The sequence below is a fragment of the Odocoileus virginianus genome, chromosome 20 (genome assembly GCF_023699985.2).
Source record: "Odocoileus virginianus isolate 20LAN1187 ecotype Illinois chromosome 20, Ovbor_1.2, whole genome shotgun sequence".
NCBI classification, from domain to species: Eukaryota; Metazoa; Chordata; class Mammalia; order Artiodactyla; family Cervidae; genus Odocoileus; species Odocoileus virginianus.
In genome coordinates, this window is record NC_069693.1 from 48966363 (window position 1) to 49110541 (window position 144179).

Sequence of the window (144179 nt, forward strand, 5' to 3'; positions counted from 1 at the left end):
GTAGAATACACTTGCTAAATTTATCCCCATCCTCTACATCTGGATAGAAAACTTCACTCTTGCCATCCAGACACACATATACACATAGACACACACGTTCCCAATGTGCAAATGAAGACAGGAAGATGTTACTGGATGAATGCAGTAAAGCTGAGGCCCAGGCTAATCCTTAATCGTCATTATTTCAGTATACATTCACAGGAATCCATTGAGATGGAAATGATCCCATTCACAGATCACGCAACTGAGGCTTGCAGAAGAGAGTGCCCCAAGTGCCTAGCTAGCAGTGCAGGTAAACACTTCAGTGAATTTAGAGCCAGAAGAAATCACCTTTGAGAGATGTGGCCAAGACCCTGGTCAGCAGGGGAAGAAAGCAAGGCCACAGGAGCTAAAGGACTCCCTGGTGCTCCCCACTCTTAATGTAGATCTACTGTGTGCAGGCGGAGCTGGTGCCCAAAGGAGCCTGTCCTCACCACGCTGCTTACTCCTGCGTGAAGACACCGAATCACTCAGTATCAACTTTCCCCCAACAGCCCCATCCAGTCACTCTGCACCCGCCCCTGCACTATACAGAAGTGAGCAGGCACAGACACGCCACTCTGGGACTGGGATCTGAATCTGGAGTGTCCGTGGTTCAGAGCACTTGGCTGTTTCGGGGGGTGGGGGGGGGCAGGTAGGGTGGGGTAAATATAAGGGAAGAACTTCAGTGATTGACATGTGTGACTAGGATTCAGAAAGCTGGAAACTCTTGAAGATTTAGGTGCAGCTCAAATGCGATTTAAAAAAAAAGTTATTTTTTAACTCATTTTATTTTCATCTTTTACTTTTATTCCTTTTCTCAGTTTTTGAAGCATCATTCTCAGCTCAACACTTATTCATTCAATACTTATTAAGCCCCTACCATGTGTCAAGCTGTGTCCCAAGCACTGGGCATTTAGTGGTAAGCAAAACAGACTGCTTCATAACCAGCATCCTTGGTGTGACAAAGGGCAGATCCAAGGGGAGGAGAGAGCTATATTTCTGACAGATGCCTCTCAGTGTACCCAGCCTCATATCCATCATCCTGGCAAACCCCCCTGCTCCCAACAGCCCTCTGAAGCTGGTGCTACCACCATCAAGAAAGTAAGTACAGAGACTATAAGTAGCTTTCCCAAGGTTGAACAGCTCCCCAGTGGAGGTACTAGGATTTGTTCTTTTGTTTGCTTTTTCACTGGAGGAGAAATTTTATTTTACATTTACAATTTCAATTAAACTTTGGTTGAACAGCGACACTGCATCTGAGCCTCGGGAACACAGGGCAGCTTTCTAAAGGCCTCACTACTCCCCTCCCACGCTGGTTCCCTGCTCGCAGGCCCGCTCCCACCTACCACAAGTTAACTGGGATTTCCACTCATGCTCGCACCATCACCTGCTGCCGCCTTGTGCACCATTAACCCTGGGGCTCAGGGGGAGTGGGATGAAGCGGCCCCTGCCTCAGCAGAGGGGAAGAGAAGTGGCTCAGACTGATTTCTCACGGGCCCAGCATTCGGGTAGGGGTGCGGATGGGGGTGGTCAACAACGAAACATCTACAGTTTGGCTGATTCGGGCCTCCCCCTCCTTCAGCAGCTGCTCTGTGGGCTCCTCGCTAGTTCTGGATGGCTCTGGGGACACCATCCCCAGCTCAGGTGTTCTAGGGGTGCCGTTGGCAGACCTGCAACCTGAGGGCACCTCTCTACAATGTCACCCCCAAGCCGAGGTGCCAACTCCTGTCCAGACTGGCTGCCACTGCCCCGCCCCCTGCACCATGGAACTGCCAACACCCACCTCCTCCACTCCCTGCTTCTCCTTTCCTCTCCCTCTGTGGGCTCCTCTGCATCTGTGCACCTGCTTCTTGTCTGCCCAGAGCTGCCTGCTGACTTCCGGCAAGCACTCATGCCCAAGACCTTGGCCCCTAAACCAAGTGGCCTGAGGGGAACAGGGAGCTGGATGCGCCACAGTGTGAGCCCACTAGACATTTCTCAGCAACTTCATTTAACATCTCAGTGGGGCTAACATTTCTCGAACAGGATGTTAGGGTCACTTCTGCTCTGTAACAAGCCATCCCAAAAGGTGCTGGCTTAAAACAACCATTTTCCTTGATACAAATGAACTTACAAAACAAAAACAGACTCACACACTTAAGAGAACAAGCTTATGATTGCCAGGGGGAAGGATGGAGAGAAGGGATACTTAGGGAGTTTGTGGCTGACATGTACACACTGCTATATTTAAAATGGATAACCAACAAGGACCTACTATACAGCACACGGAACTCTGCTTAATGTTATGTGGCAGTCTGAATGTGAGGGGAGCTTGGAGGAAAATGTATACTTGTATATGTATGCCTGAGTCCCTTCATTATTCATCTGAAACTATCACAACATTGTTAATCAGCTATGCTCCAATACAGAATTAAAAGTTTTAAAAAAAAGTTAAACATAAAGAAAAAAGAAAGAAACATCACCGTGCTCATGGTTTTGCAGGTCAGGAATGTGGTATGGGCTCTGCTGGATGGTTCTTCCTTGCCTCATCAAGTGCCTGCAGTCAGATGCTGGCTGGGCTGCAGACACTGGAAGGTCCCACCTGGCTGGATAGCCAAGCTGAGTCATTCTTGTGGTAGGAGCTCCATGCGGCCTTTCCATGCAGTCAGACTTTTTACTTCCCCCAGAGCAAGCCTCCCAAGAGAACTAGGCAAAAGATGCAGGACCTTTGATGGCCTGGCGGTGGAAGTCACAGAACGTCACTGCTCCCGCACCCTTGGTCAAAGCACAGAAGAGAGGGCACAGACCACACTTTCCAACAGGTACAGATCAGAGAATCTGCAGGCTTGTTTTCAATCCTCCCCACGTTTTAAAACAGATATGACAGGGAATTCCCTGGTGGTCCAGGGATTAAGACTCTGCTCTCACTACGTTAGGTCCCAGTTTGATCCTTGGTTGGGGAACAAAGATCCCAAAGGCCAGGAGGTGTGGCCAAATCAATTAATTAAAAGAACAGACACAATATGTGAAAGCACATAAACAGTGCCTGGCACCAAGCAGACATTCAGTGAAAGATAACTGACCCTTCTTAGGGGAAGGAGGGTCTAGATGGACGAGTTTGAGGCTCCACCGGCTCTGTGTCTTTGCTCACGTCACCTGACCTCTCTGAGCTGCAATCGCCTCCCAGGCTGGCTCACCCAAGGGGCAGTTTGAGCCCAGGTCTGTAGCTTTCCGGAACCAGCAGGGCTGAGTTCAAATCCTGGCTCCTCCACCTCCAGGCCTGGCCTTTGTTCAGTTTCCCGTCTGTAACATGGGGTGATCATAACAGCATCTTTCTCTGCCAAGGCTGCCATGAGCATTAAATGGTTAATATACGGAAGCGAGTCAGACAGGTCTGGCGCTTAGCAAGTATTAGTTAATATTACTGTTATTAGGGTCAATAGAGTACAGAGGGAGAGGTTTGATTTCCATCAACTTTTCCATCATTGTGCAATCTTAGACTTTGATTTCCAAAAAATTGCATTTCAATTTGAATAAAATAGTCAGCATTTGAATAAAATGTCATGAGCAATGTGGACTCCTGGGGGGTCCTGGATGGGAAAAAACTGAGAGGCACCCAAGGGTCCTCTCGGGAAGGGACTTGTCACATACATCCGTGGGAATCCCAGCAAAGGAGCCTATGTGTCACCCAGGCAGGAGTTAAGTCATGGAGACTTTGAGACCAAGGAAAAGGCCGTCTGGTCATAATAAAGCCCAGGTTGGAAAAAGGAACGCTTGGGCCTGGAGAGGTTCCATCCTCTTGTCTGCTCGCTCTCTCAGAACCAAGGTGGGCTGATGCGAGGACCACACACATCTGCAGAATGGTGGGGTTTGCAGATGGCCATGAAAGTTTAATCACCCACAGCAAAGATCAAAGTCTCTCTTTCCTGTCTCTCGAGGTGGCTGCCATAGAACTGATGGGTCTTGAACTCACACCAATGTCTTCTTACCAGCTGTTTTCATTGGAGTCTCCTTGAGCTAGACGCCAAGCGCCAGGGTTGGGGAGTTCCAGCTTCTCATTTGTTCCTGCCACACCCATTTAGCAGCTGCACAAAGCCACTGAGCCTCAATTCAGCATCAAAGACCTCTAACAACTTGAGTCAAGGAGACATGGGGGTACCATTTTGTGATGGGCATTAGTTTAGAAAGAAGAACAAAAAAGTGGGAAAGATGGTGACCCCTCTGTGTTGACAGGTGCCAGTCGTGTGGTCCTCTGGGATCTTGGTGGGGTGGTTTGCTTGACTTGTTGGAGAGGAAGGGCCCAAGGGTGATTTCCACATCTTATGTTCGCAAGTGACTCTTGGTGGGGTTGTGAATCTAGGGGAAGATCTCAAGCAACTGAAGTGGCATGTGACAGAAACCCACTTGAGGTAGCTTGAGCACAGAAGAGGGTTTCCTGGAAGGACACTGGGTTACTGTGGGATTCAAGGACAGCCAAGACCCTCAAAGAACGAGAGTCAGTCCCAGAAGAGCACCAAGTGTGCTGTCAGTACTTTCTTAGAAGTTCTCACCTCTCACCATAGGGGTCCCTGCCTTCTCCCTCTGCAGCCTGGCCTTGCTCATCACCTATGGACATGACTTCCCCACCAGCACGGCAGCTCACATCTCCCTTGCTCCAGGGACCAGCTCAGGGTGTACACAGTTGTCTCCCTGTTGGGAGGAGATGTCACCCCACAGTCAAGGCCCCAAAGGGCCTGGGATTTAATGCCCCTGAGACATCGGCCAACCATGGTTAACAGGGCTGGAGTATAAATACCCCAGACCCTGCACTCTCAGCTGGGATGACTCAGAGGTGGATGTTTCCCAGAAGATTCTCTAGCTGGTCACGCAGTAGTCATCAGCTTAATGCTATACACATTACATTCCTGCCCTTCCTGCATCACTAGACTTACCTCCTTCTTGTATTCCTTGTGAGGGTGCACACTCAGTCGTGTCTGACTCCTTGCAATCCCATGGACTGCAGGACTCCAGGCTCCTCTGTCCGTGGGATTTTCCAGGCAAGAATACTGGAGTGAGTTAGCCATTTCCTCCTTCAGGGGATCTTCCCAACCCAGGGATCAAACCCAGGTTTTCCTGCACTGGCAGGTGGATCCTTTACCAACTGTGCCACCTGGGAAGCCCCTGTATTCCTTGCACATCTCAAATAAGCTGCCTGCCCTCAAATCTTCAGCTCAGCATCTGCTTCTGGGAACCCAAATTACGTCAAGGACCTGAAGTTTAGGAAGGCGAGCCCAGGAATCTCTCTGTTCGCTGAGGATATCTGTGCATTCATTCTTCTAGCCACTGAATATTAGTTGAGCACCTACTACATGCCAACATGTGGGCAAGTACAGGAGAAAACCAGGAAAGAACCGAGAAAGTCTAGCCATATAAAGAGAGGAGGGCTTTTTACAAGAAGAAATTGGGAAGCCAAAGGCTGAGCTGTGGTATTATTTAACTATATAAAAACGATGACTCACGTAGGAAAAGTGAACACCAAGTCCCAGAATACGATGGGCACCCCCTTAAAGTTCGAGAGAGGTAGTTTTGAGCAAATGAAAGGAATTCTTCAGCCAACAGTGAAGAGCAAATTTATCCACCTTGAGTTACCCCACAAGAAGTAATACAAGCAGAAAATGTAAATAGGTTTTTAAAAATAAATGAATGCTGGAGTTCATTTTTCATTCTATTTGATGACATTTACTGAGGACTTTCTTTGGACCAGGCATCCTGGAAAAAAAAAAAAAGAGATGAATAAGGCAGACATGAGACAAGCCTTTTGACGGAGGGACCCCGGGTGGATGGTCAATGCGTCCTCTGTGCTGAGGGCAGTAACAGGGATCTAGAGGCTTCCAAGGAGCCCAGAGGGGGTGGGTGTCTGGACCGAGAAGTGAACGGAGGCTTTACAAACAGACGTGATGCAGGGCCAGCTGCAGGTTATGGAAAGGTAACTAGGACAGACAGGAAGAAAATGAGATGATGTGTCAGCTCCTGTGAGTGGCAGGCCCAGGAGGAGACAGGTTCAGACACACCTGGGACCAGGACCTCAGAGAAGATGGTCACAACCCCTCCCTCCACTCCCCTGACCTCCCCCTCCTCTCTGGGCTCTGCCTAGCACCTCTGGTCACTCCAAGAGGCAGAGTAGGTGGCCACTGGTAGCTATGATTCAACAGGCCACAACTCACACCTGGCTTCAAATTGAGAAGCAAAATCCCAGGGAAAGACATGATTGGCTGGGCTCAGGCCACACGTCCACCTTGGCAGAAGCTGCCATGCCCTGTCCTGTCAGCTGCCGGCACAGACGTTCCTTTGCCCTGGGCATGGCACAATATTGGCATGGAATCACACCAATAACTTAATAAGAAATGGAGTGTAAATACCCCAGCTCCTGCACCCCTCAGGGCGATGACAGTGGCTCCCAGAGACCCCCGGGGTCCCAGAGACTCCAGCTGTGAAGCGGTAGCTGGTGTGATGCCCACCCTCTGTTGGCCCTTTCCCTCCTCTCCCTCCTCCTGGTATTTCCTGGGATCATCTCCTCAATAAACTGCTTGCACTCACATCCTGTTTTGGGGTCTGTTTAGGGGGAATGCAAAGCAGGACACCCAGACATCACCGCAACCCTGTGGCCGAGGGCCAGGACCTGGTTTGTGTGTTCACCCAGTGGCCAGGGCAGCCTGAGTCAGTGATCCGTGCAGGGAGGAACAGCTGCCCCAAAGAAGCAGAGAGATGGGCAAGAGAGACAGGCAGAGAGATGGCCAAGACAGTGGGTCTGGGAGGATGAACAGGAGACACACCATGGCAGAGAGGTGAGGCTGGGGGGTGGGGACCTGAGTGAGCCTTCTGAGCAGTGTAGGCTGGAACCTAGGGGGAGAGAATGAGGAGACCCCAAAAGGCAAGGCTCACATTTGGGGCAGATCCTGGGGCACCCTTGGGGAGACAGCCTGGGGCCAAGGGAGCTGGGATGGAGGTTTTGGGGGAACTCATGGCACCAAAGAGGATGGTGGGCCACAGCCCCCCCACAGCTCCCTTCCACTCTGGGTGCCTGGGTGCTGGGTGAGCCCTGAGCTCACAGGAGGGAACTAGGAACCCAAGCTCATTGTCTACTGAGTGCTCTCCATGAGTCCTGTCTCCTATCCTTCATGCCAGTGCTCTGAGGTGGGACCTGGGGCATCTCCGACAAATGAGAGGAAAACTGAGAGTCACACACATAAATAAGTGGCCCAGGATCACACAGTAAGAGATACAGAGGCTGGGAACCAGTGGATTCCAAAACTTGACTGTTTAACAAATCAGTGATGTGGTAATTTATCATTAATAGGTCCAATGCAGCATCTCTCTCTCTCTCCATCTCCCTCCCTCCCTTTCTGTCTCTTCCTGAATCTATTCAGGTCCTGAGTCCCAACTGTGAGCTTCCTGCTAGCAAGGGCTACCTGCTGAAGCAAGGAGGTAGTCAGACAAGAGTCAGTTTAATCAGTTCAGTCACTCAGTCGTGTCCAACTCTTTGCAACCCCATGGACTGCAGCATGCTAGGCCTCCCTGTCCATCACCAACTCCCGGAGTTCACTCAAACTCATGTCCATTGAGCCTGTGATGCCATCCAACCATCTTATCCTCTGTCATCCCCTTCTCCTCCCACCTTCAATCTTTCCCAGCATCAGGGTCTTCTCCAACGAGTCCGTTCTTCGCATCAGGTGGCCAAAGTATTGGAGTTTCAGCTTCAGCATCAGTCCTTCCAATGAATATTCAGGACTGATTTCCTCTAGGATGGACAAGAGTAGCCCATGAAATTCTTTGGTTAGAAAGTGCTGGAACCGGGGAATACATGTAAATCCATGGCTAATTCATTTCAATGTATGACAAAAACTACTGTAATGATGTAAAGTAATTAGCCTCCAACTAATAAAAAAAAATAAATAAAAACAAAAGTTGATTTCTTAAAAAAAAAAAAAAAAAGAAAGTGCTGGAACCTTCGGGGAGCTTTTTGTTACAGGATTTGGGATGGAAATGCTTTCATGGTCTTGAAGTATAAACAACTACCCTGGAATGCTCATGAGCCGTTCCTCCTCAGCCAAGGAAAAGTTTATAAGAAGTGATAAGGTCGCCAAACCATCACTGCCCAGATGACACAGTGTGTGGCCATCCCGGGGCCATAATACCAGCTTCCTGAGGCTCGGTCTCAATGCTAGATCCCTTGCCTAGTAGCGACGGAATGCTCAAGTTGCCTCCAGATAGCTCATCTCTCTTCTTCCTTAAAAACAGGAAGATTTTTGATTGTCACTCAGCTAAAGGATGATATTTCCCAGCCAGCCTCGCACCTTCGCTTGTCTGTAGAACTACATCTAAGTGTGGCCTCAAGGAAATCTCCCTCAAGGGAGACCTCACTGTTCTCCTTCTTTCTTCCTGCCTGGAATTTGCATATGGTGGCTGGAGTGCAGCAGCCACTTTAGACCACGAGGTATGGTGGGAACAGAAGCCTTAAGTAGTGGCACCTGGCCACCTATGACTAACACAGGTTTCTATATCAGTCCCACTACCTATCTCATATTTCTTTTACATAGAAAGATAAATAAATTTTTATCCTGATTTAGGTGAGGAGGAGAGGTGGGATTTTTATTCCTCCCCAGTAGCTACTTCTGATAACATCTTTAGTTTAAACCTGATAACAGATCTAATGTTAGAACAGGGGAGTTTATTTTTTGTTATTCTTTCTTTGTTTTTGCTCTTTGGGATTACCCATCTGGAACCTCTTCATCCTTGGAGGCAAACAACAAAATGGAAGTATGATAATATCTTTACAAAAAGGGGGAGACTATGTTTCACAATTTTGGGAGACTCGTTGCTCATGCTGTTTTTGAAATCATTAACCTGGAACAGGCCAAACCCATATCCGAAATGCTCCTGGGCTCGCGCCATCACCATGGTTCCTGCCTGCTTCTCTCCTCTCTGATATTCCAGGAGCAGAGCCAGGGAACCCCAATGACCGTGGCTGAGAATGCCTCGGAAGCACAGCTCTTCTGGCAACTGCTGCATTGGTGATTGCTTTCTCCCCAGTGACAATCATGCTTTTCCAGAGCAAGCTGGGCCCTGGGTTTCACACCCAGGGTGTGGCATTTCTGGAAGATTCTAAACCTTCCTGTCAGCCTGCGGATGGAGCCAAGCATCCCGATGCTGGCTATTCGCTCACAAACAGCATCCCCCAGTGTGTTTGCTATATACCCTTCACGCCAGCCCAGGGGACTGAGGGATGAAAAGAATGGAAATCTGTCTCCCCTCCAGACTCCAGCAAAGGAACCCCTCCTCCTGGGGAGGGCCTGAGCCTCCAGAGCTCCTACTGGACACTGAAGCCAAGCTCTGTCCTTCTTGTCCTGAGACCCTGGGCAAACGCCTTGATTTTCCCATCCCTCATCTCTCCATCTGTGAGATGAGAATAGGAACAGATCCTCTGGACAAAGCCATTGTAGTGTGTTTTTTTTCTTTTTTTGGCTGCACAGCTCGGCATGCAGGATCATAGTTTCCTGATCAGGGACTGAGCCCATGTCCCCTGCAGTGGAAGCTTGGAGCCTTAACCACTGGACCGCTGGGGAATTCCCCAGAGCTGCTTCAGTAAACGAGGTAACTGTTGGCATCACCCCCGTGAGAGAAATGTGTTCTCTCACAGTATCTGAGGCCAGAGTCTGAAATCGAGGGGTCGGCAGGGCTGGACTCCGTCTGAGCCCCGAGGGGAGGATCCTTGCTCTTCCCCTCCAGCTTCTGACCTGCCCACTATGTCCCCTGCTCTCCGTACACAGACAACAAGTCACAGCGTATTCAGTTCAGTTCAGTTCAGTCGCTCAGTTGTGTCCGACTCTTTGCGACCCCATGAATCGGAGCATGCCAGGCCTCTCTGTCCATCACCAACTCCTGGAGTTTACTCAAACTCATGGCCATCAAGTCGGTGATGCCATCCATCCATCTCAATGTGTTAGGGCCACGCTAATCCAGTAAGGGCTTCACCTTATTATATCTACAAATCCCCTTTGCCCATGAGTCTTGGAAGGATGCTGTTCCCTTGACTCTAAACTGCAAGACCAAGAATATGGCAGAAGTGATGCTGGGCCAGGCCTTAAGGATCCAGCAGCTTCCACTTCTTCCTTGTGTGGCACTTGTTCTCGGGAGCCCACCACACACCAGGAGGAAGCCCAAGCTGCCCCCAGGGAGGGGAGCTGGCAGGCAGCACCAACGTGCAGTCTGAATGCAGGTCCTCCAGACCCAAGGTGACAGGAACAGGGACGGATGATCCACTCCTTCCTGTTACAGCATGGGGCTGGGCACACAGTGGGCACGCATCAAACGTTCAGGGACTGAAATACAATCATCTCTGACTCCCAAGAAACTACTCAACAGTGGCAACAACTAAAGGCATTCATACCCTGTGATCTAATATTATACAAAACATGCCCAGGTTCTGTGCTCCTTCTTGCCTGGCAGGCCGTGGCTGGTTAGTCAGTGAGACCTGCAGATGCGCAAGTCCCGGCAGGTCTCTGACCCAGGAACAACTGCAAGGACAGCCTCACCCTGCACACACGTGTTCCAGGTCAGTATGGTCAGCTGGATGACTCGGGTCTGTTGCTGACTGGGTCCTGCTTCCCACACAAGCCAAAGCTGGAGGTCTCCTCCGGGGAGTCACGGCCACGTGGTCAGTCACTATGGTGGTGGCGCTTGGGGACCCCGTGTCTTCACCCCTGTGTCTCCAGCCCTCAGCTCATCACCAGGTGGAGTTTATTGCTCCTCCCTTGGACCTGGCCTGGCCGTGTGGTTTTACTCTGGGCAATCGGCTGTGGGGGAAGGGATGGGGCACCCACTCCAAGCCTAGAAGCCACGGGTCTGCAGTTTCTGCTCTTGGTCTCTCAGACCCAGAGATGGCTATGCTATGGGGAAGCCTGGTGTAGCCCACGAGAGGATGAGAGGATGGGGCAGGGGTGGCAGAGGACCCCAGACTGTGCCTGAGCTGCCAGCCAGCCCCCTGCCAGGCACCTGGGCAAGTGGCCTGGGACCCCCACCCCAGCCCTAGCCAAGTTGTTAGTCATATGCAGTGACAGCACAGAAGGACCACCCCACAGAGCATGTGTTGTTTGAGGTCCTGTGTTGTTTGAGGTCCTGACAAACTGGGATGCGCTGGCAAAGGCTGACCGAAGCAGAGCACGCCATGTGATGACAAACCTGGCCAAGGAGAGAATGAACAGAAAGCCACACTTCCCCTCCAAACAGCCAGCTGTCTGGTGAAAAATCCCAGGCAGTATTTTGTACCTCTCGTATGGGCTGAACAGGGTCCTCTCCCAAAAACTGTACGTTGAAATCGGTTAAAAAGAAAATGACAGGCCCAAAACGGCATCACGTGTGCTAAAGCCTGTGGCAGCAAACCCAGACGTCACTTTTAAGTTTCAGCTGTGCTGGGTGTCGTTGTGACGCGCGGACTGTTCTCTGGCTGCGGCGCCTATGCTTCTCCTGCTGTGGGGCACAGGCTCGAGTGTGGGCTCGGTAGCTCAGGTGCACGGGCTTAGTTGCCTCGCGGCATGTGGGACCTTCCAGACCAGGGATCCAACCCGTGTCCCCTGCAGGGGAAGACAGATTCTTAACCACTGCACCACCAGGGAAGTCCCAAACCTAGACTTCACATCTGGCTTGAGTGCCGTCCCTGGCTCCTCCCTGGCATGGACATTCCCTTCCCCTCGAAGGCTCTGTGATGAGCTGAGTAACACTTCCAAGAGGAGCACAGCCTGATCACTGAAGCCCGGAATGCTGCCACATCTGACGGATCGATGAGATGGTTGGGTGGCATCACTGACTCGACGCACGTGAGTCTGAGCAAACTCCAGGAGACGGTGAAGGACAGGGAGGCCTGGCGTGCTGCAGTAAATTCGATAGCAAAGAGTTGGACATAACTGAGCGAAAAACAACTGAGGCATCAGTCTCCTAGGCCTGCTACAAACAACCAAAAACGGGGGTAGGGTGTAAAACAACAGAAACTTATGCTCTCAAAGCTCTGGAGGCCAGAAGTTCAAAATCCAGGCATCAGCAGGGCCATGCTTGCTCCAAAAGACCTCGGGGAGGATGGGTTCCAAGCCTCCTCAGCTTCCACCGGTCTTGGCAATCCTTGGGCTTCCTGTGTTCTACATCCCTCTCATCCCTGACTCCGATGTCACAAGACTGTCTTCCTTGGGTGTCTGTGTCCAAATTTCCCTCTTTTTACAAGACACCAGTGACTGGATGGAGGCTACCCCACTCAAGTAGGACCCCGACTTGATTACATCTGCAAAGACCCCATTTCCAAATAACGTCACGTTCTGAGGACTGAGTGGAGATGAAATTTGGGGGAACTCTAGTTCAGTCACCACATGTTGTAGGAGGGGCTTTGTTAAGGTGATTAGGATTTGGGAATGAAGAACTACCCTGAATTATCCTGTGGGTGCAGTGTGATCACAAGTGTCCTTTTGAGAGGCAGGGAAGCGGAGGTCGAAGGAGAAGGAGGTGTGAGGCAGAAGCTGAGGGACGCACTCTGAGGATGGAGGCGGGGGCCACGAGCCAAGGGATTCAGGAAACAGATTCTCTCCGAGTCTCCAGAGGGAACCCTGACTAGTCCAGTGAGACCCTTTCTGGCTTCTGACCTCCAGGCCAGCAGGACAGTAGGTTTACGCTGATTTATGTGGCTCAGTGGTAAAGCACCTGCCTGCCAATGCAGGAGATGCAACAGATGTGGGCTTGATCCCTGGGTCAGGAAGATCCCCTGGAAGAAGGTATGGCAACCTACTCCAGCACTCTTGCCTGGAGAATATCATGGACAGAGCAGACTGGAGTCCACGGGGGTCACAAGAGTTGGACACAACTGAGCATGCACATTTCATTTCACATGCTGTTTTAAGTCTCTAAGGTTGGGGTCACTACAGCAGCCATAGGACACTAACGCAGATCCCATGATTCACTGTGATTGCAAAAGGGCATCTGGGCAGCCACGGAGTTAGGCCACAGCCTTCTGCGATGCCCCTTGCAGGGTGAATCAGCCAGGGCACAGGGAATGGCTTCCAGGCAGCGTGGCTCGCAGACCACACAGCCCTCAGCACAGCCTGAGTCATCTGCTCCAAGAGCTGCTTCCTCGGAGCCTCTTTACCAGAAATGCCCTGGGTTCGTCTGGTTATTTTTCTAGCAATCAAGTAACACATTCCAGATGCAGGAACTGGATGGGGGCCAGCCTTAAGCTTTGTCCTGGTGGGCAGCAGTCGCCTTCCACTGTCGGGGAAGCCCTGGACAGCCTGCAGAAGCTGGGACCAGAATGGACGTGACCATGGCCAAGGCATCTTCGTGCTATCCTCCTCCTCCACGTGCTTCTCGTCCCTGTGGGACGGGTAGCTACGCTCACCCCACTTCCGCTCAGAGATGTGTGCTTATCTTCTGGAACAGGGTGGGCAGGGCAGTGGTGACTAGTTTAAATTTGACAACAAGCAGTGTCCCAGTCTCTGTCCCTTGACAGCATCTCTGCTCGCTTGCAGAGTCTCAGGTCGCTTGTTTGAGACGTGCCATCAGGAGCTTCTCATGGGTGCATCTTCCTCCACTCTCTCCTTCCCATGATGATGCTTCGTGGGGCGGGAGCTGTTTCAGATCTTTGTGGTTTTGCTGGGGTAGGGGGAATCCACTCACTCCCCAGATCCTTTTACAAGACACTGGAGCCAAGATTAGGGTCCTGTGGCTACCAGAACAAATGACCACAGACTGGGGCGGGGGGGTGGGGACACTTAAGACAACAGAAATTCATGTCCTCACAGTTCTGGTGGCCAGGAGTCTGAAAACAAGGTGTGGATGAGGTGCGGCTCCCTCCTAAGGTTCTGGGGAAACTTCTCCTGCCCTTTCCAGTCTCCAGCGGCTCAGGCGTTCCCGTGGTCACTTCTCCCCAGCCCCTGCCTCTGTCCTCACCCAGCTTCTCCTCTTCTCAGAGGGACACTGGTCACTGCATTTGGGGCCCACCTCAGTGATTTCCTCTTGAGATGGGCCACTTGGTCACATCTACAGACTCATTTTCCAAACAAGGTCATTTGCCAGTCTGGAGGTCGGCACATGGACACAGCTTTTTACCAGCCCCCCATCAGCACTACAGTACACTATTCGGGCTAAGCTCTGGCTACTCCCTCCTAACCAGGCCAGCCCGCAGCAGCCTGGACACACAGCGCTGCCCCATGTTGGAGCTGGGATTGCATGTGGTTGTTAGGGGAAGCACACTGACTGAGCCCACCCACAGGCCATGCACTGTAGCAAGCATTTGCACGAGATGCTTTACGACAGGAGATCCTGGTAAAGAACATGCAACTAGTAAGCCACCACCAATGGGAAGAGTTTGGGAAAGGTCAAAAGGAAATGCCACGTGTCCTACGACCTCCCAGAATCCTCGCTGGCATCCTTCTTGGCTGATCAATGCGTGCACCACCAGGAAGGACCGAGCCAGAATGACTGCCAGAGACAACCTGGAAACTAATTCCATCACTATAAAACCCAAGACTGAACCACATGGCAGAGCAGTTCTCCGGGGTTCCCTTACCCTCCTGCTTTCCGCCCGGGCGCCCCTTCCCAATAAAGTCTCTTGCTCTGTCAGCACAAGTGTCTCCTCTGACAGTTCATTTCCGAGTGTTAGACAAGAGCTCAAAAAGGGGTCCCCCATCCTGCAACATGGTAGTCTCCCCTCCATGTGGCACTGGGGGTAGCTCTGAGTCCTTCTGCTTTCTAACTCCCCCTTAATCTACCTTCCTCCCTCAACTTTGGGGGTAGCCAAGGGGGGCAGCTCAGGACATGTCCCCCCCACGCTTCTTTCTCATCCCTCCCCTCACCCGGTTGAAGCTGGGAAGGAAGGATGACCCTTTCATGGACCCTGAATTTTATTCCCCTCTGGCTGGTTATCAGCTTGAAGGTCAAGTTCCATGGGCCTCTTTTGTTGCTGTTGTTGTGGTTAACTGAAGTATGGCTGATTTTCAACATTGTGTTAGTTTCAGGTGCATGGCAAAGTGATTCAGTTATACACATGGATATACTGCTTTTCCGATTCTTTTCCATTATAGGTTATTAAAAAATATTGAGTATAGTTTCTCAATAAAGGACAGAAATGGTATGGACCTAACAGAAGCAGAAGGTATTAAGAAGAGGCAGCAATAATAAACAGAAAAACTATATTAAAAAGATCTTCAAGACTCAGATATTCACGATGGTGTGTTCACTCACCTAGAGCCAGACATCCTGGAATGCAAAGTCAAGTGGGCCTTAAGAAGCATTACTACTGAACAAAGTTAGTGGAGGTGATGGAATTCCAGCTGAGCTACTTCAAATCCTAAAAGATGATGCTGTGAAAGTGCTGCACTCAATATGCCAGCAAATTTGGAAAACTCAGCAGTGGTCACAGGACTGGAAAAGGTCAGTTTTCATTCCAATCCCAAAGAAAGGCAATGCCAAAGAATGCTCAAACTACTGCACAATTGCACTCATGTCACACACTAGCAAAGTAATGCTCAAAATTCTCCAAGCCAGCCTTCAACAGTATGTGAACCGTGAACTTCCAGATGTTCAAGCTGGTTTTAGAAAAGGCAGAGGAACCAGAGATCAAATTGCCAACATCCTCTGGATCACTGAAAAACCAAGAGAGTTCCAGAAAAACATCTATTTCTGCTTTATTGACTATGCCAAAGCCTTTGACTGTGTGGATCACAACAAACTGTGGAAAATTCTGAAAGAGATGGGAATACCAGACCACCTGACCTGCCTCTTGAGAAATCTGTATGCAGGTCAGGAAGCAACAGTTAGAACTGGACATGGAACAACAGACTCCAAATAGGGAAAGGAGTATGTCAAGGCTGTGTGTTGTCACCCTGCTTGTTTAATTTATATGCAGACTACATCATGAGAAACGCTAGGCTGGAAGAAGCACAGGCTGGAATAAAGATTTCTGGAAGAAACATCAATAACCTCAGATATGCAGATGACACCACCCTTATGGCAGAAAGCAAAGAGGAACTAAAGAGCCTCTTGATGAAAGTGAAAGAGGAGAGTGAAGAAGTTGGCTTAAAGCTCAACATTCAGAAAACTAAAATCATGGCATCTGGGCCCGTCACTTCATGGGAAAAAGATGGGGAAACAGTGGCAGACTTTATTTTTCTGGGCTCCAAAATCACTGCAGATGACTGCAGCCATGAAATTAAAAGACACTTGCTCTTTGGAAGAAAAGTTATGACCAACCTAGACAGCATATTAAATAGCAGAGACATTACTTTGCCAACAAAGGTCCATCTAGTCAAGGCTATGGTTTTTCCAGTAGTCATGTATGAATGTGAGAGCTGGACTATAAAAGAAGCTAGAGTTGGACTAGAAAGGAATGCCAAAGAATTGATGCTTTTGAACTGTGGTGTTAGAGAAGACTCTTGAGAGTCCCTTGGACTGCAAGGAGATCCAACCAGTTCATCCTAAAGGAAATCAGTCCTGAATATGCATTGGAAGGACTGATGCTGAAGTTGAAACTCCAATATTTTGGCCAACTTATGTGAAGAACTGACTCATTTGAAAAGACCCTGATGCTGGGAGGGTTTGGGGGCAGGAGGAGAATGGGACAACAGAGGATGAGATGGCTGGATGGCATCACTGACTCGATGGGCATGAGTTTGAGCGGACTCTGGGAGTTGGTCATGGACAGGGAAGCCTGGAGTGCTACAGTCCATGGGGTCGCAAAGAGTTGGACACGACTGAGCGACTGAACTGAATAGTTTCTTGTGTTATTCAGTAGGCCCTGCTTGTTTATCTGGTTCATATACAGCAGTGGATGTCTGTTAACCCTAACCCCTAATTTATACCCCCCCACCCTTTTCCATTTGGTAACAAGTTTGTTTTCTATCTCTGCGAGTCTGTTTCCATTTTGTAAATAAGCTCATTTGTACCATTTTTCACAGATTCCACATATAAGTGATACCACATGCTGTCTGTCTGTTGGCTGACTTCACTTAGTACGATAATCTCTACACCTACCTGTGTTGCTACAAGTGGTACTATTTTGTTCCTCTTTTATGGGTGAATAATATTCCATTGTATATTATATATTTCTCCACTCATCTGTCGATGGACATTTAGGTTGTTTCCATGTCCTGGCTGTTGTCAACAGCGCTGCTCTGAATATAGGGGTGCATGGATCTCTTTAAATTAGTTTTCATCTTTTCTGGATATGTGCCCAGGAGTGGAATTGCAGGGTCATATGGCAGTTCTGTTTTTCTATTTTTAAGGGACCTCCAGACTAGTCTCCATAGTGGCTGCATCAGCTCACATTCCCATGAACGGTGGAGGAGGGTTCCCTACTCTCCACATTGCCACAGCGTCTTCAGCATGCACTGTTTATAGACCTTCTGATGATAACAGGCCAGGCTCTTAATGCATAAGTGGGAGCTAAAGGCAATTAGAAGACCCTTTGTCTTTATCCGAGTCTACTTTCAGGCCTCTGATCTCTGATTTCAGGCCAGACTCAGACTCCTCTCTCCCGCTGAGCTCCTGAAGCATTCCTGGTCCCCCAGAGGCAGACAGAAGCCTCAGCTGAGAAAGCGAAGTGTCAGGCACCCGAAACACAAAAGAGGAAGGTTCAACCCCAACTTCCCATTTGATCCCCTTCCACTGACTTGCAGGGCCTGCACTGACCCAACCTCACCAGCAGGGGGCTGCAGAGGCGTTTTAAAATCAACATCACTGGAGGTCAACTTCAAATCTGATAAAGCACACAGCTGACCAGGTTCCAACAAATGTCTACACTGAAAGACTACAATCACAAGTAGAATGTTTCCACCGCTGCTGGAAGGGCTGGAGCCTCAGTTCACTAGCCACAAAGTGGGGCTGATAACAGCAGGGACCTCACAGGGGACCTCCTCATCTGGAAGGAGCAGGTGAACCAATGCAGGTAAAGTTCTGAAGGTAGTGCCTGGAGCCTTGTCCTTCACGTCCCCCACCAAAATATGCCCTAAAATTTGTACACTGGAGAGATGCCAGCTAACCCAAGAGCTTGACTTAACAATGATAAGAACTGGAAAACACTAGTTAGAAGTGTGCTTTGGCTGAGAAAGTTTTGGAGCATGGAACGCACAGCTCTGGAGAGAAGCTTAGCACGAGAGGGAGGAGAACCACGGTGGGGGGGAAGGTGAGCCAAGGGGAGCTCGTCGTTCCTGGGGACTGGGCTTTCAGCAGTCAACTCATTTCTCCCAAATTTCCAGAACTCTCCATTCTGCCCCTCTGAGAATAAGAACCATAGACACCACACTTGTGAGCTGAGGGAATAAAATGCTCTTGGCTTCCGATATGGGATTATTCTGTTTCCTAACTGGTAACCAGAGGCAAATCCAAATATGCATTTTTATTATTATTGACCTTTCCTTACCCAATTATCTCATGATTGGGCTCATTATTTTAGGGAAAACGGCTACTCTCTTTGTGTGTATGTGTGTCATAACTCTTTTTTTTTTTTTTAAAGAAGACTTTTTTATTGTAAAAACTGATTAAAGTAGGCATTCCTAACTAAAAGAGTCGCTACTTTCTATACATCTCTAATAAAACTTCAACTTTTAAACTATCTACAATGACAGAGATGAATTAGAATCAGACAAGCTATGCAACTAATCTGAAAGAAGAGAAGGTGAGAAAAAAGTAACAAAGAGGAGGTAAAACAATTTAACTCAACAATGTTATTTATATTAAATGTAAATGATCTCAACACTCCAATTAAAATGCAGAGATTGTCAAACTACAAAAAGGACGCGATTATATGCTGTCTGTAAGAAATGAACTTTATATACAGACATACAGAGAGGTTAAAAACAAAGAGGGAGAAATGGAGACCAATCAACACGCTTATGCTCATGAAAGGAAAGCTGCAGGGGTGATACTGCAGCACAGTGGACTTCAGAACAAGGATATTTCTGGGGATAAAGAGAACATACTACAGTGATAATAGACCTACATGTAGAACCTAAAATTATACAACTCCTAGAAGAAAAAGAGGAGAAACTCTCAGCTAGGCACTGATTTCTCAGATACATCAAAAGCACACCCTGTAAAAGAACAAGTTAGTAAATGGGACTGTTTAAAGCAAATGTTATGACCCTGAGTTGTTGGTTTACAATGTGTATAGAAATGATAATGTGGTTATAAAAGCATTTAGTATGGGGAGGGGTACATGAAAATATACTGTCTGAAGAAGGGTCCTGTATCCTCCTGGAGTAATTCAAGATTAACTCAAGTTAAGTTGTGGTCAAAGATGCATACTGAAATCCCTAGACTAACCATTAAAAATGGTTTTTCCATGGTGTGAGGGAATGCTTCTAAAACATATTAAGCAAAATAGAGGAAAAGAGCATTGTGTCAAGGGTACAAGCTATATTCATATATATACACACATACATGAATATAGAAAGGCCAAAGAGAATTATGCATACCATGAATGATGAGATTTATAGAGGTCTGGGGTTACTTCCCTACTGTTGAATGTCTAACAAAGATGTTTCCAGTGAGCATGTATTACCTTAGGGGGAATGTGCAAAATAGGATGATGAAAGAAATATGAGGGAAGGAAGAGAAAGAAAGAAAGGAAAAAAAACAAGAAGGGAGACAGTGGGCAACAGAGGCAGCAACAGGACAACTCTGCAGGGAATCCTGGAGGAGAGATGGAGGAGGGCTTCCCCACCCTCCGTCACATGTAGGAACATGACCTGCTGGGCACCTGCTAGAGTGGGCATCCTGTGAACCTGGAGGAGGTGTGTGCCTGTGAAGCAGTCCACACTGGAGCCGCCCTGTCTGTGCTCTCTATGGACCGAGGGTAGCTGGAACTAACTTTCTATTAACTGAGGATGGCAACCAAATCCACGTCCTGCCTCTGTGAAGCATTTCTGGTGCCTGGATGGGATCCCGGGGCCGTCCCCCGGCCCTCGTGGCCTGTCTCTGAGATTGATCGAAATGATAGGGAGTTGGGGGGAAATTGCTGGTCCCACCTCCTCACAAGCCCTAGGGGAGGGCGGGGGTTCTGAGTCAGTCTTGCTGACTGGGACAGGGATGTGTCAGCGGAAGGGAAGGTTCTAAAGTTCCAGTGAGTGACGGGGTCTTGCTCCATCTGCAGAAGGCGCCAACCCTGGCGGGGAGACAGCAGCTCTGTGCGCAGGAAGGCCTCTCGGGCTTCCCAGAATTCTTAATCGAAACAAAATACCATCAGCGTACAAACGTTTCAAGGGTAACTCTTCTTTTACTAATATTTCCTGCCAGTAAATGGAAGTCATCTGAGAGCTTAACGACCTAGCCGCTTTATGACGTCTCTGAGACATGGGCTGGTTCCCTGGTTATGCATCAGAAAGGCTTTGATCAGCAGAAAGAACACTGAAATTCTGAAAGTCCATCCTTGAAAGATAAGCCGGCCAGCCTCCAGTGTTCACTGGGAGGACATGTCTTCAGGATTTGATTTTTCAGTTTATTCCGACGAAGAGGCACCATCCAAATGGGCCTGGGTTTGAATCCCTGACATGGCTCTCCCTTGCTGTGTGCCCTTGGCAAAGCCAGTTGCCTTCTCTGGGCTTCACGCCCCATTGTAAATGAGGGTCGTAAGCACAATCTACCACCTGGGGCAGCTGTGGAGATGAATGACAGGATTATAAATGAGTAATGGTCGGGATGCATTAAGTACTTAGTAACTAGTAGCACTTATGATTAGTATTTAAGATGCAGACTTGACCCAAGTGCTTTCACTCCAGAGACAAGTTGTGCTCTGTTAGCAGAGACCCTGAGCGCCCTCCAGTGGTGTTACAGCTGGGCCCAGGAGACAGAGACCAGGTGGACCCCCCACGCTGGTCCTCTTCCTACCTCAGTTTCTCCCTCGCTCAACACACACGACTGGGATGGAGGTGGACACACACGCCCAGGCAAGTTGAGTTCAGGCTGGACCTTATGCTATTGTAGAGGAAAACAGCTTTTAAGCTTAAACCTGACTGACTTCCTGGGTCGGTCCCTGCGATGCCAGGATGCACTGAGTTCCTCGACACCCTCAGCTGTCATGGGCTCTCACTGTGATTACCGTTATTAAAAATAAAATCAAGGAGCTCTGAGTCCATCAAGATGGACCAGCACTGTCCTTGCTGGCTATCTCACTGGATCGACTCAGAAGTAAATGGAGGCACACACTGGGGAAGGAGCCGGGATGCAAAGCACCCTGGGGCGGTGGTGAGCTGCCACCCTTCTCCTGGAACCGCCTGGCCTGAGCTCACAGGCAGCGGGAAGGGAACTGTACACCAGGTGGGGCAGAGACAGAGCAGAGAGAACCCGTTTCTGGACTGAGCAACACCAAAGGGAGTCTCAGAAGAGGCAGAGAATGCGGGGGCACACCCCGAGTTGTTTTCCCTCTATTCTGCTTTTCCCATTGTTTATCCCAGCCCCAAGGGAGTCTGCAGCAGGGATGTGGTCGGGGAGGCACCTAGAACCTCCGAGTCTGAAAAGTGTCTAGTCAGAAAAGCTGTGGTCCCAACAACGTGGGGTCAACCCTAGAACTTTTTTTTCCATTTATTTCTGGCTGCGCTGGGTCTTCCGTGCTGTGCGCAGGGTTTCTCTAGTTGCAGTGAGAGGGGGTACTCTGAGTTGGGGAGCTCTGGCTTCTCATTAAAGGGGCTTCTCTTGCTGCAGAGCATGGGCTCTTAGGGTGCGTGGGCTTTAGTGGTTGCAGCACAAGGGCTCAGTAAGTGTGGCGCATGGGCTTAGCTGCCCCATGGCATGGGAATTTCCCCAGACCAGGGATCAAACCTATGTCCCCCTCCATTGGCAGGAGGATTCTTAACCACTGAACCAACCAGGAAAGTCCCAAGCCCCCTCCCCACTAGCTTCTCCCTCACTCTGACCTTTTGTCACTTGGGCTTGGAGGCAGGCAGGGCAGGAAGAGCATGGCAAAGCCAGGAACTAAGGTTCAGGCTCTCTGGCCACGGGAGGGGGAAGGGAGACCTCGGTAAAGGGAGACAGAGGAGGGAACCCAAGAAAGCGACCCCATGCAGTGGGAGAGGAACTCCTGGGCTCACCTCTGGGCCACACATGCATCAAAGTCTCAAGAGACAGTAGAAAATGTTTTGAATTGAAAATTAAAAATGTAAAGTATCCAAATTGGTTGGATGCAGCTAAAGCTATCTTTAGATGGAAATTTATAGCATTAGAAAATGTTAGAAAAAAACAGTAAAGATCTCAAATCCATAATTTAAGCTCCTACACTAAGAAACCAGGAAAACAAAAGCAAAATAAACTCAAAGCAAGCAAAAGAAAAGAATCAAGATGAAAAGCAAAAGCCAATGACACTGAAATATCAGTGACAGAAAACCAATAGAGAAATATCAATGAAATCAAAAGTTGGTACTTTTAAAAGGCCAATAAAATTTAACAAATCTCTTAACAAGGCTGACAACAGATACAGAGACAGACACAAACAGCCAACATGTGGAATAAAAAGGAGTTAACATCACAGACCCCAGAGACACTAGAAGGACAATGAGAGAATACCTTGAACATCTCTCTGCACTTGAACTGAATAATTTAGATGAATTCAAACTATTTCTGAGTAGCCACAGATGACCAAAACTCACCCAAGATGAAATAGATTACCCAGGATCCCTATATCTATTAATTAAACTTGTTTAAAACTTCTCAAAAACAATCTTTAGGCCCAGATGATTTTACTAGTGAAAACTACCAAATGTTTACAGTAGAAGTAACACCAGTCCCACACAAGTAAGGAATACTTACCAAACTTACCAATTCATTTTAAGACACCAGTTTTTTGCTTTGTTGTTGTTCTCGTCATTTCGTTTTTGTTTTTTCTGCACTATGATGCATGTGGAACTTCCCCAACCAGGGATTGAACCTGCACAGCCCACAGTGGAAGCTCAGAGTCTTAACCCCTGGACCACCAGGGATGTCCAAGAGGCCAGTATTATTCTGACACCCAAACCACACAAAGACAATGTAAGAAATATGTATGGACCCGTATGCATCATGGATGCAGACCCAAAAATTTTTGATGAATATTAGTAAATTGAATACAGCAACGTGTGAACAAATATAGTACCCTATGACTAAATGGTGCTTATCCTAGGAATGCAGGCTGTGGAGTATTTAAAAAAAGAAAAGAAAGAAACAATCAACACAGCCCATCATATTAATAGACTAAAGAAGAAAAAACAGTATCATATTAATTAGTGCACAAAAGAAAAATATTTGACAAGATTCAACATCCATTCGTGATACATATATTTAAAAAAAAACTCTTGAAAAACTGAGAGTAGAAAGTAACTTTCTTAATCCAGTGAAAAGATATATCTACAAAAATCCCATAGCTAGCATATTTAATAGTGAAAGAACTGCCTTTTCTTAGAACCAGGAATAAAACAAGTGTATACATTCTTAACCTTCTTATGCCTCATTTTGCTGGAAGGTCTAGCCAATGAAATATGGCAAGAAAAAAGAAATCATAGGCATACAGACTGGAAAGAAAGAAACAGAACTATCCCCACATGCATATATCTTTGTCTATGAAGAAAATTTTAAAGCATGTGTAAAAGCTTCTGTGAGTTTAGCAAGATCTCAGGATACAAGGTCAACATACAAAAATCAACCCTATTTCCACTCATCAGCAATAAACAAATGGTAACTGAAAATTTTAAAATAATAGCATTTACAATTGCTCCCCCAGAATGAAATAATTAAGTGTAAGTCTAACAAAACTTGTCTGTGATTTATGTTTCATCTAAATGTTGATGAAAGAAATCAAAGAAATCCTTAAAAAGGAAATCAGAGAAGACTTAAATAAATGGAGAGACATACCGTGTTTGGGGGCTGGAAGACACGACATAATGCAGTTGTAAATTCTCCCCAAATGGATCTCTAGGGCTTAAGGTATTTCCAATCAAAATTCCAGCATGAGTTTTTGTAGACAGAGACAAGCAGATGCTAAAATCAATGTAGGAAGGCAAAGGACCTAGAATAGATAAAGACTAGACTTGAACTCACCCTGCCCAGACAGCCCCTCGTCTGGGCTCTCCCAGGCCTGACTCCTGTTCTGTGACCAACAATCATCACTTCATCCACCCCAGAGCCTGGGTCCCGCTTTCTCCCTTGGACTGTGAACCCTTCAAGATGAGAGGTGTCAAACTTCCCACCTCCTTTCATTTTTTATCTCCCTGCATCTACAAGAAAAACGTGGCACTGAGTCAGTACTCAGTAACGGTCTGATGGGTGAATTAAATTCACTTGAAATTGCCCCCAGCTCTGATTCTCTTAACAGTTAACAGCAGGCTTGGCCGGGTGTTTCTGGGGTGGAGGAGGCTCCTTTGTGACGGTGGAGAGACTGGCCAGAGCACCATGATCCGCAGAGCCTACTGGCACCAGTCCCATACTCAGCACAGAGGTCTCCTTGGCATTTCCAGTGTTAAGAATGCAGACGAGAATGGAGGAAACCCGTGTAGACATAGTTATTAAGGATCAATTAGGGCTGGAACCATCTAGGGTTTGGAAATATGTTTTCAGATTATTTTCCAACTGTTTGATGAAACCCCAAAGACATTCTTCTCAGGCATATTTCCCCAGAAGTTGGAAACCAGTAAGTATTTAAGTAAGAGTTTAACCCTTATGTTGAAGGTTTGTTTGTGCTGAGCTCATCCCAGTGGAACGGCCCGCGGTGTCCAGATGGCCTGTGCTCTATTTATTTAAATGTGGAGTTAGCTGCTTGCATTCCAGAGCACGCAACTGAGTTTCACGTGAATTCTCAAACCAGTGCTTCAATTCCAAGAGGGTACAGACTGGACACACGTGCTTCCCCAATAGTTGGCATCAAGATAAGCCTCTGGGGTTGCAACATGGCCAAACTTCCGACCTTAGAACCCTTAGAGAGGTGGGGGATGGGAGAGGCACCTCCAGTAGCCACCTGGACTGGCTTGGGGACACAGAGGAAAAAACATTTCTAAAACTTACAAAGGAAAAAAATATCCACTGTAGAGAAACTAGAATACACAAATAGACTGCAGGGGTGGGGGAGAACATACAGAGACAAGCACTGGTGATATTTGGATGAAGGTATTTGCTTTCAGTTTTTTTTGTGGGGGAGTTGTTCTGTTTTGGTTTTGCACTGGGCTGTGGGAGTTGCCTTTCAAGGTGGCAAATGCATGGCTGAGTTGAAAGGGGCAGAACTGTGTGATTAACCAGCCATCGGCCCTGGTCGCCCTTCTGTGGGCAAAAGGGGGAGCCGGCCTGGGACCAGGAAGCAGGATCCAGACATTGACTGCATCTGTCACTCACACAAACTTCCTCCAAAAAACAGGGCCGTTGGTTTCTGCCCCTCTCCGAGGCTGAGCGGGAGGGAAACATCCATGGTGGATGAAACGAGGTGACTCTGCAAATCACCAACCAGTTAAACTTGCTCCCTCGTTTATCGACAGACTGCTCTGGCCCCCTTCTTGAGATTTCGGCGAAGATAAGGAAGATATTGTGCAAAGAATCCACGGCACCTGGTTAGCCTGACACTTGCTATCAGGTGAGCATTCAACATTCAGAAAACTAAGATCATGGTATCCGGTCCCATCACTTCATGGCAAATAGATGGAACAGTGGCTGACTTTATTTTTCTGGGCTCCAAAATCACTGCAGATGGTGATTGCAGCCATGAAATTAAAAGACGCTTACTCCTTGGAAGGAAAGTTATGACCAACCTAGACAGCATATTAAAAAGCAGAGACATTACTTTGCCAATAAAGGTCTGTCTAGTCAAGGCTATGGTTTTTCCAGTGGTCATGAATGGATGTGAGAGTTGGACTATAAAGAAAGCTGAGGTGCCAAAGAATTGATGCTTTTGAGCTGTGGTGTTGGAGAAGATTCCTGAGAGTCCCTTGGACTGCAAGGAGATCCAACCAGTCCATCCTAAAGGAGATCAGTCCTGGGTGCTCATTGGAAGGACTGATGCGGCAGCTGAAACTCCAATACTTTGGCCACCTGATGCGAAGAGCTGACTCACTGGAAAAGACCCTGATGCTGGGAAAGATTGAGGGCAGGAGGAGAAAGGGATGACAGAGGATGAGATGGTTGGATGGCACCATCAACTCGATGGAAATGGGTTTGGGTGGAGTCCGGGAGTTGGTGATGGTGATACGGAGGCCTGGCGTGCTGCAGTCCATGGGGTCACAAAGAGTCGGATACGACTGAGTGACTGAACTGAACTGAGCATTCAACCAGTGGTAATCAGGACGAAACAGTTTTCTATCTGGACTATGAAGAGTTTATAATTTTGAGAATCATTTATCAGTGGACACCCTATTACTAAAACTGGCGTGTTCTGCATACAAGGTTTCTGTGAGCTTAAGCCCTCCTCCCACCCCCCTGGGGATTTCGACACCAAGAGATTGCACTGACTCTGCTACACCAGGGTGATTACAACTGCAGATAACCTTGGGTAAAAGCAGACACAGGGTACAGGCTGTGTGATGTTGTTTATACGAGATCCTAAACAAACACCCTATAGCAGTGGTTCCCACCCAGGGGTGATGTGGGCCCCCAGGGGACATTCAGCCATGTATGGTGAGGTTTCTGGTTGTCACAACTGGAGGGGGAGTGCAGCTGGTACCCACTGTGAGGCCAGGACGCTGCTAACACCCCACCATCCACAGGGCAGCCACCCACACATAGATGGCCACAGCGCCAAGGGTGAGAAGTGATGTATGACGGACAGACGTCAGGCACTGGTGAGACAGAGGTGGAGGTCCCAGGTGCTGGAAACACTCAACACATTTGCACAGGAGTGTGAATATGCTATGTGCCCTGGGCTGTGTGCAAGTCATACCTCTAGCCCAGCCCTGCCACCCCCATGTGACACCACCACCCTCCCCTCAGCACCAACTTCAGTAGGACAGGATGGTTTAGTCAATGCATCACTTTCACTTGAGTGAAATTAAAGGGTTTGGCTGCAGGCGTTCCAAGTTAAACACAAACCATATGAACATGCAGACTCATGGTAGCCACTTGGTTCCCTCTCACAAGATTTTCCAAACCACCACGGACGCCAGCAGAGAACAAACGTCTCCCTCCCCCTACCCCTGCCCCCGCTCCAGGTTATATTGTCATTTCCCTGAAGAGGCGGCAGGACCTGGCCCAGCCCTTCCTGCTCCACAAGCCACAAGCCTGCCAGTGGTGTCAGCACCGGGGGCCTGCAAAGACCCAGCGAGTCAGCTGCTCAGTGGGCCAGGGGGTCAGACCCCAGGGCTGGGATGAGCCGTGAGGTCACAGGTCCTGCCCACGGCAAGAACGGGCTGAAGGATGGACCTTGGCGGACCCTGCAAGGACGTCCTGCTGGGGCTGCCGCTGTTTGTGTACTGTTTTTTGCAGTGAACTTCAATTTTAATTTTCTGACTTTTGAATCATATTACATACTGTCACCATGAGGACTAACAGGACCAAAATACTTAGGCTAGATGCAAATCTTACACGGGACCAATCTTTGGCTTCCCCTTTCTGTGTGGTGGTGAATTTAACAAAAAATTAAAGCCTGGCTTCAACAGAAGCATCCAGAACTGACAGGACAGCAGAGCTCAATTGAGGGGACAGGCAAGCAGGGTCGAAGGTCGAGGCAGGGAGAAGGCAGAAAATTTGAAAGGCGAGTTATGAGAAATGAGACCTGACCCTGTGATACCAGAAGGAACGCAGGTGACCAAGGCTTGCTGAGCCCTGAGGCTCTGCTTACGGATGCCACCTGTCACCTGGCCTAACCCTGTCCCTGACCCCATGTGCCAGTGCCATCCCCCACCACTTCGGACACCAGCCACCTCCCCAAGGTCACAGCTGGTTAGCACAGGGGGAGTTCGGAGCACAGGCTGGGTGCTCCTGCACCCCGATTTCTAACCCCTTCATTACTTTTAGTACCATAAGCATGGAGCATTCCTCCAGATTGCCCTTGTGCTTCTCTGCTGCATCACCAGGCTCTCCTGGCCACGCCAGCTCACTCCCAAGGGCCAGGACAGAGCTGGGCAAGCCTTGGGGATGGAGGGGTGAGCACCGGCACAGGGCACAGCACAGAGGCTCCGAGCAGACTCAGGCTGGGGCCAGCCCCCCAGCCGCACTGCACAGGTACGGAATCCTCCCAGTTGTCAGAGGGCCAAGTGCCCGGAAGCCCCCATAGCTGGGCCTGGTCCCTAGGAAGCCCCACGTCCTCTTGGCTATTATGAGCATCCTAAGAAAATGTGCCAAAGGAGAAAGGCTGCGCAGAGAGGGGAAGGGAGGGGGGCAATTGGAGGGAGGTTCTGGGGGAGGGAGGGCAGCAAACAGGAGTGCCACAAGAGCGACCACAGGCCCCAGCACCCCTGGACCTGCTCCAGGCCATGAGCCCCAGGGGAGGGCTCCACCGAAGGTGGCCATCTGGTACCGGGAGGTGTGGTCTCAGCGCACCTGGAGGGTCTGAAACCCTAAGAAACAGAAGAGATCCTCCCAGAAAGGGGGTGTTACTACTGCAAAGTTAATTCACACCGTGACAAAAACAGATTTCACATCACCGCATGCCCCCCAGGAGGACCTCCTCGCTGGCCTGGGACGTGAAGGGTGGATGTTCGCTGCAAAGTCAGGAGGGTGAAGCCACAGGGCGGAGTCGACCCACTGAACTCTCCGCCCAGCACAGGACACTGCTTTCAGCTGCAGGTGATAAGATGAGCTGAAAGCAATCCACCAGCTGGGCATCACAGCCCAGAGCCCGGCCCGCTGCTGACCACAGGGAGTGAGTCCGTTCTCAGATTGGTCAGGAAATCCACGCTCATGTAAAAGACCTGCAGTCTTTTATTTTTTTACAGCAGAGGGAAAATTGTTTTCTTCAGTCACGTACAGACTCTCCAATGCTCAACAAATCCGTGAGGAGATCGACTTTCTTTGGAGGACAGGTGAGAGCTCAAGGTCAGGCTCACCTGACCCCACCCCAGAGTCCCAGAGCTGCCCTGAGCTCGGTGAAGGCTCATGGAGGCCCTGACAGCTGAGACCAAAAACACTCTGCGTGCATTAAGGTGTCTAAAGAAACAGAAGCCAGCTGCAATTTCAAAACAGGACAAGACAAACCTTGGGCCGAGGTCCACCTAACTCCCAACTGTGCCGACACGGACACGGGGTTTCTCGGGAAGAGCTCCAGAAGTGCTTCAAACACACTCGGGTCTGAGTGCTTTGATGCCGCAGAATAAACAAAGCTACCCTCATACTGATTTGCTAGGAAACCAACAGTAAATACATCCAACATGTCAGATTAAAGCAGACACTGAAATGGAATCCAGGAGGAAACGGAATTCATGAAAGATGAAAACATCTTGAACGGTATCACTCGATGCACGTTAAGTCCTAGAGTCAAACAACATTTCCTGAATCACACGGCAGCTAGGTACATTCCCCTTGAGGAGAAAGAAACCAAAACTCAGATTTTTTTAATTTTTATTTTATATCGGGGTGTAGCTGATTTACAACATCGTATCAGTTTCAGGTGTACAGCAAAGTGGTTCGGGGACCAAGAAATTGTTCAATGGTTCATTTGCTTATCCCTGAATAAAACAAATATCACCATAGGGTGAAGTCAAGCTATGAAGTAAATCTCATTTTTCAAGCATTCATCTTGAAATACATTCATCTCCAAAAGGTATATAAATAAGATGGCAACGATCAGTTCAAAGGATGAATAAAAACAGATTTTAAAAAAATGCTAGGAAGCAAGAGCAAAAGTTTAATGAGGAAAAAGCACGCCTGCTTGGCAATCTGCTATGACTGAAAGAAAGAACCAGCATTATGCGTACAGAAAGGCTGTTCACACATGGCCTTACTCTAGATGTGGACGATTTTTTAAACACTAAGACTTTTCTCAAAATGTTTTTTAAGCCAATGACCCTCAGGAAATTGTGGTAACAGGTATTGCCTTCGCTGGGGCCAGTCAACAAGGTATCTTTCCTTCCTGAGACAGAGAAGTACAGAAAAGCCTCCGGTCTCTCCTGGTGCAGGAAGCACTTCCTAAGGGAAGCGTCACAAACGAGGCTGAAGGAGCCACACTGGGAAGGCACCGACTCCTGCCGGTGAGCCGAGAGCTGGGCAGCGCCAAGCTCACTGGCTTCCTTGGTGAACTTGAAGCAACGGCCTCTGACTGCCATCTTGGCTCTCTCACTAGTTGGTCCAGTCAAGTACAAGTAGCCTATGAGAGCAATCACCAGAAATTTCCACAAAGGGAAAGACAGACAATGATGAATCTGCTGACTACAAAGCTACTGCTTGTGACTACCTGACTACACACAGTAGACCATGACTACTGACTGACTACCTGAGAACTTAAGAGACGGCTGCTCTGAGCTGCTGGGTGGGGCAGCTGAATGTGGCTGTACAAACAGGAGAAAGGAAGAACTACCATCGTTCCATTCTGAATGGAACCCATCTTCCACTATGATAAGCGGCACATGTGCTTTCTTGGCTTCGGGCACACAACATACCAACCAGATAAACCTGGTTTTATTCTTCCTGGAGGAGGACTTCTGGGTCTTGCTCACCGTATTTCACACAGTAAGGAAAAAACCCCCAATGAAACGCTTCCAACGTCAGCCTAGCATTCACAATGCTTTAAAAGCCAGTGACTAAGACATGTCAAATCACTCAATTCGCAACCCCAGCAACAAGGTTCATGGGCCAAGGTCTGAGTGTAAATAAACTTAAAGCCAAGGAAACAGTCTATGATACTTCTAAAAAGTACTAAAATCTGCAGCACAGAATACTGAACATTGAGTCCAAAATCTCAAGGACATGGAGAGGCCCACAGTTCACCTGGGACCCTAGAATGCACTGGACTTGCTAGAACGACACCATCTTCCCAGGGGCCAATCAGTCCCTCCAGGGACCAAAGGCAGACAGCCGTGCATCCCAGGCTGGCATCTCCCGTTACATGGTCGGCCCCTTCCTGAGCGTTGCTCCTCTGCAGCCAGGCGTGCTGACCCTGCGCAAGCGCAAGAAAACTGGGAAGCTGTGTCTGTCAGAAACACGGCCCCAGCTGTCAGGGAGTGGCAAGTCACGGGTGGTCTTTCAGACAACACACTCGTATACAGGTTAACAGAGGAGCCCTTTACTGGCTGCCAGACTCAGAATCTGCAAGTCTGACGTGCCAGAAGGGACAGCAGTGCTCAGGAGTGAATGCAGCACTTCCACATGGGACAGGGTGACCGAGACGCCCGATGGCCCGCTGGACTGAATTCATCTCCAACCACTTCTGAGAGAGACAAGATCTTTTGAAGAAAGCTTTTTTAATATTTCAGTCGTTTCCAACATACTTTGGGCTTGACAAAATAGGTGACTTAGCAATTTAAAGATCATGCAGAGTGCTCGCTTCGGCAGAACATATACTAAAATTGGAACGATACAGAGAATATTAGCATGGCCCCTGTGCAAGGATGACACGCAAATTCGTGAAGCGTTCCATATTTTTTCAGCCTCCAACTAATAAAAATAAATGAAAAAAAAAAAAAAAGACCATGCAGAGATCCCTAAATGACATCCGAGGGAAAATACCGAAATACACAGGGTGGGTGCTAAGATCTGGAAGCAGGCAATATACCAGCAACAGCACCGTTCTGTCCTGGCCCGTTTCAGATTCCTGGGAATGGCGCCTCCCGACTGGGAGGCCTCGTTCTGGACAGGACGCTTGCTGACTCACAGGGACACTGTAACGCCAGTTATAGAGGCTAAACCTCAGGACAGGCAAGCCACTCGTACAGGACGCCCTGTCCCAGTGCACAGATCAGAGTGTAGAACACAGTGCCAGGCTCTGGAACAGGCTCCTGCCCGTGTGGTGGGGCTACTGCTGTGCAGACTGCTTTCCACAAACTTACTCTAGACTCCACATGTTCCATAACAATCGTACATCATTTTAATGAGAGGCTGCTTGACTCGTTAAGAAGCTAAACAACTCAGAGCAGAGCAACAACACAGCAAGCCGGCCCAGGGGACAACATTAGTGCTACAATTTTTTAATGCGCATGTATTTTATTGAAGTACAGCTGATTTACAATGTTGCGTTTCCGGTGGACGGCATGGTGACTCGGCTATATCCATGTACACGCTGTTGTCCTCTACACAATACTGGGTGCGGCTCCCCGTGCTCTAACAGCACTGTAGTTCTAAAGTAAGCTCACAGTGACACATGGCTATGAGCAGCGGATGCTAAAAGTAAGAGCTTGGACCACGTAAGTCGGCTTCTCTGGGGACCCCAGCTCACTGCTGTGAGGGGCCTGTGCAGGGCGCCATGGGCCAGGGCGTCACGACATGCATGACGTCTCTCCATCTCTTCCATCTCGAAAGGCTTCCTTTCCACATGCAGAGGTGGTATCCATGGCATGGTCAGGAGGCTTGGTGGCAGGCAACGAAGGGGATGCTTGCGCAAGACCCACACCTCCCACCTCTGTGAACTGAGCAACGCAGGGGACAACACAATGGGGACAGCACTTACTACCCCCCACTTCTGCTATTTGAAGATCTTAAAAAATCCACCTATCCAAATCACTAGCATTAGGAACTCTGGAACAGTGAACAATGACCATCTAAGGGTTGGGTTGGCATTCACAAACATGGCAGGCTGCACCAAGGGCTTACTCTAATTCCGGCAGCGCAGTCCTACCTGCTTGAACTCTGGTTACTGGATAAGGCACTCACCATCAAAGAAACACCACACATGCAGTTTTAAACCAACTTTGTGATTTTTATTGATGGGCGACAACTGTATACTCCTAGCTATCACTAACTGTGTACAATTAGAGACGCGGCATCGTAGAAGAGCAGACAGCAGAATTAGACAGCAGACGGAGGGAAATAGCAATCTTCATCATTTTGCTCCTTTTTCATTATGTGTACACAGAAGCATGAGTGTGTTTTGAAATCTTTTGATGGCAATAAAGTTACAATCGCCCTTCTATGTGATGGGGGTCGTAACTCCAAATATCTGATCTGCCGTGTGTACAGAAGCATCTTCTCAGCGCACAATCATTAAAATGCATTTTTCCTGTTAGGAACCAGCAACTTTTTTTTTGTTTATTTATCTTTTGAAGAACTATTTCTTCTCTGGTAACTGGCTCATTTTTATCATTTATCAAAAACTAAAGGGTGAGGGACAAAAGTGTGATGGATTAAAAAATTTATCTTTTTTAAGGAAAGATAAAATTCATTTTCACAAATTTACAAGTGTTGTTGCTGGTGCAGGACTTACTCTACTATGCAATTAGACCGGGAATCAAACGCAAGTTCCCCTTCTTACTCAGGAATCAGCATTATTTCAGAAATGTGTTTCTCGTGTATTTTCTTGAATTAAGCGACAGTCTCTTTCACCAGATGATTTTGATTTGGAAGTTAGAAGTCAACAGAAGCTATGTTGTGCACAAACCCCAAGGCGTCTCCTTTCATTCTAGCCCATTTTTGCGACAGGGAGAAAGAGCTTCTCTCTAAAGAGCCACTAAAGAGAAGCGGGGTGGCGGCGCGGGCGCGGCTACAGCAGGTCCACACGACGGTAGTACAGGAGGTAGGCTGTGCGCTCGGCGGCGGGCCTCACCACCTGCTGCTGGCTGACCACCTTGACCGTCTGGTCGTCGATGCGCAGCCAGCCGTTGAGCCCAATCTGGAAGACGTCCGTGGTGTAGTGGCCGCCCGTGGCGCTGCTGCCGTGGTGGTAGACCACTGCAAGAGAGGGCCGGGCGCCGTGAGAGCGGCTTCACACACCAGTGCCTGTGGCACCCCCCAGTCCCGAAAAACCCAATACCAAGGCAGGTGGGACAGAGAAACATGACACACACAGTGAGGCTGTCTAAACTCAAAACCCTCCAACAAGTCACAACACAAAGTCACACATCTATACTCTAATAACATGTTCAAAACCTCCCAAACCATAAAAGAAATGCCAGTTTATAATGGGGTCATCCCATCTGTGAGCCCTGTGAAGACTTGGGGCTGGAGAGAGCCCCCTGGGAAGCAGGACACACAGGAGACACTGCCTGCAGAGCCGTCAGCCAGGCGCCCTAGGGGACCACACACTGAGACCCAAACCCCAGGCCCTGATCCAGCCAACCCCACTTCCAGACTGTTCTCAGCACAGTGTCTGAATCCGGGACAGCGTGGAAACATGGAAAAGCCTAACCCACTAGGAGGAATGCCAAGTACATTACAATAAGATGAATTTTTTCATAGGACAGATTAGGACTGTTTGGTGGTTTAGAAATAGGCTTACATTACATGCAAAAAACCAGAATCTGAGATTTGCTGAGGACTGTCACCCTTGACAAGGACAGCACTGCCCCAGGAGGGTCGCCTGGGCAGTCAGCTGGACTGGGTGGGCACCTGTGAAGCCACCATGTAGACACGGCACACTGATCACTGCTCTGTTTTTCTTAGGAAAGGCAATGCCCTCTTCCATGAAGAGGAGGACCCAGGGATGGCCTGCCCAAGCAGCAGACTGAGCCTGCTGGTGAAGGAAGCAGCCTCTGGTTACCTTCGGGGAAGGGGACGGCAGTGCGGCCAGGGGGAGCTGTGTGCTACCGTGAGTGGCATGAAGGAGTCTCTAGGGCAGATAGGCACGATCTGGCATGAAATTTCAGCAACAAATACACCTGAACGTCAGCGCACTCTCCCCTTATAAAGGAGACCCAAACCTGCCCTGAGCCAGGGACCTGGGCTGGTTAGAGCTGGGCCCTGCTGGGGCTCAAAGGGCATGGGGCCCTGGCCCACCAGTGATGAACGTGACTGGTCACATGAGAAGAGCAAGACTGTAGGGCCATCGGGTGGGAAACCAGCCAAGGGACCAACACCAGGAGGCGGCTTCATATGTCCCCAGTGGAGAGGTTGCCACACTTCCCCTCTAAGGCCTACGTGACGTGGCAAAGAGTTTGGGCTTTTTTTTAAGTGACCAGGTCACTGGGACTGAAAGGACCTGTGGATTTAACTGATTTGCATTTCCTTTGAGACACTTCATTCTAAATATTCAGAAGAGAAGCCTCTACCTGTATTCGGGCTTCTTAAACAGTAACCCCATAGCTAATGTGGTGACGTGTCATGGATACCCAGCAAGCTCACTGTCACAGAAGCAGAGCTGAGAACCAGAGATTTTCAAAAGCTTATGTACTGTACTAACTCGTTTTCTTTGTCCCACAGTCAAAACCATTTTTAAATAAGTACCTCTTTACTCCCATTGTACAGAAAATTGCAACCCATCCAGTGACTTTATTTCTGAGGTCAGAAGGTTCACAATGGGGACTGAGGGGTGCATGCTCTCACCATGGTCCCCTTGACCAGGAGACGAGACTCCTAATCCTGCCTGTGACATCACCCCCTCTGCAAGGACCCCAAGGGAGAGCTGCAGGGGACTCAGGGAAACATGTTAGTGCCCTGGGACCTCAGTGACAAATCTTAGGGGCCAGGCTGCACCCTGGGGGCCCCTGGCCTCACAGGCAGTCCGCAGAGAGGCTTCCAAGCGTCCAGCCCACAGCAGGCAGAGGGGAATGCAGGGCCCACCAGCTCCCAGCAGGCTGGGGCCAGGCTGTGATGAGCCACCTTGGGGAGAAGAACAAGTCAAAGGGAGCAGGACCCAGTGGGAAGAAAAGGCTGACCGGGCCCTACACCTTCTCAAAGGGCCTCTGGACCATCCACCGACCAGGGCCCATATCCACATTCCGAGCACTGGGGGCGGACCCAGGGCAAGAGTGTGAGGCTCTACTCCGCCACGGAAGGGCACGGAGCTGTCAGTCCTCCTCCACAGCTTCAGTGAGTTCTCCTGCAGAATGGGGACAGCACCGCGTTCCTCTCAGCAAACTGTCAAGGACTAAATGGGGTTCTACGTAAGAAGTATCTGGTGGAAAGGTCAATGAACTGGTGAGGGCCAATAAACAGCAGTCATTACAAACAGGCTCACAGAAGGCAACACAAAAGGAGAGTGGGAGAGAAGCTAGAAAATTCTAATAAAAATGGCCAGAAAAGCAAACATAATTGGCCATGGGCACCCCAGCCACAGTAGGGGGGGTTCCCAGCCCGACAACCTCACTCTTCTGGCTCCCAAACAGAAACATCGTGTGAAACGAGGTCATACACTGGGCTGAGCTTTAGAGCCAAGAGGACATTCTGTCAAGTTGCAAACACACCAAATTTTAGGTAAAACACAGATTTTCAAATGATTTCCAGACTAATAAAGTCCACAGGGATACCAACAATTTTTCTCTATGTTAAATGGTATTATAACAGTATAAAATTGTGCCTGCATATAAAACCTTTTAATCATTGCTTTAATAGGGAACTATCATGTTGTACAAAGTTTACTTACCCGCAAACAGCCTATAGGTTCTGTGGCATTTAAAGTTCTTATTTTTAACCCCTGGAGAGAGCAGTTCTGAAAAACAAAATATCAACAATTTTAATCTATAAAAGTGCTGACATACTAGGGTGTCAGAAAGGTGCAGACAGCGGCCTCCATTAAAGTCACCACCACATGGACCAGGGAGACCCGCCAGCACTCCAGCACTTCGTCTGCAGGCAACTGAGGAGGGAGGCAGTAACCATATCACTAGAACCCAGCCATCAGAGGATGGGCAGTGAGCCTCAAGCTCATGCTAGAAACTCCTTTCAAGCGGAGGTTCTAAAAAATGGAAAAGCAAGATAAAAACAAAGCAGCCCTGGAAAGCCTAAGATGTGAAACGTTATCCATGTGAGCCAGATCACAAAACTCCAGTAAACAGTGAGATGACTTTTGGTGGGCATTTCTTCCCCTCTCTGGTCCTCAAGCAGACCATGAACTGGCGCTGGAAGCACACCTATAGGCAGAAGATGGCTACTCCTGAAAACAGGGCTGAAAGCCAGAGCCCATTGTAGGAAGAGGAAGTACAAGGCCCCTGGGGAGCAGGTGACCCCAGGCCTGATGTCCAGCAGGTCCTGCTGCCCAGGAGGTCACAGGGCTGGGTGCTGTGGGGAGGAGGAGGATGGCAGGCCTGGTCCTCCAGGAGCCCAAGGACCGCATCCATGTCCTCTGTCTCCAGGCACCTGGACACTCTGAGCATCACCTTTGGCTTGTTATGCTCCTGAGGGAACTGTAGTTTCACACATAACATCTCTCATAAATTCTGAAGCTTTCCAGGGAAGTTTTCCTTCAAGTTCACTCTTAGCAGGACAACGGGGTGCTTGGACCACAAAGTGCCCATGCTGGAGCCCCAGTGACCTGGCAGAGATCTGGGGCTGGGCCGCAGCTCTGAGCAGGGCCACTGGCGCCAGAGGGCAACATTCCCATCCTCTAGAAAGCCCAATTAAGCAGGCTGCTCCCACAGTTGCTAATCTTCAGTGTAAGGAAAAGTATTTATTACCACTGATCCATAAAGTTTTTATATTTTTTAGTATTTTTCTCACCTAGTAATATGTTCATATGGCTTATTCATTTTTTTTTACTTTGTCTTTAAAAAGCCATTTTAGTGAGAATTTTAACCTAAAACTCTATTAAGGAGTCAAGAAATGCAAAACAAAAAAATCAGGAGAGCTTCTGAATCCTGACAGGGGACAGAAAAGCGTAAGTTTTAAGAAACTGGCTGGTTTCCAGCATCACCACAGTGTCGCCATGAACGCTCCTGCCTTGCACAGCTGTTACCTTTACTGATTTCCAAGTCCACAGGATATTCGATGCTTTTGACGAGCTTCTGGCAGCCGCCGGTCTTCTCGTACACGAACCGCTTGAGGTGCAGCACAAGCACGGGGGGGAGCTTCTCCAGAGTCACTCTGCGGCTGACCTCCACCTGAGACAGAGCACAGCGGCGTGCCGTCTCACTGTGGGCGGCCGCCCAGCCTCCCGGGCCGGCGCCCGCGCCTCCTGCGGCACCGGTCCCTAGAGGCCCGCGGGCTCATTCTGAGCGCCACTGACCTCCTTCAGCACATGCTGACATCCCTACAGACGCAGCTTGGGGCCCTAGGCCAAGTTAAGAACTCGTGTCCTAGGGCATTAAACCGGCATACAAATTCAAAGGCTAACTTAGTAATACCTTAAATTACATACGTTACTGACTCAGTTTTCAGTAACTCTCATAATACAGAGAAAGCTGAGGTCAATGTGTTTCTTGCATTAGATGCTCTAAATGACCTTAAAGATGTTTGGTCTAACCATTGGTTTTATAACAGTTCCAGTTTTATCCATTTGAAATGCCCCTTAAGCACTTTCAAAAGTCTACTGAATGCTGCTTTTTCTTTAAATGTATCTCCAGAAGCAAATTTAACCTCTTTATGTACTGTTCTCTGTACCTTCAAATGTGTTGATGCTTCCTGTGTTTCTATGGAGAATACTTTCGGTAGAAAATACTTGCTCAAGTCACAATCCAAAAGACAGCAGCACAGGAAAAACACCCAGCAAACTTTCGGAGAAGTGCCCGCCTGTCTGGCTGAAGGTGTCTGAAGGGTGTCAGGCTTTGGGGAAGCAAGCCTAGTGGCCACCACCACCTGGGTTTTTTTTGGTTTCCAGACGCTTTCTCACCTCTCTTTTCATTCAGACTGAGATCCCAAGGGTGGAAATGGCCCTGTCATCTCTACATTCCCATGGAGTATCTACAGTCGAGTGTCTCACACACTACACGAATGATGAATGAATGAAAATGTGACTACAGTTCCACAGTCAGAGCCAGAGACAATGATGTTTCAGCCATTTCATTCTCAAACGTAAAAGCTTTCAGTCCAAAAAATGTTAAACAACTGATCTGAGGAGCAGAGCTGAAACCCACTTTTCCTCATTCCAGATCCGTGTCCCCCGCACCCCTCCCCATCCCCTGCCCCACGGAGGGCCCCAGGACCAACAACCCAGACAGACAGCGAACGTACCTCTTGTTTAGTTTTGGTGGTGTAACCCTGGACAGACTCTCTGGCCACCAGGCTCTCCAGCGCATCCTGCACGGTGCGTATCTTGTCGGACTGGATGTCCAGCTGCAGAGTGAAGAATGGCTGCAGGGTGGCAGACTCTTTTGAACTCTGCTGGTAAACCACAGACCTGGGGGTGGAGAGCACAGCACACCTAAGAGCCCGCATTCCCGCTCCCCATGAGGTTATGCAGCAGGATAGGAGAAACAAATGAGATTATAGTGCCACAAGCAAGATAATTCACCATCTCTGTCAGGTGACAGGAGAGGACAGAAATGCAAAAACTATGCTGAATTTTAATGTAACTCTGCTCAATACCACCTCGAAAGAATTTCTAGCAACTCAATTCACCAGCTGGAAATTTGGAAGGCTTCCAAAGGCCTTCTCCGCTTTATTTAATGCACCAGTTAGCAAAGGTGATGATCTTGCCACAGTCAAAATGCTGGCTCTCTTTGTATCCTCTCAAAGTCTCGCAGGCTGTTTTATTGACTGATTTTTAAATTTTTCTTATTTTACTTTTGGCTGTGCTGGGTCTTCGTTGCTCTGCACGGGCTTTCTCTAGTTGTAGCAAGCAGGGGCTACGCTTCGTTGCTGAGCACAGGCTCGAGAGCATAGGCTCAGTAGTGTGGCGCTCGGCCTTAGTTGCTCCATGACGTGTGGAATCTTCCCAGATTAGGGATTGAACTGATGGCTGGCAGGTGGATTCTTATCCACCGCGCAGGCAAGGAAGTCCCCGCAGGCTGTTTTAGTAAGAGTGAACTCCAAGGTAAACAGAATGTCTTGGGTAGCCTTCACCCCTGAAAACAACTCCACAAAGGAAGGAGAGCAGGGTGTGTGAGACAGGGAGGCGGATGCAGCTCAGCCTTGCTTCCTTAGCTGGTTTTCCAATTCATTTTCCTGTGTCTAAGTTTTTCTGAGCAAAAGTATATGCTGGGGCTATGCCTCATAAAGCCTCAGCAAGGAACTCAACACAGAACTCTGACTGCATCACAAGTTCCCTAATTTACACACAAATAAAGGGGTGGACAGGGGTTAGACTTCATGAGGAATTGCTGTGAAGAGCAGGTCAGCAGCTTCCTGCCAGGGTTTTCTTCTCTCCCGCCGCTTCCCCGACACACAGCACGGCAGCACCTCCAGGCCTCCGTGAAGAGGCGGCCCAGAGAGCAGTGGCTATTCCCTTGGTCCCAAAGTGTAAGGGGGGGACAGCAGTGATGGGTCTGGACTTTACCAAGAGGGTGGGAAACATGGAGAAAGGTGATGGTCTCCTTGGGAAACTGAAAAGCTCCCAGAAGAGGGTGGATTTTAGGAGAAAACCTTTCAGTTGGAGACTGACCCAACAGACTCCAAAACAGGAAGGGGCCCGCAGAGTCCAGTCCACAGTGAGGGCACAGGAACCACACGTTCAAGGTCGAGGGACCAGCCCGGGAGGCCTGATCGTCAGCTGATGAGGTTCTCATCAGCCTGCTGAAAGGCATTCAACCTAAGCCGTTTTAGAGAGACCGAACTTCCAATGCCTTGAAAAGGGCATTACTTAAAAAAAAAAAAAAAGAAAGAAAAGGGCATTACTTCTTTTAGAACAATGGAAAGCTAAGAGTCTCACTTTAAAAAAAAAAAAAAAAAAAACCACTCCTGGAGGTGAAGCTAAGGCCTTCAGAAGAAGACTGAGCTGTAATGAGGTCCCTGAGGACTCTGGAGGAGCAAGGAGGTCCTTGGAGTCAGCACAAGTTCTACTGAACCCCACATCACGTGGTACTGAACAGCTCCAACGTAACTAAATAAGCAAAAACTTTCTAGAAGGACTTCGTGAATGAGCAAAGGGCAGCTGGCCTGAGGGCGCTGGGGCAAGGAGGTGCCACGTATCTTCCTCAATGTAAAAGCTTCTCCCTCAACTTCCCAGCTCAGCTGGCTCCAGGGCCTGAAACCCCTCCAACCAGATACACGGATATCTTCACAAAACATGTATTCCCATTAACTTGTCCTTCTCCTCCTTCCAGGCTGTGAGCAGCTGACAGGGGGAATGTCAGTGTGCTCAGGGCTGAGGGGTCCAGGAGCCACTGGCGGACCAGCGGGGTGTTGCCTTCCGCAGGACTGCCACCATGGGTACTGAGGGGCCAGCAAGGCGAGTGTCAGGAGGCCCGAGAACAGAGCAGGCACACAGCACAGAGGCAAACCATCCCGCCCAAAATGTCTTAGGACAAATCTTACACCACGCCCTCCAGCAAAATGGCAAAACACTAAAAAAAGAAATGCACATGCTAAATTATTCCAGAAAAAGCTAAACCGGGATTTCCACCGCAGTCCAGTGGCTAAAACTCCACACTCCCAATGCGGGGAGCCTGCATTTGGTCCTTGGTCAGGGACTAGATCCCACATGCTGCTACTACAGATGGAAGTTCCTGCATGACACAACTAAGACCCAGCTCAGCCAAATAAACAAGTATTTTTGAAAAAGAAAAGCGTAAAACCTGATGTGTCCACCAAAAATGCCCGTGATGGGGGTCTGAACAAAGTCCGCCTGGCGAGTGACTGAGGTCTTGTTTCGGGGGCCCACTTGCTCCCATTCGTCCTCACTTCCTTCTCCTGGTTCTTCCTGCTCATCTTCATTCACTGAGTGGCTTTTGGGTCCATTGGAAATAGTAAGTTCTGAAAAGCAGACCATCTGCTTAGGCTACTATATACACATTAACACAAAGAACAAAAATAAAAGAAGGTTCTACACGAGCCACCTACACAGATCTGTCAACTGCAGTGTCAGAGTGAACTCAGGGTGAGTGGTACACTGGGGACAAACGCAATGGCATGATGCCCCCATGTCCCTGCTGGTCTCACCAGGGATGGATGACACCAGGGGACACCTGCGGCATGCCGGTGGGATGGGGATGCAGACTCTGCCGTGTAATCGCAGTCAGGCTCCTTCACTTGCAAGGGGACTCAGGGTACCAGGAAAGTCACCCCTACCTCAGGGGACGCACGTTTTACCAGGAGAAGTGAACTAAACCACCATCTATAACTTGATTTTGAATCACTTTCAGAGTAAAAACTCCTCTGGTGGGGCAAGGGGGATAGAAACAGATCAGTAAGGACAGTGTGGTAACAACTGTAGAATCCATCAGTCATACAGGTAATCACCAAATTATTCTTCCAGCTTTTCTCTATGTTTAATCATTTTCTTAATTACAAGTTGTAGGGAAAAAAGCAAAGGTTCTGGACAAATTTTTACATATACAAAATATAACATTCTCAGTGGTACATAATAAGCAACGTAAAAGTAACTAGTTATCAAACAAGTGATTCTTGAAGGGTGAATGACTGTTGTGGAGAAGGCAACTTATTATATGAGGATTATATATAGCATTTGTTTAAGAAAGATTCCTAAAAAAATGTTCTACACACTTCTGTACTAAGCACACTGTAACCTACTTTCATTATTTGGTGAGAGAAGTTTCTTTAGGTTCAGCATTTCCTCGTGGAGTCCATTTAGAATGAAGCCTAAGTACTCTTCAGCATCTTCTTGTCGACCCTGAGAAGGTCCAATAGGATTGTGTTAATTTTAAGAGATTACTCTCCAAGGCCTGCACAGAGTATATTATCTGCATATACAAACTAGCCTTCCCCTGAATGTTCAATAAGACTTAACATAAAGAGTTTCCCCATATGGATTTTTTCTTGACAATTAAGATGGTGAAGAAGAGGAGAGGGAGATTAAACATTTATCTCTAAGCAATAAAAAGGGTGTTTTGTTTGTTTTTTTCAATTTTGCTTTTCTGTACTTCTGAAATTTCCTACAACAAACAGACACTACCTTTATGATAAGTTATTTTAAAAGTTGCTTTTTTATTAAAATGAAATAAAAACATGAACTCAATGTCTAGGCCACCAAACTGCACAACCCCAGGGGTCCCCATGCACACTGTAAGCTGTAAAATTAGCAACCTCTGTATGTCTCCTTCCATTTTTGACAATGGGCAACCAAGGGAGAAAAGATGTTATATGTGAAAAACTACTCCTTTAAAGATTCAGCTGCCTGTTTCACACATCAGCACAATCACTGGTAGATGAATCACACAAGACCATCACACAGAGAAATGTCACCTCACATGGTTTTGTCCGATTATGTAATTTATCATGATCACTTCACACTCCACTCTTTGGAGCATAACCATGGGCATGTTTCAAGGATTTGCAAGCTCTTCTGCTTGCGGTCTCTGAGCAGATCTGCTTACTCTCGTGTAACTGGAGCTGTGGACGGGGGCTTCTGGTGTGTGTCTGTGGGAAATGGCAGAGGCTGGCACAGCCCGAGACACAGAGAAGAGCTCACAGGGCTGAGAGAGAGCTGCTCGCGGGGCTGGGCCTCAGCTGGCATCCAGGAACTTGGGTTTCGGGAGGGCTCCCCCCCATTCCGGGAACCAGGAAGGGAGCATGCCCAAATTGTGCACACAGTGTGGTTTCTGCTGAGCGCTGGCTTTCCTTCTGGGGGTCTGGAATTTGGGTTTGTGCGAGGCAGCCGGCCCCTAACACAACCCCTGAACACCGAGACTCCAAGGGGCGTACTGGGTGGGCCACATCCCACACGCTGTCCCAGTGTGGCGTGGGAGGACATAAGTGAGGACTGTGTGGCTGCACCGAAAAGGAGTCTCGAGACTGCAGACGCTGCCCGAGTCCTCAGGCTCTGCTAAACCCACTGAAGGAACAGCTCCGGAGTCCTGTGAGATCTTCCAGCTAAGCACTAATCCTGAGGGGGTGTCATATGGACCCCACCAAGCCAACAGTGATATAAAAGCCACAGGATCGCAGCGCTGCTCAGTGAGGGGAAGCCCCCAGCTTTACCTCTGCTCCCCTTGAGCTGGGGGCGTCCTAGGTCTTCTAAAGCATCTGGACACGCATCTACCTTAGAGCTTGTCTTGCCTGTTTTCTTAAATTCTCGATCTAACTCCCTTACTGGAGGATGAACTCCTTGAAAGCAGGGGGCACAATGACTCCATGTGTGCATTTCCAACACAGAAACATCTCTAAATTCCAAACTTAACGCTCAAGGCTCTGCTGCGAGCACAGGAAGAGCCCCTGGTGGTATCCTGATGGACTGCCCAGAGTATCCACTCTTTTTTTAAACCACAGGGTTTCAAACAATATTACTTCACTCAGTTTTAACAGAATTTCCTTCACTGTTTCCTAAAGCATTTCCCTAACCATCATTTCATTGCTCATCTTGACTCATCACAAACTCTATCGGGGAAGAAAGAAATGCTCCAGTTCACTGTGCTAAGGCTGCCCTGATTTCCTTTCAAGGCCACGTGTCAGGGCCCTGGACAAGACCTCCATGGCCTTGAGGCCCACGCCTTCAGCGGCACAGTGCATAATTAAAAATGTAGGTTGTCAGAAAGTCACAGGCCCAGGAGCTGCTGCAGCAGGAGCGTAAGGAAGACAGCAGCCCTCCCGAATGCTGGCGTGGTTCAGGGCCCCAGGCCCCGCAGCGGCAGGGCAGTCCCTCAGAGGGCAAGGAGCTGGCTAGGCTGCCAGGCTCCGCCTCTTCCTAGCTGGGACCCTGGACAGTGACTTCACTTTCCTCAAATGTAACAAGCAAACAATTATCACACTAACTACCTTCACAGGAGGAAGTAAGTTAATATATGGAATGAACACACAGCAGTAGTGGTCACAGTAAATGATACACACGTTGTCTGACCCCCATGACTGTCATTCCATACTCTAACCCATCCTGGCAACTGCCTCCAGAGCCAGCCCAGATCCACTGAACCCCGCTTCATCGCACACTTGAAAGCAGAGGGCAAGCAGCGAACACACAATGGGTATGGCACGAGCTTCACGCCCACTAAGAAACGTCAGTTCCCACCTTTTCAGACAGGCTCGACTTGATCACTGTCAGGAGTCTATAAATATATGTGGGTTCAAAGGCAGCTCCAGGGCGGATATCCCTCACGATTTTATCCCCAAGAGCTGCAACGGAAACAGGACACAGATTTTCACAATGCAATCAAGTCTTAAAATGACAAAAAGCATGATCACCAAAATTCCCCCCACCGCCACCCAAACTTAAGAGCTTAGGTGAAGCAACCTGCATGTAAAAAGACATTTTTTTCCCAGCAAGACTGAATTTCTCAGTCTTAGTCATCTGACTTCATAGCTCCCCACATGTAATGGTATCAGAAGCCCTTGTTTCCACTCACCTTGTCTGGGTTTTGGAGGTACTGGCATATTAGTAAACTCATTCATTAGCCGAACACTAAACATAGGGGAAAAAATGTTTAGTACACTTTTTTTCAAGATCAACATCAATATCACAATTTATATCATGTTAATAATGACAGTTTAGATACATAAAGCAAAAATAGAAGACATGAATGAATTTAGTCAGCACGTTTTTCAAAAAAAGACATACTATCACTAAAGAGACCTGATGTCTAAGTAGAGTATTACCTTGTATGAAGATAGCAAACTTTAGGTAACCAATGCTGTAAAGGCTAGTGAGTTCTTAAATCTTTTTAAAAGACACAAATTGCTAAACATTAAAAAAATAAGCAAATAAACATTAAAATTTATTCAACTAACACTGAAGAACACAGATAAAACAACTGCATTTCTGGTTAACTTCCATACAAAATCATGAACAGTAAATTAAAAAAAAAAAAAGAACTAACAAGATTGATTTATAGGAAATCAAAAGCTTTGCTATCTGAATCTAATTATCAGAGGGGGAAGCCCACTCCTTGACATGCTCTCAGCAGCTTACTTACAAGCTGTCTATCATGGGTGTGGACGTACAAGGCCTTTGCACTTTTGAATACAGAGGAATGAACTTCATCAGGTGATACATCGGCGGGCAAGCCACCAAGGCTTGCAGTGTCTACACAACAGCAGTGAGGAAGCGTAAAGGAAACGAAATTGATGCTCCAGAGTGTGGAAAGAGCACACAAAACTCAATAAGCCAAGAACACTGAACAACTGAGATATGTAAACATAAAAGGGACCAAAACAAATAATCCCCACAACAACTGCCTTGTGATATTCAAGGAATTTATAAACAAGATCTTGACTTAACCAAGGTTAAATCAATTAGCATAACATTTCCAGTTTAAGTGGTCACTCTACCCTACTATTCAGGAATCCCCACCCTTTTTTTTCAGGACCATTTTAATGAGAACTTGCTTGATTTTGTCAGTCGTCATCTTTTTTTGGGGGGGAGGGTGTGGAGGGGTGGTCAGAAATAACCCAGTTGATAAGCAATAAGGAACCAAAGTTTTGGATTCAAAACTTCAAATCCAAAGTTCAAATCCCCACAGAAGCTGAACTAAGTCAACGTGCCCTGGCAAGAGGATGCTGCAGAAAGCCAGCTTGGGGACAGCATCTGAGAAGGATACAGCATTGATGTAGCACCAGTTTCCTTTGTTGATCAGCCCGCGGGGTTGCAATGACACCGGTTTATGAATCAGGGTGACATTCTCCAGTAACTCTGAAAGACGGGAGCACAGTGAAGGCGTTAACGGCATCTCAGGAGCAATTCTCCTGCTCTGCTCTGGGAGCTGACTGCCTACTACAGAGCACAGTCACATCCACAGGGAAGGCAGGCTCCATCAAGGCTTCGTTCAGCTCACTATCATGTAATTATTGAATGATTAGAATTTTCAAAGGTATTTCCCCCCCACCCCCAAACACTGACATTTATCAACTAGGAAGCACAAGAACTGTTTTATGAGAAACAGAAAAGGCTTAAAAAACAGTATTAACAGTATTAGGGAACAGACTTAGGAACAAGCTTTGTTATCCTCAGATTCATCTTTGACATCACTTTTCCCCGGTCTTAAAATAGCAATAAAATAATGTTTTACGCTTTAAATAGAACTGTTTTATTACAAGGTCCCCTGTGTCCCCTTACGAATCCTTTAACAGTGACAGCCACAGTTTTTCTTGGCAAGTGCGTTCCAGCTCACAGTGTTAACTCACTGTACTTCATCCTCAGAGATCCTGGGGTAGCCCTACCATCACCTTTCACCAAAAGGAAACCGAGGCTCCAGGTTAACTTGCCTGCCTGTGACCTCACAGGAGCCAGGAGGCGTAGTCAGTACCTGAAACACATGACCTGCAGCCACACGACACTGCCTCCCATGACTTGTGAAGAGGGCAACAAGGGAGCACGAATTTGATATCAGCACCCACTCCAAGGCAACACTCAAAACAAAAGAAGCCTTTCTTTTCTAAATACATAGCTGCACTGGCAGGTCCCAGACTTAAGTGTTAAATGAAGAAATTAATTCGCAAGGTTCTAATGTCAAACACACCCACTTCCTCCCTCTTTCCTGTGAGGATAAAATGCCCTCTGTCCTCTAACTGAGGAAGCATAGAGAATAATTTTCCCGTTTATTAAAAAGTGAAACATGACCAACTCAAAAGAGAGGCCATGGAATCTGTTCAGTTAAGACTAAGTTTGCCACCCCCACCCCAGCTCTCCATATGGGGCACACAGTCATAAAACTCAAAACCAACTTCCTAACACAAGGACCTCTGATAAATGCCATGCTGCTGTTGGTGAAGCCTTGCCTGGGCGCCAAGACCTGCAGGCAGACATGACTGAGGGGTGGCCCTGCCGGTCAGAGCCTGAAGACCGGGGGGCAGGGGGGGACAACACGTGCAGGTTCTGCTGGGGGGTGGGGGGAGGCGGGGGCAGGGGAGGGGACGCTCCACCAGATCCAAGGACTGGAGAAACCGGAGGCGGCTGGGGCTTGCGACAGCAAACGGCACCAGAAATTTGGAAGTGTCTCTAGCTGAGCGGGCTGCCTTCCGCCCAGAGGAGACATGCATGTGGACAAGCAGGTTCTCTGCTGGCTCTGGGGGACTATGACGAGATGAGGGGCTCAGTTTGAGAGTTTCACAGGCTCGAATAAGGGTGCCTGGATGATACCAGTGAATAGTACACTGACCCTCACAGACCAGCCAGTGACACATCTGCACTCACACACGCACACGGGACCCTGCAGCTCAGGGCTGTATATCCTAAGAGCAATGGGTGGGGAATGGAGCTCTGGATCACCCCCATCCAAGCGACAGGCTGAGGAGAAACTGTCACGGTGATCGAGGACAGGGCAGCTGGACCCAGCAGTGGAAGCAGACACAGGTTGGAGAGCCTCAAGAGGGGAAAGCCAGAGTGGAGGGCACTGGGGGAGGGAAGCCTGGCTGAGGAGGGAGACAGGAGGCGTGCAACAGCAAATGGCACCAGAGGAAATCTCTCCAACTGAGTGTGGTGCCTTCCACCAAGAGGAAACACACACAGGGACGGCAGGGGCTCAGGAGATCCTGGGATGGCAGGAGGGGGGAACAGGGGAAAGGCAGACTCAACACGGTTTATGGGTAGGGGGGCTACTAAATAGCAGCATCAACTTCCTTGATGATGCTGGAAGCAAAGTGTCGCAAGGTGGGGATGGGCTAGGAGGGGAAGGGGCTTGACAGCATCAGTTCCCATTTAATACACACACTGAAGGAAACAGACAGCAAATGACCAGGACATGCATGCAAGATCCTATCTGAAACTTCTCCTCCACACGACTGTTTTACCGGCCTCAGAAATGCATGTACAGATGGTTAAAGGTGCTTTGGGTGTGTATTTTGTCAGATTAAAAAAAAAATCATCTATGACAAGGCCAACCCCACTCTCAAAGGGGAAGGAGGTGCAAAAAGGGTCAGGAACTAACTGCTCTCGGCTGGAAAACACCTCCCCTCTCACGCTCTTCACTGAGCTGCCTGCCCAGAATAATCTGAACACCTGGAGGTTGAAGCATCCCAGCCCTGTGGAATCTGTGAACACAGCCGATTTAAAACTAACTACTGGGCTTCCCTGGCAGCTCAGTTGGTGGGGAATCCGCCCACAATGCGGAAGACCTAGGTTTGATCCCTGGGTTGGGAAAATCCTGTAGGGGAGGGAATGGCTACCCACTCCAGTATTCTGGCCTGGAGAATTCCATGGATTGTTATATTCCATGGGGTCACATATAATCCATATACCTGAATATACATATCTTAGATGCAATAAATTTAAAAAAAAAAAAAAAAAAGAACTGACTACTATCTGATTCCTTTCCAACATTTATCTGGAAAATGGCGTGTGCTGATTGGACAGAACCTTTAGTTCTACATCAACCCTTCCCCTGAACCAGTCCCAGGGTTGCCCAAGGAGCAGGCAGGTTAAAAAAAAAACAAACCAGAAATAAAAGTTTCACTCTTTCATCCCCAATGCTAAGCCTCTTAGCATCACCTAGTGGTTTGTTCAATAACTGCAGGTAACAGAACTTCCTAAGGGGTCGCAGAGTCAGACAGACAGACACAACTACTTGACTGAACAACAGAACTTCCAAGCAGACACAAATTGGCTCCATCAGGTCTCCTAGCCTCCTTCCCCCTGCTTCTCTCTCTGCTAAGAGCTCCAGCTGCTCCTCTCCTATCGTGTTCCGTGGTGAGTCCTCCAGGCAAGGCCGACCGTGACCCACTGACCTAGACCATGGATAGTACACAGTGAGTGTTCACCAGCCACATAGGATGAAGTAAACTGGAGACTAATAGCTGTGGACTACAGCAAATGACTCCATGCAAGTTTGTGTGGAACAACCTGTGGAGTTGAAGTGAAAAGTGTTAGTCACTCAGTCACACCTGACTCTTCGTGACCCCCTCGACTGTAGCCCAGCAGACTCCTCTGACCATTTTCCAGGCAAAAACGGTGCAGTGCCGTTTCCTCCTCCAGGGGATCTTCCCAATCCAGGGATCAAACCCATGTCTCCTGTGGCTCCTGCAACTGCAGGTAGATTCTTTACCACTGAGTCACCTGGGAAGCCCCTAGGTCATTCCATCACCACTCAGAAAGCCTGCAGGACTGGGAATTCCAACAGAGAACTGGACAAAGGGCAGAGTCCAGGAAGACAAGCCAGGAAACAAGGGTCTGCCACCCAATTTCACCACTTCATTCACCCTGCAACCTGGGGCATACAGTGCCGCCCCTGCAGGGAAATGGGGAGGGTCTGGATGATGTCTCACAGGGTCAGTGCCTCACAAAGGGTCCTAATCCTGATCAGGAAATAAAGAGCTGATACAAGTGAGAGAGAAGGAAGGGGACTACAGGATGGAAGTCTGAGAGGACCAACATTTTTCAGTGCTTCAAATGGAAATGTTTGCTTCAATTCCTTAAAGTTAAGTTTTGAATACTTTGTGAGTGTGTATATTTTGAAAGGAAAGAAAGGTTGTAGAAAAAATGAAGATTAAGCATCTTACTGTCTGAGATTCTTCTCTTAATGCTCAGTCTTACAACACTGTGCACTGAGCATCTTTTCCCTGGCATAGCTCCAACGGCTACACACTGATCCAGACGCTAACACCTGACGGCCCACGGAGTGCTGGTCCTCTCCTCCCGCCCCAACAACACAGGTGCGAAGACAAAGGTAATCCTAACAGTCCCCATCCTGTTCAGTGAATCCTCCTAGAATGAATGAATGGTACTGCTCTAATTCAGAAGTCAATATTCACAATTCACAGACAAGCCAGTATGAACACTGCTTTCAATTTTTTGGTATAACCACTATTTAATTAAGTTCCTTTTATAACAACATCACTGTTTTCATTTACTATTTTGCTAAAGTCCAATAAGCACTGTAATTATGGAGGTCAAAAAAATCAAAACCAGGAAGGGCAGCCAAAGGGGAGAGAGAGTGTGGGGTATTTCCTGGGGTTGAAACTTTAAATCTGACTTATGGTCCCAAGTCATCACTGTTGGTTATCTATTTTACCTTCTTTCAGGGCAAATTATCAGAAGTTGACTATAGTAACAAGTTTCCCCCTGAAAAGCCTTCTCTTCAATCCATCATTGTTGGTATAATTTACTACTTGGATCTGTTTAGACAGTAACTTTAGGAGGGTGCTCTCTTCAAGCCATCTTTTCCACAGGAGTTGGCAGGTCTGCAGAGGAATGGTGTTACAGGAATGGCATAAAATGCCAGCACCGACTCCATATCACACAGAAGATACAAAATTGAAACCGTTATTCTCACCTCTGTAAAAGCTCAAACGTTAAATGGCTGAATTAAAGTGCAACCTTATGAAATCTGCTGACAGGCAAAAACATTGAGTGGTTAAGAGCCTTTCTTACAATTCAAGACATATACAGTAAACCACATACCTTACCACAAATCACCGAAATGAAATTATTCATAAACTCAATGGCAATACTAACACCGTGAAACGTAAGTCCATAAGCCATGATTATCCTTACATATTTTATGCATCAAAGTTTGTTTTCCTAAAGTCAACACCTAGAGGTCATGTTACCATTTAAAATCCATGAAAATGCAAGGCACAGAACTTTCACTGATATTTCAGGCTCAACAGTTGGCTTGTCAGTGACATTCTGATGCTGTTGACCTGCCTTTCTGTCATCTTCCTAACTGTTTAGAATATTCTCCAAGTGTTTTCTTCCTCATTACTTCACTGTGCAAGAACACACACTATCCTGGTTATCTTATCAGGTGGAGGACAGTTAAGTGACCAGAATGTGCCATTACCCACTGGTGACAAATCAACTTACATTTTGTCATAGGGGAAGAGGGAGTCCCATATAGGGAGGTCTATAAAGGATACAGAACAGAAACACCTGCAAGGACACACACCTGTCAAGTCAGATGTGAACTGAACTCTCACCCATGTGAGTCTGCACACAGGGGCTGGACCTCCTCCACTCAGGGCCTGCTGCATGGTCACTGCCTGGGCTACTTGGGAGAATTTGAAGAGGATGAAAAATGCTAGAGAAATTATTTCCCAAGGACAGGAGAAAAATATATATTATTTATAAACCACCAAAGCAAAGCTCAATCGGGGTATATTGTCAGATCCAAGAATTCATTTTTCTGAGCAGATCCAATTTGTAGTGATTTTATGGCTCTCTCCAGTGACAATTTTAAGGTCTAAAACAGTATAAAATCATCTCTTAAGTGTGTTTTACTAAAATTCATAATAAATGGCATGACTAGAGTCTCAATACCCCACAGAACAGAATGTTTTTCAGCTAAGACCTCAGTTTACAGAGTTCTCTGAGACTAGAATTCTTGCTCCTATTTGGGCATTCAGCCTGGTCTCTTTCCTTGCCACCATTATTTACACACCTTTAAAACAGAATACACTGGTGCACAATTTTGAAAGCAAAACATAAAGAACGAAATAACTCTGTGTGTGATCTGAAAGCATTTTATATAATTCAGGTTTGGGAGAGGACAAGTGATCCCCAGTAAAAGCCCAGGAGGAATTCAATGTTCATCACTTACCAGGCTATGTTCCATTCCAGGCTCTGGAGGGAGCAGCAGCTGAGGCTGCCCCCTCTGCTTGTATCTGTCACACTTACTCTCAACATGGGTCTGTGCCTCAGGTTTTGCACTTAGTTTCAAAACAAGCTATAAGAATTAAGATTTTCATGTTCCTTTTGCTCATCTCCTGGCTCAGTCATTCCTACTGAAAAATGGCATATACTCCCTCTCAGACTGACATAAACCACTTCCTGAAACATGGAAGCCTCCCCAAGCCTCTGAAGGCCTCCTGTGCAGGTTCATGCTTCCACCAGGATGGGGAAGTGCTTTTCCCTTCCGTCACCTGCTTAAATCAGAGTTTACACTTAAGGAAAACAGCGAATGGAACAAAATGTTGACAAATGACACCATGAAGATGGCCTTGCCACCAAAGAACGTAAAAGCAAAATGCAATGCAGTTATGGATAAACAGACCATGAATAACTGAAATCTGGCTATGTTTCACTCCAAAATGCTGTGTATGACTATTATTTTCTGTGTGCAGTTGATCTGAATTACATTTCACTTGTGGTTACACAAAACTACCCGGCATTCATTAAGTACAGACATAATGACAGGGCAGAGAGATGATCCAGAAATGCGGACACCCAAAATAAATGATCGTGGGGTCAAAAATTGGCCTGTGGATAATGATATCCTTCTAAGAATTCAAAAGAGAATAAACTTATTCAAACTGCTGTTTCCTCCTGTTTCTTTCCCAAATTTAATAAATAAAAATGATACACATAAAAATTACTCTCAGCAGAACTGCTTAGATGTTAATGCAAGTCAAATTCCATGACAGCCAACATCAACAGATCTTTTAACTAAGGAGCTAGAATTTCACAGTTAAGTGCTGCTTAAGGTAAGTGGGCCTACCATTCAAGTTACGTCTGCGGTAGTGATCTGACCTACTACAACCTCAATACGCCTTTCATTTTTATCAAGTAAACCTCCCAGGAGGGGTATATGACAAAGGGGGAAAAAATTCTAAACAATCTACTTTACCTAAGCTCAGTGTGATTCCAACAGTTACTCAGTTGAAAACTGTCAGCAATTACATTCTTTATTTCTAAGGTTCAATAACCAGGCTCAAACGAATGAAACATTTTAAAAGGACCCATGCTTTTGCTCAGATAATGAAAACATTATCTGACCTAATCAAAAACAGGGTTAAAAAAAATAAATCTTGGGGGGAGGTAATGGGGGACCATCAATTCAAAAGTGATTAGACTGTAGCAATACTCTACACAAATACAAATAACTAAGAGCACCCAGTGTTGCTCTATTTTATTTCTCTTTTGGAGGAGCTGCATCGCTTGCAGGATCTCAGTTTCCCAACCAGGACTTGAACCTAGGCCCTGGCCCAGTGAAAGTGCCGAGTTCTAACCACTGGACCACCAGGGACTTTCCTCACAATGTTCTAGAGAGTAGTTTACCATCAGATTTTAGCAAGTAAACTAGATTTTAACATACACAGCAAACTATGTATCAAACCACATTTACAGTTATTTGATTAGAATGCTTTAAAACATTTAAAATGAATCTTTTCTTTCTCCTTTTAAATAAAGATTGAGGGAGACGCCCGTGCGCGGCTGTCTCGGCGGGCAGGATGGTGGCGGCGGCCCGGGGTAGCGGCCGCACATCTGCGCCCGGGCTGCTTCTGCTCCTGCTGGTTCCTCTGCTGTGGGCCCCGGCCGGGATCCGGGCCGTACCCGACGAAGCCCTCAGCCACCGGAACAAGGAACCGCCGGCGCCTGCCCAGCAGCTGCAGCCGCAGCCCGCGGCCGTGCAGGGCCCCGAGAAAGGATTTACACCAGCTGCTCCAGTTCACACCAATGAAGAAGATCCAGCTAACCAAACTAACTTGGGATTTATCCATGCATTTGTGGCTGCCATATCAGTTATCATTGTATCTGAACTGGGTGGTAAGACGTTTTTTATAGCAGCCATCATGGCGATGCGCTATAACCGTTTGACAGTGTTGGCTGGTGCTATGCTTGCCTTGGGCCTAATGATGTGTTTATCAGTTTTGTTTGGTTATGTCACCACTGTCATCCCCAGGGTGTATACATACTATGTTTCAACTGCATTATTTGCCATTTTTGGCATTAGAATGCTTCGGGAAGGCCTAAAGATGAGTCCAGATGAAGGTCAAGAGGAACTAGAAGAAGTTCAAGCAGAATTAAAGAAAAAAGATGAAGAATTTCAACAAACCAAACTCTTAAATGGACCAGGAGATGTTGAAACGGGTGCAAGCACAACAATACCTCAGAAAAAGTGGCTGCATTTTATTTCACCCATCTTTGTTCAGGCTCTTACATTAACATTCTTAGCAGAACGGGGTGATCGCTCTCAACTGACTACAATTGTTTTGGCCGCTAGAGAGGACCCCTATGGTGCAGCGGTGGGGGGAACAGTGGGGCACTGCCTCTGCACTGGACTGGGGGTCATTGGAGGAAGAATGATAGCACAAAAGATCTCCGTCAGGACTGTGACAATCATAGGAGGCATCGTTATTTTTGGCGTTTGCATTTTCTGCACTATTTATAAGTCCTGATTCTGGTTTTTAACGTTCATTTGTATTTAGTTTAAGATAGGTAACTTTATGTACATAGTGTATATTATAACTAAAAGTGATGGAAAATACTGTATTTTGTAGCAGTGATTTGTGAGTTTGACCCACTTAATGGAAGTATTATGTCCAAAAGAAATAATCACTGATTCTATTTGCAAAATGGATTTTTAAAAGAAAGCTGATATTTGTGTTTTTCCTCTTCTCCAGCATAATTATGTTAATATAAGGTCTCCATTTTTATTTTATTGGCTTTTTTTTTTTGGCCAGGGGTGAGGTGGGGGTAGTATTATATAGGGAACCGTTGTTCAGGGGGTCCTGCCACTTAATTTTTTTTCAGCGCTGACTGACCCCTTTGTAAAGAATATAAATTTTCTCCTGGATAACCAAGGTGTTTTAAGATGTTTACCTTAAAATTCTTCCTGGGGGAAAGAATGAATTAATTTCTATCTTTTAAAACATTTTCCTGAGCCAGTAAGCAGTGGTTTAATCAGAAGTCTTTTCAAAATTTGTCTTTTAAGAGCAAGAGAAAGGTACTGCTGTTATTAAACAACTGACAGTTGTTTGCCAGGTCCTTTCTTCCTCTTTTTTAATTGGGTAGAAAACCCAATACAGTAACAGTCAATATTTGACCATGTGGAATTAGCAAATTAAGAGAGAATACTGAGTGTATTCATATTTTTCTATGCTGAATGAACAGTGTAACATGCGACATAAATAAAAGCGGTATGACCAGTGGAAAAAAAAAAGATTGAGGAAATTTCCCAGGAATGGAGGTTTTCCTTGTGAAGTGGGCTTCCCTGGTGGCTGGGCAATAAAGCATCTGCCTGCAATGCAGGAGACCACCTACAAGGCAGGACTCCCTTGTTCGATCCCTGGGTTGGGAAGGTCCACTGGAGAAGGAAATAGCAACCAACTTCAGTATTCTTGTTTGGGAAATCCCATGGACAGAAGAGCCTAGCGGGCTATGGTCCATGCGATCACAAAACAGTCAGACACAGCTTAGCAACTAAACCACCACCACCTATTGTGAAGCAATTTTAGGAATATAAACATAATGACAATGCCTTCTGACTTTAAGTGTGGGAGACCTGGGTTCGATCCCTGGGTTGGGAAGATCCCCTAGAGAAGGGAACGACTACCCACTCCAGTATTCTGGCCTGGAGAATTCCATGAACCGTATAGTCCATGGGGTCGCAAAGAGTTGGACACGACTGAGTGACTTTCACTTTCACTCTGACTTTAAAATTAGAATGTCCGCTTTTAAAAGCATCACACCATGCATCTCCCGCTACAGGTTAAGAACAATGTTTAACTTAATGATCTACACAAAGGCTGTTACTGGTCTCCTTGACTCTTACAGCTTTCCCTTGCAGTGAACACGCTTTTAAAAGTTACAATAAAAAAATTCACCTAAATAACCTAAAAGTTATCATTTTAAAAGTCCAAAATGCTGATGCATCTATCAATTAACTGCTCATTTTAAGAGAAATCCAGACACCTAGATTACTCAAAATAATGTATTTTGTATAGGAATAAAATGCTCATTTAAAAAATGCTCATTTTTCAAGTATTGCTTGCTGTCATCTATCTACCAATAAAAGGATGTGTTTTATAAAACACATGGAATTTGATGGAATTCTGACCATTCGTAAAACAGTATACATTTTGCACCTCTCTACTGCTTTCACCCTCATCCTGGTACCAAATGCTGTCAGATATGCCAAAATGTTAAACCAGCAAACATTAAAGCCTAAATAAAGACAGTTCAGAACTTCCCTGGTGATCCAGTGGTTAAGAATCTGCCTGCCAATGCAGGGGACATGGGTTTGATCCCTGATCCAGGAAGGTTCCACATGCCTCGGGGCAACTAAGTTCATGCATCACAACTACTAAAAGAAAAAAATGAAGGAAGAAAGTGAAGTTGCTCAGTCGTGTCCGTCTCTGTGACCTCAGGGACTGTAGCCTACCAGGCTCCTCCATCCATGGAATTTTCCAGGCAAGTGTACTGGAGCAGGTTGCCATTTCCTTCTCCAGGGGATCATACCAAACCAGGGATCGAACCTGGGTCCCCCTCATTGCAGGCAGATGCTTTACCGTCTGAGTCACTAAGCCCTCACTATAGACCTTGTGCTCTGCAACAAGAGAAGCCACCAAAATAAGAAGCACGATCACATCCAGACAGTAGCCCCTGCTCTCCGCAACTAGAAAAACCTCAAGCAGCAACACACACCCAGTGCAGCCAATAAACTAAAAAAAAGACAGTTCATTTCCTGAAGTGCTGGCTACTGGTCCTCTTTGGATAATGAATCCTGAGAAACAGCCCCAGCTTCTTAGTCATGTGTAAAAACATACACGCGCCTGCCTCTGACTTCCCACTTTAACTTTAGAAACAGAAGCCATGAGGCTTTACAGTTTTATTGTGAACTGGCCCTACTTTCTGAGCCTTAGCATAGCAAATGAAACATTAACTTCAGGCCAAACTGTTGCAGTTTTTCTTTTCCAGTTGAGTTGGCCTTGCTGTGCTAAAACTGAATAAAATCCATTTACTCAATACAAAACAGGCATTAAAAAGAAAAAAACCCAATACTTTCTTATATCCTAAGAAATAACTCCAAAGTGAGTAGAATCCTCAAGGATTACGACCCCGAGGTTGTAATAACTGCAACACAGACAGGACTATCCATTAGTCACACAAGGGAGCACAATTACTTGGTCAGAAGGCAAGACGTGGAAATGTAATCTGTCAACAGAAAATGACTGATAACGGACATGGATTTTCCACTTAATGTAAAAGTAAGATCCCTCCCCACCCCATTCTGCTCATATGTCATTTTACTTTTAGTGACACATAAGGCACAGGCCTTGTTCAGAAATTCAATTGAACACAGACTGTCTGCTCCCATCTTGGCCTCAGACCCATATCTCTTGAACTATACCTGCAATCTTTATGGCTACAGGATCCTCTGAAACTGGAACCAGCCCTTCCTTGACTTCCGCCTGCTTTTCAGAGACCAGGGGAGACGTGGCGGGAGGGGAATACTTAGTTTCCACAGAAACCACAGGTGAGGAAGAGGAAGAGGGCTTAGAATCATGAAAAAGACTGGCCCACGACTTGGCGGGCTGACTGGCAGGCACAGTGCCCGCTGCGGAGGCCGGGGGCAGGAGGTGGGGCGCTCTCGGCCTTGGCGGGGTCCGAGTCCGAGCTCTCCACAGTGTGCGACTCCACCCCGTTGGCAGCTGTGCCCTCACCCAAGGATTCAAGTATCTGTCCATTAGTGACTCCAAGGTTCTCAGTAGTATCAGTCCCCACGGAGGGCTGAGCCACAGCTGTCCTCAACAGGGTGTCCCTGCCGGCCTCGGCAGGGAGGCAGGAGGCCTCCGAGTCGGCCCCGGGGCAGACCTCGGGCTGCCCTGCAGTCCTGGCCCCACTGTCCAGGGCTCCGGGGAAAGCCCCAGCAGACCCGGTGTCGCTGACAAAGTCCGTGGCATCCTGAGGGCTGCCCCAAGTCCGGGGGGTTCCTGCCATGGGCATATCCCCCATCAAGTCTGCGTCCTCGGCGCCTACACTGTTGGGGACTGCTGGGCCGGCGTGGCCATTGACCAGGGCTTCCGCCGAAGGTCCACCCTCGCCACCGTCTTTCAAGTAACTGTAATATCCAGGGGGACGTTTTTTCTTCTTTTTACGCTCCCTTTGTCCAAGACCACCGGAAACACCATCGTTCTCTAAAGCTTCCGCCTCGGCATGAGAGCCGCCATCCAGGGCAAGGGCAGGGCCCGGATACTGGCAGTTGGCAGAGCTGTAGTTCACCTCTTTATCAATGTCATCAGGGAGCTTTTTGGAAGTTGTGCAGCTAAGGATAAATTCAGGGGCCTGAGGATTCAATGTGCTTGAAATACTGTAGCTGGGAGTTCTCGGCAAAGTGTCACTGGATTCAATTACTTCATTAACACCAAATTCAATTCTCTGATAATCGTGCCCTGTTTAGAAAGAAAATGATCAGTAAATATCCCACTAGTTAAGATCACAGCTATACAACTTATAAAAGTCTCAGTAATTGTTTCTTTTTGAAACTGAAACCTTAAAGTCTTACAGTAATTAACAAAGCAATAACATTTAATTTGTGCTAAATAAGTCACCTGCTGAAATAAATAATAACCACAAACTTGTATTTAGTTTGAAGATACAAAATACAGAAGCTGGTATCCATACTGCACTCACAGTAGTTAAGATAGAAATTAAAATGAAACTACGAATAGGAAACAAATGCTATTCTGCCTGTCTGAACATGTCCCTCAATGCAATCTGATTTTATTAGTTTATTTTATACCTAAGACTAGGGCATATATATTTTGGAAAACTTAATTTTTAAAAATCAAGATGACCAACTTGGGGACTTGAAAACCACTGCTTGCTCACACTCTCTACATATATATTATATATATATATATGGTTTCTCTAATTTGTCCAATTTAATAATTCAAAAAGTATGAATTATACAAAAGCACTCTTTCAAATTATCCATTTCCCAGACTCTTCTATTAACAACCTTAACTGAAGCCCAAAACTGGCCTTGCATGAGTGCCTGTGACTTCTCCTAAATTAATTCATATTGGATTAACTCCATGAATAAGGAAGGTGCTTCCAAAAATCCCAAAAGATAAAGTTAGGACTGTAAACCTTTAAAAATCTCCTTGAAATCCTTTAATACCTCTTCCCCACTGACAACAATCCACATGTTCTATACATTTAAGATGGACATTTTTTTTCACAGACCACATCTTGAAAATTAGGGTGAGTTTCAGAATCAACTGAGTTTCTCAACAGAAACTAAACACCAATGTCATCTTATATCTGATGAAATAGTTAAACATTTTGAAGTTAGGAAAGGATATGTGTTTTTTAATTTATTTTTCATGCACTACTGAAGATTTCTCAAGTCTAGCACAAGAGGCCCACTTTTTCTCAAGGCGTTTATTTCAAGAAAAAAAAAATCACAGTACCCAAATAATCATATTCTACTCAGAAAACTGAATATATTTTACTTTGGAAGTATTTTTAGAGGAGAAAAAAGCCCCACAGAGGGGCCAGGGCCCTAAATAGTTTTCTAATTCTCCATTTGGTTTGATATCACACACCCTGCGAGTGGGGAGAATACACCAGCCAGACAGCAAAACATTCCTGAAAAAAGAACATGATGATGGTTACAGCTAACCATCTATAGAGATACCGAGAGGACAATTTCAATCCTCTGGCCCCTGAGCACTGATTCGTGGTTTCCTTTTTGAAAACAATCACCAAAGGAAATATATTTCTCCATTATCCCTAAAAGTGAGCTGTCCAGTTTGCTTCCAGGGAGCTCCATCCACTGAGGCTATGAGGATGAAGAGCTGCTCTGTGGACCACGACGGATGTAGCTGAAGCAGGGAGGCCGCCGTTCAGACTGGGACATACATCAGGAGTCACAGTGAAGTTAGTATCTGCTCTACCATGCAGTCTGTGCAGAGTTTGGTTATTCCTGACAGACACAGTGCGTTCTACAACATAATCATTAATCTTATCGTAACATACAACACTCCAGAATGTGATGTGATATTAATGGAACCATTCTGATATGCTACAGTTGTTACCAAAACATTTACCAGACTGTGGACAGTCTGACCAAATCCCTGCAAGGCTGAGTCCTACCCAGAACAGTTCAGTTCCTTTTCTTATGCAGGAACACGGGTTGTGGACACACACATGCACTGCACTCCAGGGCAGAGAAGTCTGGACAAGGTCCAACCTGTCGGGCTAGAAAAGTGCCTGGAGGGCCTACAAGCTCATGAGCACTTGGATCATCAGGCAGGAGATTTGTTGGGGGAAGGAAAATTAGCTCAAACACAATAAACCCACCCTAACACGGCCCTCTCAAAGCCTGTGCCCTGCAGCACTCACAGTACAGTAGCCTGGGGTGCCCAGATGGGGTCCTGAAGTCTGAGATGCTCAGAGGCACCCAGGAGATGCTCATGCCCACGTCTGTCTGAGAACCACTACTTAAGTGGCTTCCTCAGTTGACTTCTCCAATCAGCTTACAGTGAGTCAGGTCAACAATCATGGAACTCTCAGCTGTGCGCAGTGTTTATTATCAAGGAGCAGGGGTACAGAGATTAGGAAGGCAAGGTCCCTGCCTCAGGGGATTACATCTATAGGGAGACAGACATCAAAGATGGAAATGACGAAGCAGAGGGTGGGTGAGATAAAGCCTCTACAGCTTTACAAGAATTTGTTGTATGACTCAGGGAGCTCAAACTGGGGCCCTGGGACAGCCTAGAGGGGTGGGATGGGGTGAGAGGTGAGAGGGAGGTTAGTGTTGATACACGGCAGAAACCAACACAATATTGTAATGATCCTTCAAATAAAAATAAATAAATTTAAAAAACAGAATGCTCCTCAACACACACAAAAAGACATCTATTTGAATGAGAAACTACAGAGAGGTCAGAGGAGCTGGCAGGATAACCAGATTTGGGAGGGGAGGGGAGGGGTGGGGAGAGGAGGTGGTAAGGCTACTTCCTGCTTTGGGGACTAACTTAAAAAGGCCACATTAGGAGCCCCCACCTAGAGTGTGCGGAGCCGGCCGTGGTGGGAAGTGCCAGAACAAATCACTCTTAAGCGCTCATCCAAAACCCTCCCGAGGGTTTACAACTCTGCAGACACTGCACCATGCACACAGAACCGGATGCGCTGCGGTCTCCGCCGCCCACAGCTGAACTCAGCCTAAAACAGGGGGGCAGACTCATGGACTACTGGACAGCGAGCTGGCACTGTAGGAGAAATGAAAATTACACAACAGGACAGAAGAGGCCTTGGGGAACAGGGTCCTTTAAGCTGGCTTCTCTCAGTGTGCGCAGCTGTGTTTTTGGCAGATTAAAAGATGGACTTGAGAGGAGAGAGGGGACAACGGAGAGAAACAGCCAGGAAGCATAACTGAGCAGGGATGCCAGCCTGGAGTGGGTGGGGGACGTGGTGGGTGAGAGCAAGGAGAGAGTGGAGCAGAGGGGAGAGGCACTGCGACACTGGGAGTCTGAGAGGGAGGGGGAGCCTTCGTCTGCAGCCGAAGGCCCTGGGAGGATGGTAAGGCACGACCTGACCAGGGCTCTGACAACAGGGAAGACAGCGAGACATCTGTGAGTCCAAGCAAACACTGGCAGCACAGCAGCTGTGTGCCAAGTACTGGAAGTCAGGGGCACCTCAACCCACAGATTAACAAGGGGGCCCCAGAGGCTGGGAGGCCCAGCAAGTGTGCCTGGGTCCCTCTGGCATCTCTTATTTTATCCTTGTTCTAAGTCATCATTAGAACTGTTCTACCTTATGTTTTTTATAAAGCTACTAATAATTTTAGATAAAATCACTTTCTCGTGCTCGCTTCGGCAGCACATATACTAAAATTGGAACGATACAGAGAAGATTAGCATGGCCCCTGTGCAAGGATGACACGCAAATTCGTGAAGCGTTCCATATTTTTCTCCAACTAACAAAAATAAATGGAAAAAAATCACTTTCTCATTTGTCTGTAGATAAAAAGTTTACATGGTCTCTGCAAGGTTTATATTTAAATCTAAATTATAATAAAACCCTTTCTGACAATGCTATAGAAACAGGGAACCAAATCACTGCTCTCAAAGAAAAGGTTTGGCTTCCAGCTTCTCCAAGGCCAGTGAGGACCTGGAGCACGATGCAAACTGAAAAGTGGTCCAGACAGGTTTGACACGTGCAGTGGCAGCCAGCAAGATGAGAGGGCCCTACTGTTAGTGACACTGTGACATATATGAGAAGGCTGCAACTCAGTAAGCATCGCCTCCAGTGACCAGCTCAGTGTCTGGGACAGAGACAGCCAGCTACTCAGTCATAACAGGACAGGAGGTGAAGAGGTCACCTGAATTCCCAAGAACCTTGATGACAGGCGTGGACATAATCGCAAACTCAGGACAAGAGAAACGAGCTGCCACTGAGCCGGTGGAAGGCATGTACTCAGAGACTTGCCCGCTCTGGGCCCAACAGCCGGTGCACTCAACAGACAGCCCGCTCCAGAACCCGCACAGACAGCCTTGGCTGTGAAGGGTACACCTGTGCCAGAGGATTCTTACAAAACAAACAGAAATGAGCAATTACTTCCAAAACTCACCTTGGAGGTCTGACACTCTGAAGCACAGAATAAACTTTAATTCATTCGCCAAAGTGGTTCGGTGATTAAAGCTACTGGAGTTTACAGCAAAAACATCAAGCAGGAAGGGAAAGGAAGGAAGCCTGCACCCGCAGCGCGTGCGCTAGGGAGCAGAGGGCAGGGCTTACCGTCGGGGAGGTCACCAGCAGCCTGTGCGCCACACAGAACTGTCCCGCCGTATGGAGGAAGCTGCCCAGGGAAGGGGAAAAGAGTTTAACTCAACAAATTGTTAAAGTTCAACACATGCTATTTCATTAAAGCAACCCTCATTAAAAGGCTATTTATCCATGCAACTTCTCATAACACTATTTTTAACAAAATAACACAGATGGGGAGACAGTAAGATTAAACATCTTCATTTTAAAACACCATCAGAAAGCTTTCCAATACTGATTGCTGTTAAACAGATCCGAAAATGAGGTAAAAAATAAAAACGGGCTCCAATGGCCATGTCAACCAGCTACAAAAGGCTCACGACACACCCTCTGTTTCACAGGAGTTGCAGAGTGCACATCAAATACTATAAACGCTTGACTTGGTCCATTGACCAGTGACCATCTGCACACGTTGTTCACCATCACTACACGTCCACTCAGCCATAGGCAGGAACCAAGCCTGAGGACAGTGAACAAAGCAGCTGGGAAAGAAAAGTCTGAGAATCACACCTCTCTTTTTAACAGGGTATCTTAAATAACTGGATTAACAGCTGGCAATCGCATTCCGTGTTTGCAAGAGAGACAGCAAAATGGCCAGTGCCTGGGCTCTCTGTAAAATGCAGGAACGTATCATGAATATGCCAATTTTTTGCCCCTCCTGGCTATTTCATAATACTTAGGAGCTGGAATGTTTCAAATGGCTATGTTTGAAATGAGAAAGTTTAGAATGGAAAGGGGTAAGTAAGTGGATAGATAATTGCTATCTGAAGGCAGAACAAAAGAACAAAAGGATTACAGCCTAACACGGCTTCTACCACAGCACTTCTCAAAGCCTGCACACTACAGCACAAGCAGTACAACAGCCTGGGATGCCTGGATGGGGTCCCAGGGCTGGCATGTTCAGACACCCAGGAGACTCTCAGGCCCACAACTGTCTCAGAACTACTGCTTCAGTTGATTTCCTATTGACTCTTAGTGAGTCAATGCAACAGTCTCAGAGATAAAAGCTTATCACTCCAAGTACTCTCCTGAGAGAATCAATGACAAATAAGAAGCTAAAAAAACAAAACTGTTAGTCGCTCAGTCGTGTCCCACTCTTAGTGACCCCACAGACGGTAGCCTGCTAGGCTCCTCTGTCCATGGGGCTTCTCCAGGGGATCTTCCCGACCAAGGGATCGAACCCCGGTCTCCTTCATTGCCAGCAGATTCTTCATGGTCTGAGGCACCAGGGAAGCCCAAGAAAACAAACGAACTGACCACTTTCTGGACTTGAGATTAGTGCCTATTTTCACCACACAGGGGCACTCCAGCATTCATCATGGCAAAGCACTTTGTGCCCAGGTGGGCTGCACTTGAGCCTTTAGACCATTCCACACACCACTCCAATGCTCCCATCCGGTACCCCAGCCTTTACCACTGGCGTGGGCACACGGACCCAAACAGTGTGTCTGGGAAAGCCACAAAACAAGATGACATCCCTCTGCAGTCACAGAAGACAGCAAACTCCCAGACACAGCCTTTATTCCACTGATGACACTAGGGTGCCCCCTGGTGATAAAAATCTAAGTTGTAAGGCACTCAAAGTCTTGTTTTTTGAAATCACACTGTACTCACACACAATCTAGGCAGTAGGAGAGCCAGGATCTGAAAACAGAGCCCCGGGCATGCCCCAGGGCCATACTGCTGTTTTCCGTTCAGTGTGTTTAAAACACTTACTTTGGTTTGCTAACCTGGTAAGTGCGTAACTGGGAATTATTGAATGCCAGAATGAGTTCAGGCACAGAAAACGTGTGTATTTTTTTTTTTAAATTCTATACACTGCATATGGTGCCTGTAACGTAGCAAACCTCCATCACCTCCGAGATACCCCTTTGTGGTAACTGGGTATAATAAAAATGCAGCAGAATAAAACTGCAAGAATTGTTCAAAGTTCTCTCTTTAATTATATAGTTACTTATAAGAATAGAGAATTTTTTAAGCAAAAATACAAAATCTCACAAAGGAAACTGAGCAACAGAAAAAGCTGAAATTTATTTGTATTAGATACAAAACCAAATCAACTTACTCTGAAAACAGTGCTATCATATTGTGAGGTCAATACTCAGGACCTTCAATAAGAAGGTAATATTTTTAAATCTTTTTGCTACTGCAATGGGATGAGAGGTTAGATCCCCACCACCAATACCCACACACCCATACACATATACACTCAACAGCACAATCTCAAGTTTTATTACATGCCAAAGTGAAAACTTTAAAAACTTTTTAAATGTCTTTATGACCTCAGGGAAGGAAAAAACTTCTTAAAAGATATTTTAAAAAATCCACGAACTATGAGAAAAAAAATATATGACATTAAAACTTTAAAATGTACTCCCATATGAAAGTAATGTAATGGTGCTCAAATGTTTGTAATCTGGGAGATGTAAATTAAAACAACAAAAATCCACTTACTCCATCAGATTAACAAAAATTAATGGGGCTTCCCAGGAGATACGAGTGGTAAAGAATCCAAGTGTCAATACAAGAGACTTACATAAGAGACGCGGGTTCGATCCCTGGGTTGAGAAGATTCCCTGGAGAGGGAAATGGCAGCCCACTCCAGTATTCTTGCCTGGGAAATCTCATGGACAGAGGAGCCTAACAGGCTACAGTCGATGGGGTCAAAAAAAAGCTGGACACAATCAGAATATCTGAGCACAGCATATTGGGAATTCTCAAAAATTTTTCTTTTTAATGGGATCTAAAAGATCCATATAGTTAAGGCTATGATCTTCCCAGTGGTCATGTAGAGTTGTGAGAGCTGGACCATAAAGAAGGCAGAACACCAAAGAACTGATCCCTTCAAACTGTGGTGCTGGAGAAGAGAGGATCCTGAAAGTCCCTTGGACAGCAAGGAGATCAAACCAGTCAATCTTAAGGAAAATCAATCCTGAATACTGGTTGGAAGGACTGATGCTGAAGTTGAAGCTCCAGTATTTTGGTCATCTGATGAAAACAGCTGACTCAATAGAAAAGTGGAAAAGTCCCTGATGCTGGGAAAGATCAAGGGCAGGAGGAGAAGAGGGCATCAGAGGATGAGTGGCTGGATGGCATCACTGATGCAATGGACATGAACTTGGGCAAACTTCGGGAGATGGTAAGTGAGGAACAGGGAGGCCTGGTGTGCTGCAGTCCATGGGGTCGCAAACAGTATGACATGACTGAGTGACTGAACAACAACAAAAACTCTCATGCACGAGTGATGGGAATGCAGACTGTGAAAACCACTTAGAAAGCAGATGCGCTGAAGATGCTTATTCCTTGCGGGGCACCAAAATTCCATTCCTAGGAGTATTTCTTGGAGAAACCCGCAGACGAGCATGAGGAGACATAACAAAATATGATTACTGCCAAATTTCTATAATAATGGAAGAACTGAAGACCTAGATAGTCCCCCTCAACATGAAAACAGGTAAGCTCAATATTTAACAATTAATGGGGAATTTCCTGGCAATTCAGTGGTTAGGACTCTGCGCTTTCACTGCTGTGGGCACCCAAGTTCATTCCCTGCTCAGGGAACTAAAATCCACAGGGCACAGCCAAAAAAATAAAATTTAACAATTAAAATCAAAGAACAAGAACAAAATGTCCAAATAAATCTAAAGAATATTTAGCTTAAAATAAACGAACTACAAAATGATGAATACAGTATGAAACCACTTTGTTGCTGTTGTTTAGTCACAAGTCAGGACTCTTCTGTAACCCCATGGGCTGGAGCCCACCAGGCTCCTCTGTCCATGGGATTTCTCAGGTAAGAATACTAGAGTGGGTTGCCATTTCCTTCTCCAGGGGAATCTTCCTGACCCAGGGATCACAGATCACACCCACATCTCCTGCATTGTAGGCAGATTCTTTACTACTGAGCCCCTGAGGAGACATTTTTAACCACACAAAACAATCAACAGTGCACAGTACACGCACAGACAGTTAAGAGGTGAAAATCACAGCCAGAAAACAAAATGTACTGTGCATTTTTGGCAGAGTTTCAGTATTTCTGGGGAATAAGGGGAATGAGAGGAAACAACGGAAGCTTCAACTGTCTCTGTAATGTTTTGCTATTTACAAGTATAGCAGTAGTCAAATCCAATGGGTGGGTCCAGTCATTTTTTTCATGTTAGCCTCCACACTTTTCTGTACATTGGAATTCCTATTTAAAAGGCATAAATTAAACAACAACGACGACGACAGATCTAAAACATAATCATCAATTAAATCGATGCATGCACTCAATAAAACAAAATTTTGTCTTACCTCAACTGAAGCGCGAGGAGTCACAAAGAACTGATTGAATTCATCAGGGCTAAAATCTCCAAAAATATACTGGGGGAAAAAAAAAAGAATCACAGATCCCATAACATACACAAATCATACAGTTTCAGAAAAAAGTGTTACATCAATCCTATAAATAATTAGCCAGAACCCCCAAGACCCTTTCTCCAGTAAACAGACAATGCTGTCTGGTGCTCCTTTATAGTCCCACTGCAGAGAGATCTTAAAGTCTAGATAAAAACCTTACGATTTTATGGAAGAAAATCAAAATGATGGGCCTTATGATGGGGGAAAATGTTCCAGTCAATACCAACTACCAGCAAGGATGTGAAGCAACTAGGGATGCAGAAAGGCATAGCAACTCAGGGAAAAAAAAAAAGGTTGGCAGTTCCTTATAAAGTTTAGTTACCACACAACCCAGCAAGCCTACTCCTAAGCACTTACCAAAGAGAAATGAAGAACAATGTCCACACACACACACACAAACAAAAAAAACCTGTATGCTGAAGTTTGCAGCAACTGTACTCATAACCACCAAAAACTGAAAAGAAGCCAAACATATATCAAGAGGTTGACATGATACATGAACATGATGAACTACTAATCAATGACTCTAAAGCATCACACTAAGTGAAGCATCAGACTTACAAGGCCACAAGCTAAGGAAAGAAAACAGATCAGTGGCTTCAAGGTCGGGGGAAGGAATCGCTTCAAAAAGGAACAAGGGAACTTTGCAGGGGGCGGGGGGCGGAGCTTCACAGGGAAAGCCTGTTAGAGAAATAGTAAACTTCCCATGTGCCTAGGAAACACATCCACCAAAAAATTAATGATTTCAGTTCTTGAATATGAATGGACAACAAAAAATCAAAAGACATGAGGGGGGCAATAAACAGCAATAAAGAGGGTTACCATTAAAACAGGGGGAAATGAATCTGCATAAACAAAACACAGGAAACAGAAAAGAAGTTAAAATTCTAATCTGTATCATGAAAGAAATTCTAACAGGTAAAATAAGCAGACTGTCAAGAAAAAAAAGGAAGCCTGAACAAGGAAGTATTCAAAGAAATCAAAGGATTATTAAATTTAAATTACTAAATTTACAAACTCAACAGAAGATCTTAAAGAACCAAGATCAATACTGTACGATAGCAATGCTATGAAAGTTCCAAGAAAAAAAGTATTTCTTTTTGTTTTCATAGAATTCTATAGTTTACTACTCAAGTGCAAAAGGCAAAATAATTCTGACTCTCATACACACCGGCGATGGGTGGCGGCGGGCTGCTTAAGAATTCCAGAAGATGCACTCAAGGGATACAAAGCAGTAACAACAAGCAGGATCCAAAAGATGATCGACACTGTAGACGTGAAGCCCAACGCAAACACGAAGGAAGACTCATGCTGCTTTATTTAACACCAACAACAGGAATGGTGTCCACGTAAAAGAGATCCACTCTACCTTCTGAGCGGCTATTTAATTCACAGTGTGGGGAAGACACATTAGGATAAGAAGTGAATGTTCTTACAGAATTGCTAAGCTTTTCTCTTCAGGCTGGATTTCTCTTGGAAAGATAAAAATAAATGAAATACTCATTGAAATCACACTTCTATGTACACTTTCTTATTTTAGTTTCCATACAATCTAAAGTCTTTTTAAAAAAACACAAATTGGTCAATCCAGTAAGAGAACTAAAATTTCAAATGATTCAATAAAATCATGTCAATGAAGAGGAAGGGGAGGAACCGTGACCCAGTAAGCCTTCTACTAGTCTGCAGGAACAAACCTCATGGTTAACCATCAGAATGCTTCAGTTCAGTTGCTCAGTCGCATCTGACTCTTTGCAACCCAAGCACGCCAGGCTTCCCTGTCAATCACCAACTCCCAGAGCTTGCTCAAACTCATGTCTATCTAGTTGGTGATGCTACCTAACCATCTCATCCTCTGTCATCCTCTTCTCCTCCTGTCTTCAACCTTTCTCAGCATCAGGGTCTTTTCCAATGAGTCATTTCTTCTCATCAGGTGGCCAAAGTATTGGAGTTTCAGCTTCAACATCAGTCCTTCCAATGAATATTCAGGACTGATTTCCTTTAGAATGGACTGGTTGGATCTCCTTGCAGTTCAAGAGATTCCCAAGAGTCTTCTCCAACACCACAGGTCAAAAGCATCAATTCTTCAGCACTCAGCTTTCTTTATAGTCCAACTCTCACAACCACACATGACTACTGGAAAAACCACAGCTTTGACTAAACGGACCTTTGTTGGCAAAGTAATGTTTCTGCTTTTTAATATGCTATCTAGTTTGGTCATAGCTTTTCTTCCAAGGAGCAAGCTTTTAATTTCTTTTAATTTCATGGCTGCAGTCACCATCTGCAGTGATTTTGGAGCCCAAGGAAATAATGTCTCTCACTGTTCCCATTGTTTCCCCATCTATTTGCCATGAAGTGATGGGACCAGATGGCATGATCTTAGTTTTCTGAATGTTGAGTTTTAAGCCAACTTTTTCACTCTCAAGTGGCTTTAGTTTTTCTTCGCTTTCTGCCATAAAGGTGGTGTCATCTGCATATCTGAGGTTATTGATCTTTCTCCCAGCAATCTTGATCCAGCTTGTGCCTCATCCAGCCTGGCATTTCGCATGATGTACTCTGCATGTCAGTTAAACCAAGCAGGGTGACAATATACAACCCTGACGTACTCCTTTCCCTATTTGGAACCAGTCTGTTGTTCCATGTCCAGTTCTAACTGTTGCTTCTTGACCTGCATACAAATTTCTCAGGAGGCAGTTAAGGTGGTCTGGTATTCCCATATCTTTCAGAATTTTCCACATTTTGTTCTGAGCCACACAGTCAAAGACTTTGGTGTAGTCAATAAAGCAGAGGGAGATGTTTTTCTGGAACTCTCTTGCTTTTTCAATGATCCAGAGGATGTTGGCAATTTGATCTCTGGTTCCTCTGCCTTTTCTAAAACCAGCTTGAACATCTGGAAGTTCATGGTTCACATAATGTTGAAGCCTGGCTTGGAGAATTGTGAGCATTACTTTGCTAGCATGTGAGATGAATGCAATTGTGCAGTAGTCTGAGCATTCTTTGGGATTGCCTTTCTTTGGGATCGGAATGAAAACTGACCTTTTCCAGTCCTGTAGCCACTAATGAGTTTTCCAAATTTGCTGGCATATTGAGTGCAGCACTTTCACAGCATCATCTTTTAGGATTTAAAATAGCTCAACTGGAATTCCATTACAATCTCCACGAGCTTTGTTTGTAATGATGCTTCCTAAGGCTCACTTGACTTCACATTCCAGAATGTCTGGCTCTAAGTGAGTGATCATACCATCATGGTTATCTGGGTCATGAAGATCTTTTTTGTATAGTTCTTCTGTGTGTTCTTACCACCTCCTCTTAACACCTTCTGCTTCTGTTAGGTCCATACCATTTCTGTCCTTTATTATGCCCATCTTTCCTGAAATGTTCCCTTGGTATCATTCTTTTTTTTTTTTAAGAGATCTCTAGTCTTTCCCATTCTATTGCTTCCCTCTATTTCTTTGCACTGATCACTGAGGAAGGCTTTCTTATCTCTCCTTGCTATTCTTTGGAACTCTGCATTCAAATGGGTATATCTTTCCTTTTCTCCTTTGCCTTTCCGTATCTTCTTTTCACAGCTATTTGTAAGGCCTCCTCAGACAGCCGTTTTGCCTTTCTGCATTTCTTTTCTTGGGGATGGTCTTGATCACTGCCTCCTGTACAGTTTCACAAACCATCCATAGTTCTTCAGGCACTCTATCAGGTCTAATCCCGTGAATCTATTTGTCACTTCCTGTATAATGGTAAGGGATTTGACAGGTCATACCTGAATGGTCTAGCAGTTTTCCATACTTTCTTCAATTTAAGTCTGAATTTTGCAATAAAGAGTTCGTGATCTGAGCCACAGTCAGCTCCCGGTCTTGTTTTTGCTGACTGTATAGAGCGTCTACATCTTTGGCTGCAAAGAATATAATCAATCTGATTTTGGTATTGACCATCTGATGATGTCCATGTGTATCTTTCAGTGTCATATCTTTTTGCCTTTTCATACTGTTCATGAGGTTCTCAAGGCAAGAATACTGAAGCGGTTTGCCATTCCCTTCTCCAGTGGACCACGTTTTAACAGAACTCTCCACCATGATCCATCCATCTTGGGTGGCCCTACACGGCACGGCTCATAGTTTCATAGAGTTAGACAAGGCTGTGGTCCATGTGATGTTTGGTTAGTTTTCTGTGATTGTGGCTCTCTGTCAGCCTCTTGTCCTGCTTCATTTTGTACTCTAAGGTCAAATTTGCCTGTTACTCCAGGTAGCTCTTGACTCCTACTTTGGCATTCCAGTCCCCTATAATGAAAATGACATCTTTTTTGAGTGTCAGTTCTAGGAGGTCTTGTAGGTCTTCACAGAACCATTCAACTTCAGTTTCTTCAGCACATTACTGGGGATTACTTGGATTACTGTGATATTGAATGGTTTGCCTTGGAAACAAACAGAGATCATTCTGCCATTTTTGAGATTGTGCCCAAGTACTGACTGCATTTCGGACCCTCTTGTTGATTATGATGGCTACTCCCTTTCTTCTAAGGGATTCCTGTGCACAGTAGTAAATATAATGGTCATCTGAGTTGAATTTGCCCATTCCAGTCCATTTTAGTTCTCTGATTCCTAAAATGTTAATGTTCACCCTTGCCATCTCCTGTTTGACCACTTCCAATTTACCTTGATTCATGGATCTAACATTCCAGGTTCCTATGCAACATTTTCTTTACATTATAGGACTTTACTTCCATCACCAGTCACATCCACAATAGGGCGCTGTTTTCAATTTGGCTCTGTCTCTTCATTCTTTCTGGTGTTATTTCTCCACTTTTCTCTAGTAGCATATTGGGCATCTTACCGATCTGGAGACATCTTTGAGTGTCATATCATTTTGCCTTTTCATACTGTTCATGGGGTTCTCAAGGCAAGAATACTGAAGCGGTTTGCCATTCCCTTCTCCAGTGGACCATGTTTTATCAGAACTGTCCACCATGATCCATCCATTTTGGGTGGCCCTACACGGCATGGCTCATAGTTTCATAGAGTTAGACAAGGCTGTGGTCCATGTGATGTTTGGTTAGTTTTCTGTGATTGTGGCTTTCATTCTGTCTGCCCTCTGAGGGTAAAGGATAAGAGGCTTATGGAAACTTCCTGATGGGAGGAGAGACTGACTGTGGGGGAAACTGGGTCTTGTTCTGATGGGCGGGGCCATGCTCAGTAAATCTTTAATCCAATTTTGTGTTGATGGGCGGGGCTGTGTTCACTCCCTGTGGGTTTGTCCCCAACCAACACATCACCTTTGGAGACTGCTGGATACTCACAGGCGAGTCTGGGTCAGTTTCTTATGGGGTCACTGCTCCTTTCTCCTGGGTCCTGCTGCACACAAGGTTTTGTCTGTGCCCTCCAAGAGTCTGTTTCCCCAGTCCTGTCTAAGTTCTGTAGTCAAATCCCACTGGCCTCCAAAGTCAAATTCCCTGGGGGCTCTCAATCCCTTTGCCAAATCCCCAGGATGGGAAATCTGTTGTGGGTCCCAGAACTTCTTAACAGTATGAGAATTTATTTGGTATAACTGTTCTGCAGTCTGTGGGTCATCTGCTCAACGGCTCTAAGGTAGGGTTAATGGCAACCTCCTACAAGAGGGCTTATGCCACAGCCAGGACTGCTGCACCCAGAGCCCCTGCCCCTGCGGCAGGCCACTGCTGACCCGCACCTCCACAGGAGACACTCAAACACTCAAAGGCAGGTCTGACTCAGTCTCTGTGGGGTCTCCTGGAGTACACAAGGTTTTGTTTGAGCCCTCCAAGTGTCTCTGGCAGGTATGGAGTTTGATTCTAAACACGATTTCGCCCCTCCTACCGTCTTGCCAGGGCTTCTCCTTTGCCCTTGGACGTGGGTATCTTTTTTTGGTGGGATCTAATATTCTCCTGTTGATGGTTGTTCAGCAGCGAGTTGTAATTTTGGAGTTCTCACAGGAGAGGATGAGCGCACGTCCTTGATTTCAGATGCTATCCCTCCCAAGGGAGTTTCCCAACCGGTTGTTAATGCCCAAAAGTTGTCGCAGAGGAAAAGCAGGAAGACGTCAGGAACAGTGTTGATGACAAGCAGGGACGGTCTAACTGGTTTCAGGATCTAATGAAGCTCATGTTCTTGATGTCTCATCACAGAAAGAATTCAGAGAGACAAAGTGATAGGTAAGAAGTAGATTTATTCAGATCCAGAGAGAAGCACACTCCACAGAGTGTGGGCCATCGCAGAAGGCAAGTAAATGCTTAGGCTCCAGGGAAAGACTTCTTCTCCTATTATTTTTGATTTTACTCAATTCTTTGTTTTTAAAGTATTATTTGGAAAAATCTGCTACAGATTTTAAGTGTGCTTTCTCATTACAACTTCATGTCAGTAATCTCTCCACAGATCCACACCGTTAGCGTGATCACAAACCTCACTGGTGAGGGCGCCAGGAAGGGCAGGAAGACTCCCTGGCAGTCCAGGGTTAGAACTCTGCACCTCCACGGGGGACTAAGAGCTCCTGGTGCAGCCTTCCAGATGGAAGGAGCATGTACAGGGAGAAATCTCCAACACTGTTAAATTAAGAAAACATTCTTTGGGTTAAAAAAGGGGGGGGCGGGGTGGGAGGCAGGAAAATAGAAATACTGATTTGTATTTGCATAAAGGTAGGGGCTTCCCTGGTGGCTCGGTGGTAAAGAATTCGTCAGCGATGCAGGAGACTCGGGTTCAATCCCTGGATCAGGAAGATCCCCTGGAGAAGTAAATGTTCTTGTCAGGAAAATTTCATGGACAGAGGAGCCTGGCAGGCTACAGTCCATGGGGTCGCAGAGTCAGATATGACTTCACGACTAAACCACCAACCAAAGACAGATCAACATCAGGACTAGCCTGGTGGCTTGGTGGTGAGAAGTCCACCCACCAATGCAGGGGACACAAGTCCAACCCCGGGCAGGCAGATCCCACATGCCAAGAAGCATCTAAGCCCAGACATCACAAGTACTGAGCCAGCACTCTAGAGCCTGCTTGCTGCAACTAGAGAAGAGTCCGCACACAGCAACAAAGACCCAGCACAGCCAAAAACTGACTTTTAAAAAGCAACAGATATTGGAAGGAGGGAAAGTCAGTGGAGGTTGTGGAATGGAGAGTGAGATGTTTTAGGATATATCTTTTCAGAGTTCTTAGTTCTGAACCATGCAAAAATACTTTATTCAAAAGATTAACTGTAAAGTCAATGTTATCAAATCACTCTACAACTATCATATACCCATTTTCCAGAAGCTGTGTTTGCACCTATGTTTCATGATCTCCTTGACAACAGATTAGGACTTGATGAAAACATTTAATCCAAAAATGACACCATAAGCAACTGCTAACTATCAACTATGCAATGCTAAAGCATCATTTAACACCTGACAAATGGCTAGCCAGAGCTGCTCTGAACTTTAACATAATTCTCTAAACACCAGCTCACATATATCAATAAACAGCTCCATAAAAATACACATGAATCACATTCTCTGCCCTAATCGGATCTATTTTCAATCCTTAAAATGCATGAGTTCTTGAAAGTAAGTAATTAACACTTGCAACAATCTAAAGAACAGTCATGTCTTGCGACTGAGCTTACAAAAGGGGCTGCTAAGAGGCTAGCGCCAAGTCTCAATCTGAGTTGCACAGTCACTCAACTATCAAGTAAGGGAGACTTCGAATAAAAAACAATTTCCTGCCATCACAATACATGTGAAAAAACATGTATTTTCATGGGCAAAGAAACTAATGTCTCTTTTGTAACCACTCAAACACTGAAGGGAAGTAATATAATAAGATATACTATCCCACAAAAATTTGGAGGCTATCATTTCAGTGCTTTTCAAAATCATCTACATTAGTTACAAATAATCACAGGAAGCATCACTATGAAGAACTGTTTTTTATCCACACTGTTCCAAAAAGCCAAATAGAAGTATCGTTGTAAAGTAGAATTTAGCTTAAAAAAATTAGGAAGAAAAGTTAAATTATCAAGTTAAAACTACAAAAGCATAGAAAAATCCAAGTATTTATTCAACTGCAAACCCTAGTGAGCAGACACAAATTACACTGCCCTAAATTTTAGTGACAATTGTTTAACTAAAACTGTATCTGACTAAAAGCTGAAGCATCACAAGTCTTGTGACACCAAAGAATTTCTCACAGAAATTCAGGGCAGCTAACTTCCATTAAAATGTTCCAGTCTCAGTTCAGTTCAGTCCCTCAGTCGTGTCCGACTCTTTGCGACCCCATGAATCGCAGCACGCCAAGCCTCCCTGTCCATCACCAACTCCCGGAGTCCACTCAAACTCATGTCCATCGAGTCGGTGATGCCATCCAGCCATCTCATCCTGTCGCCCCTTCTCCTCCTGCCCCCAATCCCTCCCAGCATCAGGGTCTTTTCAAATGAGTCAGCTCTTTGCATCAGGTGGCCAAAGTATTGGAGTTTCAGCTTCAGCATCAGTCCTTCCAATGAATATTCAGGACTGATCTCCTTTAGGATGGACTGGTTGGATCTCCTTGCAGTCCAAGGGACTCTCAGGAGTCTTCTCCAATACCACAGGTCAAAAGCATCAATTTTTCGGCGCTCAGCTTTCTTGACAGTCCAACTCTCACATCCATACACGACCACTGGAAAAACCAGAGCCTTAACTAGATGTACCTTTGTTGGCAAAGTAATGTCTCTGCTTTTTAATATGCTGTCTAGGTTGGTCATAACTTTCCTTCCAAGGAGTAAGCGTCTTTTAATTTAATGGCTGCAATCACCATCGGCAGTGATTTTGGAGCCCAGAAAAATGAAGTCTGCCACTGTTTCCACTGTTTCCCCATCTATTTCCCATGAAGTGATGGGACCAGATGCCATGATCTTAGTTTTCTGAATGTTGAGCTTTAAGCCAACTTTTTTACTCTCCTCTTTCACTTTCATCAAGAGGCTTTTTAGCTCCTCTTCACTTTCTGCCATAAGGGTGGTCATCTGCATATCTGAGGTTATTGATATTTCTCCCAGCAATCTTGATTCCAGCTTGTGCTTCTTCCAGTCCAGTGTTTCTCATGATGTACTCTGCATATAAGTTAAATAAGCAGGGTGACAATATACAGCCTTGACGTACTCCTTTTCCTATTTGGAACCAGTCTGTTGGTCCATGTCCAGCTCTAACTGTTGCTTCCTGACCTGCATACAGGTATCTCAAGAGGTGGGTCAGGTGGTCTGGTATCCCTTTCAGAATTTTCCACAGTTTATTGTGATCCACATAGTCAAAGGCTTTGGCGTAGTCAATAAAGCAGAAATAGATGTTTTTCTGCAACTCTTGCTTTTTCAATGATCCAGCGGATATTGGCAATTTGATCTCTGGTTCCTCTGCCTTTTCTAAAACCAGCTTGAACATCTGGAAGTTCACGGTTCACGTATTGCTGAAGCCTGGCTTGGAGAATTTTGAGCATTACTTTACTAGCGTGTGAGATGACTGCAATTGTGCAATTGTTCCAGTCTCACCATCCCCAAAAGTCTTCCCAATTTTCAATCACAAACTGTTTTAGATGTCTGGCAAAATGAAGAATGTTACCAAAAAGCAGGGGCAGGATTGTGCTCTTCCAAAAACTCAGTGTCACAAAAGGCTGTGGAAAAGTTCCAGATGACAGGAAGCTAAAGAGACAGGGCAACTAAATGCAACATCTGACCCTATGCCAGATCCTCCCCGGGAGGGGAAATGCTATAAAAGGAGAACATAGGGTCAACTAACAAATCCAGAATACAAACGGTGGGTTAGAAAAAGATATTGCGTCCATGTCAACACATGGAAGTGATAGCTGTCCAACTGCGGTTACTTTAAGAGAGTATTCATGGGAAATATACATTCAAGCAGACAAGAAGGCTAAAGGGTCCCAGTGCATGTAACCCATCCTCAAACCTCAAAGGGTAAGAGAATCATGTGTTTGTTTGTACAGGTATCTGTGTAAAGAGGGAGAGAAATTAAACACACCCCAATGATTAAGTGAGGCTCAACCCTAACCAGTCAGTATGAATAAAAAATCAGATGGGGGCTCTCTGTACTTTTGCAATTTTTATAAATTTAAAATTTTTCCAAATAAAGAGCTTGCTGGGGTTGTTTTTAAACTAAAACTGAAAACACTCAGCTGTGAGGAAAATTTTTACCTACCCCCTTCTTATACATGTGTGAAACATTTTCCTTCCTCTGGAGAATTAATAAATATATTTTAAAAGTCTGTTTTTAAAGAAAAATATGGTAAGTTTTGGTTTAAAAAATACAAGATGAAAATGAGTCAGTGCCTGATTTCACAGGATTTACAATCTTGTGGGGAAGAAAATGGCACTGGCCACATGCATTCATTTGTCCCGTGGGAGCAGCGAGAGCTGAAACTCACGACTGTGAGGCTGGTGAGGGAGGAAGTGCAACCCCACTTTCCCCATCTCTGCCAAGCCTGCGGGGGCCCAGCACGCCCAGGCACCCAGGCACCAGGCACTGCGAGCCCTCACTGGACCACAGAGCACTACAGAAACGTTGGCACTGTCAAGTGAGGCAGATCCCTGAGGTTTAAGCCAGGCCCACCAGAGTTGAATGAACAGTGAAGTCAAGAGGAGGGACAAGAAAGCAACCACAGAGGCTCTGATCCCAGCTGTGGTGGGGGGCGGGGGGGGGGGGGAGGCCACAGGGGTCGGGACACAGCACAGGGTGCTGGGCTGCCCCGTCCCCCCTGGGAAGGGGCCTGGGGGTGGAGGGGTCCTCTCAACCGGAATAAAGCTCCACTTCCCCTCCCTTCCACTGGCCCCAGCTCAGGCCTTCAGAACTCCTACTGTTCCTGTCTGATTATTTTCTGATCCTTTCTATAGAGGACATGAAAAATATATGCACAAACTCACATCAGGAAAAGGGGCAAGCCCTTGGCACAGCTAGGGTGGAAGCAAGACACTTCACTGCAGCCCAGCGCCAGGGCGTGGCCACTCTGGGTTGCCAGAAGACTCCAGAAGGTCCTCTAGGGCCTAGCGCTGTACAGCCTGTGAAAGGCACAGGCCAAACTGGAAATACCAGTATTCCTGCTAAAGGAAAAGCAAAAAAACAGCCTCAGCCCAGGAGAGGTGAGGAGAAGGAAAGGCGTTTGCCAGTCGCCTGCGTGGCCCACTGCTGGCTCTCCAGGGATCCGATGCAGCCACAGGAAACAGCACCTCCTGCACAAAGCACAGACCCGGAGGACGACCCCCAGAATGGGCACTAGGGGGCGCCGGAACACAGCTTCCAAGGTTTGAGCTCCAGAAACAGAAGTCACTGTGCAGGCTGCCACCAAATCCGTGTCCTCCGCCCTCAAAAGGACTGGGAGAAATGGAGGTGAGCCTCTGAGGTAAAAACTTGGGCTACAAAGGCGTGCTCAATAAACACTCTGCGGCGTGTGCACTGTGCTTCACAGGCTCTGCAGCAGTCGGGCATCTGTGAGCCAGACCCAGGCACAGGGTCCCAAGAACACTCAAAGCCCAGCCCCGCAGGGTCAAATGCCAGAACCAAACAGGAAGTAGAGTCTTCTCCCTCCCTCCTCCCTCCTTCCCAACACAAAAGTGAATTTTGGAGGTAGGAGGAAACGTTAAGGACTAATACACTGGTGGCTCAGCAGTAAAGAACCCTCCTGCATCACAGGAGACGCAGGTTTGATCCCTGGGTCAAGAAGATCCTCTGGAAAAAAAAAAAAAAAAGACCCTCTGGAGAAGGCAATGGCTACCCACTCCAGTGTTCTTGCCCGGAGAATCCCATGGACAGAGGAGCCTGGTGGGCCACAGTCCGTGGGGTTTAAAGAGTCTGGCAAGACTTAATGACTAAAAAAAACGCTGTTCCGAGTGATAAACGCTTTAACTTCATCTCTAAAGTCAGGGTATGCCAGACTAAATCCATCTCCACAGTTCTTCCTAGCTCCAAAAGGATCTCCTGGATCTAATCCGGAGAAACACAGCTTTGGGAATGTTCTCAGACTGACATGGCTACCAGGTGGCTGGCACCTGAACACATCATGATGAGTGAAAGAGCCAGACTCAAGGGCCATGTGCTGCACGAATCCATCCACATGAATTGTGTGATGTCCAGAAGAGGCAAATCCCCAGAGACAGAAAGAAAAAAGAGGGTGGCTGCCAGATGTTGGGTGGGAAGGGGTCAGGGAGTCATCATTATAGGTATGGAGCCTCTTTCTGGAAAGATGAGGTGTTCTAAAATGGACTGTGGGGGTAGCTGCACAACTCTGTGAATATACTAAAAACCACCAAATGTACAGCTATTTAAATGGGAGAACTATTAACAAGTTAAAAAAAAAGAAATCAGATCAGTACTTGCATAAAAAGAGCCATTTAAATGTCTTTACTTTTTTTTAATCAGGACCCAGTGCCTGATGGACGGTGACATCTACTGAGCAGTCACTGCTCAGCCTTAGCTTTGGAAATTGGTGTGGGTGGCCCAGGGGACACCTGGAGGTGACGATGTTCACTGCACAGCAGGAATTTCATTGATTTAACAGCATGTATTGAGCACCAACTATCCACGCTGAACTGTGCTTGATTATGAGAACAAATTCTGAACAAGACAGACAAAGCTTGGGACACCATGATATTTACAGTTTTGTCACCGTGTGCGTGAACTGCGCATTGCAGACAGTACTACAAACGGCAGAAGCAGACAGAGGAAGAGGAGGGCAGAGGAAGGTTTATGCCTCGACTGACTACCCAGGGTTGCAGCAGGATTCTCCTCACTTTCTTGGGGCTGAGGAGTCCCAAGAAGGAAAAAAATGGACAAAAAAGTGTGACAAAGCCACTCCCTCCTTAAGATTCAAATGTCAAGTGTTGGTTTCATGTGGTTTGTGTATTTTATTCTGACTATTAAAGTCCTATCAAAAGCTATCCTCTCAGCAATTTCCCTGGTGGTCCAGTGGTTAAGACTCCTCACTCCCAATGCAGGAGGCATGGGGTTGATCCCTGGCCAGGGACTAGATCTCAAATGCTGCACAGCGTGGCCAAAAACTAAGATCCCACATGGCGTAGCAAAAAAATAATAATAATAATTTTTAAAAAGTTATCCCTTCACTTTTCCAAGATTTTTAATAGACTGGATTTACTTAAGTGCTTTCATGGGGAGTCTAAGTTGAAACTTGTTTCCACAGACTGTACTCTCCAAATCAGAAAACATGATTCACTTAACAGAAATCCACTTTTACCAACTTTCCAGGCCTATTGTACATTACACAATGTCAGTTAAATTTTAACTTGCTTTGCCTAAACTATTACTAAACAGCCCTCATTATACAGTAACTTGTTATATAGACTTTTTATCACATGGAAAAGAGCTGATAAATTAGGGAGTCACTTTGGTATTTGTTATCTGGGATACTCCTAGTAGAAAGAAGTTCAAAATTCCACCTATTTTCATTTCAATCACCTTGGTGCTAATCTAGGAAGGAAAGGGAAGGGATGGGAGGAAGAAAGTGGAACACCAATGAAAAAGAATCATTTCTGTCAAAATTCATCAAACTATATACATTAAATGAATTAAATGCATTTCATGTATATTATATCTCCATAAAGTTGTTTTTTAAAAAGGAACAGACACCAAGTCAATTCATCTTTTCCATCGCGTGCATCAGTACTTGGCATATAGCAGGTGCTCAAGAGCTCTGCTGAACAAATGAGTTCAGGAAGAGGAGGAAGAAAAGCAAAGCCCACAACCAATACAAGTTCCAGGGCTGAGGACCAACGCCCTCTCTACAGCAACAGTTCCACTCCAGATGCTGGCAGGCTGAAGAACTCCAACTCAACTGCTCTCATTGTTTCTTATGCTCCTGTTTTTACTATCACCAGAGGTGGGCGAGCAGGGGCACAATTTTCACTTCTAAATATAAACTTTTAACATAGTCAAGATATAACATGCAATTTTTAAACATAACATTTAACCATAATCAAGAAAAGTGAATTAAAGCTTTATAGAAAACTTTAATAAGAGAATATCTATTCTGACCTAGAGGAAAATCATTCACAATAATCACATGGTCTCCCAAACTAGAGAAAAATCAACCTCCAAAGTATTAAACCTTAAAGGGGAAAAATGGGAGGCAGTGGCAAAACAAACCATGGATGTGCATCAGGTCAGATCAACTGTAAAAGTACATTTTTTTCTCCCCAGCCCTCCATCGTTGACCACCATGTAAGTCCCCTGTGTCTAGCATGTTGGGGGCATTTGCCCAGTTTTTCTTGCCCCCGCTCTTTTCTACTTAAACTTCTTTATTAAAGCCTATTTCCTTAAGAACCCCCTGCTTGCAGGCAGATTCACTTTTCTGTCACAGATATGGCTCGTGTTCCTGGGAACCCTATCAAGGGTGGGTGAGGACACAGAGGGGAACGAGGCACTGCTGCTGCAGATGTGAAAGGGGACCGCCGCTTTCTAAAAACTTAGCAGCCTCTTACAAAATCAAACATACACCCACCATATGACATAGAAAAATTCTACTTCTAGGTATTTTAACCATGAGAAATGAAAATGTATGTTCACACAAAGATCTGCACGTGAATGTGGTCAACAGCTTCATTCATAACAGCCAAATGCTAGAACAAGAGGTGCCCATCTAGGGCATCACCAAGATGCCCATCAAGAGGTGAAGAGATAACTGTGGTCCATCCCTACAATGGACTAGTACCCAGCACTGAAAAGGAAGGAATCCTATACCACATAGGCAAATGTCAAAAATGCTATGCTGAGTAAAAGGAGGCAACACACAGAGTACTCTATAAAATTCCACATAAAGAAAATTCTAGCAAATGGGAACTTAGCCTATAATAGTGACAGGAAGCAGATCAGTAATTGCCTGGGAGAGGGATGAGGATTCGTGGTGAAGGGTCATGAGGGAAACTTACAGACAATGAAAATGTTCTCTATTCTGATTGTGGGAGCAGTTACCCTGGTATATACATTTGTCAAAACTCAAAGCGCTAGCTTATAATTGGCACATTTATTGTATTAAATTATACCTCAATATGGTTGACGTTTTTAACTAGACACACATCTATCAATAAATAGATGAGGCAGTTGTATTATAAAAACAGCTCTTGAAGATCAAGGATCACGATACTGATTTTCTGTTTACATAAGTAGAATTCTTAAGCACTCGATAAATATTCACACACGAGGGCTCTTTAAGATTTCATGTTCCTTAACTCAAAGACCCTAACTAGTGGTACACAACACGACCTAAACTATAGTGCATGCATCCATATTCCGCTGCCTGTTATCACTATAACCGGCCTCTCTAAGCCTCCAACCTCAGACTGTTCATGCCTGGCTTGGCCTTTACAACTGCCTAGATCCCCTGACATACCCAACCCCACAATACACACAGACAATCAGTGCCAACAACGCTGAATCAAAACTAGGGCTGCATTAAACAAAATGCTACATGAGCAGAAACTTGTAAATCCATCTGTTCTACAGGATTTTTCACTTAATGAAATATGCTGGAACCAAACCAACGAAAGCTTGACTATTGAAGGCCACCTGCCAGAAAGGAAAGTGCATCACTAAATCAGAGCTCCATGTTAAAAGACATTTTGGAACAAAAGAGGTGTGACTACATAGATTATTTTCCTCTGTTGGTCACTGCCAATGGTTTCTTCAAACACCCTGAAAAACAGAGAGATGCCTAAGAAACAGGACTCGTCTTAGCTGGTACACACTCCTCTCCTTCCAGTTTTAAGCAGAAAGTATATAGAATGTTCCCTCTCATGAACTGCTTTGGTTGTTAATGAAGACCAAAGTTAGAAGAGTTGGTCAAAACAGTAAAAGCTGCAAAATTACTATCTGCTGAAAATAAAAGAATGCAAGAACAGGTACTGAGAGCTTAAGGATCTGCCAAGCCTACTGAGGAAGTAGTCCACTTTTTATTTTCTAAATTTAACCTTCACCTAATGACCTGCTGAAAAACAGCCTCCAAAGATTGTAATTATGGAGGTATAGTTTACCTGACCAGCCAAAACAATAGACTGAACTCCATTCTTGAATTACATATGTAAATTATGTTATGATTAGAAGTATTTTATTAGAAAAATGAAACTCAAGACTTCAGAAAGTCTCTTGTATGGTAAGCATGTGGAGCTCAGAATTCTGGAAAAGAAATTTTACCCCAGTCAGCTCACAATACTGTTTTTCCTACAAAGATGGAGCTCACCAAGCTGGGGAACAGGGTCAGCTGCACAAGACAAAGGCATCAGGCGGTGCTTCTCAGCCCTGAGACACCTGAGGACCAAGTGAGCATCCTCAGGCCACAATTCTGGGTTCCATGGTGGGAGGCAAGGCTTCACTTAGCATTTCAAATGCTTCCTATGTGAATGTGATGTGCAGTCAGGGTTCAGAATCACTGCACACAGGGGCACGGCCAGGACCCAAGGAGTGAGGTGTGGAAGAAACGAAGCAGAAACTGGGGTGAGGGTAGCATAACTATCCCCACACTCAGGGGGAGCCCTAAACCAGACAGAAGAAACTACAACACAATCTGAGGCGAATGCTCACTCCGTAAGAGCACCCACTGCTCGACGGACATCCAGAGAAGATGTTTGTAAAATGAGAACTCTTAGTGCTTTTAAGGGTTTATTGGTCATTAACAAGTTAAAGCCCAACAATCAGAAGAAAAACTATAACACAACTCAACTAGAAATAATTTGATAGAAACATTCCACTCCAATGCAACTTTTCAGAAATGTCTTTTTCACAGAGACACTGCTTTGTAATGGAACTCATTTTCCATTTGCTCTTTTGACTCAATGAAATCTTTCACCTCCAACATTCTGGTTTTCCAAAAATAACCTGATTCAAACCAAATCATTTTACATCCTTAAGCTCATCAATCTATCAAGCACTTGATTAATAATAAGACCTCTCTCACACACACTTTTCATAATAATCTTTCCTGGAGGGGACTCTGTACCTTCTTCAGGACTTGGTTCTGGCTCTTAACCATTCTCTCTCCTCTGGGCTGACGCCTGGATATTCATTCTCCCATTAAGCAGTCCACCTACTCTCACAGCTTCAACTAAGCAGATGAATTCCAAACTCACACTTTCAACTTGGACTGCTCAGTTATACTCCAGTTCCATAGTTCAAGCTGCCAACCCCTAGATTCATTCACTGTCATGTTCTGGCTTAACCTTAAAATCAAAAGGTCCACTATTTCCTCAAAACCAGGTTTTGCACTTATGCCAACAGCAAACTTCACTGTTCTTCCAAACTCTTGGATGAGAAACTTGGAAGATTATCTTGAATTATATATATACCCCAGTTCCTAGGACAATCTCATCAAAACATCAAAATGCTCAAAAGATTTCATTTGGTAAAAACAGCAGCAACTGCATGAATTAAAATAAGCATCCCAATTAAGTGATCCCCGGTCAGGGAGCTAGGATCCTGTTTAATCGGCACATTACTTCTGTGAGACACTGATTCCCCTAACCTTTTTGGCAGTGGTGAGGAAGTGATGCAAGCAAATGAGGCCCACCACCTCAAGAATGCACATGCACACATTTCGGCACATGATTCCAGGACATGCAGATGCTCTCACGCTCCTCATGTCCTATACCACCCTGCTACTCAGTGTGGTTCCCAGCCCAGCAGCAGAGACACAACCTGGGAGTTTATGCAGCTCTCAGAGCCGCATCCCCCCTCCCCCCCCCATCCAGACCTACAGAAGCCAAACATGCCATTAACAGGATCCCCTGCTGACTTTTAATGTAGCGTCAGCCTGAGAAACAGGGGATGAAGCACAGCATCCCAGGGTCCTCCTTACGGCAAGCTGAGCCTTGTATCCTGGACACCACTGCAGGGCTCCCAACTCCTCTCTCAGGCTGGGTGACCGTTTACTACCCAAGCTGGAGGCACCAGCCCACATCAAATGCCCTCCTCCTTTCTCTTCATGTGCCCAAATCCCATTCATTCTCAAGGCCAGTCATTACCCACCTCCTTCACTGCCTGAATTCCCCCTGCAGAACCTGCTGTGTCTGCAGAGTTCAACACACTGCACATCTCAGAACCTGCCCCAATGGCTTCCTATGCCTCAGTCAAATACTGAGTCACCCACTCCCTACACAGGGTAAGAACACTAGATACCTTCCATAGCAGCTACAAGCAGCAGCTAACATGCCTGTCCCAGCTGGCTTCTCACACGCAGAACTCAGTTCGAGTCTCCTCTTTGCAAACTGCTTTCCTAACAAACATGAGTTACTCTGGATTTTAATAGGTGATTAGCCTCATTCCCACAGTCAACCAGGGATTTCCTAAATGTACAGACTGTGTTATATCTTCCATTGATTATTCATCAATAAATATATCTTGAGCACTTATTACATTCCAGGCTCAGGGAATGTAACAGTGAACAAGAGAACTCCTTCCCCTCACTAATCTTCCACTCTAGTAAAGGGAGAGAGAGAATGAACCAAATAAATGTTAGGATACCAAATGAAGGGGATCAGAAGGTGTTAAGTTCTCTGAAGAGAAAGCAAGGCAAGAAGGTGGTGGGGATGCAGGAGGCTGCGATTTTAAAGAGGGCAGAAAAGAAATTTAAAAATGAAGCCAACATTTCATTCTTTCACTATATTAGCTGAAGCTTAACTCACGGAAGCATTAGAGTTGGAAATCTCCAATTAGGTCAGAAAGTCTTTTTCCCTGAACATAAACAGAAGTAAATGGTGGAACGTCATCTGCTATTGTCAGACATAAAACAATTTAACTTCACTGACTCAATGGACCTGAATTCTAGCCAACTACTGGAGACAGTGAAGGACAGGGGGAGCCTGGTGTTCTGCAGTCCGTGGGGTAAGAAAAAAGTCGAACATGAACTTTAGTGAATGAACAACGACTTTAAGGTTACTTCTAAGTATGGTATTTTAGAGCATATTCTCAGTTTCAATTATGATCCTGCCAACTGAAAAATAATACACAATCGAAAAGAGACAATAACTTGAAAATATTACCATTTGTACCCCATCAGTCCAGGGGTCACAAAAGAGTCGGGCACAACTTAGCAAGTAAACAACAACAACGCCATCTATAAGGTCTGGTCCTAGGAAAAATGCAAAATAAACCAACCTGTCCACTTTGAAAAACTAAAATAAATAAAGAGGGCAGGGAGGCAGGCCTGTCTGAGAAGACTCGCACACTCCAAGTGGCCCAGGGCCAAGGAGCAAGCACGTGGACAGAGTGGGTAGCGTGCTGCAGCAGAGACAACTTATCTGTGCTCATTTTTGTTGGCAATAGCTGAGTTCAAAAAATAACCAGTGGACGAACAATGACACTGGCTGAGATATCTAAGATGACAAAGGTAGGAAACACAAAACATAACTGAGGCAGCAAGCCAATGGAAAAGCTCTCTTTCCACACTCACCAGTGACATACTCAGGTTCTCCACCTGGGAAGGTAGACAGCTCTGTGGCTCTGGAATTTGGAGATAATGGCATTTGCTCAGACCAGGTCAACAAAGGATCAATGCTCTGGACCACCATGGGGAAAGCTACCATGAAGGTATTTATTGCATCAGTAACGGTCCTCTGATCTCAGCTAAACCTGCTGAGAAACAGCCCAAAGAACGAAACAAAACAGATTAGCTGATATACAGATGAGTCACCTGATTAAAAAAACTACACAACAGGAATAATGAGAGTCATGAAACCCTTAAAGAAAGCCTAGAGGTCACCTGCATTCTTAACGCAAGAACTGCAATCCATCTGAAAACCTGAGGAACAGCCCACCTCTTCTGCAGCAGCTCTCATTACTATAAAGGTATGTCTAGGGAGGGCAAATCTGTGCCTTGTGGTTCCTGCACCCTGTGGTCCTGACTTTCACTCCTAGGACTGGAAGTAGGTTCTGCCAGAAGACGTCTGTGTGCTGTGCCCTCCGCCAGACAGGGCCATGCCTTCCTTCCACCGCTCAGGCACTCGGCCCATCCGGGACCAGCAGCCTGCAGGTCTCCAGGAAGAGCTGACTGACCAGGAGAAAGGGCAGGGCATCCCCAGCACCAAAGTATAGGGCCCTCCAGGCGCCCCATGCAGGACACGCTTGGGAGTCCTTCCCTTCTTCACAGGGAATGGAGGAAGCTAACTCAGATCTATGCTTTCAACAAAAAGAAATCAATGGCAAAGAAACAAAATGGCAACATATTTTACTTTCTGTCCATCTTAAAAAGAAAAGAGACTCATTTGCTCAACATGTGTCAGGGGGTGAGAGGCCAAGTCTTTCCAAACCGAGCTGCAGCAACTCTGTATCCAAGCCCAGCATGGCTAGGATATTGCTACAGTGTCATTGGGAGTGAAGTTCAGTTACAGCCAGAGAAGCTTCCAGCCAAAACTAAAGAGACTGCTCAAGATTTTTTTCCAAAGCAATCTCTTATCTCTTTTTCATGGAACAGAACTCCAGTCACACATAAAAAAGAAAGTTTGTGCTCCTGGCACTTAACTCACACTGTGTAGTGTGGCACGGAAAAGCCAAGAATTCAGTAAGAACCAAGATGGAATCAAGAGTGTTATTTTAGCACCAATTTATGAAAAACTGGAGACAAGAACTTCTAAGCTGACAAATCCATGACCAGCAACAACAACAAAAAAAGAGGCTGCAAGAATTTCCAGTGGCAAATTGGCTCAATGCTATGCCCCAATCCTCAAAGACGGCAGACAGTCACAGTTAAACGGAGTTGGGACAGAGCCCAAGCTGCCCCTCACACAAGAGTCCTATCTCACCACATGGCACCCAGCAGTTTCTCATGGCTTTGGGGAATATAATACAATATAGAGCAAGAGTTGGATAAATGTTTTTGGAAAGGAATTTGTCAATCAGTTAGCTGCTGAACTTCAAACAAAACTGAACTCTCATGCTCAAGACCCAGGGTGGCAGGTCTTCAAAGTGGCAACATGTCAGGCTCCTCAGTCGGTTCTGTTTCCACAAGTCACTCGATTCAGGGCTAAAATTACTAACATTACCTCTCAGAGGGCCACAGCTGGTGTCTTTTGTTGTTGTTCATACCTAACCTCGACTGAAAACGTTTTTAAATGTCCAAAATAGGACTCAGTTAATTCTATTCACGGGAAAGGGCTCGGCAGGTTAAGGGGAAAGGCGGTAAACAAAAGCATGCAGAGGCTCTGACGCCTGCGTGAGGCTGAGGGAAACAGCTGGGGGCCTAATTAGGGGTCCCTATTCAGTGTGTCTGGATGGCCACCAGGATGCCAGGTGGTTCGACTGAGAAGACCATGACCAAGGACCGTGACTTAAGAAACAATACTATTATATAAAATAGGGCTTCCCTGATAGCACAGTTGGTAAAGAATCCCCCTGCAGCGCAGGAGGCCCTGGTTTGATTCCGAGGTTGGGAAGATCTGCTGGAGAAGGGATAGGCTACCCACTCCAGCATTCTTGGGCTTCCCTTGTGGCTCAGCTGGTAAAGAATCCTGGCCTGGAGAATTCCATGGACCGTATAGTCCATGGGGTCGCAAAGAGTCGGACACAACTGAACAACTAAGCAACACAGCACAGCACATTATGTAAAATGAACCCAAATGTCTAAAATTTAAAGGGAAACATTTCAAAATATTAACAGAAGGCATCTCAGAGTCATGATATATGGGTGATATATTTTCTTCACAATCAAGGAATAAATGCTGGTTTTTAAAGTTGCCCCCCTCTCCAAAAATTAAAGAGAATATGGGCAGAAAGTGACGAGGAACTAAAGAGCTTCCTGATGAAGGTGAAAGAAGAGAGTGAAAAAGCTGGCTTAAAACTCCACATCCAAAAAACTAAGACCATGGCATCTGGTCCCATCACTCCATGGCAAACAGATGGAGAGACAATGGAAACAGTGAGAAACGTTATTTTCTTGGGTTCCAAAATCACTGCAGATGGTGACTGCAGCTATGAAATTAAAAGACGTTTGCTCCTTGGAAGAAAAGCTATGACCAACCTACAGCATATTAAAAAGCAGAGACATTACTTTGCCAATAAAGGTCCATCTAGTCAAAGCTATGGTTTTTCCAATGGTCATGTATGGATGTGAGAGTTGGACTATAAAGAAAGCTGAAGGCTGAAGAATTGATGCTTTTGAACTGTGGTGTTGGAGAAGACTCTTGAGAGTCCCTTGGACTGCAAGGAGATCAAACCAGACCATTCTAAAGGAAATCAGTCCTGAAAATTCATTGGAAGGACTGATGCCGAAGCTGAAACCCCAATACTTTGGCCACCTGATGCAAAGAACAGACTCACTGGAAAAGACTCTGATGCTGGGGAAGACTGAAGGCAGGAGGAGAAGGGGACGACAGAGGATGAGATGGCTGGATGGCATCACCAACTCAATTGGCATGAGTTTGAGCAAGCTCTGGGAAGTTGGTGATGGACAGGAAAGCCCAGGGTGCTGCAGTCCTTGGGGTCATAAAGAGTCAGATATGACTGAGAGACTGAACTGAACTAACTGATGTCCCTAAATGACCTTCCCTAACGACTCTATCCAATTATCACTGAGGACACTCAAGGGCTATTTGCCTTGCACTAATCTGCCTCAGGTATCCCCAAACAAATGTCCTACATTTTCCCCCCTCAAAGTTTTAGGGTTTAAGGTACTGAGGTGAGCAGAGCGAACATTCTGGGATCTACAGGAGAGCCGGCAGAGGACACCCTTGCCACCCTGGGGAGGACCCCAACTGGGCCTAGAACAACCACCTCCATCAGCAACCCTCACAGAGCCTGTGCTTTCCCACAGACACCACCACCAAGGCTGGACTACCAAGGTCCTTCGTCCCCCAATCCCCCCACAGCGTCCCAGCACCCCACCCCACACACCAGGCACATGCCCAAACAGGCAGCAGGCCTAAAGACTCTGCTCTTCCGCATGCACTCCCCCCACACCCCATCCCTGAGCTTCTCTGCTCAAATGTCGCCTTCCTAGGAGAGTCAGCTTCTCCTGACGCTTCTTCTCAGCTTCCCCTGACGCTCCCTTTCCAACCCACATGGCGCTGCCACTCCTCCCACCTCCACCGCACCCTCCCCAAGCTCAAGCTCGTGGCCACCCTGAGCCTGCAGGATGGTTCTGTGGGGCAGGCAGCGTGCGAGTGCGTCACCCTCTTCCACGCTCTCTCCGGAGTAAGACTGGCCGCCTCCCCACCCCCCCCACCACCTTGGCACCCAGTTCTGAGTTCTCAGGGGCTCCCCAGGCCCTGCAGCCACAGAGCCATCTCAGACTGGGTATCGGCCAAGGCCCTGCTTCTGGGAGCCGGTCCCCTGCCTCCCCTGCCCTCCCTCCAGACGCGGTCTTCAGTGTGGAATGGCCCTCTGCATCCCTGTGACTATCTGATTAGTCTCTCTCTAGACAGCTCCCTGGTGAGGGACAATGCCCATCTCTGCCTGTCATTCCATCCCCAGTGCCTGGTACACAGTAGCCACTCAGTAACTACCTACTGACTGAATGAATGAAAGTTTCTGACTGTACTGTTCACACTTCTGTTACAGGAATTACCACCCTAAAAAGGGGACTCACCAATTAGCAGGTCTCCCTCTCCTACTACCCTGTCAACCCCCAAAGTACAGATCTCTCTTGCGCTCTATCCTGCTAACGCCTGGCCACCAAAATTCTTTGAGCAATCACAAAAGATAAAAAGTCCTTTATATGCAGTTCTGAATAAAAGTGCCTGGTGTACTACAAATTAATTCCAAAGGCAAGAATACTACCCTTGGAAGACCTGACTTTGCATTTTATTAGAAGTGATGGAATATGATTTCTGGGGAGAGGAAGCAGACATGAGGAGTGGGACAGTTCTCTAGGATTTGCTTTTCTTTTCTTGCCACTGCAGTATTTCAATAAATACAAAGGGAGGAGACCAAACATGAACCAGCTTATTGACAAATATTTTATGAAAAAGTCTTTCTCAATCTTTTTCAAATATTTCACAGTCTAATTTGCTTTTTGATCAAATTAGTATGTAGTTTTAGGTTTTTAGTTTTTTTAGCATTAAAAAAACTTCATGTTTTAATTTACCACTAATTATTTTCTTAATGTTACTAAGCAAAATGTATCTCCCACTCTGCCTCCAAATAACTAATGAATTAAAGCAGCTCATCTTTTAGAGAATTTCCTGGTGCTCCAGTGGTTAGGACTCCATAGGTCACTGCAGGGGGCACAGGTTTACTCCCTGGTCAGGAAACTGAGATTGCGGAGTGGTCAGAAATAAAGAAAGAAACAAAGGGGGGAAGTGAGGAAAGTCTGATTTTGAATAAGACAGGAGAAAGCTCAGGTTCATTACCCAACTCCCCGCTAGTCACCAAGGTTGATGACCTATTAACCTCTCAAACTAACCAAAGGTTTGTCCTCTCAGGGGTCTTCTTTAATGCAGAGTTGACCAACAGATAAGAATTTGAATCTGAATCAGACCTTTTTTTTTTTTAACAATATAGAAACTGGACACCATGACTGCTATAATTAAGGGGTTGAATGTCTTCAAAATACCATTTCTTTAAAAAAAAAATTTTTTTCAGGCATTTTAATAGTCACAAATTTCCACAGCACTTCCAAAGTTCTCAGTACACTGGGTCATAGAGAACCACTTTAACCTCCAGAGCATCTGCTCCATCCCCTGGCAAAATCCAATAAAAAGAAGAAAAATTCTATTCTACTTGTACAGCTTCAATAATTTTAGAAACAAGAGGTGCTCCAAAAAGTCCAGCTCACTGACTATCTGGTCGTGTGTGTGCGCGCAAGTCACTCAGTGTCCGACTCTCTGCGACCCATGGGCTAACCATATCCAGTCCATGGACTTCTCCAGGCCAGAATCCTGGAGTGGGTAGCTGTTCCTTCTCCGGGGGATCTTCCCAACCCAGGGATCAAACCCAAGTCTCCCGCAGTGCAGGTGGATTCTTTACCAGCTGAGCCACAAGGGAAGCCCGACCATCTGGTGAGAAGACTGCATTATGAGACAAGGGGACAAAAACGGTGTCTGAATAGGAAAGGCACACAAGACAGACCAATGGGACCAGGGATCAGAGAGGGAGAGAGTGACTTTTTACTTTAAACATGTCTGTTTCAGAAATTCAAGTCTTTTAAAAAAAAAAGAAATTCAAGTTTTTATTTTGTATTCAAAAATAAAATCAAAGAACAAGTTTTACCAAAATGCACTATACACATACTCTAGCAATTAATAACAGACTGGTTGCTGCTGTTTAGTTGCTAAGTTGTGCCCGACACTTTGTGACCCCATGGACTGGAGGTTGCTAGGCTCTTCAGTCCACGGGGTTTTCCAAGCACGAATACTGGAGTGGCTTGCCATTTCCTTTTCCAGCCCTAAATAATTACTTTAAACATGTAAAGCTTCATTTCATTCATTCGGTCATTCCATAAACCTTCTCTGAGAACTATCATGAGGAAATTGCCCTGTGAAACAGCAAGCCTTTATCAGTCTGGCCAAGTATAAACGGCAGAGGCTAGAAGTCCAAACCTGCTCTTAAGTCCCCGATAGCGCCTTTCACGGCCACATGACTTCAATCACAACCTCCTGAGCCTCACTTTACCCATCTGTAAAATGGTGATAACAGGAATACATTACAGGGTTGCTCTAAGGATCATGCCAGCCACAGCACTTCACAAACCATGCAGCTTATCAACTACACGGCCGTTCCACATGATGATTGCTGCAATGCTTCGTTTCATAATAAATATGCTCCTCTTTGTCCAACCAGCAGATCTACCCCGAAGGCCTACTCTCCAGGTCTCAAATAAATACACACATCTTGGTAACCATCCAAGGAGAATTAACACTTAAACATCAAGAGACAGGAGTTTTCTAGAACATCAAGCAGGAATCTCCAAAAACTTGAGAATTAAACGTCATTTTCAAATTCTCTTTTATTTCCTCCTAAGTGCTATCAAAAGTAAAAAGACTGATATTTTCAGGAAAAAATAGAAAGAGTACATATTTTAATGATGAAAGTCTCTCAAGAGGCATTGCTTCACTCCTCTGGAGTTATAAACTGTCTAAAATAGGAGAGACACATAAGAGGAGGAAAACTAGAAATGCTCTTGACGGTTACCAGAATACCAAATAAATTCACAAGTTGACTGGCCCTAACTAAATTTAAATGAGTATAATAAAATTTAAAACGCATTGCTTATATCCAGAGAAAAGGATACTATCTTTATGTGAGAATAATTAAACAATGCAGACTAACTCATTAGCCCAGAAGCCAAATCAAAATTCCCCACACACAGCCATGTATTAAATGTTCTTGGGCGGTTCTGGTTGTAGTTCACAAGGTCCATGGCTTGCAGCAGACAATTAATAGAGATCCAGCTTTATTCAACATATTTTAAAACAAAGAATACTTTGGACTTGTACTCACAATAATGATAAACGTCAATTTTCTGAACAGTGAGGAAAGTAAATTGAGAAAATGGTCCAAAAAACAGTCCCCACCACTTCCAGTGCATCCGATGGCTCTCGTGGAACTACAGCTCCAGGAGAGGGGTGAGGATGGGGGTGTGGGGGGGCTATTCATGGGACTCCTCCCTTCCCTCCCCGGCCAGCTCATCCTCAATAACAGGTCTGTAACATGAAGCCCTCTATTTTGTTCAGTCTTAAATGCAAGGTTTTTTCCCCTACATTCAGTGTCTTACAGCAGAGCATACTTGAGATCTCTAATATTATTCAAGTTACATTAAATTTTTTTTCACAGTAGCTCCAATGACAATAAGTTTGCAGCTATCATGCTGAAATGAATCTTTTGAAACTTTAAAGACTACTTTGCTAGAAAAGAGCACTGGCATGCCAACTGTGTGGATGTAGTACACACAGATAAAAAGAAGCATTTCTCCATAAAACAAGTACAAGTGGGGAAACAAAACTATACCATCATCAGAAAGACAGAGAGAGAAAGGCAGGCAGCTAGGTGTAAAACTTGGATACCAAAGGCACAAGAGTGGAGTACCAGTCTTTCTACTAGGAGGTATTTTTATTTCCAATGCACTACTTGTGAGACTCTTAGAGAGTGTAGGCTTATGAGATGGTGAGATGGTCCTTGAGCTGATAACCAAAAAAATAAAGTGAGAACTGACCTGAAGGATGACAACCAAAAAAAAGCTGCAGATGAAGCCCAGGAGGGGGGCGAGCAGAGGAGCAGCCCTGGGCTAGCACGTGGTCCGGGCACCTGGTCATCTCTCAGCGTTCAAGGCAGCCAGAGAGGGCATGTCCAGGAAGACCAGCTGTGTCCTCCCCACCCCAAACCACACTTCCACCTCTACACCTCACCAAGCCTACTCCCAGGAGAGGGCAACCCGAGCACAGGGCCCTTCCAGACGGGGAGCAGCACAGAGCTATTGGTTCCTCAGGTCCTCTGCTGAAAATGGGGTCATGGCTGAGGAGCTTTCAAATAGTCAGAAAGTGGCCCACTCATGAAAAGTCTGCACTCTGAAGACTCCACCTTGAGGTTTATGACAGATTCTACAATGTCTGACCCTTGAAACAAATAGTACAATAAACCTACCCCAAGGGCTATCTTTATTTTGCCTACACTCAGTTCTTCGTCCAGCCGGCACTGACAGAAAAGATCACAGAAAGACTGACTGGGAGATCACGTCAAAAACAGGAAAACTGCAGTCCAAGCACACGCAAGTCTTTGGAACTGAACATCTACACTGCTGAAGCAGCACTGAAGCGACAAACGACAGTAATCCAGTGGCCCAAGGCCAGGGAATTCCACTGCAGACAGATCTATCTGTTTTGTGCCACAGTGATTCCTGCCTGTGTGGCAGGAAAGAGAGCGGTGACAGCGTGATTACAGATTCAAAAGCAAGCGCTTCCCACTGGCTTTCATACTTAGTGTATTGTCAGTAAGAGTGTCCTCAGCAACCACCTTCAATGTGCCACTTGTAAAGCCAGATCTCATAACAGCAAGTACTTGCATGTCTGAAATTTGTAAAAACACAAACAAATAATCTTGCTGTAACTACTTCAGGTTGAGATGACACAACTTTTCTCAATTACTTGAATATTATAGTCTGAGCACAGCATAAAGTAAATGTGCCACTAGGCCTGGCATTAAATAAATAATCATTATGCTTTGGAATTTTTTTCTTCCTTAAGTTTTCCTATGTGACCCACTATTCAAGTTGTGTCAGTTCTATATTCAAAAAAATCTGAAATAAACGTCCTAACTTTTGCTCTGGAGAGGAATTTAGAGTGAGGCAGGTCCACTTATTACTTGCCATCACTTCATCACTTGGTCCCCACAAGGTGGGCTCCGGAGCGTGAGGGGAGGCCCTAGGTGGGGCTCACCTCCACTGCTGTCTGCAGGAACCCCTGAGGAGACCATCACCTCAAACTTTAAACAGCATATCTAGTGTGAGGACCTGTTTCAAGATCTTGCTGTCATTCTACAAACGAACACTGGTATCTCCAAATATCCTATATTTCAAATAATTCTATTTACTTCAGCTGCTCACCATGAAACACCAATAAAAATGCTTCTCTTCGGAGAACTAGTAACCCAGCTGTCAGCTACAAAGATACTCAATGCTTCAGTAACACTCAACATCTGCTGTAAGCTGGATCCAAGAAACCCCACAGTGTAAAATCAGGGGCCACACTGTTTTATCAGAGGTAAGGGAAAGACTGGCGTGAGCCCGCTGCAGAGGACCAGGACAGGAGCAGCCACACGATATTCAAATAGGGTGTAAGAAGCGTTACTGTAGAGATTTCACTAAGAACAACTGCAATGATCACAAACGCTTCTTCTGGTTTAAGACAGCACTGGTCAGTTCAAATTAATTATCCCAAATCATCTCATCAGTTCCCTCGTGATGACAAATATTAATCAGAGATGTACTTTCACCTCAATTGTCAAAGTTCATTATTTGGGTTTGTTAAAATGTGTTGAAAGCTATCCACATCAGAAAGGTTTCCAAGTTTTTTACTGTTTCACATCAATCTAGGGAAAAGGGTTCAATCAATACTATGGAAATAGGATATAATCTATAAATGTTTTAAACTGTAACCTTAAAAATCCAATTTTAAAATAGGACCCTTAAAAAAACCTAAGGAAAAAATATAACAAAATAGAGCCCTTACTGCTAATCTGTGGTTGTGAACCACCACAGTAAACACGTTATATGCATCACAGTGCCTAGCACAGGCTGATCGCTCAATCAGTATTTGCTGAATTAATGAATGGCAATGACCAAGGCAGTACCCTTAGGACAGGAGGTAACTGAATAAAACTAAATTATTAAAATGTTCAGCCTGACTTAAGCAGGATCCAACCATTAAATCCTGTCACATACATGATTTCACTACCTGTTTTCACTAATACACTTCTAAAAAGAAAATTATGAAAAGTATGAGAAATCACACTATTTCCTTTCCTACCTTGTCTATGCTAGAACTTAAAAGCATTTCAATCATACTTTAAAAGAATAAACCCAAAGTGTTGCTAACATTTATGTTCAGCTAACTGTTGCCACCTTAATTTTCCAAAGATGTACAACATGCAGGCAATAATGCTGTATAAAACAAATACTAGGACAAGGAAAGAAAACGAAATTACAATCATGTTTACATATTATCACTGCTCATTAACATTTCAATTTTGCCCTGCGACTGGTGCTTATGATAATGAAGTGAATTATGCCTAAACATGCTTCTTTCTTTTCAAAATCACTACAACTATGACCCGTTCATTCACAATGAACCTTGTACCTATTTTGTAGCTATCTATCTTAAAATTTAAGTTGAGAAAAAGGCAAATACTAAATCTCTTAAGGAAAGAAATCTTTGAATTACACACTTGTAAAACTTATTCAACCACTGAGCCCTTTTTTTGTGCATAGAACTTTACTGAGTTACTTTCAAAAGCAGAGGTACTAGTGAACAAAAAGTTAAAGGCGGAAAGCTGTAGAGCAAACTGAGCGCCAAAAATTTAACAAAATTGCAGTTTCCTGTAAGATCTCATTTTAAGTTATCGCCTCTTAAATTCCGCGACACGCGTTAATTACAAGTTATTAAAACCTACTCCATTCCCAAAAGGGCAACAAAAACCGACTGCTTAGAGAGGGTTATGATTTACCGGCCACCAGTTTTCCAATAGCTACTTTGTTCCACTTCCCTATATTTAATACAAAGTTAATACTACTACAACAGACTGAGTTGATACAAAAAAGTGCAACAACTTCTACCGAATGGAAGTCGACAAAGTAGTGGTCTACACAGAAAGCCCGACAAATAAGACCACATGCTGATTTTCAAACCGAGCAACTGTATTTGGGGGAGTGGGGAGGACTGAGTTCAACTCTACACTATCTCCCTAAAAGCGTGCTCGTTCCTCTTTCTTTCCACTACGGGATTAAGTGGCCCCTAAGCCTGAGAGACCGCTCTGACAGTGTGCGTTAGCATAGTGTCAGCCGGGCTGAGACGGATTCATGCAAAGGATGTCACTCAAAGGCAGGTATTAATAAAAGTACGGTCCGGGCGAGTTATTTCGAGTCCCCTTTGCAACAGTAACCTTAAGCTGCTCCTCAGTCACTAGAATCTAAAAGCCAGGAAACCAGCAATTCCCCTCACTCCCACCCAACCCCCGCCACGGGGTCAAACTGCGAAAGCAACCTTTAGTGCCACGGGGAAAACGGTGCACCCCCAAATCTTGGTGGTTCGCTGCGGGCAGAGAGGCAACCGGAGGGCGTGGAAGGCTCTGCCGCTCCCGGGCCTCCCGAAGCCCCCCGGCAGCCTCCCGAGACGGCCAGGGCCCCATCCTTACCGCCGGCTCGCCCCGCGGTCCAGCCCTGAGGTTAACCCCTTCGCGCCCCCCCATACCCTCTCCAGGCCGGCCCGGGCGCCCCCTCTCCGCCGCCCCCACGAGGTGGGGCCCGGCGGGCTCGGGCGCGGGGCGGGCCGGGCTGAGGGCGGCCGAGGCGGCGGGAGGCTCGGGGCCTAGTCCCGGGCAGCGTGTCCCGGCGCCCTCCCCCACTCCCACACGCTCGCTCAGGGCCGGGGTGCGCCCGCCCGCCCGTCCGCCCCAGCGCCCGCCCGCCCGCGGCCGGGGGCCCCTTCCCGCCGAGGGCGCCGGCTGGCGGCTACCTGCGGGCTGCGGAGGGCCATGGCGGCCCGTTTCAATGAGCCTCGGCGCTCGTCCGGCTCCTCACGCTGCTTCCCCCGCCGCCGCCATCTTCTCGCCCGCACATACACACTCGCATCGGCCGCCGCGCCTGCGCACTGGCCGCGCGCCGCGGGGCGCGGGGAGGCCGGGCGCGCCGGGCGTGCGCTGCGCATGCGCGGCCGACAGGTGGGCGTGCGCGGCGGGAGCCGGCCGGGGGTGGATCCTGAGCCCGCACCCCTAGGCGGATACTGGCCCGCATGCTGCAGACCAGAGCTCGCGGGCCCGGAGGGGAAAGCGCAGGGGACGGAGGTGATAACGCCAGAGCGCCTACTCGCCCCGGGCTTCTGGGAGGCCACCTGGGCGGTGCTGGGCGAGACTCGGGAAGTACCGGCCGGGAGCTGCGGCCTGAGGTCGGCCCGCTCCGCCGAACGCTTGGGCCGGGGTCTTCGAAGTACGAGCTGAAGATCTCAGAGCATTCACGTTTATGGAGGTCGCATCCACCCATTCATTCATTTGTTCACTTTTCATTCATTCCACAAACACACTGAGCGCCTGCACTGTGCCACGCCTTTAACTAGGCATCAGAGAATATTTTTAAAAAATAAAAACGCACCCGTAAAGCGTTTAGGATTGGGACCTGGCAAATGGTAAGCATCCAGTATGTGTTACCTATCACACACCTACATGTAAGTATGCGGACAGACCAGTTTTCAGGTCACTGGTTCCAGAAACAGTGAGCCCCACCTGACCATGCAGGGTACCACCTGCTTCGGCCCCTCCAGCTGAGTCTTTGGGTTCGTCACCCGTGAATAAGGTTAATAAAATTTCTTAACTCATAAGATTTCTTTGAGGAGCAGATTAAATGAGTGTGAACACACTAGCAAAAAAAAAGAAACAACTTTTAAAAGCTAGGGAAACAATAATATTGTATCCATGCTGTGATTAAAACCACAGGAAAAAATCTACCTATATATATAAAGACAGGGAGGGATATGAAAACCCACTGATGACTTATGGTGGTTTACATCTGGTTTTTATTGTAACGGTGTTTGAACAAAAAATCTAAATTATAATCAATGAAACCCAGTTCTAACTTTCAAATCACTTGCAGAGACAGTACCAGAATAACACGCTATTTTCTTCCTTTTTTTTTTTTTTCTTTTTTTTACCACTGGCCTGCCAGAGAATTTAAACAGCATGTTTGTTTTTTTTTTTAATGGTGGCACCACTTGATTTCAATACAAGGAGATACATGTGAAAAGGGAAATATGAGCAAGCACTGTGGGCCCTGGGCTTCCCTGGTGGCTCAGATGGTAAAGCATCTGCCCGCAATGCAAGAGACCCAGATTCGACCCCTGGGTTGGGAAGATCCTGTGGAGTTGGAAATGGCAACCCACTCCAGTATTCTTGCCTGGAGAACTTCATGGACAATGGAGCCTGGTGGGCTACAGTCCATGGGATTGCAGAGTCAGACAGGACTGAGCAATTAACTAACTTAACACACTTCCTTGTAGGCCCTACAGTCCTTAGTAGGCCCTTATACTTGCAATGAGAACCAGGGGAGGAAAGCACAGTCAAGAAAGACCTGAAAGGGACTTCCCTGGTGGTCCAGTGGTTAAGAAGCCACCTTCCAATGCAGGGACACAGGTTCAATCCCTGGTTGGGAAACTAAGACCTCCACATGCTGTGGGCCTCCACCCCACAACTAGAGAGCTAGAGAGCCTGCACACTGGAACAAAGTCCTACCACAGCGCCCCCCCCCAAAGGAAGCCTGAAATAAAATCCCAACACCCCCATTCACTGGGCTGCATGAATTTCAGCAGGTAAACTTTCTTAAACTTTCTGTAAATTTTTTGTAAAAGGAGGTGTGGTAAGCAGAGTCATCCCATCCCCAAAATGTCCACTTCCCAATCTCCAGAACCTATACAGATGTGACTTTACATTGCAAAGGGACTTTGCAGATGGGGTTAAATTGAAGACCTTAAGATAAAGAGATTATTCTGGATTAAATGGGTGGGACCCATGAAAACACAAAGATCCTTTAAAAAAGAAAGAGGGAAGAAGCCAGAGAATCAGACAATCAGAGAAGTTAACAACTAAGTGGGGAGGAAAGACAGTGAGAGAGATTTCAAGATGCTAGGCTGCTGGCTTTGAAGATGGAGGAATGCCATTCTAGAAGCTAGAAAAGACACAGATTTTCTCCTAAAACCTCCAGAAAGAAGACAGCCTTGCCTCCGACTTGTCTTCAGCCCAGTGAGTCTTCTGACCTATACAACTGCAAAATAATTTGTAAACCAGTAAATTTGTGGCCACTTGTTACAGTAGCAACAGGAAATTAACACAGGGGAATAATACAATCTACTCTGCAAGCATGTTGCCAGGAGGAAACTAATATATCTAGCTCATGGAATATGGTACCTAGCACTTTTTAACTACCAATCAATTAATGATAAGGGACTTTTTATTATATCCCAGAGAAGGTATAAGTTTTCTCCAAGGAGGTAACATTTGAGCTAAGCCTTGATAACTACCTCTTGAGAGGGGCCCCGTATTTTCCCATCTAAACTGATGGCTACATGGTCTGACAAGCAGGAGTTAATTCTTGGGTCCAAGGGGTTAGACTTTTTCAGTTAGACCTATCCTACCTGGAAAATTCTTTTCTGAAACTCTGATAGTATAAAAGAGTACCAGTAGCTAGGTGACCTTGGGCAAGTACCTACCTCTCTGGACCTCAGTTTCTTCCTCTGTAAAACAGGAGGAATGATACCTTTCAGGAATGTAGTGGAAATGAATACAATAACAAGAAAACGTATGTAAATTGCTTAGTAAGATGTTCAGCATAGAGCAAGAGCTCCATAAATGATGGAAATCATTGTTATGATTCCCAGACATTTTTGGAAAGGGAGATAATGTTTGCAAGGGCACGATGCATTTGACAGGATATTGCCAATAATAAAATTCAAGTTTTCTAAGAAAAATTGGAAATTGGGGAGACATATCCACCATTGTGAGCTGAGCAGCTTTCCAACATTTAAAGACTTTCTGATGAGATTGATGGTGATAGTAACAAATGAGTGTTGTTGTTTTTTTTAATACTAGTGGAACATTTCATATTTGGAAGGTGTGCATAACTCACTGAATCAGTGCTTTCCAAATGACCCATGTAGGATGTCATAAAACCATGCATGAATAAAAGATCCATTCAAAGTACTAAGATAGACCTGTGGATTTTAATCCAACAGAGACTGAAAAATTCATTGAGATGATTTCACATTCCACTTTGCAGTTTTCCTTTAAGAAATTTGCTTTTCGCAAGCAACAAATAAAAATATACACAATTACTGAAAAAGGCCCTTCCTAATTTTCTTCTTAAAAAAAAAAGTCCATTCCTTTTTGAGAACTATACTTTTTAGGAAAATACTCCTCTCTGCCTTCCCAGCTGCATGCCCTGTGTGAGGCTGGATTTTCTTCACACTTGAATCAAAGCGACATATCACAAGCAACTAAAGTCACAAGCAGATATGAAAATGCAGCTGCAAAATACAAAACAATGCTACTCTTCTCAACACCATTTTGTCATTGTTTTGCAAAGTTATATTTCATTAAAAATATTTTATGTTTTACACTGATACACAATGAATTTATGAGAAATAAATTGTCATACATTTTTATAAATATTTTGGTTTTCAGTCCTAACTGGTATATATATGGTGATAAGATAGAATTCACAAAAACAAAAGTTTTGGGGATCAGCAATAATTTTGTAAAATGAACAGAAATCTGAGGACATCCCTGATGGCATGGGGGATAAGAATCTGCCTGCCAATGCAGGGGAACACAGGTTCAATCCTGGGTTCGGGAAGATTCTACATGATCCGGAGCAAACTAAGCCCAGGCATCACAGTATCCAGCCTCTGCTCTAGAGCCCGTGAGCCACAGCTACTGAGCCACATGCTGCAACTACTGAAGCCCGATTACCTAGAGCCTGTGCTCCACAACAAGAGAATTCACCACAGTAAGAAGGCTTCACACCAGAACAAAGAGTAGCCCCTGCTCACTTCAACTAGAGAAAGCCCTCAAAAAAACAGTGAAGAACCAGTGCAGCTAGAAAAAAAAAAAAAAAAAAAACACTAAGAATTTTGAGAAGGACAACTTGGCACCAGGAGGTCCCCCACTTCACTTTGCATGTGCCACTCTGCCTGCCTGGAACTTTATTTCCCCTTACTCCCTCAGATCTCTGGTTTCTTATGGCCACCAGCTCCAAAAGGACTTTTCTGAAAGGACCTCTTCTCTGCCCAACCATGGTCTCTCCTGTTCTATTTTTGTTTTTCCCTTCCACAGCACTTCTCACTGGATGACAGTGTGCAGAATATTTATTTTCGGTGTGGATTATCCATCTCCTCCACTAGACTCTAAGCTCCAGGAAGCTAACCTTCATTCCCTGATATTTTTACACACCTGTAACAAGCAGAGACATTACTTTGCCAACAAAGGTCCGTCTAGTCAAGGCTATGGTTTTTTCCAGTGGTCATGTATGGATGTGAGAGTTGGATTGTGAAGAAAGCTGAGTGCCGAAGAATTGATGCTTTTGAACTGTGGTGTTGGAGAAGACTCTTGAGAGTCCCTTGGACTGCAAGGAGATCCAACCAGTCCATCCTAAAGGAGATCAGTCCTGGGTGTTCATTGAAAGGACTGATGCTGAAGCTGAAACTCCAATACTTTGTCCACCTGATGCAAAGAGCTGACTCATTTGAAAAGACCCTGATGCTGGGAGGGATTGGGGGCAGGAGGAGAAGGGGACAACAGAGGATGAGGTGGCTGGATGGCATCACTGACTCGATGGACATGAGTTTGAGTAAACTCCGGGAGTTGGTGATGGACAGGTAGGCTTGGCGTGCTGCGGTCCATGGGGTCACAAAGAGTCAGACACGACTGAGTGACTGAACTGAACTGAACTGAACTGAACTGTTCCAGATGCCTTTCAATAGATATTTTTTGAATGAATGAATGAACAAGTGACCATTTTTAATTCTCACAAAGCCCAGTGAGGTGAAGACTATTGGTTTCCCCATTTGGGAGCTGAGGAAGCTGAAAGAGGGGCTTCCCTGATAGCTCAGTTGTAAAGAATCCGCCTGCAGTGCAGGAGACCCCAGTTTGATTCCTGGGTCAGGAAGAGCCACTGGAGAAGGGATAGGCTACCCAGTCCAGTATTGAAAGCCGGAAGAAGTCAAGCCACTTTGTTTTTTAAAGCAGTTTCATGAGATAGAACTATAGTTTTGTTTTTTAAGATTGATTTATTTATGGCGGCACTGGGTCTTCATTGCTACAGGCAGACTTTCTCTAGTTGCGGCAAGAGGGGCTATTCTGCGTTTCAGTGAAAGAGCTCCACAGCCTTTGGGCTCAGCAGTTGTCACGTGAGCTTAGTTGCTCTGTGGCATATGACATCTTCCTGGACCAGAGATCGAACCCATGTCCTCTTCATTTGCAGGCAGATTCTTAACCACTGGACCACCAGGGAAGCCCAAACCACCACTTCTTTTTTTTTTTTTTTTTTCCAAATCACTACTTCTAAGTGGGGTGGATTGTGATGAGAAAAATAGATTTGCCAAAGGCCTGCTTGGGATCTGATTTGGAAATTGAGTTAAACCATAAAAAGACACTCTTACTTTTTTTTTTTTTTTTGGTCCCACCATGTGGCACACAGAACTTCCCTGACCAGGGATTGAATCTGTGCCCCTTGCAGCAGAAGCATGGAATGTTGACCACTAGACCACCAGGGAAATCCTTCCCCCCCCCCCCTCTTTCTTTTAAAAATTTTATTGTATTGAAGTATAATTGATTTAAAATGTTGTGGTAATTTCTGCTGTACGGCAAAGGGATTCAGCTATACATATAGCTGAATCTTTTTCATATTCTTTCCTGTTGTGGTTGATTCAGGATGCTGAATAGAGCTCCCTGTGCGCTATAGTAGGACCCCGGTATTTATCAATTCTCTATACGCTAGCCTGTATGTCCTCACCCCAAACCACCAATGACCCCTCCCCCAGTGCCCTCCCCCTTGGCAACCACAAGCCTGTTCTCTATGTCGGTGGGTCTGTTTCTGTTTCGTAGATAAGGTGATTTGTGTCATATTTTAGATTCCACATAAAAGCAATATTATATAATGCTTGTTTCCCTTTCTAACTTCTCTTAGTATGATCATCTCTAGGTCCATCCATGTTGCTGAAAATGGCATTATTTCATACAAAAAGACATTTTTGAGACAATCTAGTAGTGTGTGTAAGGCCTGGAGACCAGGGAATTAACTGCCAACAAATGTATTGGGTGTGCTAGTGGAATTGGGGCTGTTCTAGAAAACCCCACTTCTGTTTCAAGGGATGTTGCTGAGATATGGGCTTCCCTGGTGGCTCAGATGGTAAAGAATCTGCCTGCAAAAAAAAAAAAAAAAGAATCTGCCTGCGATGCAGGAGACCTGAGTTTGATCCCTGAGTCAGGAAAATACCCTGGAGCAGGGAATGGCTACCCACTCCAGTATTCTTGCCTGGAGAATTCCATGGACAGAGGATCCCGGTGGGCTGCAGTCCATGGGGTCACAAAGACTTGGGCACTAGTGAGCGACTAACATGTGCTGAAATATATCCAGGTGAAATGACAGGATGTATGGGATTTGCTTGAAAAATATTTAAGGCCAAAAAAAAAAAAAAAAAAAAACAACAGGAAGGAAAAAGGAGCAAGTGAAGCAAACAAGATGAAATCTTGAGAACTGTTGAATCTAAGAGATGAGAGTATCTGATGAGGTCCTCTGAGAAGTGAGAGGGAAAATGGGAAGGGGCTGGGGGCAGCGGGTAGAGAGTTGGACAGGTGCCTGGCAGGGCTGTCCCCTGGGCAGGAGTGGGGATGGGGAAGGGTCGGGTAAAAGCCCTTGAGCCAAGTTTGTGCATCGGAGTGATCTCACTCTCCTGTTCTAGCAAGGAAAGAACCTGCCTAGCAGCTGTATGAGCTTCCTAAGGCTGCTGCGACAAGCAGATGCTCTGAGGGAGCATCTACTTCAGGCCTCTGCGGCTTCTGGTGCTGCCAGTGATCCTCCGCCTAGCACTTCAGCCCTCCAGTCTCTGCCTGTGTTGTCACGTGGCCTTCTTCCCTCTGTGTCATTTAATAAAATCAACTCGGGGGGTTTTCATCCTAGAGCAGAATGGAGCCTCAGGATGTCCCCCCGGAGCCCCCCTAATCACGGCTTGCTCTGCAGGGCATGTTATCTCAAGTATGTTTAATCTTTAAACATCAGCATCAAATTCAGCCCAGCAACCTGCCCAAGGAAGGAAGCGAGCAGATGGACCAGGAAATGCAGGTTGCTGCCTCTCATATCAGCTCCCCAGAGGGCGTGTTCATGCATTTATTTCTTCTCCTTTTGCCCTTTTATTCTGACTGGCAGAATTCATGTAGTTGAAGTCTCTTCTGGAGCAGAACACCTATACAGTGTATTTCCTCTCTCCGCTGTCATACTTATTTCCTCATCTCTGCCCTCCCCAGGGTTGGGCACTGTCCCCAGACCACAGAACAGGTGCCTCTATCTTAAAGGACCTTGGCCAGGGGGAAAGTGCTCAAGAAGAGGAGTAGGCCAAGGTAAGAAGTACCAAGGGTCTGGATTGCATTGATTCTGGCCTCAAGTCACTCTGAATCCCTGAACGAATCATTGATTTTCTATAACTCAGTTCTCACGTAAGAGGAAAGTCCAGTGTGTCCTGCCAACCTCACAGCATAGATACTGAAATGGACTGGCATGATGAAAGGAAGCTTATATCCTGTAGACTAATCCATTAGCTGCCATGCGTTCATGTTTCCACTGAGTTAAAGCAGTGACATCACTATTTAATACTCTTTCATGTTTCTTGATCCAGTCACCCCTACCAACCTTTCCCATTCTTCCAAGAAATTCTTAGTTTTCATTGATATTCATCTAACTTTTTTTCTGTGAAACAGTCAGCTGGGGGTGGGGGAGAGATAGGATAGCTTTCTTTCAGTCTTCTTTAGCCTAGAAAAATAAGTATCCTTTCTACTCTCAAGTGAAGATTGATTACTATAATGCAAGAGTTTTGGGGGGACTTGCCTGGTAGTCCAGTGGCTAAGACTCTGCTCTTCCAATGCAGGGGGCCTGGGTTTGATCCCTGGTCAGGGAATTTAGACCCCACATGCCTCAACTAAAAGTTTGCATGCCAAGTCTAAAGATTAAGCATGTCACAAATATATATTTTTAATAGCTTTGTTTAGCCCATAGGAAACATCCTGGTCAGGCCCACCTGTGAATGATTGCAGGAAGGAAGAAATTAACACACCCCTCCGGAGGCAGCCCAGAACCAGAAAGTGTCTTGCTTTCTTCCCTCCCCTTTTAGTGTAAAACAAGTCTGAATTCTAACTCAGACAAAATGGTTCTTTGGTGCAGAGGTGGGCCCACCTTCTTCTTGGTTTGACATCTTTCCAAGTAAAGTTGCTATTCTTTGCCCCCAAAACTCATCTCTTCATTACTGACGTGTCTGTGGTGAGCAGGATGAGCTTAGACTCAGTAACACCAGGATAGATCAGGGCCCAGTGAGAAGGACAGCCTTGTAATGCAGCCACACATGGCACACCAAGGTTCTAATGGGTGGGCAGCTTGTGGTCACGTGAGAACCCCCACTTTAGAAGAAGCCAAGCAGGAACTATAACCAACATCCTGTAATAGTGTGCGTGCTCAGTCGTTCAGCCATGTCTGACTCTCTGCAGCTCCATGGATTGTAATCTGCCAGGCTCCTCTATCCACAAGAGTATCCCAGGCAAGAATACTGGAGTGGGTTGCCATTTCCTCCTCCAGGGGATCTTCCCAACCCAGAGATTGAACTCTCATCTCCTGCATCTTCTGCATTGGCAGGTGGATTCTTTACCACTGAGTCACCTGGGAAGCCCATCCTATAATAAACCATAATACAAAAGAATATAAAAAAGAATGTGTACATATGTATATTGCTGCTACTGCTAAGTCACGTCAGTCATGTCTGACTCTGTGCGACCCCATAGACACCAGCCCACCAGGCTCCCATCCCTGGGATTCTCCAGGCAAGAACACTGGTGTGGGTTGCCATGTCCTTCTCCAGTGTACGTATGTATAACTGAATCACATTGTTGTACACCTGAAACTAACACAATACTGTAAATCAACTACACATCAATTTAAAAAAAAAGCAGATTTCAGCAGAGATAAAAAAGATGGAGAGATGGAGAGAGAGCGACAAAGACAGAGGTAAGAGACAGCTGACAACATTTCTTGAGCCCCTGGATACAGCAGCTTGAATCTGCAGACAACTCAGAATTCCACATAAACTGAGACCCCTGACCCTTTCGAACCTTTGCCACTTTGGGCTGGCATTTTGTTACTTACCACCAAATGAGTGCCATAAATACATTAATACTGTTGGTGTGTAAGTGTCATTTTCACAAAGTTAGAACTTGACATTCAAATATAATAATGAACCCATGTCAGAGGTTCACTAAGCTTATTGATAAGGAAGGCAGCAGAGTGGGGGGATGGATTCAAGGAAAGATGCAAAATAGAGTCTGTATAGTTATTGAAAGAAAGAATGCTGGAACTTTTTTTTTCTTTTTGACTGCTCCGTGTGACATGCAGGATCTTAGTTCTCTGATCAGGGATCAAACACATGCCCCCTGCAGTGGAAGTTCAGAGTCCTAACCAGTGTACCACCACAGAAGTCCCCACATTTTCATTTTAGAAAGACATCTCAGGTATTGGCAGGTAAACTGTTGGAGACGGGAAGGTGGTGAGGTTGGAGGAGCACAAAGAGATAGGAGGGCTTGATACTAGTTAAGAGCCTTCAGCTGAATCCCAGGCTGGAGATACTTTGTGAGCTCCGGGATATAGCCGTGCCTGAAGCTAGAGAAAATTCATAGACTTCCCAATTAAGCCATCCTGAATAGGATGATACAGAGGAGCCAGTTAACAGGGAAAATAATGGAAAGACATTAATGTGATGGAAGCTGTTAGCTGATGTCAAAGGTAAGAGAGGCAACGTTATTCTAATGTCATTTGGATTTCTGATTTGTTTTAGTGGGTAGAGGAAACAGTCTAAGATGAGGTGTTTAACTATTATTAGAAGTGAAATGGAGTAGGACCTGTGGTACCCTCCATGGTACAAATCCTTTCTGTGTGCACCATTTCTCATTTGTAAGAAATAGGCTTCATTCAGCCCTCTTGACCATCCCTGAATCCCAAAGGGCAGATTCAGATAGTTGCCTATCAGAGAAGGGAAAGAAAGTGTGTTGCCAGGCTGCTCTGTTCATGGAATTCGCCAGGCAAGAATGCTGGAGTGGGTAGCCATTCCCTTCTCCGGGAGATCTTCCTGACCCAGGGATTGAACCTGGGACTCCTGCATTGCAGGCAGATTCTTTACCATCTGAGCCACGAGGGAAGCCCAGAAACAAGCAAGGAACAGCCAAGAAACAATAGTGTAGACTTGGGATAGAGTCCTGATTCCCTCTCAAACAATATCTTTGGGTTCTTCTGCAGAAACTAAGGCCCCCACCCAGGTGGATAACTTCAGGTTGAACACAAGATTCCTAGAGCATCACCCTGTTACCTCACCACCGACCAATCAGAAGAAAGTCACACCTCCTGCAGCCCTCACCTAAATTTTGCCTATGAGAATTCTAACAACCATCAGTGAGTTCGGGTTTCTCTGAGCATGAGCCACCTATTCTCCTTGCTTGACCCTACAATTAATCTTTCTCTGCTTCAAACTCTGAGGTTTTGGTTTGTTTGACCTCACTGAGTCGGGCACACAAACTTGCCTTCAGTAATAGAACTTCTCTGGTTGCTCAGTCCAGTGAGAGAGAGAAACGCAAACCAAGGGAGTGACAGTCTTCCTTCAGAGGCACAGTGCCTTATCTTTTTCTTCATTTCCATCAACAGGGCTTTGTGAATAACACACCCACACTGACTAGGCCACATGCTGGCTTACCTTGCTCTACTTCTGAGTTAAATGCTCCAAGTCTTCAATTTCAGTTCTGCCCCCACCCCCCAGCAAGAGATTTAATTTTTCTGTCTCTGTTTCTTCATCTCGAATCATGATTTATGAGATGCATCTCCATCATGGCCGTGAAGACACATCAAAGCCCAAGGGCTCTGCATGATGCCTGGTCCATGATAAGTGCTTTATAAGGGGTGGAAATTACCATGATCATTCTGGGTTCTCCAAACAAACAAACACTTTTTGACTAACTGGCTTGTGACATGGATTGTTTCTTTCCAATTTAAGATGCTTTCTTTTCACAGAGGATTAAAAAATAATAAAAGCGTAATTACCATTGGGTAGGTAATTACTATGCTGTGCTTGCTCTATGATTAAATAAAAGTATTTTGCATATAAGTTAGTGTTGCCGCTATTAGCAGTATTGATATATTAGTTATGCAATAATTTTTAATTTATCAGCATGTGCAGGTTCCAGGGAGGGCAGCCTCCCAGGAAAGGAGAGGGGCACCTGACCACATTGCCCCCACTGCAGGCGGTCCAGGCACTGGGACTCCGAACTTCCACTGCAGGGGCAAGGGTTCAATCCCTGGTCAGGGAACTAAGACCTCCCACATGCTATGCCACGCAGACCAAAAAAGAAAAAATTGCTGCTTTTCCAAAACCGCTGCCATTTTACTGATGGTGGCAAAGCAAGTCAGATAAAGAGTAAAGAAAGCTTTGTATGCAGAGCCCTGGCCACCTGCAGGCTTGAATATATTTTATGTTAAGATTTTTTAAAAAGGGGAAAGGATGGACAGTACACAGGACCCTAGGCTGAATTCTTTCAGAATTTGGCTCATGTAGTCAGTTCCCTGAGTCTGTTTTCTTGGGGCTGTTATGTCAGTCAGCGTTCTCTAGAGAATGGAACAAATAGAAAGTGTGTGTGTGTGTGTGTGTGTGTGTGTGTGTGTGTATAGAGAGATTTATCTTAAGAAATTGGCTCATGCAGTTACAGAGGCTGGCAAGCCCCAAATCCGCAGGATTGGCTGGCAGGCTGGATACCCTGAGAAGAGCCAGTGTTGTAGATCAGGTCTGAAGGCTGTCTGCTGGCAGAATTCCCTCTTGCTCTGGGGAGGTTGGTCTCTGTGCTAGTCAGGCCTTCACCTCACTGAAAGCCCACCCACATGATGGAGAGCCTCCTGCTATACCCAAAGTTCACCGATTTAAGTGTTCTTGTCATCCAAATAACACTTTCACAGAAACACTCAGAGTAATGTTTGACTAAATATCTGGGCACTGTTACCCAGCCAAGTTGATACATATAATTAACCATCACATATGCATTAACCAGACCAAGATTCTAGATACGCAAAACTGAGAGCCAGACCTTAAAACATAGTAACCACATCATGCCACTGTCCTCCACAAGGAATCCTATGGAGGATTCTGTGACATCTTTCCAAATGGGTGATGGGAATATCACCAAATCTTTGTCAGAGTTGATGAGACACAGAAATCTTTTAGCTTCCTGTTTCCTAAAAGGTGATATGATGACATAAAATCTCTACAGTTACTTTTGTTTACTTTTATAAAGTTTTATTTTTATTTATTTTGTCTGTCCTGGGTCTCTTTTGCTGCATGGGCTTTTCTCTAGTTGCAGTGAGTAGGGGCTATTCTTCTTTGGGGTGCATGGGCTTCTCATTTGTGGTGGCTTCTCTTGTTGCAGAGCGCAGGCTCTAGGGTGTGTGGGGTTCAGTACTTGCAGCTCCCAGGCTCTAGAGCACAGGCTCAATAGTTATGGTACTTGGGCTTTGTTGTTCCGAGGCATCTGGGATCTTCCCAGATTAGGGATTGAGCCCAGGTCTTCTACAATGACAGGTGGATTCTTTACCAGTGAGTCACCAGGGAAGCCCTCTATAGTTATTAGCAAGGAGGCACAAACAAGCTTGAGAAACCTTGGGTTAACCAGAGCTGTGTTAGTTACTCAGTTGTGTCCAACCATTTGCGACCCCATGGGCTATAGCCTGCCAGGTTCTTCTGTCCATGGGATTCTCCAGGCAAGGATACTGGAGTGGGTTACCATGCTCTTCTCCAGGGGATCTTCCTGACCCAGGGATGGAAACTGGGTCTCCTGTATTGCAGGCAGACTCTTTACCATCTGAGCCACCAGGGAAGGGTCCTAACCAAAGTTAGGTAGGTGTCTTTAATGGGACTTTCAGAGGCTATAATATACAAATGTGTAGCCTGCTGTGAGTCTCCAAGAGGAAGATCTCACCTCAGAGTTTCCTAAACATTTTCCGACCTAAACATTTTCCTCTGGGGCAGCTGCATAGGAGACAAGGGTGAGGCAGGTCACACTCTGAGGGACATCTCATCCACAGCGTAAAGAACTGAGATTTAAGAGATAAAATCTCTTGTCCAGGTGGCATGCTTCAGAGTGAAAGCAAAAAACTACATTCCTGAAGCACAGCCCTTTGCTCCGTCCATGTGGCCGAGGTGAGATCTAGTCCCTGTTCTAAAAGCAGGAGACACCAAGCAGAGCCTTGTTTGAGGCTAATTAGTTAGGAGGATCAGACTGGAATCCTGGTCTCTTGAATTTCAGTCTGGAACAAAAAAAGAAAGCCCACAGCATTGAGGCACTTAGAACTGCAGACAGGAGTGATATTTTTAGTGCCTTTAGGTGACCCCTGGGAAGATGAATCACTGCTATGGCACGCCTGGTCAAAAGATTCCACTTGAGCCAAGCATGAAGTCCCAGGGCCAGCGGATGCTGGAGACGATTCAAAGGGTCGGGCCACACCCTAGCACTTCCTGCCTCCCATCAACAAGGAAATGCACAGATGAGGTTCACTTTCCCTGGGATGCAGCAGGTGTGTGGCCCTGCAGAGGTTTGCCCTGCAAAGTAAACCTCGCCAGCCTTCTCGAGCCCAAGTCTTTGGCTACCCGCCCCCCCTCGCCCGGGCTGAGTTGGACTTTAACCAGAGGGACGCCCCGTGGTTCAGGTTTGGTCAGTGCAAACCGGGCATAGCTGTTGGGGATCTGGCAGACTCATAGGTCAGGAAAGCCTGCAGGGGCAGAAAGGAGACAGAACCATCTAGAGAGCAGTGATACTCAGTCGAGCCTGCCTTAGACTCCCTAGGAGGGTTCATGGAAACACATTGCTGGGCCCCACCCCAGGAGTGGCTGAGTCAGCGGATCTGGGGTGGGGCCCGAGAATCTGCGTTCCCAAGTTCCCTGGGATGCAGATACTGCTGATCCAAGAACCACTGTTTGAGGACTGCTGCTCTAGAGCGCCCTCTGAAGGATACCCCGAGGCCTGCACACACAGAATTGCTCCCTTGGCAGGCCTGAAATCAAGGCTACTTTTTTTTTTTAATGCTACCCTTAAAAAAAAATTGTTTTTATAAGAATGTTTACCCTTTAAAAAATGTTTATTTATTTTTCACTGCACTGGGTCTTCGTTGTTGTGCGGACTTTGTCTAGTTCAAAGGAGCTATTCTCTAGGTGTGGTGCTCCAGCTCCTCACTGTAGAACTCAGGCTCTAGGGCTTGCAGGCTCCATAGTTGTGGTGCACGAGCTCAGTTGCCCCGTGGCGTATGGAATCCTCCCAGATCAGAGACGGGACCTGTGTCTCTTGCGTTGGGAGCTCGGAGACTTAACCACTGGACCACCAGGGAAGTCCTATTCTTACTTTCTTAGAACCCCAATTTTAGAACCCAAGGAGGGGGGTTTCTAGTCTGAATCTCAACCTGTAGTTATCTGGGAGACCAATAAACAAAACTTAGAGAATGGGGTGAATTACTTACTATTTTCATTTTTTAATTAAAATATTTATTTATTAATTTGGCCATGCCGGGTTTTTGTTGCAGCATGTGAACTCTTAGTTGCAGCTTGTGGGATGTAGTTCCCTGACCAGGGATTGAACCTGGGTCCCCTGCATTAGGAGCTCAGAGTCTTAGCCACTGGACTGCCAGGAAAGTCTCTGGGGTAAAGTATTGCTTTGATATTGTAAACAAATGTATTGAGATATGATTCATATATCAATTCAATGATTTTTCATACAGTCACAGACATGTGCAACCACAAACACTGTCAATTTTTGGGTATCTTCATCACCACAGAAGAAACCTATATCCTTTAACTTCTGCACTCCTATCATCTCTCATCACACCCCTCCCCTAGCCCTAAGCAAACACTAACCCACTTTCTGTCTCTAAATTTGCCTGTTCTGACCACTGCATGTAAATGGAATCACACAATATGGTGCCCTTCGTGCCTGGCTTCTTCAACTCAGCACAGTATTTTCAAGGTTTCATCCATGCTGTCACCAGTGTCATGCTTCATTCCTGTTCGTGGTTGAGTAATATCCCTTTCTCTGGTGTTTGCACCCCAGCAGTGCCTTCTGGGGGCGTTAACATCCCATGCAGGGAATGTACATGGTGGCCATTTCCAAGCAGTTGAAAGAGCTGGGTGTGAGCTGGCCGACTTAGGTTAAAATACAGATCCAGGAGTAGCAGGTGCCTCTGGGGTCCAACAAGGACCCTCTGCCCTCCTGATTCTGCTTCAGGAACAGGGCTGACAGGATGCCCCTGCATCACACAGGGTGCTTCTTTCTGCCCCAAGGAAGGAGGGTGGGAGCTCTCTGAACAGCCAGCTCTGAGCAGGGCAGCCCTGGAGTGGACGTCACCAGGGCCTCTGGGAGCTCCCACCCTCCTTCCTTGGGCAGAGGATGTGTGAGGATACACTGGCTGCTGTGGGACTTTCCAATTCATTGATACCCCTCAAAAAAGGTGCCATCTCTGTCACCCCTCAACCTCCAACCTAGGGCATCTTTGCTTTTGCCCACAGGTAGGATCTTAATTCCCTGACCAGGGATCAAACCCATGCCCCCTGCACTGGGAGTTCTGAGTGTTAACCATGGGACTACCAGGGAAGTCCAGGGGGTTGCTTGTGATGCCCTCAAGGAGAAGGATATGGCAGCCACGTGGCTGTTGCTAGTCACACCTGGGACACCTGTTCTGGGAGACTTTGGCTGCCAGGTAAGAAACTTGGTAAAGAAAGACCTGGAGAGAGATATGGCGGATTCTTGGTGGCTCAGACAGTAAAGAATCTGCCTGCAATGCAGGAGATATGGGTTCGATCCCTGCGTTGGGAAGATCCCCTGGAGAAGCAAATGGCAACCCACTCCAGGATTCTTGCCTGGAAAATTCCATGGACAGAGGAGCCTGGTAGGCTAGAGTCCACGGGGGTGCAAAGAGTCAGCCAACACTGAGTGACTAACCCTACTACTCTGGGGGAAAGAGAGAGACCAGCGGGATGTGGGGAGCAGAGCAGAGGGAAAGAAATGAAGGGGGAGGGGCCCCAGCTGTCTCAGGCCCCAGCGTGTAGTAAGTTTCGGGGAGCTCCTATCTGGCTGTGACTGTGAGACCCAGGAGAGTGCTATTTCCATGAGCCCAGTCAACCCTCAGATTCGTCAGCAAAAATAACTGCCGTGGCTTTAAGCCACGGCTTGGGGTGACTCACTACTCAGCCACAGATAAAGCACCGTGAGCAGCTTTTCCTCCTTCCTGGTCTCGCTAGGCTTCCCAGCTCCCCAGGTCAGCCGCCTGCCTCCAAGTCCTTGTCTAAGGTTCTCTCTCCGTTCAAGAGGACCCAAATGGACGTGGACCTTCTGGGGAGGTGAGGTAGTCCAATGTGGGTAATATAATTAGCCCGAGCTTTGGGTGCTTCATCTGGAAAATGGGAGGCATCTCCTTTCTAACCTCAGATTCTTCTGGAAGTTAATGAATCCATGAGAATTTACCATCTGTTAGTTGGTATCCCATCTGGGGCAGCTCAGTGGCTCAGAGGCAAATCTGAATCGAGCTTACAGGTGGAAACTGGCAGGCAGTTTCTTCCCACCATTCTCCCAAAGCTGAATTACAAAAGGCTCAGGGGAGTAACGCCCAACCACAGTGTCTGGGCCTGTCTGCTTGCTGGTGGTGGCCTTGAAACCCCTGGAGGGCATCAGAGCTATCTATCTGCCTCTTCTTGGGCCCTAAGGGCAGTAAAGGGACTCTGTTCTTAAGGAAATGCTTTCTGATAAAGATAACCCATTGCTTGTTTTTCTTTTCTAATCAGATTATCCCAACTGACACAAATTTAAGCAAATAGTTTCATTTCAGGTCACAGGACCTCGGGCCAACATTTAGGAACTGAACAAAACTTCTGGTAAAATACAGTAATTAGGAGCACAGTGAAAGCTGACTGGGAATGCCCCTGCCTCCCAGGACACTGAAAGGCAGTCTGGCTAATTTCCAAATTATATTTGGGCTCAACATGCAAAGGGGTTCTTTGTCATTTGGGCAGAGAAAATAGGACTGAAGATTACTACAATAACCACACAAGACTAGGGCTTTAATTATAAAATAAGCCATACCCTAGCAGGCAAGTCATTTTTAATGTGTTTCGAGAATTGAATACTTCATGGAGTTATAAACAGAAGGGGAAAAAAATTCAACATGCAGGAAATTAACTAAGAAGATAAGAAACAGAAAAGCTTTGGGTGTCATACAGTTACAATACAAAAGCAACAAATCAAAAAAATAGCACACACATGATAACAGGCTTCAGTAACATTAACAGTCAGAACATACTCAATGAATTATCAATACTTAATCATCAAAGATCTAATTCTGCAAGGGAGCTGGTAGTAATGATGGATTTCAGTTGATCCAAAGGACTTTTTCCTTCCATCACAAGCAAACCTGTAAAGACGGCTCGAGTAACTTGGAAAAGTAGAGTTCCTTTTCTCAAAGAAAACTGACACAGGAAGGTTTTTCTCCTCCGGCCCCACTCCCCCAAATTTGTACATTCATTAATTCTTCTAAGGCAACCAAACTACAATTTCTTGAGACCACTGAACTGAACACCCTGCAAAGCCACAAATTCTACCCGTGTAAAAATGAAAAAAAAAAAGCGATCTCCAAAACTCTGTAAAGTGCAGGATGGTTTAGGTTACAGCTTTTGTTGGATTTCATGTTAATGTGTCTTCATAAAAGAAAGGGTGGATGGACAAGAGTGACTCAAGACCCAGCCAGGCCCTGGGTTGAAAAATGACCCATGTTGGAAAGGTGACAGATGGATCGGCCCTCAGGGATCTTTTCGACTCTGCACACTCTGCTGAGGTAGGAGCTTTGGAAGAAATGTTCAACGTCTCAGGGTGTTAGCGCATCCTCATCACACACACTGCCCTTTTGCTCAGCTGGGGCCCAAGACAGTCACATTCCTGGGCTATGTGTGACCTCATACAACTCAAAAACATGGATCAGATCACAGCCATGGCAGAGAGTCATGTCCATGGGAGGCGGTTATGACAAGACCCTGGTGCTGACCTCAGGAGGGGTGGTGGTGGGGAGATGGAAAATGAAAACCCCGGCAGGCAACTACAAAATGGTTATCAGCAAATGGTATAAAAAAGTATCAAAACATTTCAAAAACTTTAAAAACTGCCAGGCTTGGCGGACACAGGGGGCGGACTCTCCAAACCCCTGGAGAGCAGCCCTACATTTCAGAGGTTTGTCCTGGAGGTCAGGGACATGGCCTCTTCCCCTCTGAAGATGCTCAGAATCCATGGAGACAGCAAGGATGTCCACACCACATGGCTGGAACTGCCCCTCCAGGTTTAGGAACAGGGGTCTCAGATTCTAACCAGAGGACCTGAGAGCCACAAGCTCAGTGAGATGCTGGCCAAGCTGCATGCTATGGAGGAGAGGGTAAGAGGAGGAGGGGGCTCCTAGGTCTACAAGGGGTGGGAGTGGAGTCCTTTCACTTCCTACATGGCTGCCTGTCACCCAAAGGTCCCTACTGGCTTAGGGGCCAGGCCATTAACTCACCTGAACTCAAGAGGGGGACCCAGGCCTGCGAGGGACGCCACTTCTCTTGGGCATCTGGGCTGCCATCAGCACTGAACACCCTTTAGGGCTGACTTCTGCAGTTCCCACTAAGTCGCCATGTGGCCAACTTGCGATTAAGGGGCAAAGGGAAGGGCATTCAGAATAAAAATACACACATGAGGTTTTCTGCTCAGATTAAGACCTAGAAGGACCTAGACCTACCACCTGACAGTCTAGATTTCTAAAAGCAGCAGGATGTTAGAAATACAGATTGAGCCATACACACAAGCAACGTGCTAAGATAACCTCTGTATACTTTAAACAGCAGACAGACCACTGTTAAGTAACAAGGATTCTTCAGCTTTCTGTCATTACATTAACATCTTAAGCAAACAGGGTTCCAACTCAGGTGAGGATCAAACTCAAAACGTACCACTCATATGAAGTTAAAACTCTAGTTCTTTAAAAGAAAAAAAAAAAAAAAACAGAACTTGAATAAACCCCATCATTCTGAAAGATCAAAATAAGATATCAAGGTGTTGTCAAAGTTCAAGGCAAATAGCTGGGAGCGCTGAGCTTGACAACACGAACACACGTTTGAAACACACGTTTCTGTCTCTCAACGTGGCGGCCAGGAGACCCCAAGCCTTTGTCACTGCGGCTGGAAATCATATTACTGTGGTTCTGCAGTTTGAAGGGCTGCCTGTTAAGTGTGCCCCAAAGCTCTGCCCACCTGGGTTACAGACTTTTCCTCCAGCCTTAGTTGCATTGCACAGCACACCACCTTAAAAGCGCAGACAGCAGAAATCTGCCACAGTCCCGCCGCTGCACTCTCCCACCACTGCCACACCCAGGCAGGCACTGCCCCCGGGTCACAAAGCTCCTCTCCACGGACCCCAAAGAGCTTGGAAAAACCTTTCTTAGCACAGTGAAGCCACCACCAACTATTTGAAGTGGGTCTACAAGAAGAAATTTTTCTCATCGACCCTACCTTTAAAAGCCCACTCACACCTCAATTATACCAGATTCTAAGGTGCATAGATCGCAAACATCCTTCACAGTGGCGAGAGAGACATCAAGGCACGAGAAAATGGGAATAGAGGTCAGCAGCACACCCTTATTGTCAAAAGCACAACAGCTAGCTTAGGCTAGAAATCCACAGCTGTCCTCCTCCCGAGGTCAAAGCCTTCCTGCTCCTCAAAGCAAGCTTGGTCTTTCCATGTGCTCAGCCCAATCTGCCCCTGGATTCTGGTTGAATGAACACCTCTTTGCTCATGACCTGGGCTGAGCTGGGACTAGACCACAGGTTCTGTGCCTTTCAGGGAATAATGACACTTGCCTTGGAACAGGAGGAGGGTAAGCTCTCCCGAAGTTGGCAGTAGTGCTATAACACGGATTCTGTGGAAGGCTGGATTAAGTTTGAGATGAAAGAATTTCCGTTTCAATGCAGTTTGGAGGTGCAGGGTTGACGGAGGGTTAACAGGCGACACAGGACTTCTCAGAGCCTTTAATACACTGAAATGTTGTATCAAGGAGCTCCAAGAAGGTGGACAGTTTTTTGGTTTATTTGTATGCCTTGCAGAACCTCTCAAGGGTTTGTAAGCCTTTAGCGACTTCCACAGGCTAAACATGCAGACAGGTCACCCATCTCGTGAGAAGCGGCGGTCATTTGGCTACCAAGTTTTCAACTCCCAGCTGGCTCTCAGCTCTCCTGGTCACTATGGAAACAGGCCAACCAAAACCACAGTGAACCTTCAAGAGAAGGGGAAGGAAGTGCCATAAAGAGACAGAAAAAAGGAAAAGAAGAAAGAAGTTCACTGAGCTTATTCTAATGCCAACGTTAACGATAAATCACGAGGCGTTCTCGTCTCTGCAGTAAGATCTCTGCCACAGCACAGATCACTAATGCCTCCCTTGGCTGGTGATTAAAATCTGCTCCACACCCATCGTCCTGGTGTGACAGGTGGCTTGGGCAGGAGTCTCGAACGCTCCTTAAAGGGCGCACACTACTGCTGTCAGTTCTGGTAACTGCGGGACCAGCAGGGGTGGTCGCGCATCTCAGGAGGAGGTGCGGAATCCACCATCACAGCTCATACAGACTGGGAGACCTCGACCCCTGGGAGGAGGCCTGGCCAGGATCTCACCCGTCCTTAATGAAGTGGGAAGCAGCTCGAGACTTGTTGAAGAGTGTGCCCCCAGCACAGGACTACCTGGCGACGGCCGGGAGGGATAGGATCTGGCGCTGGAGTTGGGGAGATGCTCCGACAGACTCCTCTGGTCAGGGGTCCCCGGGCCCTCCTTCATGTGGGAGCCTCCTGGGGCATCTCAGAGCGGGGGTCATAGAACACAATGGCATGTTCCACCTGCCCCCTTCTTTCCTGAGTGATAAATGGAGATTCGTGAGGCTCAGTACATCAGTAATCTAAGAAACAGTGGGTTCCAGAAGAGACAGTAAAAAGACCAAAGCACAAATTACAGAATAATGCTTATCAAGAGCCTTGTGCCTGTTTTCCTTTCTCCCTTGATTACCTGTTCCCTTCTAGAATTCGGGAAGATGACCAACCGGGAGAAACGGTTACCTGAGGAAGGCCAGTGGGGCAGACATCCCTGGTGAGAAATCCCACGCCTTACCTGACTGCCTGGGTTGCTGGTGACCCTTGGTCACTCTCCAGGAGTCTCTCTGCCCTGCTTGTAAAAAACCACCTGGCCAGTGACTCCCAAGCATGGCTGATGCTCAGGCATTCCAGGGGCAGTAGTTTTCAGCCCCCATCTCGGCCCCCCACCCCTACCATCACTCCTGGTGGTTTCAGAATCGATAATTCTGAGGTGGGGCCCAGGAACCTGGATTTTGAAAAGCTCAGACAGGTTTGCGGAGGCGTGGACTACAGGGCCTGCACTGTCACACCCGAGCCCTTCATTCCACTACAGAAACTTCTGGGTCACTCTTGCCCTGGCTGCTCTCAGCAGGATGGTCGGGTGCTGGGGGGTGGAGGTGGGGGCACCCACAGGGGCTGGTGATGGCAAGTAGCCCCGCACAGATGCAGGGACCACTCCTGCCTGGGCCCCTGGTTAATTACTCAAGCAAGATGATATGTCAAGTCATATAGAATATTTAATCGGTTACTGTGATACCATAGAAATACCAAGAATCATAAAAGTAAAAAAAAAAGCTGCTAAGTCGTACATAACGGTGCTGGGCTCTCCCGGGTGGCTGCGGGTCTGCCGGCAGGCCGGGGGTCACTGGCCGCGGTCCTGGGGCCTCTTGCCCTTGCCCTTCCTCTTCTTGTCCTCCAGCCGCGGCTTCAGGGCGCACACACAGGCTGACACGCCGGCGATGGCCTTGGGCAGCTCGGTGCCCTCGCTCCACTTGTCCTTGTCGCGGTCGTAGACCTGCACGGTCTTGGAGAAGGCCGTGTTCTCCCAGCTGTAGCCCCCCAGGATGTAGATGCGGCCCTCCCACACGGCCACGCCCGACTCGCTGTTGGCGTGCAGCAGGGGCGCCACGCGCGTCCACTGGTTGCACTGCGGGCTGTAGGCCTCCACGCCCAGCACGTCGAAGCGCTCCATGGACTCCAGGCTGTCGTCGCTGCCGCCGATGGAGTAGATGCTGTCCCCCAGGCTGCACATGCTGTGCCAGCCGCGCGCCGTGCTCATGGGCCGCCGCTCCTCCCACACGTCCGTCCGGTGGTCGTAGCACAGCAGGTTCTTGCGGTAGGGGCCGATCTGGTAGTCGTGGCCCCCCGAGATGTACACGAAGTCCTTGTAGATAGTGCCTGCATGGCCGTAGGTGAACCTGAGGATGGGTGAATGGACAGAGGGAGAGAGGAAGCTAAGGGCTTGCCTAGGACAAGGTCAAGATTTCCACGGTCAGCTTCCCCATCCACGGCTGCCTGGGTTTGGGTGATATACTAGGTGCATTACAATCCACCCTGCTAGTTATTCTGGGGATCGAGGGACTCAACTCATCACGTGAAGCACGAGGCCCAGGCTGGCACACGGTCATCATCCTATTCACAGGTGTCCGGGTAGGGCTTCCCTGGCGGCTCAGTGGAGGAGCTGGGAGCCACACCCAGACGTTTACCCCATACCCTCTTCTGACTCCCAGGGACGAAGACCCCTAGACACTCAGACGTGTTCCACAGCAAGCCTGCTTCAGAGGCTGCACTTGCAGGTTTGATTGCAGAGAGCTGGTCAGATAAATGACAGGCCCTTCTGCTAAACTCGTGATGATGACAAATGCAGTGAATGGACAGCTGGACAGGGTGGAACAGTCATCACGTCCCCTTCACGGATGAAGAAGCAGAGACAGCACGGGATGGGGACACCTGCTCGAGTCAGATGGAGCACAGACAACCCCTACCCTCTGAACACCTCCTGCCCAAAGTTGAGAGGCTTTCAGTAAATCTCTCACTCCCTGAACCCAGAGCCTACTCCCTGAACCCAGAGCCTACTCCCTGAAACTCAGGCGGCGAAGAGACTTGGAAATGGAGCACTCGGGAGTCCCAGAACAGGCGCCCTGACACGTCACCACTACGCCCTCTGCTCCTCATGCTGGTATTTACAAGCCAGGAGACTCTGCCTGCAATTGGAGGCCAAGATACCCAGAGAGGCAGGAGGGCTCAACTGCCATCCCAGAGCCTCAGCGTCTGTAGGTCTGCCCCCAAGCCCCAATCACCTTGGCAGGCCGGCCACGTAGGACCAAGAGTCGGTCTTGGGGCTGTAGGTCTCCACCGAAGAGAGTGCGCCATTCTCGTTTCGGCCGCCGACGGCCACCAGCATGTCCTCGATGGAGGCCAGGTAGAAATCCACGCGGCGCTGGTTCATGGAGGCCACCTGCGGAGGCGACACACCTGTACTTCCCCATTCCCAAACTCGGGTCAGCATCAACATCCAGCACTGTGTCCCCAACATGCTCCACGGAAGACACAGCCCAGGTGAGGCAGCAGCCACGTGAGTCTGGGGAAGGGAGCCAAACTGGAAGAAGAAAGGTGGGACCCTCAAGACCTCATGAATCCCCATGAGGGGCATGGAGAATTCACTTCCCCAAACCTGTCTGGCCACACGTGGACTAGAATTCTGCAGGACACACGGGTCCCAGCGGCTGATGGACTGGTTTCCTGAAATGTAAGTTCACCTTTCCCCTCGCCCCCCACAATCAGGTATTTTAAAAATTAGTACTGATTGCCATCCGTGTTGACGGGCAGAAAGTGGCACTCAGCAGTAAATTACCAACAGGAGACCCAAGCATTTGTTTTCTTTTTTAAAGACATTTAGGACATTCGAATTAAAGATATTAAAGACAAGCAGGACATTCGAATGAAGACAGTCCCACAGGCGGTTAGGCTGCCACCGCTATGAAGGTCTGGAGGCCAGCCTTCAAGGCTGGGAGCTTCCTTCTTGTGGCAAGGCTTACAAAGCGGTTGGTTTTAGATTTTTGAGAATAAAATCAAAAGGTCATCTGAGTCCCTTCTGAGCCTTGAGCTCAGGAAAGCCCCGAGTTAGGTCAGCAGACTGAGATGTGAGTATAAAGACTGGGACAGACTCGCGTGGGTGGCGCTGCGGTTCTGGGGAGCAAAGGAGCACAACCCCGACCCCCCCAAAATGTGAGCTACAACCGTGACCCTGGAAGGTCAATGTCCCCCCACCCGTTTCCAAAGGGAGAAGCTGAGATTTGGAGTGGGCATGGAACTGGCCTGAAACTCTCAGCTACAATTTAGCCAAGCTGGACTGTGAACCTGGGTCTGATACCAAGACCCAGGCCCTTCCCAGAATTAGCCACCACACCTGCCAAGGGGCCATGGCTCCTATGAGGCATAAGCCTTTGCAGCCTCCCTGAAGCACCTCCAAACCCGTCCCAAAGAGGAGCTTGGCGGAGACTCCGAGACCTGGGGAGGCTGTCAGAACTATGGGTCAAGTCCCCAGACCAGTGCCATCCAGGATGGTAGCCACTAGCCTCACGTGGCCATTCACACAAGTTTAAATGAATGAAAATGAAATAAAACTGAAAACTCAGTTCTTCAGTCCCATGGGCCACACTTCAAGCCCTCAATTGCCACAGGTGGCTGGTGGCTACCGTTGGATGGCACAGACATAGAATGGTTCTGCCAGTACAGAGAGTTCTATGGGGCAGCGGTGCTCTGGACGTGGCCCATCCCTACAGAAGGTGGCCAGTCAGCCCTCACTGCCCCCATTAGGGGGCTGTGATGGGGCTTGTCACTTTATCACACCTAGTTCAGAAGCAGGATGGCCATCCAGGCCCAAGAGAAGGGGGTGGGGGGGGCAGTCAAGACTAAGGTTAAGGAGATGGAAAGTCCTCAAGAGTAAAGAAATAATCTGGCTTTAATCTCACCTTGATCCACTGTTTACAGCGGGGGTCATACCTATAAAGGAGATTGGAGGCCGCATCCCCTCCGTTGTCCCGTGAGAAGCTGCCACCGGCGATGAAGATGAACCCCCCCAGCACGGCAACGCAGTGGTGGCTCCGGCGGGCCGGCAGGGGCGTCTCCTTGACCCACTGCTCGCTCTGGGCATCCAAGTAGCAGGTGTCGTCGCTGAGCTCCAGACACCGCTCGGAGACCTCGCCGCCCACGAAGAGCAGGCACTCCTGGGTGGTGCGGAGGGCCGTGCGCTTGGTCTGCATGACGGGCTGGGCCGCCAGGTTGTTGTGGTAGCGCACGGCCTCCTCGATGAAGCCCTCGCAGTTGGCCTCACGCGGCAGCAGCGAGCACACGGCGGGCTTGACGCGGTGCAGCAGGTCGTTCTTGGGGATGAGTGGGAAGTGGATGTTCTCCAGCACCTGGTAGGCGTGGGCCTCACGCTCGGGCTGCTGAGTCAGCCACTGCAAGGCGGCCTGCAGCAGGTCGTGCTCGCACTCCCGCTGCACCTCACTGCTGCCCAGGTAGGCGCACAGCTTCTGCATGGAGATGTTCTGCAGGAAGTCGGGCGTGAAGGACAGCGTGCCGAAGCGGCTGAGGATGAAGCCGTCGATGAAGGCGTCCAGCCGCTTGAGGCTGTAGATGGAGGCCAGCTCCTGCAGGTACAGGTAGTTGTCCTCGCTCACCTCCTGCTCCAGGTACTCGCAGCAGAAGTCCACTGCAGTCCAGATCTGCAGCAGGTGGGCCGTCTCCAGCACGTAGTCGATGTTGCCGCCGTCCAGCACCAGCTCCCCGCCGTACAGGAAGTCCACCACGGCCTTGAGCCCGATGTAAGAGGCGCCGATCAGCTCCACCTCCTTCTGGAAGGCCTCGCGCATGCCCAGGGTGAACATGGAGTTGAAGTAGTCGCTGCACACGGCCAGCAGGTTGCGGTGGGCCGGCAGGCGCTGCTCGTCGGCCACCAGGACCACGTCGCAGAAGAGGCCGCGCAGGCGCTGCTCGTTCAGCCGCTGCAGCACCGTGCCGGAGTGCTCGGCCCAGCGATACACCTGCAGCGGTGAGAGCGCCTGTCAGGAGGGGAGCCCGATCAGCACTCAACACACAGCAGGAGAGAGAACGGGAGACACAGTGCCAGAGTGCCTCGCAGAAAGTAAGGGTGTTTCACTGTGTGTGTGTCTATATTTGTATTGGGCTTCCCTGGTGGCTGAGATGGTAATGAATCTGCCTGCAATGCGGGAGACCCGGATTTGATCCCTGGGTTAGGAGGATCCTTGGAGGAGGGCATGGCAACCCACTCCAGTACTCTTGCCTGGAGAATCCCGTGAGCAGAGGAGCCTGGTGGGCTACAGTCCATGGGGTCAGCAAAGAGTCAGACATGACTGAGCAACTTTCAGTTCCGTTTCTTTACAAATAAAACTTACTCAATCTTTCTTTTTTCCTTTCATTTTCCCCCCTCCTCCTCCTTTATAAACAGAATTCCCCAAAGTGTTCTTCGTTCCCTCCTTTCCCATCTCTTTCCTTCTCAGCAAGCGCATGTCATGGCAGAGGTTTGCAAACGCTGTCCCATGGGGAGGGTGAAGCTATGTGGGGCGGAGCCTCCCCGGTGGGATGGGAGTTGGTGGAGCCCCAGCTCTGCAGCCTCTGAGTCTCAAGCAGGCTCTGAGCCTCCGTTCCTGGTCTCACAAGTGAGGCTGAGGGTGTTAATCACCCAGGTTTGCGGGGGTCCTGAGACAGAACCTGGCACAGAGCTGGCCCCAGGGGAGCGGCAGCAGAGTCACCTGCTGGGCCCCTCAGTCCCCTCGGAGGCGCGGTGCCGACACTTAGGCTACAGAGACCATCCAGCAAGATCGTGGGGCCCAGAGACTAACGTGCCTGGGGAATCTTACTTTCAGAAACACGGCTTCAGCAGTCATGGCCCGGGTTAAAAGAAACGTATGTAAATTGCAGGAACACTGTGCTACACATCCCCCTGTGCACGTGACTGCATGCTCTTGTTCGAGCATCATGGGAACCCTCCAAGGGAGCGTCAATTATATTTCCAGATGAGGAAAAGTCAGGCTCAGAGAGACTATGAAATCTGTCCCAAATCCCACACTGACTGAGAGGCAGGGCTGGGATTTCAACCTAGATCTGATCCCAGATCCAAACCTTTCATCACCACACTACACAGGAATTAACAAATCAATTGACGGGAATAATTAATAGGAATTAATTCAATACATTCAGGTTGGTGGACATTGACTGACTGTTGTCTGGCTGCCCTGGGCTTTTAAAGATACAAAGAAAACTCAGACTTTAGACAACAGGTTCTAAATCCTGAATGGAATAATCAGGATATTTCACACTGCTCTATTTACTCCCTATAAAAACAAGATGATTCAACATATGGTAAAACAGACCATTCAGAAACATCAGCAGGGCAATTCAAGGGTGATTGGGGAAAAGGGCTGGGAGGGCTGGGCATTAAGTCTGGTGAGGGTGGAGGTGGGGGATGACAGAAGGGAAGACGGGGGGTGGGGGTGTGTGTGTGAGGCTGGGCAGGTGCAAGCAGCTGGCTGACTTGCACACAGGTCCCTAGCGGTTACTTCTCAACATGTGTTCTATGGGAGGGGCTTGATTTTTCCTTCCCTTCCAAATCTGCTCTCTACCACCTCTGATGCACTAGTAACAGGCCACTGTATCTCCCTGTGGTCCCTCCCATCCAGCCAGTTCCAACACCCATGGCTCCATCCATAGGAGTCTCAGGCAACATCCTCACATTCTGAGGACACCATGCAGCCGATCCCTACAGCTCCCTTCTCTTCCAAGTCTACAGAGCCAGGCTCTCTGGCCTGACATTACAGGATGGCTTCTTGGAGGTCCACACATGGATATTTCTGCCTATTCTGGTTATCCACAGAGAGCTGGGCTGGCCTGGTTTTGGCTTACAATTGAGCAGGAAAGGTCTGGGCTCCAGCACAAGCTGGCTTGGGGCCCCTCTTGGGTGCAGACTGAAGTAAGGAAATAAAAAGGCACCACAGGAGCGGGCTATCGAGTGACAGTGAAGGCTAGTGTCCTTGAGAACCAAGTGAGGGGCCTCAGGTGGGCTCTGAGCCCACCCTGGTCTCCTGGTTGCTTCCAAGCTGGTGGGGGCACTGGCACTATCACAGTTAAATAGGGGTACACACGCCCCTACCTGCGGAGTGAAAAGGAAACAGCCCTGGGGAGGGGCAAGGATAGGGAGAGCCCCAGAGGACAGCTGCCACGGGGCCATCTGCTGCAGACAGCCAGGGCAGAGACAGCCTCACTGCTTCTAGAGCTGGGCCTCCAGGCTAAGTGGGCTCGTCTAGTTCTTCACCTGGGTCTCCATCACAGCCTGTTTCCAGCTGGTTAGTGTAGCAGCAGAGCCAAGAACCAAAAACAGTCAAACGTGACTTCCTGACCTTAAAGGGTCATCAGTAAAAGAGTTGCAGCACTTCGCGTAATTTAGAAACTCTGACCTTTGACTTTCTCCCATGACATTAACCCTGTCCATTCCTTCATTTCTTATTTTAGCACCATCATCAAGGGCTAGGCAAGGTGAAGAAACACAGGTACTCAGGGTCTAATGCTGGGCAGAAAGGAGGAGGTATGGGGTTGTTGCTGTTTAGTTGCAAGGTCGTGTCCAACTCTGCAACCCCATAGACTGCAGCCCACCAGGCTCCTCTGTCCATGGGATTTTTCGAAGCAAGAATACTAGAGTGGGTTGCCATTTCCTCCTCCAGGATCTTCCCAACCCAGGGATCAAATCTGTGTCTCCTGAATTGGCAGGTGGACCCTCTACCGCTGAGCTACTAAGGAATCTGAGGTACAGGGTACCTTATACTAAAAAAGAATTCAGGGACTTCCCTGGTGGTCCAGTGGTTAGGACGCCTCACTTCCACTGCATGGTGTATGGGTTCAATCTCTGTCGGGGGACTAAAGTACCACAAGCCACGTGGCACGACCAAAATAAATAAACAAACATTAAAAAATTAAGAATTCACCACCAAATTGGATCGACACATTTTAGAGGAGATGAATGAGCAGGGGCGGCCACAGAATGGAAGACTCCCCTGATCTGAGACAGGCAAGGTGAACCACCACACGCAGTAACTGGGTAACCCTCAGAAGCAGGGTAACGAAAGCAAGGAGCAGGCACACAGAGGATCTACCCCTGGCTCCATTCATCCAAGTTCAAGGGCAGGTGAAACCGCGCAGCTGAGAGCTGGGAGAGTGGCTCTCCTGACTGCAGGGACCGGAGGGGTCTGGTAATGTTCTTTCTAACTTATCCAGGTTCGGGCCACATGGGTGTGATCAATGTCTAGAAACTCAGGGGCACGTTATGATTTGGGCACTTGGTAAGTATAAAATGTTAGGAACATAAATACAATGAACCAAGGGATAGAGAAGCCTGTTCCTGAAAGCTTCAATTCAAAGAGAAACCAGTTCAGAATCTGGCTTGAAGGGACAAAGGTTTCTGGCACCGTCGAACTTAGAAAGCTACGCTGTCTCGGCAGCCAAGCTCTGAAACAAAGCCCCTTTGAGGCAGCAGTGAGACCTTTCTGGGTTTTCACAGCAGATAGAGCCGGGCTTGGCAAGAGCCTTCTCAGTCAGCTCAAATGGAAACAGTTCTCAGGGGGACCAGCCTCCCCTGAAAATTACACCCCATTCTTCTTTTTCACACATCTGTTGTTGAACCTCACTCCCTCTTTTTCTCCTCAACTATAAGTTGCTCACAGCTCCCTTTATCTAAAATGGTATTTCTTTATCTTTCTTCATTTGTCTGCTTTTAAGATATTTTTTTCCTAATAGCTCACTGTGTCATTTAAATACATAATATAGTCTATATATCTGGGCACGTATTATATGTACTTTGAAAGAGTAAAATTCTTTCCACACCCCCAAGAACACACTGCAGCTCCTTGTGAGCAACGTCAGCCCCATGGAGAATGCATGATCTAGTCCAACCATGACATTTAATCTTCAAAAAAGGAGACTTTTAAAGAAAAGGATGCTACTGATATTTATAAAGAAACAGGTGTAAATGGGGACTGTCCCACAAATTGGTCCCCTGAGCCTTATCTACAGTGGCTGTGGGGACAAGGGCTGTTTCAAGTCACCTGAGGAGTCTGCTAAAGGTTACAGATTACCAGGTCCTGCTCCCAGATTTTAATTTAGCAGGTCTGGGATGGGGCTGGGTATATGTACCACCAATGAGGCGCCTGCCCCCTCCCTCTTCCCAGGATGAGTTTGATGCAGTCAGTGTGACACAGGTGGGTAGCAGCGCCCTGGGGACCCACCCTCACTCACTCCTAGGGTCCCAGAAAGTCACGACCAGGAAAGGCTCTGGGCTTTCACATCAGGCATCACAAATGCTGCCCCACTATAAGGCTGGGGGCTTGCTTCTTCACAGACATCTTTGGAGCCTCAGGTGGAAACAGGAATCCCACGGCATCCACCCTGTCCTGTACACCTCTCAGGGTCGAGGTGCAGGATAAAGGAGTCCAGTTGTGTTTCTAACATCCACCACTCCCTTCAACCCCCGCTCTGCTTTTATGATTTTTCCACTTCTTGCCTGTGCCGCCTCTAGTCATCGTTAAGGAGATTAAATGCCAAGAACAGAAAATCAGCCTGGACAATGAGAACGAGCTTGTTAGAAAAACCTCAGCTTCTTGGGCAATCAGCACAGTGACCCGTTCACAGACCTTTGAGGACTCGCTGATCTTGTACGGCCGAGACACTCGCGTCTGCCGGCTTCCCTCCATCACAGACGAGATCGCAGCCCTGCGACAAGAATGGGGTTTCTGAGCGCGTGGCAACAACTCGAGGTCATTCGCAAATCGGAGGCTCCGCTGGCAAGTGTCAGTGACAGCAAGAGCGAAGGGAGGGAAGAGAGCGAACACTGCACTTCCAAGCACTCTGTCACGCTGAGCGCTGAAAACATTCAGGTGCTAAAATCAGACAACACATAGTAAGCGTTCCCTTCTCACCTAAAGTCCCACCGCGTCTTGTCTCTAAGCTTGCCTACAAACACCTACCTTTGGATGTTTGATCAGAAGGACGTCTTTCCGATAGATCAAGACCACAATATCAACAGTTGTCATTTCAGAACCCAGACTATGACCCCAGGACCAAGTTAAGGGACTGACACCCGCTATCACATTAAACTTCCACAACGGCTTGACCAAGCTGATGTCACTTAACCCATTTCACAGATGAAGATGTTGAGCTCAAGGTCACAAAGCCAGTGAACAGCTGGGAATCAAACCTGAATCTGTTCAGCTTCAAAACTGGACAGACATGGGCCCTAGAAAGGGGCCTAGGCTTTGAGAGTCTCATCCTTGTAAAATTTCGTGATGTTCAGGATGTGGTTCGGTGACGACTACCAAGTATAAAATATGTTCCGGACACAGGCGCTGTCTTGTTTTCTGTGCCTCACTGATTTCAGCCCCACAACATCACCAGGAGGCCAGCGCCATTATTACCCTAAGTTTAGAGGAGGAAGCTGACACAGGGAGGGGAAGGAACTTGCTCAGCTTCACACTCAGGAAGCAGCAGCAGAGTCAGGATTCCAAGGTAGGGAGGCTTGCAGGCTCTCAACCCCTTGGCTACTCCACTTGGCCATTAAACAAACACCCAGAGGAAGGAAACCTCTGAGAGAAAATGGGGAGAGGACGGGGGTATGCCCTGCCTGGAGCCTTCAAGATAAACTCGAACAAGCAATTTAACCTCTACACACCTCATGGTGGAGTCTATGGCAAGGGCTGGTGTACTCAGCCCGTGATAGGATTCTTCCAGTTTCGGAAATGGTAAGCAACTCACTAAGAGCACACAGCCCGGCTCTGGGGGAACCTCAGAGGATGGGAGCACACGGAGGAAGGATGAAGCCAGCAACATGCACACAAGCCATATACTGGGACAGAGGGTTTCCAGAGGGATCTATGCCTTGCTCTCCAAGTTGAGAAGAGTCAATGTGTCACCTGCTGAATACACAGCTTCTGCTAACAAGTAACAGTGGACGAGGAGTCAGTGCTCTGTTAAGATAATCAGGGAAACCAAGAGGAGGCTCCAGTGATGCGGGGGAGGGGGAGGAAGCGATCCCGGTGCAGTCTACCCTGCCAGTTTCCTGGGGGGAAGGAAGGAATAAGTAGATTTCTTTTGGCAAATTAGCAGCTTTGTGACAAAGACCAGCTGTAGCCCTCCCCCCAATCCTTTCTGACTGCCCCTAGGATGCTGGGGGCTCAGAGACGGAAGGGAAGGACACCAGCATCCATCCTACTCTTCACCCCGACTTCCTTGTTTCACCTTCACCCTCCGAGACAGGTGTCACCGCCGCTCCTGATGCCCAGGCTCAGGTGGCCGTGGGGCCCGCCCAAGGTCACCCGCAGCAGACGGTCTCCACCACCCTAGGCAGCCAGCCAGGTCTCAGGTCTGCCTTCAGTGCTAAAAGCTTTGTTTTCTAGGCCAACGTTTCTAGAGAGAGTTTTCTTCGTGCCGAGGCTCCCTTTTGTCTGAGGGCAGGCGCTTCGGGGGGCCCGGCTGCTCCAGGAGTGTGGGTGTCAGCTGGCTCCTGTGCTTTCTGCAAGCAGGTGAGGGGGTCCAGGCCATCCGCAGGCACGGTGGCGACACCGAGTGAGGCGTTGAGAGGTCTTTTTACTAAACACGGAACAGAGGCCACGTCCGGGCGGCCGGAAGGGTCCCCAGGGAGCCCTGGTTTCAACCCTGAAACCTGCCGGACGGCGGCGCTCAGGGGATGGGGGAAACCGCGTCGTGGAGGTGGAGGTGTACCTGGACGCCTGCCCGCACTCACCGGTCCCGACTCTCGGCGGACGCCGCCGTCGCTTCCTCGGACCCGGCACCCCTAGGCGGAACCGCAGGCACAACGACCGCCGGGCGGGCTCGCGCGGGCCGCGAAGCGGGGGAGGGCGCGGAGCGGGGTGGCGCTCGGGGAGGGCGTCAGTGGCGGGACACGCTCGCCCACCTGGGCCGAGCGCCGCCGCGCAGGCCGCACCTGTCCCACCTGCGGGGGCGGCAGCCCCGTCCCCAGCCCCGAGCCTCGGGGCCCGCCCCTCGTCCCGCGGTCCTCACCGGCGCTCCGCCGAGCACAAAGGGCTCCCGCGGGCGGAACCGCGGCGCCGGCGACCCTCCCGAAGCAGGCTCGCCCCCCGCCCCGGCCCCCGGAAGGCGCGCGGCTCCCGGCCCGGCCCGCGCAGGAGCGGGGCGCGCGCGGAGGCCCACCTGGGAGGGCGCGCTACTGGCGCGGCGCAGGGACCCCTGGCGGCGGGGCGGAGCGGGCGGGGCGGCGGGGCCGGAGAGCCGGAGCCCGCGGGCCGGCCGGGATCGCGGCCATGGCTTCGCCAGGAAGTGCGAGGCCGAGGGCGGAGGCTCGCGCGGCCAATGGCGGCGGCCCGGAGCTGGTGGGCGCAGGAGGCGTGGGGGCGGGGCCTGCTAAGGGCGGGGCCTGCGCCGGGTGGGCGGGACCTGCGCTGGGCTGGAGCCTGCGCCAGGAGGGCGGGGCCTGCGCGGGGTCCGGGCCTGCGTGGGGTCCTCGCCCACCCCTCCGCCCGTACACCCTCGACCCGGGGACTAGCTCGCGGCCCCAGCGGGCCACACCTGCCTCCTGGGTGTCGACCGCCGTCACAGGCGCAGGGACAAGGCGTGGACCGGACAGGCGAGGTCCCGGGCCTGGGGGACCTGAGTGCTGGGAGGGGACATCGCCGGGGCACCTTCGCACCTTCACCCTCTTCCAGCCTTAGTTCGGCCGGCCCCTTTGCGTTCACCTACAGCGAGGTCTTCGCTGGCCCCTGTGTTAAAGTCACCATTCCTCTCTTTCTAATCTTCTCAATCATTCCTTGTTCATTTTACTTACTCTTCTCTCTCCCCGGGGCTTCCCTTGAGGCTCAGCTGGTAAAGAATCCGCCTGCAGTGTGGGAGACCTGGGTTCAGTCCCTGGGTTGGGAAGATCCCCTGGAGAAGGGAAAGGCTACCCACTCCAGTATTCTGGCCTGGGGAATTCCATGGACTGTATAGTCTATGGGGTCACAAAGAGTCGGACACGACTAAGTGACTTTTACTTTCACTTTCTCTCTACCCCGACTGAAACCCTGGAAACCTGTCGGGGCAGGGTTTGCTGCCAGCCCCAAGGCTGGCACCTGGTAGCCTGTTAGTTAAGTATTTGAGGAATAAATGAGCTTTAACCACCACGTATCTATCATTGTCAAACTTATACTATAGCTTGAATGAACCTTGGAAACATTATTCTAAGTGAAAGACACGGAAGACCGGGTATTGTATCAGTCCATTTATATGAAGTGTCCAGAACAGGCAAATCCATACAGACAGAAAGGAAATTAGTGGAATGTTGAGGGAAATGGTGTGGCTGTTAAGGGATGGTTTGGGGCCGGAATCTGATAAAAAATGTTCTGAAATTTGGTCGTATTGATGATTGCACAACTCTGAATAGAATAGATTGCACAACTCTGAATAGATGAAAAACCACTGAATTGTACACTTAAAAAGGGTGGATTTGGGATTTCCTCAGCGGTCCATTGGTTAGGACACGGCTCTTTGATTGTCATGGAGCAGGTTCGATTCTTGGTTGGGGAGCTAAGATCCCACAAGCCGCAGAGCACAGACAAAAAAAAAAAAAAAAAAAAAAACTAAGGAAGTACTCAGTATCAAAAGGGACAAGCACAAAAGGGAAAACATTACCCACCCGAGGAGAACAGCTGTCAGTACTTAAGTGTAGATCAGCCTTGTGTTTTTTGCATGCCTGTGTTCTTCACGGATGCATGCACGTGATTCTGAGTGGTGCAGGCCCTTTGGAGAGGTGTCAGTGAACGGCCAGCCATGTCCCCAGAACAGCTGGGCCTGGGATGGGGGGCGGGTGGGAGGGATAGGGAGGGAGGTGTTGGGTATGGGGTGAGGCCTAGGAGAACTGCTCCATGCAGCTGCAGCCCTAGCTCCCCAGGGAGCCTCCAGGTCCCTGAGTCTCTTGGAGGAGGAGGGAAGGAGGAGGAGGCAGGCAGCTCTCTAAACACTCTGTTCTCACCAGAGGTTTGTCCTTGGCCCAGCTTTCCTCCCAAAGGCTGAGTAATCTAGAAAAATTGCAGCCCAGCATAAGCGAGCTGGCCTGGGGGCCACCCTGGATCACGTCTGCAAGTGAAATTCTTGGCTCCATCCCTCCAGTAAATTTGTAACTGTTTAGATTGGAGGGTAAGAAGCAACAGACCAATAAATGGATGAAGCCACAGAGGTTTCCTGGCCTAGGCCTTGGTCGTCCCTAATCTCAGATTAAAAGAAAGACTTTCTTCCCCTCAGTTGGCATTTCTGCTTCCTGCTTCCTTCTCCTCAGGACTTGCCTCCCCAGCTGTGCCTGGATTTGGGCCCTGGCTTGGTGCCAACTGGACCAGCTGCACCGTTTCTGTCTCCAAATGGGGTAGCCTTTGTTCCTTTTGTGGTGTTGACAAATTAATACATGATGAATGAATGATATAATGAATGAATGAATAATAAATGAATTAATACATGCTGACCACTTCCATCAGGAGAAGTCAATGGCACCCCACTCCAGTACTCTTGCCTGGAAAATCCCATGGACGGAGGAGCCTGGTGGGCTGCAGTCCATGGGGTCGCTAAGAGTCGAACACGACTGAGTGACTTCACTTTCCCTTTTCACTTTCATGCATTGGGGAAGGAAATGGTAACCCACTCCAGTGTTCTTGCCTGGAGAATCCCAGGGACGGGGGAGCCTGGTGGGCTGCCATCTATGGGGTCGCACAGAGTCTGACACGACTGAAGTGACTTAGCAGCAGCAGCAGACCACTCCCATCAGTGCCCCGTGCTTGTTAGTTGCTCAGTTGTGTCTGACCCATGGACTGTAACTGGTCAGGCTCATCTGTCCACAGGATTTCCCAGGCAAGAATACTGGAATGGGTTGCCATTTCCTTCTCCAGGGGGTTTTCCCAACCCAGGGATCAAAGCCAGGTCTTCTGCATTGCAGGCAGATTCTTTACCATCTGAGCCAGCAGCAAAGCATAAAGCCCCGTGCACAAAGCTCCATAAATTTGAACTTTTGTTGATGATGCCTGTCTACTAGTTAGAAAACTTCCTTAGCTGAAGACTTTGTTTCCTGTTAAAATAGAAATCATTTGAAAATGGACTCTATGAGTCATTGACACCTTAGCATTCATTCATCAGCTTTGGGCGCTTTCTTAAGATCTTGTTGTTTCAGGACCAGAGGGAAAGGAAGCCGCCAGCCCCTAAGAGGGGTAGAGAGAAGGGGGCAGGGCAGGCAGATACGACATACAGAAAGCTTCCTGCGTGTCACGGCTTCTCCTGGAGCTGATGCTGTCTTGGGACCTGTCAGGTCAGAACCGCTGGTCACTTACCGCTGAGGTTTCTAACGAAGCTGGCCTTGCCCACAGCCTGACTCTGTTTGCCATGGTTCCCTGTTTGCCAGCTGTGAAAATGAAATGCTTGGCATTTCAGGGTTGCACAGCTGGCTGTGGTCCAAGGTCAGCAGGTAATCCTGACTAGCCACGTCTCCTGTGGAATCTTCAAGCCTCTTGTGTGTAACCCGGCGCGTGGATAAAAGCCTTCGCAGAACTGTGTGGCCAAGAGAGCCACGCAAGTAATACAATTACTTGTAGATTCATTCACTGCTACACCCCCCTGCCCTTCCCAATGGAATTATAACTGAAAAAAAAACTCAGTGTTTTCATTTGACTTGGAAAACCTGGACTGGGTGTTTGGTATCAGTCTAGGGTGGTTGAGCTCTTAAGCTCTAGAGCTGTGCTGGGCCATTTCTATTTCAATTAGTTAGAATTACATGAAACTTAAAATTCACTTTCTCAGTTGCCTTACCTCCATGTCACGTCCTGACTAGTCACCTGTAGCTAGCGCATAGCACAGATTATAGAACAATGCCACTTCTTAGAACATTCCAGAGATGCTGCCCTAGAGGAACTCTTATTAACTGCATGACTTTGAGTAAGTTACTTGTCTCTCTGGGCCTCAGTTTCCTCATCTGCAAAATGGGAGTTCATCTACTCAATAGCAAATACTTATTGAGTGCCAGCCATGTGCCAGGTACTCTTTTAGGTGCTGCGGATATAGTGCTAAACACAGATAAATAAAATTGTGGGACTTCACTGGTGGTCCAGTGACCAAGACTCCACGCTCCCAATGCAGGAGGCCTGGGTTTGATCCCTGGTCAGGAAACTAGATTCTATATGCCACAACGAAGTGTTTGTATGCCCCAACTAAAGATCCCATGTGCCACAGCCAAGACCTAGCAAGGCCAAATAAATAAATAAATACGAAAAAATATATAAGTGGGTAAAATTGTGACTCTTGTAGAGCTGCCACAGGGGAGAGACCAGAGTCCCTCATCTCCGAGCGTTATCTTGAGGATTAAATAAAATAGAACAGGCAAAGCATTTAACAGGGCACATTCCAAGTTCTTGAGAAATGTTCATTCTGTTATGACTACTAATCTGCCCAGCCCCTTCTCCCACAGTGCGGGGAGCCAGCCTGACTGCTCAGGCTCCTTCTTAGCTCTGAGAGAGATCAAGAGATCCCTCTCTGTCCCGCCACCCCTGATTTATTAAAGCACAGGTTGGCCTTTCTCACCTCCATCAAGGAAATTGCTGTAGTGATCTTTCACCTGTTCACCTGTTGCTGATAAACTCGTCATGATTGAAGCCTGTTTTCTATCCAGTTAATGTTCTATTGATTTCAGTTGGGTGCTAGGGTGATGCTTTACTGATCTTAAGTGGAGGAATTTAAAACACCTGTGCCTGTAGCTCTGCACATGTGCAAACCTTTGATCTATTAGCAACTCCTGTTAGCATATATATAGGTGTGGTATTCTTCAATAAAGTTGGCAGAGTCAGACGCAAGCAGACTCTGTCCCTCTCAACCCCATTCTTTTCTAGTCCTTTCTTTTATTTCTCAGGTATTTCGGCGATTGCGCCCGTGACCGGTTCGTTTGCCGGCAGGCTCCGGCACCACAGCCCTGCCATCTGATGGTAAACAGGTAGCATGCATACCTCTACATCTGATAGAGTATGCATGGCAGATATTGCTAGTTGATCACAGCACTTTCCCACTGAGCCCAGAGGTACTGATGGGATTCTAGGAACAGCACGGAGCAGCACTCTCAGACACATCCTTTTCAACATCTCTTCCAAGCTCCCCCATGAGCTGCAGGTCCTGTTAGTTCCTGTCTATAGAGTTCAAGCTCAGACTTCAGGCCCAAGCCTGACCCTTCTTAGGGAAAAGAGCAAGTGTCTGGTTGATAACTTGTCAGCCAAGCAGCTGGTCCTGCTTTGACCTCCTGCCAGAAACTGACTTCTTGATCTACTGCTTCTTGGAGTGGGGTCTGGTTGTGTTCTCACCAGGGCTCCTGCAGTCTTGAATATTGTTTGTCTCCTTTATTCAACAAAAGTGAAAAAAAAAAGAAAAGTGGATTGTCCCTAGGTGGACAAACAGTCCTGACCAGAAAAGTTTGAGTGAAACCGGGCCCAGCATCCAAAGTAGGAGAGACACATGAACTCGCAGATGTAATATAGTGAGATAAGGGGAGGGTGAAGGCTGGCCCCCAGCCATCGGGACCCAGGGGAGGAGGAACACTAGGTCCCCAGGGAAGGGTCTGCCCCATGTGTGGGGGTTTCCTCCTTCTCCATCTTTGAACTGCCTGTCCCTGCTCTTGTTCTCCCCCACTGCAGGGGCTGACCTGGACAGCCCGCCCTGCCTTGCTGGCTGTCCTCTCTCTGGATCGACCATCATTTTGGTTCTCGTGGTTGCATTCATTCAATCATTCATTCAGTATGCCCTGTGGTTACAACACTTGGTGTGAAGATACCAGAGTTCAGCCCTTGCTTCTACCACTTGCCAACTGTGTGACCTTGGGCAAATTACTCAGCCTCTCTCTACCTTGCTTTCCTCCTCTGAGAAATGAGGTTTACAGTAGAGTCTACCTGCCTCCCCTTCCCTGGAGAGGGCTTAGCGTGATGACCTGTGTGTGATACTGGCTCACTGTTATTTTCATTCACACATACATCTCCAGATCCCCAGAGATTTTTTTTTTTACACTCTTTTTTTGCTCTGTTGGCATGGTTAATTCCAGGAATAAACATTTTTTTTTTTTTCCAAATGCTAAACTTCCCTGGCATCCGTGAGATAAAGCTTTTCTGTGCATGACTTAAAACTGTGGGGCAGTGACACCTGAGCTGTGTTTGAAAGGTTAAGTGGGAGATCCTAGGCAGATGAGAGTGGTGAAGGGGGTCCCAGGCAGAGGAAACAGCATGTGCAAAGACCCGGAGGAGTGAAGCAGCAGACAGTTGAGGAGGAACTCTGGTTGGCTGGACATGGGGTGCTTGCAGGGGTCCATGGAGGGGAAGCTGGACTCTCTGAGAACAGAAACCCTTTGGCAGTGAGCTGGGTGCCTGGCTAGGGTGGTTGAAGTAGCTTTACTTGTGTATATATGTATGTATTATTTTATTGAAGTATAATTGACTTACAATGTTGTGTTAATTTCTGCTGTACAACACAGTAGTTCAGTTATATGTGTATATACATTCTTTTCCATTCTGGTTTATCACAGAATATTGAATACAGTTCCCTGTGTCTATTGTAGGCCCTACCCTCTCCCTCTGACCCCCTTGGTGGGCTGGCATGTCCTCCCCCTGCCCCTTCCTTCTGAATCAGTCTCAGAGAATTCTTAACACCATAAAGGAAAAAAGAATTATATCAGTGATGCCAATTGGCAAGCAGGATGGGCTCTGGTTGTTACCCATCTGCTTGTGCTCAGAGTCATTCTTCACTTTCTCTGTGTCCTAGAAGCCTGATCTTGATGGAAGGCATCACCGGGGCTCCCTCCCCTGTGATTTCCTATTGGGTCCAACTAGTGGGAGGCACCAGATGGAGACTGGAGGGCAGGAGGAGAGAGGTGGAGAACTCCCTATGGTCCCTAATTTAGATTATCTTCAAGGACTTCCCTGCTGGTACAGTGGCTAGCACGCTGCCCTCCCAATGCAGGTGGCCCGGATTAGATCCCTGGTTAGGGAACTAGATCCCACATGTGGCAACTAACAGATCCTACACACAGTATGAAGCCACAACTCCTGCGCCCCTGTGCTTAAGCCACTGAAACCCGCGTGCCCTAGAGTCTGTGCTCCGCAAGAAGAGAAGCCCATGCACTGCAACTAGAGAGCAGCCCCCGCTCACCACAACTGAAGCCCACGTGCAGCAATGAAGACCTTGTGCAACCAGAAATAAAACTAATTAATTAAAAAAAGGGGACCCTGCGTGCTGCAATGAAGATTGAAGATCCTAAGTGTCCCTACTAAGACCCAGTGCAGCCAAATAAATAACTGTATTCTCATGCTCAGTCGTGTCCGACTCTTTGCAACTGCGTGGACTGTAGCCCACCTGGCTACTCTGTCCATGGGATTTTTTTTTTCCATTTATTTTTATTAGTTGGAGGCTAATTACTTTACATCATTGCAATGGTTTTTGTCATACACTGAAATGAATTAGCCATGGATTTACATGTATTCCCCATCCCGGTCCCCCCTCCCACCTCCCTCTCCACCCCATCCCTCTGGGTCTTCCCAGTGCACCAGGCCCGAGCACTTGTCTCATGCACCCAACCTGGGCTGGTGATCTGTTTCACCCTAGATAATATACATGTTTCGATGCTGTTCTCTTGAAACATCCCACCCTCGCCTTCTCCCAGAGTCCACAAGTCTGTTCTATACATCTGAGTCTCTTTTTCTGTTTTGCATATAGGGTTATCGTTACCATCTTTCTAAATTCCATATATATGTGTTAGTATACTGTAATGGTCTTTATCTTTCTGGCTTACTTAGCTCTGTATAATGGGCTCCAGTTTCATCCATCTCATTAGAACTGATTCAAATGAATTCTTTTTAATGGCTGAGTAATATTCCATGGTGTATATGTACCACAGCTTCCTCATCCATTCGTCTGCTGATGGGCATCTAGGTTGCTTCCATGTCCTGGCTATTATAAACAGTGCTGTGATGAACATGTCCATGGGATTTTTTAGGCAAGAATACTGCAGTGGGTTGCCATTTCCTCCTCCAGGGGATGTTCCCCACCCAGGGACTGAACCTGCAACTCCTGTGTCTCCTGCATTGCAGGCAGATTCTTTACAGCTGAGCCACCTGGGAAGCCCTAATAAATAAATAAATACATAGATATATACATACACACTTATTTCAAAAAAAATTAATTCTCTTCAGAATCCATCTAATGTGCCTTCTGTTTGCTGTCAGCACTCTGACTCCAAACACTGGGAAAATTTGCCTTTCAATCTGTTTATCTGTCAGTTTTTCAAAATGGCTTATAGAATAGTCTGCTTTCTCCCTCATACTGTCAACATGGAGAACCTGAAGTTCTGGTTTAAGGGGAAGAGAAATCTGAACCCCCCGCCTTACATGGTAAGGAAGTACATGAGGATGTACAATCAAAAGACCTGGTACTTGTACTTAAATGTGTGTGGCAATGACAGTTGGCTGAGCCTCCATCTCCCTACCAGTAAAATGGGCATAATAGAGTGACCCTTCCAATCAGCCTGTAGCCAGCAATGTGTCTAGTATTGTGAGTTCACAGAAGGAATATTTATTGACTGAAAGAGCACATGATGGATGACCAAGTAATATGAGTTAATACACACGAAAAAAAGGCACCTCGAGTTTCAAAGCAAGTTTTAATTTTTATAGCTATTTTTTTTAAGACACTCTCTTAACCAGTTTTCATTTAACTGACTCACTAGGTTAATGAACTTGTCCCATTTCTTCTGGGAAGCACACGTGCATACCGAACTCTCCGCCTACATCCTTCTTCCTCACCTTTGTCCTCTACCCTTAGGCAGAGTCAGTGTGTTTGCTCCCAAGCTTGTGTATAGCAGTTGTGCTTATTATTGTCAATAATTGATTCCACTAAGTGTTACAGAAATCACGGAAACATGAAGGTAAAAAGAAAGAATATTGTCTCTATGAAAGCTGAGATGAAACTTGGGAAATCTTGAAGCCACCGACTAAGGAAATCGACATTAAATGAACTGTAGAGACCAGGGAAGAAAAGGTGGAAGGGATTGTGAACTCCAGGTAAAGGACTTCATTCTGCACATTAATGGTTTGGAAAGATTCTTTAGGTTCTCTAACCACCATAAAGAAAGGGAAATGGGAAATTGTAGTAGAAGGTCCATGCAAGAAGAAAGATACAGGGCTATAAAAAAGAATGAAAGAATGCCATTTGCAACAACATGGATGGACCTAGAGATTATCATACTAAGTAAGTCAGAGAAAGACAAATACCATATAATACCACTTATCTGCAATCTAAAAAATAATACAAGTGAACTTATTATAAAACATAAACTCAGGCATAGCAAATTTATAATTACCAAAGGGGAAGAGGGAGGAGGGATAAATTAGGGATTTAGGATTAACAGATATGCACTACTATATAAAACAGGTAAACAACAAGGACCTACCATCTGGTACAAGGAACTGTATTCAACATCTTATAATAATCTACAATGGAAAAGAATCTGCAAAAGAGTAGATATAAATATAACTGAAGCACTTTGCTATACATCTGAAACTAACACACATTGTAAATCAACTATACTTCAACTAAAAAAAAATACACTAGTGTATTTCAGCCAGCCTGTGCTCAAAGAAGAACATATACATATACTTGTTCAGTTCAGTTCAGTCGCTCAGTTGTGTCCAACTCTTTGCGACCCCATGAATCGCAGTACGCCAGGCCTCCCTGTCCATCACCAACACCCGGAGTCTACCCAAACCCATGCCCATCGAGTCGGTGATGCCATCCACCCATCTCATCCTCTGTCGTCCCCTTCTCCTCCTGCCCCCAATCCCTCCCAGCATCAGGGTCTTTTCCAATGAGTCAACTCTTTGCATGAGGTGACCAAAGTACTGGAGTTTCAGCTTCAGCATCAATCCTTCCAATGAACACCCAGGACTGATCTCCTTTAGGATGGACTGGTTGGATCTCCTTGCAGTCCAAGGGACTCTCAAGAGTCTTCTCCAACACCACAGTTCAAAAGCATCAATTCTTCTGTGCTCAGCTTTCTTCATAGCCCAACTCTCACATCCATACATGACCACTGGAAAAACCATAGCCCTGACTAGACGGACCTTTGTTGGCAAAGTAATGTCTCTGCTTTTTAATACGCTATCTAGGTTGGTCATAACTTTCCTTCCAAGGAGTAATACTTGTTAGGTCCATTCAAATACACCTAGTATGGATGATTTTAAGTTCTCCCTGGGACAATTGACTTCTCAGATGCACTATTAACTGAATGACCAAAATCCTGATTTATAGGATAAGAAAGCTTCCTTGTCTTTATAAAGTTCTCTGCCTTCTTTCCCTTTTCTTTTCTCTTTTTCTCTACTATTGTTCCTTTCTTTTTCTCTACTAAGTGTCCAAGTATGAAACCGGTCTTTAAATGTATTAAACTTTAATATTAAGTTTAAAATTTATTTTAAATTTATTATATTTATTGACTTTGGTGGGGTATTCGCTGTTAATTAACTTAAACAATATTTCTTTACCTACTGCAGGCTGCTGTTATGGGCTGCTAAAAGCTAAAAATGCTTATGTTAACAAATACTGAAGAAAATTGTGACTTTTTAATTTGCATATTGTTCACATTAATTTATTCCTCTCTATAGACCTCCTCTGGATAATAGTTTCCCTTAGCCAGCATAAAATAAACACTTCAGGAAGAATTTTATTTGACCCTGAAAGTATATTTTAAATGTCCTAGTGGCAATTGTTGTTTAAAGGAATTCATTGATAGTTTTTTGTTTGTTTGTTTTTAGTGGAACCAAGAACCAAAATTTTCACATATTATGTTTGCTTAAAGTCAGGCAGATCTATACACGTGTTCCTGTCTGTGAGGAACTTACAGCCTGTGAATGACTGAACACACCACACCAAAGGGAAATAAAACAGAAGGTTTTTACAAAGTAAGTTTAAAAGTTTAACTGATAATACCAGATCCCCTGGGTTACTGAAACTTCTTTGTCATGTCAAAAGTAGAAGTTCAAAATAGCAATGGTCACTAGACCAAGAATTAACTCTCACAAATCCTTTGCTGTGACGGGGAGCTCACTATCTCCCAGGAAAGCCAAATTCAGTTCCATCAGAAAAGAGTTTTCTTCTTCTCCTTTTTTTTCCCATCAATATATTTTGAAAACTGAAGTGTAGTTGATTTACAATGTTGTGTTCATTTCTATGAAAGAGAAAGAGCTTCTTTATATTGGCTCCAACTCTGTCTTCCTGTAACTGGGTTAGATCTGCTTCCAGGACGGTCGTATAAGACTAGCTTCAGGACTTCCCTGGTGGTTCAGCGGTCAAGAATCTGCCTGCCAATGCAAGGAATGTGGGTTTGATCCCTGATCAGGGAAGATCCCACATGCCACAGAGCAATTAAGTCCATGTGCCACAATTACTGAGCCTGACCTCTGGAGCCTGCAAGCCACAAGAGAAGTCACCACAGTGAGAAGCCCATGCACCGCAAGTAGACAGAGTAACCCCTGCTCGCCCAACTAGACAAAGCCTGCGCAGCAACAGAGACCCAATGCAGCCAAGTCTTTCTTTTCTTTTTTTTAAAGAAGACTATTATCTGCTGTAAGAGGGACTTCCTCCCAAGTGAAGGGGCAGTTCCCCTGTCCTCCACAAAACCGCTCTCCTGCAGGATAAACCACGTCTGTGGCTTCTCATCCCTCCCAGTGTCCGCTGGGGTCCTCCTTTAAGCACAATCCCCACATCAGAACACAGTTTTCAAGGCGTGGTCTGACCAGCTCAACCACGTCTTCTTCCCTGATTTTGGACGTTAGAACACCTCCTCCTAACTACCCTCCTTGACCCTGAAGGGCTAGGGGGATGGTGGTAGAGTGGGAGAAGGGGGTCCCCCTTGCAGGTTGCTGGGTCTGATGGTGGGAGACTGGTGAGAGAGTGGAGGGCAGGAGGCAAGAAACAGCAGGGGTACTTCTACCCCTCTCTGGAGCAAATCTCCAGTAGCCGTACCTTCTCTGAGCTGCAGCATCCCTTGGGTGATCTCAGCTCTACTCCAGTGTCCCCCCACCTCGTCTCTTTGACCCAGGGCTGGTCACCCATCTCTGGGCTGTGGCT

General features: G+C 47.0%; 2 protein-coding genes, 2 non-coding genes and 1 pseudogene across 7 annotated transcripts; 3 read left to right on the forward strand and 2 right to left on the reverse strand.

The window, feature by feature from the left end:
- Positions 1-31418: 31418 nt before the first annotated feature.
- Positions 31419-31525, forward strand: LOC139030141 (U6 spliceosomal RNA). The gene has a single exon (XR_011482447.1). It is a non-coding gene; the product is annotated as a U6 spliceosomal RNA (small nuclear RNA).
- Positions 31526-32770: 1245 nt separating this feature from the next.
- Positions 32771-98851, reverse strand: USP10 (ubiquitin specific peptidase 10). The gene is given in 15 exon segments (XM_070451449.1): positions 32771-33762; positions 36392-36457; positions 37700-37844; positions 38914-39079; positions 41415-41592; positions 42370-42469; positions 44801-44904; positions 45135-45190; positions 45702-45811; positions 46326-46417; positions 57789-58003; positions 58005-58830; positions 63185-63245; positions 67505-67573; positions 98717-98851. Coding segments are annotated over 15 exon segments (2397 nt in total). The 5' UTR covers positions 98738-98851; the 3' UTR covers positions 32771-33574.
- Positions 53864-55029, forward strand: LOC110139209 (putative divalent cation/proton antiporter TMEM165 pseudogene; annotated as a pseudogene).
- LOC139030125 (U6 spliceosomal RNA) lies at positions 62251-62357 on the forward strand. Its single transcript, XR_011482432.1, has one exon. It is a non-coding gene; the product is annotated as a U6 spliceosomal RNA (small nuclear RNA).
- Positions 98852-120700: 21849 nt separating the features above from the next.
- KLHL36 (kelch like family member 36) lies at positions 120701-132407 on the reverse strand. Of its 4 annotated transcripts, none has more exons than XM_070451452.1 (5): positions 132219-132407; positions 129686-129764; positions 123956-125029; positions 122282-122439; positions 120701-121399 (listed from the first exon to the last, which is right to left on the reverse strand). In XM_070451452.1, exons 2-5 carry the CDS (start codon positions 129743-129745, stop codon positions 120844-120846), a joined length of 1848 nt encoding a protein of 615 aa, XP_070307553.1. In that variant the 5' UTR covers positions 129746-129764; positions 132219-132407; the 3' UTR covers positions 120701-120843. The 4 variants fall into 4 exon arrangements, with proteins under 4 accessions (XP_070307553.1, XP_070307552.1, XP_070307554.1 ...); XM_070451451.1 differs by lacking the exon at positions 132219-132407 and adding an exon at positions 131791-132140 and having other exon boundaries at positions 123956-125047; XM_070451453.1 differs by lacking the exon at positions 132219-132407 and adding an exon at positions 131791-132139.
- Between the last annotated feature and the right edge of the window lie 11772 nt (positions 132408-144179).

Excerpts from the sequence above, each read along its gene's own strand:
- KLHL36 (XM_070451451.1), bottom strand. The coding sequence starts at position 129,745 with ATGGAGGGAAGCCGGCAGACGCGAGTGTCTCGGCCGTACAAGATCAGC. Across the intron at positions 125,048-129,685 it reads AGATCAGCGAGTCCTCAAAG|GCGCTCTCACCGCTGCAGGT; the intron begins GTCTGTGAACGG and ends CCCTCCTGACAG. Across the intron at positions 121,400-122,281 it reads TACGTGGCCGGCCTGCCAAG|GTTCACCTACGGCCATGCAG; the intron begins GTGATTGGGGCT and ends ACCCATCCTCAG.